This window comes from Pan troglodytes, chromosome 18 (assembly GCF_028858775.2).
Source record: "Pan troglodytes isolate AG18354 chromosome 18, NHGRI_mPanTro3-v2.0_pri, whole genome shotgun sequence".
In the NCBI taxonomy this organism is placed as follows: Eukaryota; Metazoa; Chordata; class Mammalia; order Primates; family Hominidae; genus Pan; species Pan troglodytes.
In genome coordinates, this window is record NC_072416.2 from 46484924 (window position 1) to 46606819 (window position 121896).

Sequence of the window (121896 nt, forward strand, 5' to 3'; positions counted from 1 at the left end):
CTGCCTCAGCCTCCCAAAGTGCTGGGATTACAGGTGTGAGCCACTGCGCCTGGCGGTGACAGGCCCTCTTATTAACACCATTTTTCAGCTGAGGAAACTGAGGCTGAGATGTATTAAGTAACTTGTCCAAGATCACACAGCTAAGTAGCAGATTATAAAGGACTTGGTCCATCCCGAGGCTGTCACTGACTGGTGCAGCCAAACTATTTCTCGTGATCTGAGTGGACAGAAAGGGAGGAGAACGTGCTGGGGAAGCCTGTTCCCACATTCGCATCTCAACATCAGGAACCCAGTGATAGTTTTAGCCCCAGTGGTGGGAGATGCTGCTGCTCTACAACTACAGTCTCCAGGTCCCATTTGCTTTTCTGTACTGACCAAATGGGCATTTTGTTTTGAGTGGGCACTGGGGATTACCCCTTCTTTTTCAGAGTTCTTGAACTTCTTAGACTCCTAGGGTTGGGTAATCACTTTGGGTTGGTAGTTTAGAGGACACTGGAAACTTATTGGGATTTGCATCCAGTCAGGTGTGTGTACCCTGGGTAACACCATTACCAGGTAGCTCAAATGACCTCTCTAGCTCATTCCATCCCTCCTTCCTAAAATCTGCCCACTGTACTGCAAGGTTAGCCACTGCCAGGACTGCTCACTGGGCAATTATCATTTTTACCATTTCAACCTCATTTGCAACCAGCCACTAAGCAGCCATTGTGGTTTAAACAACAATCCCCTTTGGACACAGACATAGTAATCAAAGCCTTTCACACCAAATGCTGGGAAAGTCTGTGATTTTGTTAACTAAGAATGCACTGTTTTCTGTTCTCCATGTCTATGATTTTCACATTCCTGAGCACTGGCCAAGGGGGTTGTCCAAAATCATGTCAAACAGCAAGACCATTGTTTACCTTTTTTTCCTTGGCAGTTTCAGCACTGACTTGCTCTTTTTGTTTTGCTTTGTTTAGAACAAGTAACAGGCAGTAAAGGAGCAAAATAGCAGGTCCCAATAGGGGTGACAAAATAATATCTTTTTCAGAGTTGAAAACAAGTGTTCAGACAGAATTTTACATGAATGGTCACAGCAGCACTATTCACAGTGGCCAAAAGGTGAAAACAACTCAAATGTCCATTAACACATAAACAGATAAATTGTGGTATAAACACACAACGGGATATTATCCTCTCATAAAAAGAAATGATGTACTGATACAGGCTACAAAATTTATGAGTCTTGAAAAAATTATGCTAAGTGAAAAAAAAATGGGCCAGACACAAAAGGCCAATATAGTATGATTCTATATAAAATATCCAGACTAGGCAAATCCATAGAGACAGAAGGCAGATGAATGGTTGCCAGAGCTTAGGGAAGGTGGAATGGGGAGTGATTGCTTAATGTGTGTGGGGTTTCCTTCTAAAGTAGTGAAAATGTTCTAGAACTAGGTGGTAGTAATGGTTGCACAATATTATAAATGTACTAAGTGTCACTGATGGTAAATATTGTTATGTGTATTTTCTGTGTGTGTCAGACTGGTAATGTGCTTATGTCATAACAAGGCTTGAGGGAGTCACATCTCACACATGCACATGAAAACCCAACGATCATGCTTAGGAACTCCAAAAAGATCGTGTGATGTGGATTTTATCACAATTAAAAAAACTTTCGTAGGAAGAAAGAAACATTTTTTTTTCAGAGATCTTTGGGCATTAACTCAAATTAATATTACCAAAACTCCCAAAAGAGAAAATTAACCAATTAAGACATTGGTTACACAGGAGTATACATTTGTCAAAACCCCTTGAATTGTACTTGAGATCTGTCTTTCACTCTATGTACATTTTACCTCACTAAAAATTTGACCAATCAAAAGTAACAGAAAATACAACTATACTACGTGCAAAAATAATCTATGAAGAGGTGATATTATATTACCTACAAGATTGAATTATACAGCTTCTGGGTATCCAGGCAGTCATCGACAATGCTCTGTGGAGCTCTGGGAAGCCTATCGTAAAGTTATTTAAACTACCACCAAAATCTAGAAGGAATTGCAATGCGGAGTTGCAATCAGGGTAGACGTTCATGTCCCAGAGGTCACAGCATGTTCCTGTTGCAGCCGCACCCAGATGTTCACAATGGTGGAGACCTTGCTTCCCAGTAACACCAAGTCTGAATGTAATTTCACTTAATGTTCTTTGGCTATAGAGCAGTCAATAATGAGAAGTATCCACTGCAAATAAAATTATTTACAGTTGTCACGTGGGGCTAGCTCATCCATCACTATATTCCTACTTCACCAGTGCGTAATATATAAAATCACATTGTATCTGACAAATGAGTCAATGAAAGATTTTTCTCCTATTTACATTAGAAGCATCCAGTAAAACCATTCCCAAACAAAAATTTAACATTTAACAACTTCACCAAATATGTATTTCTTTATTTACTGAAACCTACCTAGATACATAGAATTATAGTATTAGAACTCTATTGTGTAAGCCCGGTTTCAAATGAATTAGATTCCACAGTTTTTAAAAATCTCATTGGAATTAGAGGGTGATTGGGAAAGCTTTTAGTTCCAAGAAACTTTGTCTAGTTTTAGTCCTTGTTTGTTCCTTGCTGATACCAGATAGAAGTAGGGTTATATGAATACCTTTTAAAATAGCCTAAGTTGGCCAGGCACGGTGGCTCACGCCTGTAATCCTAGCACTTTGGGAGGCCGAGGCAGGTGGATCACCCGAGGTCAGAAGTTTGAGACCAGACTGGTCAACATGGTGAAACCCGTCTCTACTAAAAATACAAAAAGTAGCCAGGTGTGTTGGTGCATGCCTGTAATCCCAGCTACTCGGGAGGCTGAGGCAGGAGAATTGCTTGAACCTGGGAGGCGGAGGTTGCAGTGAGCTGAGATCATGCCACTGCACTCCAGCCTGGGTGACAGAGTAAGACTGTGCCTCAATAAATAAATAAATAAATAACATAAAAATAAAATGGCCTAAGTCTAACACTCCCCCCAAAAAAGAAAAAAAAATAAGGGCTGCGAGGGCTGGCTCACATGTAATCCCAGCACTTTGGGAAGCTGAGGGGGCACAGGTCGCTTGAGCCTGGGAGTTTGATACCAACCTGGCCAAGACCCCATCTCTACAAAAAATACAAAAATTAGCCAGGTGTGGTGGTGTATGCCTGTGGTCCCAGCTACTTGGGAGGCTGATGTGAAGGAATCACTTGAGCCTACGAGGTCCAGTCTGCAGTGAGCTGTGACCACGCCACTACACTCCAGCCTGGGTGACAGAGTGAGACCCTGTCTCAAAAAATAAATAAATAAAAATACACAAAATAAATAAAATTACAAACCCTAGGTAAAACAAAAGCTGATAAGGAAATGTAGCTTAAAAACATTTCTGAGCTCTGCAGTGAACAACGTTTATATTGTCATAATATAAATCCTGTTTATTAAATTTCAACTTTAAGAATCTGTAGTTGGGCTGGGCGCAGTGGCTCATGCCTGTAATCCCAGCACTTTGGGAGGCCGAGGCAGGCGGATCACCTGAGGACAGGAGTTCAAGACCAGCCTGGCCAACATGGTGAAACCCCGTCTCTACCCAAAATACAAAAATTAGCCAGGCATGGTGGCATGTGCCTGTAATCCCAGTTACTTGGGAGGCTGAGGCAGGAGAATCGCTTGAATCTGGGAGGCGGAGGTTTTGGTGAGCCAATATCATGCCACTGCACTCCAGCCTCGGTGACAGAGTAAGACCCTGTCTCAAAAAAAAAAAAAAAAAAAGAAAGAAAGAAAGAAAGAAAAAAAAAATCTGTAGTTAGACAACATATAGATGCAATTTTGATTATAGGACAGAAAATAAATGCTATTCACTTTGTCAATTTAAAATTAAATTTCAAATGATAGAAGTTGAAAAGTAAAAGGGAGAAGAGCTCAAAGTGTGTGAGGGGCTGATATTCTCATCTCATGAAACAGGAACCAAAAGACACTACATAATTAATAGAATTAGAAGTAAAACTGTTAGCATATGACCAAAGTTACTGGAGCAGACACACTACATAACCAATATTTATTCCCCTTTACTTCCTTGTAACAGAACCCTAGTTTTGTTCAGGGCATCAATATGGTGTAATCATGATATGTAATGGATCATTCAGAAACCAGTGAATCTTAACCCTGGCTGCACATTGCAACCACGTAGAAGAGATTAATTTAATTGGTCTAGGGCAAGGTTTCTCAAACTTGACACTACTGACATTTTGAAGAGAATAATTCTGTGTTGTTGGGGGCTGTTCTGTGTGTTGTAGGGTGTTTTACACCATCCTGGCCTCTATCCACTTAATGGTGGGCGCACCTCGCCCCCAGTTACAAGGATCAAGACTGTACACAAACATTGCTAACTTGCCCTTGGTTGAGAACCACTGACCCTAGGATAAGACCATGTTCAGAGACGTACACTTAAAAATATCCCTAGGAGATTCTAACATGTAACGAGGGTTGAGAACTATTGATATAAGCCAATTAGTCAATCCAGTTTCTTGTAGGTTTTTCCAGGTTCCCTTGCAGCTATGTGTGGTCATGTGACTTAGTTCTGGCCAGTGAGATTTAAGTGGAAGTTTGCTTTGCTAGAGGGTTTGTGAGAGGAGGTCTAAGAAAGCTTGTACTTTATTGATGAAAGGTGACAGACATAGCTCTTGTTTCCTGCCTACTCTCCTCTTTTTCCTGTTTGTATGAAGCTGTGATGTTTGGAGTTGTGGCCACCATCTTGTAATCAAATGAAGACAAGCATGAATATAAAAACTAGCCTGTTAAGGATGGCAGACGGGAAAGACAGGGAAGGCATAAAATAAAAAATTTATTTAAATTTTTATTTTATTTTAAACTGGGTCCCTGCTGGCAGTTTTTGGCAGCTGAACCAACAATAAGCAGGACTTGTTTAGTGAGTACAAATTTCTCCCTGTGTGTTTAAGCTGCTGTAGGCAGGTTTTTGTTATCTGAGTGAAAATCAGTCACAATTACTACAGTTACGAATGTAATAAAAGGAAGAAGAAAAATAGATTACTGGTAGGATAGAGATGGGAAGGAAAGAGAATACTGTAAACAAGCTAAATCTTCATCTCTCATAACAGGAAGTATAAAGGGATGAATAAAAACAGTTGTATATATATCTCCAAAAGAATTGAAAACATATGTGCACACAAACACTTATATATGAACGCTCACAGCAGCGTTATTCATAATAGCCCCAGGTGGAAACATTGTAAATGTCCATCAACTAATGAACGGATAAATGAAATGTAGTCTATACATACAATGTAGTCTATGCATACATGACTTTATGACCAGCTGTCATAAAGTAATGGGGCACTGACACACGCTACGACATGGATGAACCCTGAAATCATTACACTAAGTGATAGAAGCCAATCATACAAGGTTACATATTATGTGATTCCATTTGTATGAAATGTCCAGAAAAGGTAAATCTATAGAAATATAAAGTAGATGCGCCTGGCGCGGTGGCTCACCCCTGTAATTTCAGCACTTTGGGAGGCCGAGGCAGGCAGAGCATTTGAGGTCAGGAGTTCGAGGCCAGACTGGCCAACATGGTGAAACACCACCTCTACTCTATATACAAAAAATTAGCCAGGCGTAGTGGTGCATGCCTGTGATCTCAGCTACTCAAGAGGCTGAGGCAGGAGAATCGCTTTTGCCCGGCCAGTGTGCTCCCGAAGCCGGCTGAGGGCCGCAGCTCTGCCGGGATCAGGCTTCACGGTGGCGCGGCCGCTGTCCCGGATGCTGCGCCGGCTCCTAAGGTCCAACGCCACGGAGCTGCAGCTCACGGATTCCGGTGATGCCGCCCTGCCCGGGCGAGTCCCCGCAAGCTGCCTCACAGGAGCTGTCCAGGCGGAGGCAGTTCTCGCGGGAGCACGAGGCCCCCTTCTCCGCCTTCCTCACAGACAGCTTCGGCCGGCAGCACAGCTACCTGCGAATCTCCCTCCCGGAGAAGTGCAACCTCAGATGTCAGTACTGCATGCCGGAGGAAGGGGTCCCGCTGACCCCCAAGGCCAACCTGCTGACCACAGAAGAGATGTTGACCACAAAAGAGATCCTGACCCTCGCCTGGCTTTTTGTGAAGGAAGGCGTCGAAAAGATCCGGCTCATGGGCGGAGAGCCGCTCATCCAGCCGGACGAGGTGGACATTGTGGCCCAGCTCCAGCGACTGGAAGGGCTGAGGACCATTGGTGTCACCACCAATGGCATCAACCTGGCGCGGCTGCTGCCCCAGCTTCGGAGGGCAGGTCTCAGCGCCATCAAAATCAGCCTGGACACACTGGTGCCTGCCAAGTTTGAGTTCATTGTCTGCAGGAAAGGCTTCCACAAGGTCATGGAGGGCATCCACAAGGCCAACGAGCCAGGCTACAACCCTGTGAAGGTGAACTGTGTGGTGACGCGAGGCCTTAACGAGGATGAACTCCTGGACTTTGCGGCCTTGATCAAGGGCCTCCCCCTGGACGTGGCCTTCATAGAGTACATGCCCTTTGATGGCAACAAGTGGAACTTCAAGAAGATGGTCGCTATAAGGAGATCCTAGAAACTGTCTGGCAGCTGTGGCCAGAGTTGGAGAAGCTGTCAGAGCAGGAATCCAGGACAGCCAAGGCCTTTAAAATCCCTGGCTTCCAAGGCCAGATCAGCTTCATCATGTCCATGTCTGAGCATTTCTGTGGGACCTGCAACCGCCTGCAAATCACAGCTGACGGGAACCTCAAGGTCTGCCTCTTTGGAAACTCTGAGGTATCTCTACGGGATCACTGTGATCTGGGGCCTCCAAGCAGGAGCTGCTGAGAATCATTGGCGCTGCCGTGGGCAGGAAGAAGCAGCAGCATGCAGGCATGTTCAGTATTTCCCAGATGAAGAACTGGCCCATGATCCTCATCGGTGGGTGACCCCCATCAAGACATTTTTGATGTTCCACGATTCCCCACCAGCCAATCCAAGCATTTCCTCCTGGGACCCCCTCCATGTTCAAGGTCTGAGATCCAGAATGAATTTCTCCAGTCAGATGGCCACTTTATGGAAAGGATACAGGGTACCCCAGACCCCTCTTCTAGCCCAGCAGCAGCTAGGTTCTGGCTCCTTTCAGAGACACTACACTTCCCATGCAGACTCAGATGCCAACTCAAAGTGCCTTAGCCCAGGTTCCTGGGCTCCTGCTGCCCCCTCAGGACACCAGCTAACCTCAGAACAACTAACTCATGTGGATTTGGAAGGACGGGAAGCTATGGTAGATGTGGGCAGGAAGCCAGACACAGAGTGGTTGGCTCTGGCCTCAGCCATGGTCATCCTGGGGCCTGTAGCCTTCAAGCTTGTCCAGCAGAACCAGCTCAAGAAAGGAGATGCCCTGGTGGTGGCCCAGCTGGCTGGAGTCCGGGCAGCCAAGGTGACCAGCCAGCGGATCCCTCTGTGCCACCACGTGGCCCTGAGCCACGTCCAGGTGCAGCTGGAGCTGGACAGCACATGCCATGCTGTGGAGATCTGGGCATCTTGCCAGGCTCGGGGCCCCCACCAGGGTGGAAATGGAGGCCCTGACCTCTGCTGCAGTGGCCGCCCTCACCCTGTATGACATGTGCAAGGCTATCAGCAGGGACATCGTGTTGGAGGAGATCAAGCTCATTAGCAAGACTGGCGGTCAGTGGAGGGACTTCCATTGGGTTTAGTTCCTGCCCTTCTCACCCATGGCCCAGCCAGGTCTGGAGATGGGGTGCAATTTAAGCTGAGGGAAAGACATCAAGTTCCTTTAATCACAGTCACTGTTTACCTTGAGCAGTAAACCTGAAGTCAGCCTGCTCTACTACTAGGCCTGCTGCTAGATGATCTTTAATGACCAATGGGGCTTCCTTTCTATAGGGAGGATACCAGGAGGCCCTTAAGCCTTCCAGGACACTAAGTTCATGGGAGCCAGACTGCAGCAAGCAATGCTAGATAACTGAGAAATCATGTTCTTTCTGGACTATTTCAGACAAACAGTCTCAGACAGTCCAGCCCAGAAATGTTCCTTCTCATTTTGGGTTTTCTCTTCTCCTACTTTCCTGGGGAGAGATTAAGGGCTCATTAAGCGGAGGAACCTACTTTGAGGAGAGTAAAGCCCAAGCTTGCCTGAAGAATGCATCTCCCCAGCAGCTCTGCCTCCCTAAGTCTGTGAAGCCACAGCCCTGCCCTGTCCTGACTTTATCTCTCCTTCTGCCCAAGTCTATGTCCCATCAAACTTGCAGCTTTTCAGCTTAACAGTTGCCTGGTCCTGCTGGCCCCCTTTTCTCAGGCCCCCCTCCTCTGAAGCAGGATGTGAACACGTGGGCCACAGCCCTAAGGACTCCTGACAGACCACATAGCCCACAACTGGCCCTGCTCATGGCTGTTCCACCCACCCCTCTTTATTCTGGAGCATATCAGGGAAAGAAGAGTTGACGATAGATTGCCTTCACCCTCACAGTGCACAAATAAAGCTATGATGCCAACTTTGTAGATGCAATAAATAAATAAATAAATAAAGTAAGTAAGTAAATAGATGAGTAGTTGCCTGGGGTTGGGGGAGGGGCAATGGGGAATGATTGCCTAATGGATATCGGGTTTCCTTTTGGCATGATGAAAACATCCTAAAACTAGATAGTGGTGATAGTTGCACAACTTTATGAATATACAAAACCCCACTGAATTGCACTCTTTAAAAGGATGAATTTAATGGTATGTGAATTATACCTCATAAATAAAAATTTTAAAAAAACACAGAAACAGCTTTATAAGCTGAGTATTAGAGGCATGGAAGGATCCATCAAAAGGCAAAGTTGAAAGAGACTCCTTCTTAGGAGCAGGAAGAGGACTTGGGAGGGCAATTGTTTTTCATTATTAGTCCTTCTGGATCCTTTGAGACATACATATATATATATATTTTAAATGTATCTGTATTACTTTGGTAAAATTTTTAAAGAAAATTTAAAGGAAAAAAGTGACATAAGAATCTTTCTTTCTTTGTAGCCTTGGATAAGCTAGCAACTCATGTAAGCAAGAACTTTTCTCTCTTATTTCCAGGCAAGCTGCCAAATTAAATCCCTTTCTTTTCCTGCTGGCGTCTGCCAACGTGATGTCAGAGACTGAAAACTAGCTTCTAAGTAAATAGGAAAAAAGAAAAATAAAAAGCACATTCTTAACTAAAATCACACATTTATAATTCTTCAGGCTCATGACTAACACAATGTTTTTCATAACCCTGAAAAAGTGAGGAGCATGTCATAACTCACAAATAACCTCTAAAACCATTTAAGAGCTTTTTAGCAAGAGAAAGGAGAGTGTTAAACAGCAGTAAGCTGTCACATCAATCCAGATCTAAATTCCAAACCAGTAGGACAAATGTACACAGCCACGTGTACATGAACTCTGCAGATATCAAAATAGAAGTTTATGCTTTCAGCTGAGCAATCCATTTTCCTGGGGAGAACACTTTCTTCCTGCAAATGAGTATGAAAGGCCTCAAATTCAAGATTTCTGAGCAACTGCTCCTGAAGAATCCAGTTTCAACTCCTACAAAATGCAACTTAAAAACAAAATGCAGACATATTTTCTTTTCTTTCTCTTTTTCTGAGATGGAGTCTTGCTCTGTTGCCCAGGCTGGAGTGCAGTGACGTGATCTCAGCTCACTGAAACCTCCGCCTCCCAGGTTCAAGTGATTCTCCTGCCTCAGCCTCCCGAGTAGCTGGGATTACAGGCACCCGCCACCACGCCCAGCTAATTTTTGTATTTTTAGTAGAGACAGGGTTTCCCATGTTGGTCAGGCTAGTCTCGAACTCCTGACCTCGTGATCCACCCGCCTCGGCCTCCCAAAGTGCTGGGATTACAAGCGTAAGCCACTGCGCCCGGCCCTTTCTTTCTTTCTCGATTTTCTTTTCTTTCTTTCTTTCATTCTCTCCTCTCTGTCTTCTTCTTCTTCTTTTTTTTCTGACAAGGTCTCACTCTGTCACCCAGGCTGGAGTGTAGTGGTACGATCTCGGCTCACTTTCAACTCTGCCTCCCAGGCTCCAGCGATCCTCCCAGGTAGCTGGGACTACAGGTGTGTGCCACAACACCCGGCTAATTTTTTTATTTTTATTTTTTTTGTAGAGGCGGGGATTTCCTCATGTTGCTCAGGCTGGTCTCGAACTCCTGAGCTCAACCAACCCACCCACCCCGGCCTCCCCAAGTGCTGGGGTTACAGGTGTGAGCCACTGCACCCGGTCTCAGACGCATTTTCATTAGGTGCCCTCTGATGTCAGCAGCTGGTTGAAGGTTTAATGGCTTAGAGTGCGCACAGAGTGGGGTGGGAACTTGTGTGTCTCACCCCTGCCCCACCCCGCTTGGGTTTCCCTGCAGTTTCTACCAGGTTCCTAAGCAGAACCTAAAACAAATGGGTTTAGAAGTAACTTTAGCCTCTTTGGCTACTTCTGGTGCTCGCCGAATCCAGAAAAATGGTCTTTTTAAATGTCCTGTTATTTTGCACAAACGATTTCCTGCTTAGAGTGAGGAGCAAAACCTCTGGCTTTTAACCCTGCCAAAGACCTACTTGAAGTCAATCTGTGCATATTTAATTTTTCAGGCTCAGCAAGGTCTTATCTCATTCTATCTGCATTTTATAACAATCCCACATTTTCTCTCTACTTTCCTCAAGCATTCTAACCCTTCCGTGCCCTCGCTGCCCGCCACCCACTCAAGGGAACTTCACCTACTCAAGAGCCACAGGGGCTGGACAGAAGAACCTGGCAGCTGTCCAAAGCCTTCAGCGCCTAATTTCCCACCAAGTGCAAGATCGACAAGGTTCTTCCCTGCGGTCTCCTCTTGCCAATCCTCACCAGGTTCTTAGTTCCTGCCTCAGTGTTATTTTCTCCAAGCAACATAGCAAGTGAGGCCCGATGGGTCTGGAAGGCTTACACGGCCCAAAGGGACAATGACGGCAGGCTTCAGAGCTGTGGTTGAGAGTCTGGAGGATTTCAGCCTGGATTTCACATACCATCCTCATCATGAGGAAGGAAGCAGCCCCCATCTGGGAGCTGGGAGGTAGGTTGGTTGCCGACAGCACCAGGTTCACCTACTGAGGGTTCACATCTGTGAAAAAGTTTCTCCTTCCCACTAGCTGGATCCCATTTGGCCTGGTTTGAGTCATGTGTTCATCCCTGGGCCAATCACTATTGCCTAATGGAAGGATTCTGATAGGCCACATCCAAGTCGCATGATCATGTTGAGTCATGTGCTCATCTCTGGACCAATCACTGTGACCTACTGGGCAGATTCTAATAAGCCAGGCCCAAGTCACATGATCACCTTCCTGATTGTGGGGGTGAGAAGTCAGGATTGTAGTTACCAAAAGAAGGGGAGTGAATCTCAGAGAAACAAGAACAGTGGCTTTCTCTACATACATCTACTCAAAAACAGCAACAGCAAACAAAAAATTAGAAGGAAGGATGAAGACAAACACTAGGAACATAAAAGTCTCTCCTATTCTCTAGATAGATGCGTCCTTAGGATCAACCTCTACATATCATTTTGTAACTGTTATTTTTACTTATTTGTTGAGGACTTAGTATATACAGTGCTCTAATAAAGCTCAGCACAGAGGAGGCATAGAAAGACTGGGAAAAAAGGTAAGTGCAGCTGGGAGCAGTGGCTCACACCTATAATCCCAGCACTTTGGGAGGGTGAGGCAGGAGGATCGCTTGAGGCCATGAGTTCAAGGCCAGCCTGGGCAACATAAGAAGATGTCTGTCTGTAAAAAACTAAAAGAAAATAAATTAGCCAGTGTGGTGGCACATGACTATAGTTCCAGCTACTCAGGAAGCTGAGGCGGGAGGATCGCTTGAGCCCAGGAGTTCCATGCTGCAGTGAGCTATGATCGTGACAGAGTGAGACTGTGAGTCTTAAAAAAAAAGAAAAAGTAAATACATTTTTTAAGCTTTTAATATAAATGAGCACACTGTCCCCAGAGGGATTTCATCTTTGTACCCCCACTCACTGTGCCTAGACTTCCCTACCCACCAGCCTCAGCATAGCACAGCCATGGAACCATCCTCCCACAGAAGACAATGCTCAGAGGTCTCTTTCCGGGAAGGCCTTTTCAGGAGGCCTCAACCTCCAATTCGAGTCTCTGAGGCTTAAAAACGGAAAAGTCTGGAAAATGTCCATCTTACACCCTTTCACCTCCTTATTGGAGGCCCTATGCCCCCCGATGTCCTTCTCTCCTGTTGCCCTTCAGGTGTTGGCCAGAGATAGCTTAAGGCAAGAACTGTTCAGGACCATTTATGGTTTTTAATATCAGAGCTTGGGAAGACTTACTGGTGGAATTTCAGGCATCGGGACCCGCAGTGGAGGAAATCCTATAATTTGATGTCAGACTGACTTGGGTTTCATCCCCAGCCTTATCACTTACTAAATGTGTGGCATTGGGCAAAATACTGAACGGATCGTCCAGTTATTTTGAGGATAAACTTGAAAGTACTACTATATTTTAAATACCCATCAAGGGATCTGGTTTAAAGTCAGCACCTGGTAAATGTCATGTTGCACTGTGACTTGCTTTGCTGTTTGACCTTTGCGAAATCCCCGTGTCTCTGGACAATGAGGGTTGAATGAGATGTTCTGCCTGTTCTGAGAGCCTGGGATTTCCAAGTGCAGGACGTGTTGGAAGTCCAGTGCAGAGAATGGCATGGTGTGTGTGCATGCATGCACCTGTATGCCTGTGTTTTGTGTGGAAGCATGAGTGTATGTGTGTCCCTTCGCACTAGGAGAAGATGTTACCCTTGGAACCCCAAATTCCGTGGAGGCAGAGAACCTTCCAGTTTCCTGCCACCATGTCAGGGTGGCAATCACTTGAATGTTTTGGAAAACCTGAGAGGCTGGCAGGGAGATGGATCTGCAGGAGACCAAAGTTGGGTTGCCAGGGAGTCACCTCCACTCCTTCCCCAGGATGCCTGAAAGAAATAAGGGGGCTAGGTGGGTTTGGCCTGGCTCCTCCACAACTCTGTATCTGTGCACAGCGGGCTCAGCTCTTCCTGCAGTGTGCTGGCTGGTGGCCAGGCCTCGTTTTCAATGTTCACAGCTAAATTGGATCCAGATGTTGCTGAGGAATCTGATATTAAACAAATGCATTCCCTGGGCAGCCGGTTCTTTCTACTGCGGAAGGGCAGGAAGCCTCGGACCCCCAAGCCTGGGCAGAGGTGTTGGAGGGGCCCAGGCTGGTGGGATCTCAGGTTGTTTCTTCTGTGGGGCAGTAGGGTGTTCCCTAGCTGGCCTAACTTATGGCCAGTTTATCATGTTCATGAAATATCTGGTCAAATGATGGGCTGGGTCTCTTTCAAAGGTACATGAATCCCACCTCTCCATCTTGGGAGCTGCCTCCACACCAGCTTGATTTCTTGTGCGCTTTCCTTAACTTGAGCTTGTCCTTTCATCAAGCTTGGAAGGGTCCGGCTGCATGGAGCTGGTGGTGGGACATGTCAAGGGAATCCAGGAGCTGAGCATGGATGCTCCATCGCCCTCCTATGTTTTGAAATCTACTGAATGTCACAGATAATCTTCCCTCTCTTCCTTCCAGGGGTACTGTGCGCCAGGCATTCAAAGACAGCACTCAGGAGATCTTCATAGCAGCCCTCAAAGTAGGTTTTAGCCTCTGCTCAGAGTAACTGTTAAATAACTCCATGGAGGTTACAACAGCAGAACAGCAGAGGCTGGTGGAGCCACAATTGAAGTTCAGGTCTGGCTGACACTGGGAGAGTGTTTTTTCCCTCTTCCATGGTGTATTCATCAAGCACTGGGCCTGACACCAGGGGACACAGATAAACCAGAACCCCTGCCCTGCGGAAGCTGGTGGGGCAGGGAGGAGTCAATAACAACTGAGACAGACCCGAGCAAAAGGTGGGCTGAAGCAGGGCTGGAAATGACTTCAGTGGAGCACAGGAGAGGGAGAGACGCAGCTGCAAAGAGGTGCTGACTGAGTCAGGGAGAGGCTGTTACGGAGGGGGACAACCCTCAGGGATGGTGGCTCTCTAAAGGAGCAGGACATGGCGACTAAATGCAATGTGGGATCCCAGGTTGGCTCTTGGATTAAAAATAATAATAATAATAAAAAGCTACAGGCTGGGCACAGTGGCTCACACCTGTAATCCCAGCACTTTGGGAGGCCCAGATGGGCAGATCGCTTGAGCTCAGGAGTTCGAGACCAGACTGGGAAACATGGTGAAACCCTGTCTCTACCCATGATACAAAAACTTAGCCGGGTGTGGTGGTGTGCATCTGTGGTCCCAGCTACTTGGGAGGCTGAGGGGGAGGATCGCCCGAGCTCAGTGGGTGGAGGTTGCAGTGAGCTGAGATCGCACCACAGTACTCCAGTCTGGGCGACAAGAGTGAGACTGTCTCAAAAAAAGAAAAAAAAAGTTACAAAAGGCATTACCAAGGTGACTGATACAATTTAAATATGTAGTCTATTTTAGATAAAATAGAGTGTCAATATAAAATATCCTTAACTATATTTAGATTGTGGTTAAAATTACAAAATTAAAATACAAAAATACTAAAAATACAAAAAGTAGCTAAGTATGGTGGTGCATGTCTGTAGTCCCAGCTACTTGGGAGGCTGAGACATGAGAATGCTTGAACCCGGGAGGCGGGGATTGCAGTGAGCCGGGGATTGCAGTGAGCCGAGATCGTGCCACTGCAGTCCAGCCTGGGGAACAGAGTGAGACCCTGTCTCAAAACAACAATAACAAAAAAAGCCTATACATTGAGATACAGCAAAGTGGTAACATGTCAACAACTGATGAACTTAGATGAAAGATATAAGGGTATTCATTGTACTATTCTTGCAACTTTTTGTAGGCTTGAAGCTTGTAGGAGAAGAGAAGCGGGAGAGGGCAGAAAGGCAGGGTCCTGGCAGCTCAGAGAGGGTGGGTGAGTCCAGGAAGGCAGCACAGGCTGTGGAAGGCAGGGGCAGAGAGATTGGGTGCAGAACAGTGGGAAGGCCGCTGCCAGCCTTGGAGTGCAGGAGAGCACAGGGAAGGTAGGAGGAGGAGAGAGCCATTGTTTAAAGATTTCTCTAGTGATGCAATGGAGAATGTCACACAGGCTACGGGGCACAGCAGTGGTGAACAAATGCCTCCTTAGGATGGGAGCATCCTGAGCCCTTTTCTAGGAAGAACAGAAAGGGTGGACGGAGAGAGAGTTGATAAAGAATTAAGGACACTGGGTGCGGTGGCTCACGCCTGTAATCCCAGCACTTTGGGAGGCCAAGGCAGGTGGATCAAGAGGTCAGGAGTTTGAGACCAGCCTGGCCAACACGGTGAAACCCTGTCTCTACTAAAAATACAAAAATTAGCCAACCGTGGTGGCACATGCCTGTAATGCCAGCTACTTGGGAGGCTGAAGCAGGAGAATCGCTTGAACCCGGGAGGTGGAGGTTGCAGTGAGCTGAGACTGCACCACTGCACTCCAGCCTGGGTGACAGAACAAGAATCCATCTCAAAAAAAAAAAAAAAAAAAAAAAAAAAATTAAGAGAGCCCGTGTCTTATATCCCTATTTTCTTAGCTCTTGACCCAGTGTGGCATCATCCACCTGGCTTTCTCCTTCATGGCAATGTGAGCCCTCTGAAAGCAGTAATTCTTCACTCCTCTTCTTTATCTTCATGGCTTTGCCCCCAGCACATGGTGGGGCTCTGTAAATATTTTTGAATGAATGAGTGACAAGGTGTGTCTTAGTTTTCTGGGGTGGCTGTGGCAGAGGACCATGGACTGGGTGGCTTCAACAACAGGAATGTGTTGTCTCACAGCTTAGGAGCCTGAGAGGCTGGAGTCAAAGTGTAGGCGCTGGCTCCTTCTGAGGTCTGTGAGGGAAGGTTCTGTTCCAGGCCGTCTCTTTGGCTGATAGACAGCCCCCTTCTCCCTGTGCCTTTTTGTTTTTGAGACAGGGTCTCGTTCTGTCATCAGGCTGGAGTGTGGTGGCATGATCATAGCTCACTGCAGCCTGGACCTCCTGGACTCAAGTGATCCTCCCACCTCAGCCTCCCAAGTAGCTGGGACTATAGGTGTGCCCCACCATGCCCGGCTCATTTTTAATTTTTTTTTTTAATTTTTTGAGATGGATTCTCACTCTGTCATCCAGGCTGGAGTGCAGTGGTGCAATCTCAGCTCACTGCAACCCCTGCCTCCTGGGTTCAAGTGATTCTCCTGCCTCAGCCTCCCGGGTTCAAGTGATTCTCCTGCCTCAGCCTCCCAAGTAGCTGGGACTACAGGCGCATACCACCACATTTTTGTATTTCTAGTAGAGATGGGGTTTTACCATGTTGGCCAGGCTGGTCTCGAACTCCTGACCTCAGGTTATCTACCCACCTCGGCCTCCCAAAGTGCTGGGACTACAGGCATGAGCCACTGAGCCCGGCCTTAAAATTTTTCCCGAGACAGGGGTTGTGCTGTGTTGCCCAGGCTGGTCTTAAACTCCTGGCCTCAAGCAATTCTCCCATCTCAGCCTCCCAAAGTGCTGAGATTACAGGCGTGAGCCACTGTGCCTGTCTGTTCTCCCTGTGTCTTTACAATATCTTCCTCTGTGAATGTCTGTCTCTGTGTCCACATTTCTCGGTTTTCTAAGGCACCAATCATATTGGATTAGCATGCTACTGCACTGGTCTTAATTAATTACATCTGCAATGATGCTATTTCCAAATAAGGTCACATTTTTTAAGTACTCAGGGTTAGGACTTCAACACATGAATTTTTGAGGGACACAATTTAACCGATAATGGGGGAAGCAGGGGTAGGGGTGCATCTGGGGTTGGAGGGGAGGGATGAAGGCTGGAATTGGTCTAGGCTGGATGCCAGGGGCAGGCTGACCATGACACTAAGGCTGGAGACTGGGATGGGGTTGAGGGCACCCAGCTGAGTGTTAAAAAAGAAGTAAAAAAGGTCCTCCTGCTCTGTGTGGCCCCGGGGAGCTGGACTAAAGCCAAAGGGAGGATGTTTTGGTTCCATTGAAGGGAAGCCTGTATGTTAAGAGGAACGCCAGTCTAAGCACAGAAAGAAGGAAGGTGCTCTGAGGGTGGGAGGTGAGTGTCCCTGCAGGCTTGGGGCTGAGGACACAGGTGGGCCTGAAGCTCCCAGGTTGTCCAGTGACCAGTGAGGTGCAATCTGGTGTCTGTCCTCCTGCTGAGGCCTGGCTGGGAACAGTGACCACACATGGGCAGTCAGGAGGAAGCTGAGGAACTCAAGGGCTGGAGAAGGTTCTGCCCCCACACTCCTCCCTGTGGACTGCCACCTGGCCAGGCCAGTTACAAAGTGTCCCTCAGGGCCCCCAAAGTTGCTCCCCAAGTTGGCTCTGGGCAGATCAGGATACCCGGACTTTGTGGATCAGGTTCTATCAGTAATGTTGGGCCACTCTGTTCCTGGTTTTCCAAAGTGGTTCTGTTCCCGGTTTTCCAAAGTGGTTGTAACAATTTACCCTTCTGCCATCAGTGGATTGCAGAGAGTTCCAGGGAGTTCCAGTTGCTCCACATCCTCTTCAACATTTGATATTTTCTGTCTCATTTATTTTAGCCTTTTTGTTGGGGATAGCTGTGGTTTTAAACAGCTAAACCACACTTTTGTTGGTGCTACTGAGAGGTGACAGCGTGCTGGCAGCCCTCACAGCCCTCGCTCGCTCTTGGCGCCTCCTCTGCCTGCGCTCTCACTTTGGCGGCACTTGAGGATCCCTTCAGCCCGCCTCTGCACTGTGGGAGCCCCTTTCTGGGTTGGCCAAGGCCGGAGCTGGCTCCCTCAGCTTGCAGGGAGGTGTGGGGGGAGAGGCACAAGCAAGCGGGAACCCGGGCTACGCACGGTGCTTGCGGGCCAGCTGGAGTTCCGGGTGGGCGTGGGCTTGGTGGGCCCCACACTCGGAGCAGCCCCGGGCAATGAGGGGCTTAGCACCTGGGCCAGTGGCTGCGGAGGGTGTACTGGGTCCCCCAGCAGTGCCGGCCCACCGGTGCTGCACTTGATTTCTCGCCGGGCCTTAGCTGCCTCCCCTCGGGGCAGGGCTCGGGACCTGCAACCCGCCATGCCTGAGCCTCCCCGCCTCCGTGGGCTCCTGTGCGGCTGGAGCCTCCCCGACGAGCGCCGCCCCCTGCTCCACGGCGCCCAGTCCCATTGACCACCCAAGGGCTGAGGAGTGCGGGTGCACGGCACGGGACTGGCAGGCAGCTCCACCTGCGGCCCCGGTGTGGGATCCACTGGGTGAAGCCAGCTGGGCTCCTGACTCTGGTGGGGCCTTGGAGAACCTTTATGTCTAGCTAAGGGATTGTAAACACACCAATCAGCACCCTGTGTCTAGCTCAGGGTTTGTGAATACACCAATTGACACTCTGTTATCTAGCTACTCTGGTGGGGACTTGGAGAACCTTTGTGTCTACCCTCTGTATCTAGCTAATCTAGTGGGGACGTGGAGAACCTTTGTGTCTAGCTCAGGGATTGTAAAAGCACCAATCAGCGCCCTGTCAAAACAGACCACTTGGCTCTCTGTAAAATGAACCAATCAGCAGGATGTGGGTGGGGCCAGATAAGAGAATAAAAGCAGGCTGCCAGAGCCAGCAGTGGCAACCCGCTCGGGTCCCCTTCCACACTGTGGAAGCTTTGTTCTTTTGCCTTTGCAATAAATCTTGCTACTGCTCACTCTTTGGGTCCGCACTGCCTTTATGAGCTGTAACACCACAAAGGTCCGCAGCTTCACGCCTTAAGAGCTGTAATACCGCGAAGGTCTGCAGCTTCACTTCTGAAGCCTGCGAGACCAGGAACCCACCAGAAGGAAGAAACTCCGAACACATCCGAACATCAGAAGGAACAAACTCCAGACGCGCCACCTTAAGAGCCGTAACACTTAACGCGAGGGTCCGCGGCTTCGTTCTTGAAGTCAGTGAGACCAAGAACCCACCAATTCCGGACACACTACCATAGGAACATGCCATGCCCTGGCAAGGTTGAGTTCCTATACTGTCTGCCCTTACAGCACATATGACATTTACAATTGTTCACTTCTGCATGTGCTCTTCTGACTGTCTCTTACCTCCATTCCACTACACCAGAAGCTTTGGAGGGAAAGGACTGCATTTGTTTTCTTTTCTTTTCGTTCCCAGTGTAGAGCCCAGGGCCTGCCACATAAATGGCCCTCCAGTCAACTAGGATTTGGAGTAACAGTGAGTGATCTCTTAAAGTGGTGACTCTATATATATATATATATGGGCACATGTTCTCAAGACCTCTTGAGACTGTGCCTCAGGAAAATACTTTTTTAAAAATATGCATTTATTTTGGTCTAAGTTAAATAAGTCCAGAAGTAAGAAGTCCAATCGCTGAACTCGTGCTTATGGCGTGGTGACCTGTGATTGTTGGGAATTCAGGCTTGCTCTCTTGGGTGGCTCTGCTATTCACCACTCTTGGCTTCCACATTGTGGTCCGTGATGACTGCTCAAGTCATAACTTCCAAACTCCAGCCAGCACAGGGGGAGGAGATGATGATGCTTCCATTTTTAAGAATGTTTTATGAAGTTGTGTATACACTACTTCTGCTTATATCCACAAGTCACATCACATCACCACATATGCAAGGGTGCTCCTAGATGGAAGTTAGGGCTTGATTTCCAAGAAGGGGAGAGTCACCAGCAGTGCCTGCCACAGCCCTCAATAAATATGTATTGACTGGAGGAATGATCTTAGTCTGCACAACAACCCTCCAAGATAGGTGGTATTATTCCCATTTTATAGATGAATACACTGAGGATCAGAGAGGTTAAAATAGCCTGCCAAAGATAGTAAATGGGTGGCCCTGCAGCCCTGGGGCGTCTCACCCCAGGTTTGGCCAGCTGTTGGCTTCCTGTAGCAACCTGGACATTGTCCTCCCCACTCCAGGCCCATTTTTCTGCCTGTCCTATAAGCCTGTGGGTCTTTCCAGCTCTGACCTTCTGAATTTCCATGACAAGCCTGTAGTCCCTCTGCTCAGAAGAGCCAGAACCTTCTAGTTCCCCGCACGGGGCTACATCAGGTGATGGTGGAAGTCTAAGACTAGCTCTGTGAGGGCCTGGCCTCCATTCCTCCCACTGAAGACTCTGACCACCCAGGGAGGACCTACTCCTGACCCCAGCTGCCCAGCAGGCCCCTGTCCTCGCTGTCCCTCAGGGCCCACGTGCCTCCACCATCCTGCTTTGTTTCCTGCATCCCACCAACCCAGTTCCCGCCTCCCAGCCAATGCAGGGCCCCTGATGCTGGGCCAGAGGAGCCATCTCAGGCTGCAACTGCTGGTGGTGGGCACAGGTGGGGCTGTCCTCTGCCCACACACTGCACATGAGTCAGGAGCTGCTGGGAACGCTGTCTGGTTTCTGGGTGTCTGGTCCCAACAAGCTCTCCTCCCATCCCAGACCTGCCCGCTGTGTCCTGCCTGCCTTTGACAGGAGCTGCAGACTACAGTGAAATGCTTTCCTTCCCTGCCAACCCAATGCTTCCTCCCAACCTTTGCATAATCCACAAGGAATTTGGCCTCTGGCTGCAAGATTGTCTTGCTGACTGTCTCCTGGACGCCTGTGAGGCTTACCCTCCACAGCCTTCCCATCACATGACGTAGGCTCCCTAACACATTTAATCCCTTCTGCGGGGTGGGGGACTCACCTCCTCTCCCATCTCTTCATCTGCTCACTACATATTTATTGAGCACCTACTCTACGCCACATTGTGCCAAGCATAGGAAATACAGTGCTGAAAAAGTGAGTCCCCATGGCCTAAAGAGAGAGATGGGCATTAAATACAATCTCTCCATGAACATTTGATGACAGCATGAGCCATGTGTGCTAAAGGAAGGGAACACATTTCTATGTGCTCATTTATGCCACAAAGATTTATTGAAGGCCTTCTGTGTCGCAGGCTGTGTTCCATGACAGTGTATTAGAAAATTCCAGCCTAGGCTGGAACTGAGGCTACCTGAGTTATTATGAAGGATGAGTCAGAGCTACCTGGAAAAGGTGAGAAGGGAGCCTGGGGTGGAGGGGTGGGTACAGAAGTGCTCTTGACCGAGGGAGAGCGTGTGTGGACCTGGCTTAGTCTGTCCCTCCAAGAGGAAGGCAGTGTGGCTGAAGGATGGAGAGCAGGAAGTGAGGAAGGGGATGACATTGGGTCCCTGTGTCTCCTTCTAGTCCATTTCACTGGTCAAATCTCACCTCCTCAGTATATATTGATCACTTTCTGCCTTTAGATCCCCAATGTCACCTGCATGGGCCTGTCCCTGCGTAGGGAGGGGTCTCTGGAGGGCAGGCATTCAAAGGCAGAGGAAGAGGCCAGGCGCAGTGGCTCATGCCTGTAATCCCAGCACTTTGGGAGGCTGAGATGGGCAGATCACTTGAGGTCAGAAGTTCAAAACCAGCCTGGTAAACATGGTGAAACCGTCTCTATTAAAAATACAAAAATTATCCAAGAGTGGTGGTGCATGCCTGTAGTCCCAGGTACTCGGGAGGCTGAGGCATGACAATTGTTTGCACCCGGGAGGCAGAGGCTGCAGTGAGCCAAGATCAAGCCACTGCACTCCAGCCTGGGCAACAGAGCAAGACTCCATCTCAAAAAAAAAAAAAAAAGAAGAAGGCAGAGGAAGAGACATCCAAGTTCCAGCCTGGCAAGTAAGGAGCTTAGGCGCAGCCATGCTGTCCACACAACAAGTAATCAACAAAGGAAACAGAACAATCAACAACCCTTCTTAGAATCATCCACAAGGTGAGGTCACAGGGCACACCACTGCTCCCTTCCATTGGAGAGACAGACAGGCGAACACAGAGAACCACACCTTACTGAAGCACAAACCTGCCTATGAGCTGAAAACTCTGGAGGAATCAGTGCAGGGCTATGGAAACCGGAATTGTAATTGACACATTGCTGGAGGCTCAGTGTGGACAAGCCTGAGAGACAAAACTCCAGTGCCACCCAGTCATGAGGGGCTTCCATGCTGTTGTGAATTTTACCCCTGGGAGTTCTACCAGGTCCACATGGTAATTACAGGAGAAAAATTCCCTTATGCTTCCAGCAAGGTAAGAGAAACATTTTTGAAATTTTGAAAAATGTCAGAGCATTCTGTTCCTCTCAACAAGATCTGCCCTCAGGAAAAACTATTCTAACAGCTCCTAAACTTCTGAGGTTTTATCAGAGCTTTATTAACCCAGGGAAAGGATAACACCCAACTCCAGCCCCCTTTGTAGCAATCCTGTCCGATTTATGGGGGAAACACTGAAAAGCACAGGTGTTCAGTCCAGAGACAGACTCTCAAAAGACCGAGACCTGCTGGGCATGGTGGGTCACACCTGTAATCTCAGCACTTTGGGAGGTTGAGGCGGGAGGATCATTTGAGGCCAAGAATTCAAGACTAGCCTGGGCAACAGAGTGAGACTTCATCTCTATGAAAAACTTTAAAAATTGACCAGGCGTGGTGGCTCATGCCTGTAATCCCAGCACTTTGGGAGGCCGAGGCGGGCGGATCTCTTGAGGTCAGGAGTTAGAGATCAGCCTGGTCAACATGGCAAAACCCCATCTCTATTAAAAATACAAAAATTAGCTGGGCATGGTTGCCCACACCTGTAATCCCAGCTACTTGGGAGGCTGAGGCAGGAGAATCACTTGAACCTGGGAGGTGGAGGTTGCAGTGAACCAAGATCGCACCACTGCACTCCAGCCTGGGCAACAGAGTGAATCTGTGTCTTAAATTAATTAATTAATTAATTTAATTTAATTAAATAATAAAAATATTAAAAAATAGCCAGATATTGTGGCGTGTGCCTGCAGTCCCAGCTACTCAAGAGGCTGAGGTGGAAGGATCACTTGAGCCCAGGAGCTCAAGGCTGTAGTGAGCTATGATTGTGCCACAGCACTCCGGCCTGGGTGACAGAGTGAGACCCTGTCTCAAGAAAAAAAAAGACTGAGACCTAATCACAGGACTATAGAAAGCTTCCCTTCCCCCAACTACCATGCCACTAAAGGCCTATTTCCTATAGTTCCTTTTACCCAGGACATCATGTCCACCTTTCAACAAAATTATAAGATGCCTTAGAAAGAAAAAAACACAATTTGAAGAGACTGAGCAGGCATCAGAACAAGACTCAGTGGAGGCTGCAGTGAGCGGAGATCGCGCCACTGCGCTCCAGCTTGGGCGACAGAGCAAGACTCCGTCTCAAAAAAAAAAAAAAAAGAAAAAAAAGGAAAGAAATGGAAGGATTAAGGTATAGAGTGTCTGGAAAAAAAAAAATTTAACAAAGGAAAGAAATCAAAGGATCAAAAGTAAAAAATCCTGAAAGAAGCCACAACAAAAACCATCTTAGCTAAAGAGAAACAAAGATAAAAACTGATCTAATTTATTCTTAGAAACCACTTAGGAAGACGGGAGTAAACATTTAAAGTCTTAAGAAAAAAATCCACCAACCCAGAATTCTGTATCCTACAAATTTATCCTCCAGAAGTGAAGAAGAAATAAAAACTTTCTCAGACAAACAAAAATTGAGACCAGCCTGGTCAACATGGTGAAACCCCAGCTCTACTAAAAACACAATGGTGATGCATGCCTGTAATCCCAGCTACTTGGGTTGGGGGTTGCTGAGGCCAGAGAATTGCTTGAACCCAGGAGGCGGAGGTTGCAGTGAGCTGAGATCGCGCCACTGCAGTCCAGCCTGGGTAACAGAGTGAGACACCCTGTCTCAAATAAATAAATAAGTAAATAAATATATAAATAAATAGAGGGAATTTGTTGCCAAAAGGTTTGTCTTGCAAAAAATGTTAAAATAAGTTCTTCAGAGAGAATGAAAATAGTATAGGTCAGAAACACAGATCTACATAAAGAAAAAAAGAGCATCAGGGAATGAATAAGTAGAGGCAAAATAAAAGCTTTTATGTTTTTAATCCATCTATCACATAACAGTTTGCTCAAAAGAGGAACAATGTATTCAATTATGTATGCTGGCGGGGTGCGGTGACTCACACCTGTAATCTCAGCACTTTGGGAGGCTGAGGCTGGCAGATCACCTGAGGTGAGGAGGTTGAGACCATCCTGGCCAACTTGGTGAAACTCCGTCTCTACTAAAAATACAAAAGTTAGCCAGGAAGCGTGGTGGCAGGCGCTTGTAATCCCAGCTACTTGGGAGGCTGCTTGAATCGACTGAACCAGGAGGTGGAGGTTGCAGTGAGCCAAGATGGCACCACTGCACTCCAGCCTGGGTGACAGAGTGAAATTCCGTATCAAAAAAAAAAAAATTATATATGCTTAAACATACATGCTTATGGATGCTTATGTATAGGTAAAATGAATGATAACAATGAAACAAGGAACAGGAGAGAGAAATTAGAAATATTTTGTTATTGTAAGGCACTTGCACTACCCTTGAAAAGGTGTAGTGTTATTTGAAATCAGGTTTGATTTAGTTTCAAAAGTATATTGATTTGTTTGTGTTTGTTTATAAAGAAAAAATTTTAAAAATGTATATTGCAAGTTTTAAGGCAACCAAGTTTTGAAGTAGAAGTAATATACTAAGCAAGGAGAGAAAATGGTATCCTACAAAATGCCTAATTAAAACCACAAAAGGCAGAGACAGAGTAAAAGACAAAAATAGGAACAAAGAATAAGGGCAGCACATTTTAAAATATGGTGGATAATAATCCGATTACATCAACAATTACTTTGAAAGCCAGTGCTCTAAATGTACCAATTAAGGACAGAGATTGTCACAGTATATCAAAAAATAAGATTCAACTGTAAGTTGTCTACAAAAAACCCACTTTAAATATAAAAACACATATACTTTAAAGAGATAAAGATATTCCATGCCAATGCACATCATAAGAAAGCAGAAGTAGTTCTATTAATTTCAGACAGAGCTGACTTCAGCAAGGAAAGTGATCAGGAATAAAGAAGGCATTACAGAATGAGGGAGAGCTCAGTTCTCCAAGGCAACAATACTTAATATGTACACACCTAACAACAGAGCATCGGTGCCTGAGAGGCAAAAACTGACAGACCTTCGAGAAGAAATAACGAACCCACTTTTAAAGTTGGAGATTTTGGCTGGGTGCAGTGGCTCACACCTGTAATCCCAGCACTTTGAGAGGCTGAGGAGGGCAGTTCACCTGAGGTCAGGAGTTTGAGACCAGCCTGGCCAACATGGTGAAACCCTGTCTCTACTAAAAGTACAAAAATTAGCTGGGTGTTTTTGTACGCGCCTGTAATCCCAGCTACTCAGGAGGCTGAGGCAGAAGAATCACTTGAACCCGGGACGCAGAGGTTGCAGTGAGCCAAGATCGCACCACTGCACTCCAGCCTGGGTGACAGAGCAAGACTCCGTCTAAATAAATAAATAAGTTGGAGATTTTAACACCCCTTTAACAGAAATGGACAGATCCAGCAGGCAGAACTCAATAGTACCATTAACAGCTGGTATATTGATCTATAAATGGCCTCACCCAGTGACAGCAGATTACACATTCTTCTGAAGCTCATATGGAATATTCACCAAGACAGACCACATTCAGGGCCATAAAAAACACCTTAAGGCCAGGTGTGATGGCTCACACCTGTAATCCCAGCACTTTGGGAGGCTGAGGCAGGCAGATCACCAGGTCAGGAATTTGAGACCAGCTTGGCCAACATACTGAAACCCTGTCTCTCCTAAAAATGCAAAAATTAGCCATGCATAGTGGCACGCACCTGTAGTCCCAGCTACTTCGGAGGGTGAGGCAGGAGAATCGCTTGAACCCGGGAGGCAGAGGTTGTGGTGAGCCGAGATTGCACCACTGCACTCCAGCCTGGGTGACAGAGCAAGACTCCATCTCAAAATAAATAAATAAATAAATAAAAACAAAAAAAATCTTAATACATTTAAAAGAATAGAAACCATCCAATGTCTGGCCTCAGACCACAGTGGAATTAAACTAGAAATCAGTAAGAGAAAGATAGCTAGAAAATCCCCAAATACTTGGGGATTAAACAACACACTTCTGCATAACACAAAGGTCAAAAAAGAACTCTCAAGAAAAATTTAAAAATATTTTGAACTAAGTGAAAATGAGAACACAACTAATCAAAATTGTGTGATGTAGCAAAAGTAGTGTTTAGAGAGAAATTGATAATATTGAATGTATGTATCAAAAAAATAGAGATCTAAAATAAACAATTTAAGCTTCCCCTTTAGGAAACTAGAAAAAAAAATTTATTTACACAAAGCAATTTTACACAATTATTTGTGTAATTAATTTACACAAATTTGTGTAATTTGTGTAAATTAATTTACACAAATTAAATTTACACAAAACAGAAGAAAAGAAATAATAAAAACCAAAGTAAAACTCAATGAAATTGAAAACAGGAAATTAATAGAGAAAATCAATGAAACTAAAGGGTGGGTCTTTGCAAGACCGATAAAATTCATAAGCCTCTAGCCAGACTAGGAAAAGAGAGCAGACACAAATGACTAATATCAGAACTGTAATTCACTACAGATGAATTAAAAGAATAAATTCATGAGTTAAAAGGATAAAAAATAATATTATGAACAATTCTATGCCCACCAATTTTATGATCTAGATAAAATACACCCATTCCTTGAAACATATAATCTGCCAATCTGCAATGGAGCAAAGATAGTCTTTTCAACAAATGGTGCTGGAATAACTGAACATCCACATGTCAAAAAATGAATCTAGGCTGGGTGCAGTGACTCATACCTGTAATCCCAGCACTTTGGGATGCCGGGGCAAGAGGATCCCTTGAGCCCAGGAGTTCAAGACAAGCTTGGGCAATATAGTGAGATCTTGTCTGTACAAAAAAAATAGAAAAAGTAACCAGTTGTGGTGGTGCATACCTGTGGTCCCAGCTACTCGGGAGGCTGAGGCAGGAGGATCGGTTGAGCCCAAGAGGTCAAGGCTGCAGTGTGCTGTGATTGTGCCACTGTACTACTACCATCTGGGTGACAGAGTGAGACCCTGTCTCAAAAAAAAAAAAAATCTAGACACAGAACTTATACTCTTCATAAAAATTAACTCAAAATGGATCATAGACCTAAATGTACAAATGCAAAACTATAAAACTCCTAGAAGATGACATAGGAGAGAACCTTGATGGCCTTGAGTATGGCAATGAATTTTTAGATGCAACACCAAAGACCTGATCCATGAAATAAATAATTGATAAGCTGGACTTGATTTAAATTTAAAAACTTCTGCTCCATGAAAGACAATGTCAAGACAATGACAAGACAAGCCAGAGACTGGGAGAAAATACTTGCAAAAAACATATCTGATGAAGGACTATTATCCAAATATACAAAGAACTCTTGAAACCCAACAATAAGACAATGAATAATGCTATTTAAGAATGGGCCAATGGCCTTATCAGATACTTCACAAAAGGAGACATACAGACAGCAAATAGCATATGAAAAGATGCTCCACATCATATGTCATCAGGGAAATGCAAATTAAAACAATGAGATACCACTATGAACCTATTAGAATGGCCAAAATCCAGAACACAAACAACACTAAATGCTGATGAGGATGTGGAACAACAGAAACTCTCATTCACTCCTGGTGGGAATGTAAAATGGTACAGCCATTTTGGAAGACATTTTGGTAGGTTTTTATAACACTAAACATCATCTCACCATTTGGTCTAGCAATTGCACTCCTGGGTATTTACCCAAAGGAGCTGAAAACTTATGCCCACACGAAATGCTGCAATAGGCCAGGTGCAGTGGCTCAGGCCTGTAATCCCAGCACTTTGGGAGGCCAAGGCGAGAGGATTGCTTGAGCCCAGGAGTTCGAGACCAGCCTGGGCAAAACAGCTCAACCGCATCTCTACAAAAAAGTTGAAAAATTAGCTGGGTGTGGTGGCATGCACCTGTAGTTTCAAGTACTCAAAAGGCTGAGGTGAGAAGATCGCTTGAGCCTGAGAGGTCAAGGCTGCAGTGAGCCATGATTGCACCACTGCACTCCAGCCTGGGTGACAGTGTGAGACCCTGTCTCAAAAAAGCAAAAAAAGCTGCACACAGATGTTTGTAGCAGCTTTATTTATAACTGTCAAAATTTGGAAGCAACCAAGATGTCCTTCAGTAGTGAATGGATAAATAAACTTTGGTACATTCAAACAATGGAGTATTATTCAACATTAAAAAGAAATTAGCTATGAACCCACATAGAGACATTGAAGAAATTTAAATGAACATTATTAGGTGAAAGAAGCCAATCTGAAAAGGCTACTTACTGTATGATTCCAACTATATGACATTCTGGAAAAGGCAAACCTATGGGAGCAATAAAAAGATCAGTGGTTGCAGCCGGGTGTGGTGGCTCATGCCTGTAATTCTAGCACTTTGGGAGGCCGAGGCTGGTGGATTGCCTGAGCTCAGGAGTTTGCCTGAGCTCCGGAGTTTGCCTGAGCTCCGGAGTTCGAGACCAGCCTGCTCAACATGGTGAAACCCTATCTCTACTAAAATATTAAAAATTAGCCAGGTGTGGCAGCGTTTGCCTGTAGTCCCAGCTATTTGGGAGGCTGAGGCAGGAGAATCGCTTGAACCCAGGAGGCAGAGGTAGCAATGAGCCGAGATCACACCACTGCACTCTAGCCTATACAACAGAGCGAGACTCCGTCTCCAAAAAATAAAATAAAATAAAATAAAAGATCAGTGGTTGCTAGAAGTTAAGGGGAGGGAAAGATGAACAGGGGGAGCACAGAGGACGTTTGGGGCAGGGCAACTCCTCTAATGTGTGGTACTGCAGTAGTGGACACGTGGCATTATACATTTGTCAAAACCCATAGAATGCACAATACCCAGAATGAATTCTCATGCAAACTATGAACTTTGGGTGATGGTGTGTGGAGGCAGGTTCATCACTTTTAATGAATGTACCAATCTGTTGGGGGATGTTGATGGTGAGGGAGGCTGCTGGGCATGTGTGGGAACAGGGTGTATATGGGAACTCTCTGTACTTTCCATTCGATTTTTCTGTGAATCCAAAACTGTTCTAAGAAATAACATTTACTAATTTAAAAATTTTTTAAATGCTGGGCATGGTAGTGCATGCCAATAGTCCCAACTACTAGGGAGGCTGAGGCAGGAGGATTGCTTGATCCCAGGACTTTGGGTTCAACCTGGGCAGCATAGTGAGACCCCTGTCTCTAAAGACAAAACAAAGTTCAAAAAAAAAAAAGGCAGAGGAATGCCAGGCAGTTTTCCTTCTTGCCTCCCAGCACTCAGTGGTCACCCATCCTGGCTCCCTGGACTACCTGGGGTCATGTTGTTCATCCCACCAATGCGGAGGGAGACCTGCTAAGCTCAGACCTTGGGAACCTGGATAAATAAGGCTCAGCTGCTCTCAGGGCGTTCACAGTCTAGTGCAGCTGTTCTCAGCCTGGTTGTACCTTACAGTCACAGGAGGAGATTTAAAATTGTCCCTGCCCAGGCCATACTCCAGACAGCTGAATCAGAATCTCTGGGGGTGGTAGCCGGGCACAGTGGCTCATGTCTGTAATCCCAGCACTTTGGGAGGCCGAGGCAGCCAGATCACTTGAGCTCAGGAGTTCGAGACCAGCCTGGCCAACATGGTGAAACCCCGTCTCTACTAAAAATACAAAAATTAGCTGGGCATGGTGGTGCACACTTGTAGTCCCAGCTACTCGAGAGGCTGAGGTGGGAGGATTGCTTGAGCCCAGTGGGCAGCGGTTTCAGTGGGCCAAGGTTGCACCACTGCACTCCAACCCGAGCAACAGAGTGAGACTCCATTTAAAAAAAAAAAAAAACTGATTTAAAGTTCCTCCAGTGAGAAAGACTGACTGGGGGAGAAACAGAGCTATGAACAAGCAGATACAACCCACGGAAGAGTTCCTCGGGTGACATCGCTGAGGGCTGGTAACGTGGCCTGGGAGCTACAGAGAAGCTGTTCTGGAGAAAGTGATTTAAAGGAGGAGTCGGAGCATGTCAAGCAAAGCAGGTGGAGTGGAGAGATGTCCCTGCAGAGGGGACAACAGGTACCTAGGCCAGGAGGAACAGGGAGGGCCTATAGTCTACACTAAGGAATTTGGACTCTACCCCAGGTAAACGGGGAGCCATTGAAGGCTTTTATTTATTTATTTTTTTCCTTTGAGATGGAGTTTCACTCTTGTTGCCCAGGCTGCAGTGCAATGGCGCGATCTCTGCTCACTGCAACTTCTGCCTCCCGGGTTCAAGTGATTCTCTGCCTCAGCCTTCCGAGTAGCTGGGATTGCAGGCATGCACCACCACCATGCCCAGCTAATTTTGTATTTCAAATAGAGACAGGGTTTCACAATGTTTGTCAGGCTGGTCTCAAACTCCTGACCTTGGGTGATCCACCTGCCTTGGCCCCCCCAAAGTGCTGGGATTACAGGCGTGAGCCACCATGCCCAGCCCATTGAGGGGCTTTAAGCAGAGGAGGAATGTGGCCCACTAGGGAGCATGTTGGAGACTGGCTTGCAGAGGCCAGGCTGGGAACCTCGAACTTTAAGCTTGGAACCAGCTCTTCGAACTTGGAGCTTGGAACCAGCTCATTCCTCCATTGATTGCTTGTTTCCAAACTTAACTGAAATGTTGCAGGCAGGACCATCGGTGTCCCTTGGCAAATAGTACGTGCTCAGTAACCATTTCATCGTTGATGTTATTTGTCGACCAAGTCAATGCAATGCACAAAAATGTCCCAGTGGAAACAGGAAAAGGAGTACTAGAGAGGATGGGACTCAGTGCCTGATTCTTCCTGTCTTCACGTACCAGTCAGGCCCTGTGGAGCCACCGTGGGTAACTCTGAGACCATCTTCCAAAGGTTGGGAGAGGGAATTTGGAGAGGACAGAGTGGTGAGGCAAGGGGGTCCCAGGTGGAAATCTGTACTCCCAGGAGTCAACCCCACCTACTATGGGGCTGGCTTATTCCCAGGAATTGACAGTTTTCTAGGGGCTAGGGTGGGAGACTCACCTGGGGGGGGGCCCAATTTCCAGTCCTGCAGAAGGGAAGTCAGGAGCAGAGGTTGCTGGGAGTTTCTCGATCCGCAGCGGGTAAAGTGGGGCCCAATTTCCCCACCAACAGCTTTACCCAGGGGCAGATGGGTGGGATGCAGCGTTCAGAGGGAACCAGGCTGCTCTATGGAAAAGCCACCTGGAAAGCCCCAGCCCAGGCTTTGGGGTTGGGGGCCATCTGGCTGAGACAGCTCTCGAGGGAGGCCTGTCCTGACCCACAGGATGTGCTGTTTTCCCGGAGGAAGGCGCCTAGCAACCCAAATAGACCAAGGGGCGGGGTGGGGAGCGAAGCAGTGCAGGCTGGGGTTGGGGGTGGTGGGCCAGGAAAAGATGTGTGGAGAGAAGGTGTATGGGCCTGCGTTGAATCCTGGGCCTGGACTGACTCCTTGGTGAGATGGGGACTCAGCAGGACTTACGTGGATGTCACCTTGTTCAACAGGCACATGGCAGGTGGTGGAGCCATTGATAAGTGGGAAGCTTTTATTTGGCCCCAAGACAGAGTCTGAGTTTGTTGGCATTGCCCTGGAAACCCAGAGCATGCCCAGGATCCGGTGAGAAGATGTCCTGACTCCAGGCACAGCACTGAGGGGAGAGGATGACTTTCGGCTGAGGGTGGAGTGGCAGACACAGACACGAAAAAGTAAAAGGACAATGGAGAGGTCAGAAGGAGAGAGGAGTCTTGGGCTCCAAATGTAGAGGGCACTCAGGGGCAGGCCAGAGCCCTTCCCACTGGTGAGGCTTGGTTGGAAGTCTAGAGCTGAATTCTAGCTCAGGGCCCAGAGTGCTAAAGACAGGCTCACCAGGGACTGGGCTGCCTAGGCTCCCAGCTCTAGGCTGAGCCTCCCCCATCTTGTGCAACGGAAGAGCAAGGTTGCCCTGCCACCAAACTTCACCCAAGATGGAGCCACCAAAGGCCTTAAAATCCACTCCCTGGCTGGGTGTGGTGGCTCACACCTTTAATCCCAAACATTTCGGGAGGTCAAGCCTGGACAATCCCTTGAGGCCAGGAGTTTGAGACCAGCCTGGTCAAGAAAGTAAGACTCCTATCTCTAGAAAAATTTAAAAAGAAAAAAAAATTATCCAGGCAGAGTGGCCCATGCCTGTAGTCCCTGCTACTCAGGAGGCTGAGGTGGGAGGATTGCTCACCCTCCCCAGCCCAGGATTTTGAGACTCCAGTGAGCTATGACCTTGCCACTGTACTCCAGCCTGGGTGACAGCATGAGACCCTGTCTCTGAAAAAAATAATAATAAAAACAAGCCCCCTGCCTCCATGCTCCAGAGCAGGCCTTGGCTCCTGGATTCAGGTCTGCCAGGATCCCTAAGGGCTCCAGGGAAGGTGTCCTCATCTGGCATCCAGATGGGCAACTTGCAGGGGCAACCAGACAGCTGGAAAGAGCGTGTTGGGTTTTGTTTTGGAAGCGTATATGGGAAGACAAGAAAAGGCCGCCTTTGTTTAGGAGGCTGGCCCTGGCTGGTGAGGCGTGCTGTCACTGGGCGGTGGCTGTCTGCCTTTTTGGGAGCAGCTGATGGACTGTCTGCAGGCGCTGCCCACCAGGCCTGGGACGAACTCTCCCCTCCCTGCTAATGCTGCCTAGGACTCCAATCACTCGGTATTTCAGCACAGTTAGGCCAGTCCTTCTCTTCACTGTTGGGGAAACTGAGGTACCACCACAATGTCACCAAGGGGATGCGACGGGGTGAGTTGCTTATACATGTGACCGGGGCCTGCTTTCCACTACTACCAACACTGCACAGAGGTCAGTGCGTCCCCACGGAATGCGGAGGTCAGGCCTGTGACCTTCCTTAGGAGCATGGGGTAAAATGAGGGGCTTTGTGTTTTCCAGGCAGAACTCTTCAGAGAGGCTTTGGCTTATGAGGTGGGGAGAGGATGGACCCCATCCAAGGAGCTGAATTCCGGGAAGGTGGCAATTCTCCCCTTGGTGGAGACCCGGGACCCCTCACACCCAGCACCCGAGAGTGGCTGGGCCAGGGCGGCAGTGGTGTGACACCCCATGTCAACCTCAACACCCCTGTGGCAGCCCTAAGCACAGAGACATTTGTCTTCAAATGAACCATTAGTCTAACCAGGAGTCCCCGGAGAGGGACAGTCCAGAGGGGCCTGGCCCTGGAGAGCCTGCATGGAAAAGTCCTGGAGCCCTTGCAAGCCTTAGCATGGGGAAGGGGGCAAAATGTGGCTGGCATTGGTGTCTCTGCAACTTTGGCAAATGGGGATTCCAAACAGATTTAATTTGATTTAGAAGATCAAGAAATGTGATTTAGAAATGCCAAGAAAACCACATTTTCACCTGGAGTGCCTCAGGTGGACTTGTGCCCGTTGTAGGTATTTGACAAGGTTTCTTCTCTAGGTCAAGTAGCTTATCTCAGCCAGGCCTTGGCTCACATTGGCTCGTGCCCCCGAATGCCTCTCCCTCTGCTCCCAGCTCCACCCTGCCAGTCCTACCCAGCTTCCTCTGGGAGCCTTCCTTGCACCCTCAGATGGGATGGGTCCTCTTCCCAGGCATGTGGGTTCTCAGACGCAGGCAGAACTGGTGCATCATTCCTCTAAAGTACCCTTCACACCTCAGGGCTGTCCCACAGGCAATTCCCTCTGCCCTTGTGGAACTTATGAGACATCACTCAAATGCACATGTAAACAGCATGATGTCAATGTGATCACTGCAAAGAGGAAACCTCCACTCTTGCCCCATCCAAAGTACACTCCACACCTCAGAGCTGTCCCACCGGCAATTCTCTCTGCCCGGAATGCACCTTCCCAGAACTGGCTAACGCCAGCTCTGATGGCCCCAGCCAGGCCCCTAGGGAGTGAATGATCTTTCGGGTCATCCCAGCACCCAGCACCCAGCACCCAGCCTTCAAGTCTCTATCTGAGTCCTCAGATATCATGAAGTAGAGACAGGCCAGACTCAGTGTCCTTTTTACATTTCCGACCCACAGTAACGTGGAAGATAATAAATATTGTTGAAGCCACTGCTCTTGGGCGTAATTTGTTACACAGCAGTAGATGTGAGGGCCGACTCCCCACTCCTGCCCCTCCCTCTGTGAGATGCTCACAGCACCCTACTGGTTTCCTCTTTGCACTGACCACATTGTCACCATGCCTGTTTGCATGCATATTTGAGTGACGTCTCATTAGCTCCACGAGGGCAGGAACCTTGGCTGCTGTGCCCACTGTTTTGTCCCTAGCAGTGAGCACAGCATGGTGCCTGGCTCTGTGTTCAAAACATGAACCTTGAATGAATGAATGAATGAAGCTGGTAAGAGGCAGGAGCCTGTCTCAGTGACCTGGAGGTGGAATTTGAATCCTTCCTAGAACGTCCTGTCTCCTCCTTCTGGGAACCGGCAGGTGACAGTGAGTGAGGTGGTATAGGGGGCTGGAGGGGGAGAGAGTAGTAGGTGGCAGCCAAGGGTAGATCCCCACGGCCACCAGTGCAGGGAGGATTTCAGACTCTGATCCACTGGCAGCACTTCCTCCTCTTTGTCTCCTTTGGCCTCTTCTCATTGTTTTGGACACACCAGCTGCTTCCTGTGGCACACCTGGAGGATGGGCAGTGCTGTCCCTTGGCACCCTCCCACAGGCTGTGCTCTCACATCTTTCATGCCCACTCCCACAGGGCCCACATGTTTCTCCTCCAAGGAGACTCCCAGGTTACCCTGAGGCTCAGGCACCTGTTGGTTCCTGTTACTGCCCCAGGGCCCCTCATCAGCACTAGGGAAGCAGGCAGCGTGACGTCTTCAGGTCACTGGAAGTGAATATAAGTTGACTAAGACTCAAAACAACAAAATACGCAAACAACCCCCACCCCAAACTGCTTCCCTCTACCCATACCTTAGCAACCATCATCTGACAAGTAACAGACACGTTAGGTGACCCAGGAGGCACCTTTGCCACCATCTCTCCTTGGAGGCGGTACCCTCCCAGGAGGCTCCCACCCAATTCTCTTGTCTTCTTGTCTCTGAGGCTTTTTCTGAGGTCGGGGGAGGGGGCGTCCTCCCCTCTACCCAGCATAACTTGGTTGGGTGCTGTGGCATGGACCTTGCTTGGGGTAAGGGAGTGCCCTGTGCCCTCCTGCCATCCCTAGTTCCAGGTTTCCTTTATTCTAATTTTCTAGCTTGATGAAAACGTTGGCATGTTTATAGGACCACGAATAAAATGCAGTGAAATTTACCTTTTGCATTCCCTGAAACAGTCAGCCTGTTTCCTGAAACAAGCTTCCTTGACCTTTGGACATTCCAGGAGTCACATTTCCCACCCCACGCTGCCCTCACCCACTGGCTAGCTGATCCTTCCACTGTGCTGGGCTAAGGCTATGCTTACGTTGACATCACTGAAACCCTACGTGCCAAGCTGTGCATTGAAGAAGGCAAAGTGTTCTAGGAAGCAACGGAGTACAGGTGGTCCCTGGCGGCTCGGTCTGCAGGTGAAAAAATGCAGGTGGGGGTTGTTTTTTAGGGCTGTGTAGGGACTGATCTGGGAATCAGCCAAGGGAGCATAAAACCTGACACCACCTCCCATAATCTGGGTGCCCAGCACCCTCCATTTAACTCTGGCTTGGTGGAACCCCCTTGCACTTCCCTCCACAAGTGCCACTTGGGTCACAAGCCGCCATTCTGTTCATTCACCTGACAGTGCGCCCTTCTCCTGGTCCCTGCACCTCTGACACACACAGATGATGGTGAGTTGACTCCACCTGGTGGCTCCTTGGCCCAGGTTATCAGTGATGACTCAAGGCTAAGCTGCCTATTTCCCGGGAGGCGCTTCTTAGAAAGGGATAGGCCCTGTCACTTCCCAGGTAGCTTTCAGCAGCCCCTACCACCTCTCCCATCTACCTTTGACAGAGTTGCTTGCCAGCCTTCTCAGCTGGGGCTTCCTGGCAACTACACCTTGCCAGGGCTTGCAGCCCAGCAGCATGGCAGGGGCTAATGGCCACAGGGTTGTCATGCGAAGCACCAGAGGGCCACAGGATCCCTAGCCTGGGCCTGTCTCTAGGTAACCTCAGAATGCAGGCATGGAAGAGGATCAACCCCTTGTTGGGCAGCAGAGGAGACTGAGGCAAAGAGAAGAAACCTTTCTGATGTGCTCCTCCTCACTGGACCTTTCTTGTCCAGCTTCCCTTCCATGGCCCACACCAGGAGGCGGCAACTGGCTGGCTGTGCACAAGGATGGAAATGGATTACACCAGGGTGTGCACTGACCCAGGGACCATGCGTCCAAATGCTGGTAAGCCACCTATGAAGGATGCCCATGGGGTGGCATCAACTAAGCCAACCAGATTGGGACCAGACTAAAGAATATATGGGGACTAGGGGCTAGAAGCGAGAGGAGACAAGAGGGACCAGAGAGCCTGGAGCCAAGGCTGTTGCTGCCCCCAAACCACCTCAGGCACTGTGGACTGCCAAGTCCTGATGGGCCCCCAAACCACCTCAGGCACTGTAGACTCCAAGCCCTTATGGGCCCCCAAACCACCTCAGACACTGTGGACCCCAAGTCCTTATGGGCCCCCAAACCACCTCAGGCACTGTAGACCCCAAGTCCTGATGGGCCTCAACCAGGCTCTCCCTGCATCACTCTCACCCTCATCAGGGCTCCTATGTTGGCTACCCCCTGTCCAAATATATCTACCCACATTCGGTGTTTTCATTTTTTTTTCTGTAAGCTTTATAGTTTTACATTTAGACATGATCCACTTTTTTTTTGTTTATTTGACACAGAGCCTTGCTCCGTCACCTAGGCTGGAGTGGAACTTTGCTCACTGCAACCTCCACCTCCTGGGTTCAGGTGATTCTTGTGCCTCAGCCTCCTGAGTAGCTGGGATTACAGACAGCTGGGTGGCTGTACTACCATGCCCAGCTAATTTTTGTATTTTTAGTAGAGATGGGGTTTTGCCATGTTGGCCAGGCTGGTCTTAAACTGCTGGCCTCATGTAATCCGCCATCTTGGCCTCCCAAAGTGCTGGGATTACAGGCGTGAGCCACTGCACCTGGCCATTATCCATTTCTATTTAATTTTTGTATATGATATGAATATAGGTGGAGGTTCATTTTTGGTTTATGGATTATATTAGTTTTCTGTGCTGCATAAGGACCACAAACTTAGCAGCTTAAAGCAATACATATTTATTTTATCACAGCTTCTGTGGGGCCAGGAGTCTCTGCACAGTTTGGCTGCATCCTCTTCTTAGAATCTCCCCAGGCTGCAATCAGGGTGTCCCTGGGCTGGGTTCTCATCTGGAGGCTTGACTGGGGAGAATCTGTTCTAAGCTCATTCAGATTGTTGGTGGGATTCATTTCCTTGCAGCTGGAGTACTGAGGGCTCCAGCTCCCTGCTGGTCACTCACAGCTCCTAGAGGTCTCCTACAAGTCCCTGTCACATGGACTTCCCAAACACAACTGCTTACTTAATCAAGCCAGCAAGGAGAGTCTGGAGCAGTCAGCTAGCAAGATGGAATCTTATATAATGTAACATAATCATGAAAATGACCTCCTGTAGCTTGTCAGGCTCTATTGATTAGAAGCAAATCACAGGTCCCACCCATACTCAAGGGGAGGGGTTCCACTAAGGTGTGAACACCAAAGGCAAGGGACCCTGGGAGCCATCTAAAAGTGAGCCTGCCCACCATGTGGACACATTATTTGCTAAAAAGAATATCCGTTCTCCATTGAATTGTCATCACAGTGGGATTTCTTTGTTTGTTTTTGTTTTTTGAGACAGAGTCTCACTCTGTGTCACCCAGGCTGGAGTGCAGTTGCATGATCTCAGGTCACTGCAACTCCCACCTCCCAGGCTCAAGCAATTCTCATGCCTCAGCCTCCCGAGTAGCTGGGATTACAGATGTGAGCCACCATGCCCAGCTAATTATTTTGTATTTTTTAGTAGAGACAGAGTTTCACCATACTGGCCGGGCTGGTCTGCAACTCTGGCCTGAAGTGATCCGCCCGCCTCGGCCTCCCAAAGTGCTAGGATTACAGGCGTGAGCTACTGTGCCCAGCCCACAGTGTTTTAAAAGAACCAGTCAATCATATTTGTGTGAGCCTATTTCTGGACACTGCCATCTATTCCATTGATCTTTGTGTCCATCCTTTTGCCAATAACATTATGTCCTAGGTGGGGTGCAGTGGCTCTTGCCTATAATCCCAGCACTTTGGGGGGCCAAAGCTAGAGGATTGCTTGAGGCCAGGAGCTCAAGACCAGCCTGGGCAACATAATGAGACTCCATCTCTACAAAAACAAACAAGCCCATAACATATTGTAGCTTTATAATAAATCTAGAAATCAGGCAGTGTGAGTTCTCCAACTTGGTTGTTCTTTTTCAAAATTATTTTTGGATATTTTATGTCCTTTGCCCTTCCATATACACTTTACAATCAGTTTGCAAATTTTCATCCAAAGAAGCCTGCTGGAATTTTTATTGGGATTGCTTTGAATCTATAAAAGTAATCAAAAAATTTGAGTCAAGATTTAAAAATTGATATGAGTTGACATGTTAACAACTTCAGATTTCTCATTTTTCTGGAAAATGGGAAGAGGGGGCACCACCAGGCCTGCAATCCTACAGGGCAACAACCAACTCCCCTCCTCCCTCCATGGCCACATGCTCAGTGCACCTGCGCTTCCCCCTCCCCTCCACCATGGGGACTCACACTCTCCTCTTCACACTTTGTTGCTGGGCTGGCCCTCTTAGACACTGGAGTTGGCGGCTCCTGTGTTAGCTTCTCTTGGCTGTGACTTTTGGTTGGGGGCTGGATGCTCTCCCTCCCACTCTTGGCCTGGCTAATGTCTTCTCATCCTTCAGAACTCAGGGCTCCAGGAGACCTTCCCATACCCAAGTGAGGTGAGGACTCCAGGCTTGTGATCTTGGAGCTCCCTGTGCTTATCCTCAGTCCTTGCCCCAGGGGTGAGGTGCTTGTTGGGGTGATCAGTAACTCAATGTCTGTCTCTCCCAGCGAGCTCCCTGAGGCCAGGAACCATGTCTTTCGGTCACTGCTGTATCTCCAGTGCCCACCATAATGTCTGGCTCATAGTACATGCTCAATAAATGTTCACAGGATAAATGAGCCCTTCTCCTAGGCTGTGGCTGATATCCTAGAAGAGTTCCTTCTGTCCTCCTAGCTCCCCACCTCACTCCCTTGGTCCTCTAGTTTGACGATGTTCCTGTGAAAAATGACCAAGTAGGACTCTCACGTTCCTGGCCTGGAAACTGCTAACTTCTAACAAGATAGATAAGCTCTTCAGCGCCTAGGGCAGGCCTGGCTGGACATGCAGGACACAGCCCCGTGTGTTGCTCTGAGGGCTCTAGCTTCTTTTCTGGTCGCAATCATTTTAAGAAATTAAAGCATTATTTACATACATTAAAATGCACAGACCCTAATTGTTCGATGTTTTGACAGTTGTATACACCCATATAACCACCATGCAAAACAAGATATAGGACATTTCCACCATCCCAGAAAGTCCCTTCACGTGCTTCCCCTCCCCCCCACTCTCTGGCTGCTGTTCCCATGTAGTTTTGCCTGTTCTTGAAATTTATATAAATGGAGTCATCCAGTGTGTACTCTTTGTGCCTGGCTTCTTAAACACAACATAATGCCTGGGAGATTCATCCACCTTGCTGCATCTGCCTGTGCAGTCTGCATATACTGTATGTACTAGTCTGCGTATCTGTTGCATAGTATTCCATCGTATGGGTGTTCCACAGTTACATGATGCATTCACTTACCTGTTGCACACTTGGGTTGTTTCCAGCTTTGGCTATTAGGAACAAGAAGGCTGCTATTCACATTCTTGTGCAAGTCTTGTGTGTGTGTGTGGACATATGGTTCATGCTCTTAGGTAAATACCTAGGAATGGCACTCCTGGGTCATAGGGTAGATAGGTATGCCATTTTGTTTTCGAAGGCAGCCTTGGCTTATTCTTCCTACTGTTGACCTCCTCTGCTCTGGATGGAAGAGGAGATTCCAAGAATCAGGGCAGGTTGGAACTGTAAGAGCCTTCAGAGGTCAGCCCCCAGCTCTCATCCTGATATAGGGATCTAGGCTTATGAGGGCATGGCTCATCCACGATGCGCGGAGCCAGACCTGACAGGGCCAGAATGGCAACTGGGCCTAGACTCTGGCCCAGCAGAGATGGAGAGGGTGTCTGGATAGCAGTGACGGCAGTGGTGCCAGGCCTGGCTTCTGCAGATGTTGTCGGTGTTCCTGATACATTTGCTTCTGGCGTCAGCCAGGTTGGGAGGGTGTTTGTTCTTGCAAGTAAAAGTTTCTTGATGGAAACATGTAGAAGTTCAAGGTGCAGACCCTGCTCACTGCCCTGTACCCCAACCTAGTGGGAGTAATGGGAGATGCCAGCCAGCTGAGTGATTGAAGCCACAGCTGCACAAGGGCAGAAGCCATGCCGAGTTGCTCACAGCCATGTGCTTCCTGTGCCTGATTGAACACAGAAGCTGCCCAAAAAATGACAGCTGCACGGAGGGACAATACAAGCTGCCAGAGGCTGATGTACTCAGGTGGGGCTCCACGGGAGACTTCCTGGAAGAGGGGGCCTGGAGCTGATGCTGAAGCACCACCTCTCCCAAATCTCACAGGGCTCTCCTAGTCCTCCATGGGTTCACAGCCGCCCCATCCAGCAGCCGGGTGGGGACTCTCACGTATGTTCGCGCACTTGGACCCTGACACCCAGAGAAGGGAAGGGGCAAGCCCAAGGGAGTCCACAGCAGAGCTGGAACCAGAACTGGGCTGTGCTTGACTGAGAGGAGATGGCTGTGGGTGACACGGGGAGGGACATCCGCCCTCGCTGCCCTATAACGACCCTCCAGAGAGCAGCGGTGCCTGGGCCTGGAAGTGTGAGTTTCCACTCTGAACGGATGGTTGCAATTACCAAGTGCAGGACGGGCAGGCGAGGAGCACACTCCCATAGAGGGAGCGGAGCAGAGCGCTGCAGAGACATCCCAAGCAGAGGCCAGCTGGACCGCGGTTCCTCCAGCACTCCAACTTCAAACATGAAACTGCCTTCTTTTTGCTACTTTTCTCCACCACCTGGGCATATGATTCTGACAATTTCATACAATTTTTAAAGAAAAGAAAAAAGCTCTATTTTTCTTGGAAAGCTGTGCCCAGTTGGTTTTCTATAGATTTGCTCTCTGGAGGTTCCCCTTGGCAGGAGGTCAAAGCCTTAGGGGAGGCGGGGTCCCCCCAGCTCTCAGGCTTGGCAATTCTGAACATGACAAAGGCTGTGGGCAATGATTTCTCCTCGGCCATGGAAATCAGGTGTTCCAATGCACAGGAGCCCTGGCCCTACCTTTCCACACTCTCTCTCCACTCCACGCCTCTCACCCCCCAACCCCGTCTCTGTCTCTCTTTCTCTCCCTGCTCTTTAAAAAGGGTCCTTGGCTGGCCCAGTTGCTCATGCCTGTAATCCCAGTGCTTTAGGAGGTTGAAGCAGGAGGATCGCTTGAGGCCAGAGTTAGAGACCAGTGTAGGTAGCTCGATCCCATCTCTAAAGATACATAAATAACTAAAAATAACAAAATACAATGAAAAGGGTCCTGTTCTGTCCTGTACAGGAGGAAGATGAGTGAAGCCGTTTTTTTTCCTTTGAGATGGAGTCTAGCTCTGTTGCTCAGGCTGGAGTGCAATGGCACGATCTCGGCTCACTTCAACCTCCGCCTCCCAGGTTCAGGTAATTCTCCTGCCTCAGTCTCCCGAGTAACTGGGATTACAGGCACATGCCACCATGCCCAGCTAATTTTTTTTGTATTTTTAGTAGAGATGGGGTTTCACCATATTGGTCAGTCTGGTCTTGAACTCCTGACCTCAGGTGATCCGCCTGCCTTGGCCTCCCAAAGTGCTGGGATTACAGGCATAAGCCACCATGCCTGGCCAACCTTTTTTTTTTTTTTTCCAAATTTAACTTTTAAGTTCAGGGGTACCTGTACAGGTTTGTTATATAAGGGAACTTGTGTCATGGGGGTTTGTCATGCATTATTTTTCCTAATCTTCTCCTTCCTCCCATCCTCCACCCTCCAATAGACTCCAGTGTCTGTTGTTACCCTCTTTGTGTCCATGAGTTTTCTCATTTATTAATAACTCTCACCTATAAATGAGAACACGCGGTATTTGGTATTCTATTCCCGTGTTAGTTTGCTAAGGATAATGGCCTCCAGCTACATCTATGTTTCTACAAAATACATGATCTCATTCTTTTCTGTGGCTGCACAGTATTCCAGAGTGAAGCCTTTTAAAAATTCATACAAAGTTGATTGAGGTTGTGGCTTGGTGCGATGGCTCACAGGTGGGCGGGTCACCTGAGGTCAGGAGTTCAAGACCAGACTGGCCAACATGGTGAAACCCTGTCTCTACTAAAAAGTACAAAAATTAGCCGGGCGTGGTGGCAGGCACCTGTAATCCCAGCTACTTGAGAGGCTGACGCAGGAGAATTGCTTGAACCTGGGAGGCAGAGGTTGCAGTGAGCTGAGATTGTGCCACTGCACTCCAGCCTGGATGACACAGCAGAACTTCGCCTCAAAAAATAAATAAATAAATAAAAATAAAAATAAAAAAGTTGACTAAAGGAAAAAGAACTACCCCAACCCTGGTTACGTAGGGCTTGCTGGATGTAAATGGACAATGGTATTCGCTTGCAAACCAGGGTGACCAAGTGTACAGGCAGGGGTCACTGAGACTCCAGGCAGTTAAGGGATCCTCTTGAGTAGAAGTTACATACGTTAAGTCATGATTAGGAATGACTGTGCTCCATTAAAAAAAACAAAACAAAAAACAAAAACAAAAACCAACTTGATTTTTTTTCCCCAAAGAGGAACCAGATGCATTTTCCTGCTCCCAGAGAAGGCTGTGAACTGTGCAGTCTTGGGCAGCAGGGCTAACTTTCCCCTGGGTCCTGGCCCTTCAAGGAGGGTGCACATGGAGGCCAGAGGTGCAGACAGACTGTGGGTTCTGCAGAGGAGCTGGCTCATCTCAGCGGTCTTGGGAAGACTGAGCCCCATCATCTGGTACCAGGACCTTTGGGCCATCTCATGCTACTGACAGGCTGAGCCCTCCAGAACAGACATTGGGAGCAGCTGAACAGTGAGTCCTCCATGCATCGAAGGCCCCCATCTCGACCCCGCCATCCCCTTAATACGCCCCAGGAATAGAGCTAGGTTAACTGGAAACTCAGGCTGCCCTCTTGTTACAAGAGTCAGTGAGGGCTGGAGCCAGAGTTGTCTCCAAGGTGCAGAAACGCAGGCTTGGGTAGGGTTTTCCAGAGGAGAGTGTGCACCCAGCTGGCCTTCCACGCTGGGGAGAGGAGGCAGAATACATCTCTTAGGATATAGCCAGACCCTCTTCCCTGACTTCTCCAGCTCCAAGATACTTACAAGTTCCTCTAAAGCTCCCCCACGGAATCTTCTTTTCCATTTTCTGTTTCCCTGTGCGAGCGCTCTCCCATCCGCAGCAGCCCTCCCCAGCCCAGTTAGCTCCCTTCCACCCCATCTATACTTCCAGGCTCTGACTTCCCTGCCCTGTGAGGCTGTCAGCCTCCACAGTAGCCCATCCCAGCAGACATTTAGAATGCAGAAGCTATAAACAGAGGATGGTAGACATCAAGGCATGAATGAATGGCCATCTTCCTTGTGGTCCCTGTGATACCGGGATTCCAAGCCCCAAAGGGGTGGTTTGGGCTGGGGATAGTAATTCTGATAAGCTGGAGTGCTCGAAGGTCTGGGATGGACGCCACCTCCGCAGAGGCCAAATGGTGGACGAGGGCCTCTTCCAGCTATGCCTCGTGCCTTCTTAGAGCCAGAGTTCTCGGAGGGAGGGACAGGTGACTGGCAGTCCCACTCCACCGTCCCCACCTCTACGGGTGTGAGATGCTCTGGGTGGTCCTCAAAGCCAGAGTTCCTGGGCTGGGGAGGTGGGGGTTTATTAAAGCTGGGAGTGTCAGACAACTAGAAAAGGCTCACAGGGAAAAGAAACTCATCTTCAGGGGAGGCAGTGGAAAGAACAAATGTGGGAATAAGACCTGGACTCAGTCCTGCCTTACCGAACAGCTGATGGCCGTGGGCAACCCAAGCCAGCTGGGCCTCTGTCCACACTGCAACTGTGAAACGAGGGCTCTCCACTGGGTGGCCTCTTCCTTCCCTTCTCAGCGGTGTGGCTGGCCCTGCTGGGCTCTCAGGTCCCTGGTGCCTGTGGGATGGTGACCAGGGTTTGCAGGGAGTGCACAGTGGGGAGGATGAAGGAAGAAGCTTGCAAGCTCAATGGGTACTAGCTGCTCTCCTCCCTCTTGTGCAGAAATTGTCCCCACATGTAATTAAGCCAGCTTCTGTCAGGAGGTGAGGACACACAGTGGGGCCAGGTCGGGAGAAACACCTGATGCCAAGGCCAGCCCCACTGGTACTCAGGAACCAGGAGGGAGCCGGAGGGGTCCTGGCCTCCCCTGCTCCGTGCCCCACTCTGTGTCCTGCCTCTGTAGGGCCTTGGATTTGAAAACCACCAAAGGTCAGATGAGGCCCTGAGGGACCCTCGCTGGAGCCACATGTATTCTAGGGAACACTCACCGGCCTGGGTGCAAAGGTGCCTTCCTCACCGTGGGACTCAGGATGGGAAGGACTCTCCCAGGAGCCAGGCCCATTTCTTAGGATTCAGTCCTGGTTGCAACCATTGCAACTACTCTTTAGTAGGGAGGTGTTTCTCAACCATGAGGGCACGCCGGGTCACTTGGGATTACCAGAAAACATGGATGTCAGATTCTGATCTCCAGGGTCTGGGGTGTGGCCTGGGCAGCGCTGCCCCCGGGGATCCCAATGCACAGCCAGGGTCACAGACCACCACCTCTGAGGGCAGCAGCACTAGCCCTTGACAGATGAGGGCCCGAGGCCTTGAGAGGCTGCGTAACTTTCTCAAGGTCACGGAGAATAAGTGCAGGAGCAGGTGATGCCCTCACTCCACGGGCTGGCTGGGCATGAGGCCTTCAGAAGAAGGGCCATTCTGGTTGTTCTCTCCCTTCCCTGGCACTGTCCCCTGCATGAAGTGGCTGCTCAAGACCAGGGATGGAGGAACCCTGGAGGGGCTGGGAAGGTGCAGCATCCGGAGGGGATGAGGGGTTTGGGCCCCACCCCTCACCAGCTGGGCCTCATGTCCCTTAGCCACACAGTGGGAAGAAGTAAGGGTTCCCAGCCCTTCTCAGAGTGGAGGTGTGACATGCCAGGGATCCTGAGGGGCTGGCAAGGGGAGAGGGTCCTGCTGGCATTGAGAGACACCCTGGTTTGGGGGAAGTCCCCTGAGCAAGTCCACGTGCGCAGCTGCTAGGGGCAGGCTGCGGGAGGCCCTCTTCTTCCTGCTGCCTGTTTTGGTGGCTGAAACTTTAGACTGATCCAGGAGCCAGACAGGCGGGCAGACAAGCGCATTCTTTTTGGGGGAGGCCGCCGCCTCCTCTTCTCGCTAGAAGCAGGGAGGAGGGGAGGACAGGGCCTGCCCAGGCCTGACCCCAGACTGGGTTTCAGGCTGTGGGGCCAAGCAGGGCTCCCTGGGGACTCGGGGCTGGGGAAGGAAAGCCCCAAAGGCTGGAGTCTGCGGTTTGGAGTCCTGTGACTCTGGGAGGTGAAGCCACCAGGCAGGAGGGGGTGAAAGGGGGCTGGTTTAAGAAGCCCTAAGCCTCTGGGCTTTTGGCTGCAGCACTGGCTGTGGGTACTTCTGCTCTGTTTCTGGGCAAATCCCTGCCTGCCCAGTCCATTTCTCCAGTGAATGCCCCCAGCCCTGGCATCCTCGGTGTGGAGGGGATTGGAACCTGAGCCGGGAAAAAGGCCACGTTCAGTTTCCAATCAACATCAACTCATCTGTGTTTCCCGAAATGAAGTGCAAGGTGGCTCTGATGCATACACGGGCTCACTCCTGACACAGCTTCTGCAGAACTGGTCAACTTCTTTAAAAAAATATGCTCTTGGCATCCTCTCGCAGGAACAGGGCTGGATACGGGCCCACCAAGCAGGAAGTGGGGAGGCAGCTTCCTTCCGCAGCCTCCCTGGGCCCTGAAGACTGACAGCCTTGACCCAGGTCTGTCATGGGCCCTCAATTCTTTTCCTTGAAGGGTGGAGGTATCTTAGGCGCCATACCAGCTGCTGAGTCACCTCTGGTGCAGCCTTGCCTTTCAGGGAGGTGGGATGGCCCATTGGAATTCAAATCCTAAATCCTGGACATCTTAGCTTGAAGAAATGGAAGTTCCTGAGCATCTCTGTACCTCAGTTTCCTCCTCTGCAAAATGGAGATAATAACAGCAGCACTTTAGGAGTGAGGTGAGGATTAAAGGAGACAGAAGCTTGCCGGGCACACAGGTGGTGAGGGCACGGCACTGGTTGCCGACCTCAGCTTTCTCAGCACCCTGCAGGCAGGCAGTGGCTGTGCTCACTTCCTCCGGGTGCTCTCTCTGGTGACGGCACCCGAGGGACTCTCCCGAGTGCCTGCCTTGTTCAAGGAACAATGCCCTCTCTAGAACAGCTGGACTTCCCATGGCCCTGCTGAGGCACTGAAAGAAATGTAGGCCCTAACCTAAGCACCCTCATCATTGGACCACAGGGATAAAGGAGTGCGTTCAGAACCTGGAGGATGACGGCTTAGCACTTGGAGATAAGACCTGGCTGGTGGGGGTGTGGGATGACCTGGAAGGGTGGCGAATAGTTAGGTAGGTGTCCGCAGGGCTGCTGATCAGAGCCCCAGTAGCAGCCGCTGAGCGGGGCTCTGGGTTGGGCACAGTTCTAAGCACCACGTTTATTCCTCATGTCACCCTTGAAGTAGAAAGCATTATTATGCCTATTTTCCAGGTGAGGAAATCCTCATCTGTAAAATAGGCAGAATAAAATAATGCTTAGTTACAGTTCTGAAGTATACAGAAAGTCAAACTGCAGATGAACAGTGCTGGCATTTGCCCAACTAGGGAACTGGGGAAAAGAACTGCCGTCAGGGGACTGAAGAGGCAGTGGGATGGGCACAGAGCCACGGCAGCAGGGAACAGCTCGAGAGCCAGGCCGAGTTCTCTGCTGAGGGGCACCAGGCCTGAGTTTCAAGTTACTCAACTCCGAAATAGTTGGCCCCTTCCAGCATTTTCTGACTGGGGTGGATACTCCTGAAGCCCTGTTTGTGCAGGTCTTTGGACCTTTCTAAACAATCTGCAAATCCTTGCTAAAGACAGTAACACGTGTTACTCAAGACTCGATTTCAAAGGACGTAAATCCAACTGGAATGACCAGCTTAAGCAAGAAGTGTGTTAGAATACTGGGGTGTGGTGACGTCCGAGGAAGGGCTTTCCTGACAACGGGAACCCAAGGCTCATGCTGCCAGGAACCTCTCTCACGTCGCCGCTTCTTTCCTGCCACAGGTCGACTTCCCCCAGGGTGGAAAATGGCTTCTGACAGACCTGGGCCTGGCATCCCACGATTCCCACCACCACAGAGGAACTCCCCAGGAGTGACTTGGACTGGCGTAGGTTGGGCCGGCTGTCGGCCCTGGCCAGGAAGCCTGAGTGCATCTGGTATGCAGCCTGCGCCAGGTACCCCTCCCCGGACCTGTGTGCCCAGGATGCCATGTGCTGGAGCCTGGCAAGGGAGGGAGAAGGGAGTGGAGTGACCCCAGCCCCACCCCACTGTCCCACTGCAGGACAGTGGATTCCCGGCCTCTTACTGGTCCTGCTGCCAGATGCCGCAGTCAAGAAGGCACTGTCCTCCAGTTCAGTTGAGCAGACATTTATTAAGCACCTATCAAGTGCAAGGCACTGTGCTAGGCGCTGTGGGAAATACAGAGAACACAGGCGGTCCCTGCCCACGAGGAGCTCACAGTCTAGAAAGGGCAGCAAGACAGTACACAATCAGTGGCGGCAGCACCAGCCAGAGTGGCAAGTGCTCAAAGCAAGACACAAAGTGCTGTGCGGTCACAACATCATGGGGATGCTTCTGGCAGAAGCACTGGAAAGGAGACGAGGACTCAGGCTGGGCCTTCCAGGAGGGAAGCCATTTGGGAGAAGGGCATCTCTAGCGGAGAGAGGTCCATCTGCAGAGCCCACAGGTCATGGGAAACATGTGGCCGCAGGGAGAGTTTGGGGACAGTCAAGTATGGCTGGGAGGTGGACAGCCACGGACACTAAGCTCAGGAGGTGTGAACTTCGTGGTCTGGTCAAACAGCCACTGCAGATCACTTCGCAGGAGGAGGGGTGACTAGAAGTGTGTTACTGGAAGGTAAATCTGGCCACACTGCAGCATCTGGACGGCAGAGGGCAGCGCTGGGAGGGGCCGGCCAGTTAGGGCCCACCACCCCTGGGTGTCTGAAAGTGGGAGTAGCGGGCAGGGGCCAGCAAAGCACGAGGGCAGAGCAGGGGACCATACGGAGGGTGGGTGTGGAAGGAGGGAGGGACCCCATGCAAGCTGCAGGTCTGGGGAGCCTGAGGATGCCATAGGGCTTCCTGGTAGAGTGGAAAGTGCACTCCTGAAGGTCAGGGCCAGTCACTACAGAGAGGGGACAGCGGGGAGAGGGACAGTGTGGCCCTAAGGGTGACTGCAGTTTCTCAACATGTGGTCCGTGGATCACCTGCATGGGAACTGCCTGGGGAATGCGCTCATTTGCAGATTCCCGGGCCTTCCTCCAGAACTACTGGGCAAGCATCTGCCGGGTCATGCCCGGTAACCTACATTCTTAACACCAGCTGCCCTCTCCACCACCACGAGCCCCAAAGGTGGGGAAAAGTCTGCAAACCACCTGCAGAGGAAGAACAGGGTGTTAAGGACTGGCTTTACGCAAAAAGAAGAGACAAAAAGAATGAGGGAGGTCTGGGAGTGAGGGAAGTGGGAAGCAGGGAAAGTCCGGTCAAGCCATGTGCACCAAGACAGAGCCCCAGCGCGGCCTTGCAGCCAGGCACCGGGCCGTCCCCAAGGGCTGCTCTCAGTCCGCTTTCACTTGGTGGGCGAAAGCCACATTTGCAAACTGGGAAGTGGAGAGTGGGAGGTGAGGGGAAGCACTAGCAATGAATGAAGAGGATTCTTCCGGGAATCAGGCTGTTTCAATCTAAAACATCCAAGATAAGTGGAAACACTGGGGAGGAAGGTGATGAACAGATGGAGGTGAGCCAGAGACACCGCCTGGGCAAGTTGGCCAGGAGGCGGGAGACGTGGGTCAGAGACACTGCAGGAACTGGGTGAGGACAAGGAGGTGCGAGGAAAGGGGTTGGGGGATGGTCCCACAGGCAGCCACACCTGAGGCGTGGGAGGCAGGTAGGAGCTGGGGGAGGGCGGGGAGAAGAGGGGTTTCTGTGTGTAGATCTGAGTCCTCCCTCACATCCCAGCCGTGCCACAAGCCGCATCGGCATGAGGCCGGCTCTCCCTTCTTCACTGGTCTCAAAAGCCACCCAGGCCCAAGTCCCGGCCAGACAGCCGAGCCTGCCTAGCAACGCTGACCGGCTGCCCAGGATGGCCCAGACACCTTCTGTCTCCTGAATGCAGCCTACAGGGGTTCAAACAGACTGCTTGCATTAAGGTCAGACGAGGCTCTTTTACTTCCAGAGACAGCGGCCTGGAGCCTCGGGAAGAATGTAGGCCCAGGAATCACCCAGCCCCTCAGGACAACCTCTCTGAGCAACAGACATCCTCCCTGTTGAATGAGAGTGACATCTCTGCCCTGCCACCTACTTTACATGGATGCCACGAAGTGGGAGAGCCTGAGCAGTAGACAGGGAAGCGGCGAGCGGCCCCACTGCAGGAGGTAGACAGGCTACAGATACTTATGCAGCAGCCACACTGAGGCTAGTACTGGAGGAGGCTGAGAACCAGTAATGAGTTCTTAATGGTTTGATAATTTGGGTTTTTAAATATTAAATATTAAATATCAGGGGTTTCGGAAGGAATGATGAATTCCGTCTCATGCTGTAACTGATGAAGGCAACCAATGAGCAATCTTTCCTTCCCATAGCCGAGAAAGGGAAAGGGGACAGGCCAATCCCTCTGAAGCAGTAAGTCAGAACACGAAGACTTACAGAACTCAAACATCAAAGGTCAAGTAGCTTCTAGCCAGGAAAAGTGGTGGCCCCCTCAGCCTAGCCAGCACCAACCAGCATGGGTGGAGACTCAGCCTGGCAGTAAGAGCATCTCCTGGGTTTCCTCTGAAGCAGAGGAGAAATAGTGGGTCAGCCAGGCTGCTGGACTGAACCGTGAGCCAGAAGGCCAGAATCACTGCAAGACAGCTCCAGCCCGCACACCTCAGTTGTGCTTTTGAAAACAGGTGCAAAGCTGAGGCATGGGAGCTGTGACTGAAGTTGCCCTCCTGGCTGGCCTCATCTTCTACCTCTGCTTCCACAGCTGGGTGACTTGGCCATAGGCCCAAACAATGGACAACCAGTTCCACATTAGGAGGCATCACGGACGCATCTGAGAGGAAACATGATTGAAGGACAAGCTTGGCCTCATGGAGGGCTCTGGATTCATCCCTTGAAGAACGCAGCGATCAAACAAAACCAAGAAGCAGGCCTGGAGGGAGCACTCTGGGATGCCCCCAAGTCCCCTCACCATTTACAAACCAGCACTGAGTTCTCAGCCTCCGCTCCTCAGGACCAGGAGACAAGATCCGGACAGGCAGGACAGGCAGCAAGCCGACTGTGAGCAGCCTGGGGGCGCAGGTGTAAAATACAAAGCCCTTTGAAGGTCCAGACAATAAGAGTAAAGATGTTAAGATTGCCCAGGAAAAGAACTTCACTGACACTGAATTTGGGCAACACCTAGAACAGACAATATTAAGATATCAATTCTGAGAAAGACTCACAGGAAAGGCTGTTTAGGAGGACACTAGAGACAAACACAGGGAAAATAAATACAGGGGCTCTGAGATCCCCCCACAGAAGCTACTAATGCTATTTATTGGCTTGGGTCACTTTTGAGAATAGAAAACCATTTTTTGGCAAAGCTGTACAAACTCCACATCAGGGCGTCTCCTGCAGTTGGGGACACAAGATGGCCACAGTGACCGGGCTCTTCATTAAACTTCCTCATAACCCGCTACGGTGTTCAGAAGCTAAGACGTGACTTCCAGAGCCAGGCCAGGCATGTGGAGGCCCCTGACTGTGGGCGTTGTCAAGCCCTGGCTGGGGAGCCTGCTGCCTGCCCGGCCACTCCTCAGCTGTGGCTGTGGCTGTGGGCATGGCCGGACGGCGTGCACACTGGGCCGTCCCCTTTTGCGCAGGGTGGAAGGGGGAAGGAGGGTGGGACTCCATGGGCTCCACAATGTCTTCTAGCCCTGGTATTCTGTGAGTCTAACTTCGCCCTGGTCATTCACCATGGCTAGGCACCAAGTGCCATCTAGTGGCACTGCGGGTCCACTTTCACAACACTCCAACCAAAGACTGCAGAACAAACCAACTCTTACCCACTTTAACTCCGGGGGTGAGGGCAGAGGAGGCTGGAAGGGTGAGCACACTTCATGGTAGTGACGGGACATACTCATCTCAAGAAAATATACTTTAAGAGGTCTTGCTTTCCTTAAGAAAGCAACTCTTTTTATTTATTTATAAAGGCTAACCATATCCATTTGTCAATATTTTCGGCTTTAAGGAAAATAGTTTAAAAAACATAAAAAGGTAAATACACTCAAGAGTAACTGCTATTAAACAGTTCTGAACAGGCAGAAAATGTAGACTTTCCTTTAACAGAAAATGTTAAATCTGTAATAGCAGCATAATTTATATATAGAAAAAAGCTGGTTTTGAAAACCCAGATTTATACCCAAAACATTTTTTTTCTGTACAACTGCGTTTACACTGGGAAATAAGTTTCTTCACATTATGTTCATTCCCATCAGGTACAGGTGTGAGCTTGAGTTTGATCAGCCAGCCCTGAGCGCAAGCTCAGCGCTCAGCACAATCTTCAATCCAACACCATGGCAGAAAGCGCATTTAGATCTTTCATGTATGGGTGGGCCACCAAGATCTGGTCTATTTTCAGTCTTTGCTCTGAGTCAGGGAAGATCTTCAGAAGGGCTTCCCTCAGCTCGTTGGTTTCTGCAGAAGATCTCTGAGCTGGCATGGGCAGGTTCTGCTGGAGATTGGGGAGGGCTGGCAGCAGTGGGAAGCGGGGCTGCTGAGGGAGCCAGTGGCTTGAAGGGGCTCCCTGAATCCGGGTTGGAGGCTGGTGGCTGGTGCTGGCTGCCTGGGTGCCAGGGACTCTGAAGCTGGGGTCAAACATGCCCACATTTGGCAGGACACTGAGTAGGGGCTGCATATCTCTGTGAATGGAAGTGAGTCCTGGTGAGTTGGGTTATAAGTAAACAAAAAATCATAGAGCTATTTAAGAAGGTACCTGCGGCAGGCCTTGAGGCTCAGGATGCCGCTCCCTGGCTTCCAAAGGCAGGATGCAAGACTGAGGTGGAGATGGTGCCATGAGACACCCACAGGGGAGCCTGCGGGGATTTCACTGACATCACCTCAAGGCGTGCCAGGGAATCAATGCACTCTATGAGGGAGCACCACCCTCCCAGGTCTTCTGCTGTGAGGACTGACCCCATCCAGCTGTTTGGCTCTAACCAGGGTACCCTTGGGAGCTTTCAAAAGGTTTAACAGGGTCTTACTCTTCTGAAGATTTTGATTTTGTGCAGGACCCTGATTAATAGAAATTAGAAGAGACTCCTTTTGGGGAGAGTGGCAGTCCCCACCGACTCAGTCTAGATGAGGTGTGGGTGGGTGCCCACACTTGTACGCACATGGGTGTGTGCGAGTATGTGTGTACAGGGAGGGCATCTGTATCGCTCAAAAGCCTCCCACTGGACTCGGCCTGCAGGCGAGAAATGAGGCTAGCTGAAGTTTCCCCAACTTCAAAAGCTCAACTAACTTCAACAGCCCCTCTGTGATGGAAGTGATTCCCAACTTCTTAACCGATTTGTGAGCTGCTCCACAAAGAGCAACCAAGTGAGAGTGAAAAGGCAGGCAGGACAGACCCCGTGCCAGGTTGCTCAAGGAGCAGGAGCAAGCAGAGGACTCTCCTTCTGGTAACTCTGACCCGCCGACCTGATTGATGCTCTGACACAGGCCTCGGGCCTGAAGCCCAGCAGGGGATTTCCACGTTCAGATGTGGGGAAGCAAAATGAGATGGACTGATGAGCACAGCAGGTGTGGAAAATGGCTGCCATTCTCTTCATGTGGGTAGAAAAGCATGGCGTTTGGGAATTAAGTCCTCGTCTGTGTCATAAAACCCAAAGGCTCAAAAGAGAAATGATTCACAAGACCAGGGAGTTGAAATTGTAGTGGTCTCCTAGGTAGAAGAGACCACCATGTAAAAAAAGAAACCCATCACCACCTACCACTGAATCCAAACCTACAACTCCCAGTGGTTCCTGTTGCAAATGGAAAAGATCAGCTGGAAAGTGTGACTGCCTAAAAATGCTGAGAGAGCTGTGTGTCTTCCTCTCAGCTTAGACCCCCCATCACACCCCCATGCAAATACCAGCTGGGAATGCACAGAAGTGCAGCCTGGTTTAGTTTTTAAAAAGAGTAAACATCAGTCATGGGGTCATATGATCTCCCTGTTAGGTTCACAGGAATCTTTAGTTAATGTCTGTTACCTAAGAATTATGAAAACAGAAACAACCACTAACAAGGTGTCCTAAAAACAAAACAAACCCAAACTACAACAAAGAAAACCTAAACTACCAAATCATTTTCAGATAAATATTGAATACTGGCTTTTCCATTCAGTGAAGGTAGAAAGTAATGGTCAGTTCCCCCAGGCAGTGATTCCTAAGTAGTAAGGAAATTAATATAAGCATAACATGTTCAAAGCAAATGACTTTAGAAAGTGAATGTAAAAGGACACTCACACATACAAAATGACCCCATCAGGCACTCGTGATTCAGAGGGAGAGCTCTCACACATACATGATGAACCTAAGTAGTATTCGCCAGTAAGTGACCACCAGCTTGGAAAACTAGCTTTGTTTTTTTGTTTGTTTTTGAGACAGAGTCTTGCTCTGTAACCCAGGCTGGAGTGTAGTGGCGCGATCTTGGCTCACTGCAACCTCCGCCTCCCAGGTTCAAGTGATTCTTCTGCCTCAGCCTCCCAAGCAGCTGGGATTACAGGCACGCACCACCACACCCAGCTAATTTTTGCATTTTTAGTAGAGCCAGGGTTTCACCATGTTGGCCAGGATGGTCTCGAACTCCTGACCTCAAGTTATCTACCTGCCTCGGCCTCACAAAGTGCTGGGATTACAGGCGTGAGCCACCAAACCCGGCTTTGTCTTTTTAAACCTACAAAAAGGCTGGGCGCAGTGGCTCACGCCTGTACTCCCAGCACTTTAGGAGGCCGAGGCGGGTGGATCACCTGAGGTCAGGAGTTCGAGACCAGCCTGGCTAACATGGCAAAACCCCGTTTCTGCTAAAAAAAAAAAAAAAATACAAAAAATTAGCCAGGTGTGGTGGTGTGCACCTGTAATCCCAGCTACTTGGGAGGCTGAGGCAGGAGAATTACTTGAACCTGGGAGGCGGAGGTTGCAGTGAGCCAAGATCACGCCATTGTACTCCAACCTGGGCAACAAGAGTGAAATTCCATCTCAAAAAAAATAAATCAATAAAAATAAACCCACAAAAAAAGTTTGGCTCCTGTCTTTTCCTAGGATGAAAACTGAAAGGACTATAGTTGAAAATCCGGGATGCTTGCTACATTAGCTTCCAAATATATGAAACCAGCACTAAATTTAAGGCTTAAAAAAAAAATTTTGGCCAGGCATGGTGGCTCATGCCTATAATCCCAACACTTTGGGAGGCTGAGGAAGGCGGATTCCTTGAGCTCAGGAGTTTCAGACCAGCCTGGGCAACATGGTAAGACCCTGTCTCTACTAAAAATACAAAAAAAGAGCTGGGCATGGTGGTATGCGCCTGTGGTCCCAGCTACTCGGGAGGCTAAGGTGGGAGGATCACTGAAGCCCAGTGGGGCAAAGGTTGCAGTGAGCCGAAATCACGCCACTGCATTCCAGCCTGGGTGACAGAGGAAGACCTTGTCTCAAAAAAAAAAAAATAATAATTTTTTTAATGTCATTTTTAGTCTGTAAAGACAGCACTTGCACTAAAGCACAAAGAATTGAAATAGAAGTTTTAATACAAGACAATCTGAAAAAGGAAATACCTAAGACAGACTTCCTTCTGAAGAAACTCCTCTAATCGAGGTCCACTTCTTCCCAGAGGATCATCAGGAACCATAAATATGTCCCCCACGAACGTGTACTGCAGCAGCCTACAACACAGAACACCATGAGGCTGAGAGACAGGGTCCTCACTGCCCAGGGCCTGCGTAAGGATCCCAAAGCAGCCACCTGATGCCAAAGCAACGGTCAGGTCAGCCTACAAATCCTAAGACTGCTCAACTGCCTAAAAGCGGGGAAAACACCCAAGTCAAACCCTTTTAATTTCTGTTTTGGACACAAAAACAATAGTCAGAACGTTTTATCAGCTGGCCCTCAAATTTCTCATTAAGACTTGCAGATTTGTACTGGGCTTAGGAAGCCGCTTCTTCTTCTAATATAACTTTCAATATAACTTTGAAAAATAAGATTTAAAGACTGTCAGCTTAGGACACAAATGCTGAACAAATGTTTAATTTTTGAATAAAACTGGTAATAAATGTGTCCATAAGCAAATCCACTGAAAATAATATTTTTAAAAAGGAAAACCATATATGAATAAAGGAAATCTGAGGTCTTTAGACCACTATTTATCATATCAGGGGAAAACAGAAAATAAAATAATTTTTAAAAGTCCAAGTGCCTGTGCTTGTTGTCCAGGTCTCCTTTCTACCTTGTTTTTGTGAATGCTGAAAGCAACAGCTTGGCTGGAGAACACCAGTCTTGACTGCATTTAAACCCTCCATGCATACATGGATGAGTGTCAATAAATACTGACAATGAGCCCAGGCAGAGGTCCAACAGAAACATGCCCTACAAGATTAGTAGCTCATTAACTGTGCCCAGAAGGTCAAAGACCAATTCTTGGTTCAGCTATCAACAACAGCTTTTTAACAGCATAGGTGTCAAAATGCATACAGTAATTAACTCTCACCTGGGCATTCATAACACAGAATCTTTTTCTAAAATCTTCTAATAATTTAGGAAAATATAAATAACAGGCAAGGTGCAACTGTGAAATCCCAACAGGGATAAATATCTAGTTATGCTAACTATATTGCGAGTTTTACTATGTATTAGTTATACTTAGTGTGGGGCATGCTTACTTTATGTTTTAAGATTTCTGGCCTATATCACTTGTCCCTGGCACTATCATAGACTCTTGCTTTCTATTTTAAATAACTGGTCAGGTGATACTTGTTAACCAAAAGTCCTAGAAGCCAGTGCCCACTGATCTTAGGGCATTTTTCAGCAGTGGACACATTCATAGTATTATTACAAATGAAAAACAGCAGTGAATGCTAAACTCTTGACATAACTTTGTTTTATTTTGGATGATATCTAAAGATGTTTTCAATATAGATTATTAAACTATGACTGTAAAAACCTCCAGAAAAGCATCAGATACTAAAAAGTGGAAATATTCTCTCCAGACCATGAAGAAGTGAAAGCCCAGTCAGCACACATTGCTTTCGGTCCTTTCCTCTTGCTGGAATTCCAGTTGTCATCAAGTTCACCCTTTCACTTCACAGCTGAGTAAAATAGGAGGCCGTTTGTGCTCCATCACACTTAACTGTGCCTCCTGCTTCATGCAACAAAACTCTGATGCCCTAGAAGACTGCAGTGACAGCAGAGCATGCCCACACTCATCACTGCCAGCTCTGCTGCTCTGTGCTGGGCCCCCGCTTACCTGGAGGGGCCAGCCACCTATGAAGTGGGAGTGCAGCACAGTCTTATGATACTTTGGTCCCCTATATTGCCTTCTGTGGAGCCAAGGAATATAGAAAACAAAACGAACAAAATGCACACAGAAACAAACAATTAAAAACAAAACTTTTCTGACCAAAGACAAAGAAGAAAATATTACCTTTTTGTAATAATTTCTCTCCAAGAGACTGACTCATTCACAAATTCTCTGAAATTATCATTTGTCACAATTATGCCACCAGTTTTGTCCGCTAAGTGTAGTAGAAACCTATGGTAATATAAGAGAGTTTAAAATCAGCAACAGGCATCCTTGGCTCAGAGAAGCCATGTTATAAGAAGAGAATATTTCCTCTTCATAGGAAAACCATCAAAGAATTTAACCAAGGCTAGGCCACAGAAAAGTTTAGCCCCTATCAACTGAAGATCAATCAGAATGGTGAATATCTCTAAAATTATTAGCGTGATTACAAAATAGATTGTCTTTCATACAATTTCTTTTGTTAAATGATCTCAACTATAATTTATTCAAAAGTTGTATTATCAATAAACAGTGTTAATAAGAATGCATGAGGACCAGAGCAGAGAATGAGAGCTGACAAGCCTGTGAAATCATTATTCAGATTTAAGTTACTGAGCAACAGTATTTTGGTTCTAAGATTAGCTGCTTAGTACAATCAGCCTTACAATTCTTTTTCCTTTTTAAAAATTCATAGGTTCAAGCCAAGTGTGGTGGCTCACGCCTGTAATCCCAACACTTTGGGAGGTTGAGGTGGGCGGATCATTCAAGCCCAGGAGTTTGAGACCAGTCTGGGCAACACGGTGAAACCCCGTCTCTACTAAAAATAGAAAAAATTAGCCGGGCGTGGTGGTGGGCGCCTGTAGTCCCAGCTACTCGGGAGGCTGAGGCAGGAGAATGGCGTGAACCCAGGAGGCGGAGCTTGCAGTGAGCTGAGATCGGGCCACTGCACTCCAGCCTGGGCGAAAGAGCAAGACTCCGTCTCAAAAAAAAACAAAAAAAATAAAAAAAAAACCCAAAAAATTAGCCGGGTGTTCCCTGTAGTCCCAGCTACTCAGGAGGCTGAGGTGGAGGATCAGCTGAGCCCAGGCAGGTGGAGGGTGCAGTGAGCCAAGATCGTGCCACTACATTCCAGCCTGGACAACAGAACGAGACTGCTTCAAAAAAAAAAAAAAAAAAAATTCATAGGTTCACACTGCTCTGATTTAAAAAGAGGTATCTAGAATTGCCATTTTGTTTAGACTAAGTTATAGATTCACTCAAATGGAAGATATGACAGGATACATGGTGATAAAAAAGGGAAAGGATGAAGCAGTAAAGAAGACTTCCATTTCACTGCTGATTATTCATGCTTAGACCCTCTTAATAAGAAATCTGTGAGGATGTGAATTTTATCCCTTAAATTAGGGTGACCACATTTGTCTACGGCAATGTAGACAAATATAATAAAAAATAAATTAAGGGACTCACTGGAATTAAAGGTAAAGACAACTGCTTTTACTAGCAGTGATGAGTACTTAATGGGGATTTTAAAAACCTCATTAGTTTCAGAGATCTTAGAAAACCTTAGAAAGTAAATATGATTTAGTTCTTTGGCTTTATTAAATAACATTTTACAAATGATTTCTAACTGGTGTGAGTTGTAAGTGGTAATGTTTGCCCAGAAGTATTAACAAAAATAGGCAGTAAGGCTTCTGAGTTCATGTACCATGAATGAGAACATATATGCATGTTCTCTAAAAACCCAAAAAGCCGTATCAGCCAAGCAAGAGCTTAGTCTGCATACTTGTACGTGTGTTCCAATGCTGCTGGTGTTAGAATGAAGCTGCTGTGTTAAAGGACCTGAGCCCTGCAGGGTCCCTGCCCGTGTCACAGAGCTGAGCAGGAAGTGTCCTTCCATTCCGCCTTCTAGTACTTCTCACCTATCCCCCCCGGCACCCAAATATGGTATCCTCTTTCGGCTCTTCCATGCCACCTGAGTCTCACCCATCAGATCTGGTCTTGCATATCAGCCTGGTGCAGGGCAAGGGACTGTCAATGAGAAGGCCCTTTTGGTGAATGAATATATGTCTGCTGTGGTCCCAAGCCCCCCATCCCTCTGCCCAGGCCCTCTTTTCATCTCTTACCCATTTGACTATCATTCACTAGCTTGGGTCACAAGCTAAACACTATCTTCAATGGAGTGGTGTTTTGGTGGAACACAGGCGAAAACACCAGGGTTGTTGTTAGTGCTATAAGCCAGATGAAAATAAACAGGGCAAATGCAGGGGAGAAAAGAATAATCAGCTACCACTAGGCTACCAAATACTAGTAGACTTGCTACTAATTTCATACCATGAGGAGGATTTTAAAAACTGGTCCTATTTCCATTGGTTAAGTTTGGAACCTTCTCTTATTCAACCACAGCAAAACTCCCTTCTGTTACTTATGCACACGTCTTCTCAAAATTCTTTAGGGCAGAAGGTGCATCTGAATCATGCATGTCCCGAGAACCTACCTCGGTGTATCAGATTTGGTTAGTGCTCAATAAAGTTTTTAGAAAAAATTTAAAAAGGGCCAGGTGCAGTGACTCATGCCTGTAATCCCAGCACTTTGGGAGGCCGAGATGGGTGGATCATCTGAGGTCAGGAGTTTGAGACCAGCCTTACCAACATAGTGAAACCCTATCTCTACTAAAAATACAAAAATTAGCCAGGCCCGTGGTGGTACATGCCTGTAATCCCAGCTACTTGGGAAGCTGAGACAGGAGAACGGCTAGAACCTGAGAGGCGGAGGTTGTAATGAGCCGAGATTGTACCATTGCACTCCAGCCTGGGTGACACAGTGAAACTCTATCTCAAAAACAAAACAAAATATTTAAAAGGTACAGACTAAATCTTGGTGACTCAGATGCACTAGTACCTGCTTCCTGAGTTATATGCCAAGCTAAGAAATGCAGGCTTATAGGCCGGGTGTGGTGGCTCACACCTGTAATCTCAGCACTTTGGGAGGCCAAGGTGGGCAGATCACCTGAGGTCAGGAGTTCAAGACCACCCTGGCCAACATGGAAAAACCCCGTCTCACTGCAACCTGCTAAACTAAAAATACAAAAATTAGCTGGGCATGGTGGTGCTTGCCTGTAATCCCAGCTACTTGGGAGGCTGAGGCAGGAGAATCGCTTGAACCCAGGAGGCAGAGGTTGCAGTGAGCTGAGATTGCGCCACTGCACTCCAGTCTGCGTTGACAGAGTAAGACTCCATCTCAAGAAAAAAAAAAAGAAAGAAAAGAAATGCAGCTTACTCCTATCACAGTAGGGTCAGTTCAGACACTTCTATTATGTAGAAGAAACCCTGAGGACCCAGGCATTACAATAATAGGCTAAGTCACTGACCAAAAGTAGACTGAGAGGAGATAATATTTGAAACCATTTTCAAGCCTGCCACACTAAGACAAGACAAACATTACTTTTAGCACCTACCAACCAGAGACTACAATATCTGCTTTTACTTATAGATTTTCAGCCATGTTTTACTAAAACACAAAGAGTTTCTTCTGTGGTGTTTCTAAAAACTATGTAGCAAATATCACTGAGCATATCACCTTAATGACCATAAATATTAAACCCACTGCATCAAGCAGGTCCTCTAAAAGTGTGGACCTGTCCAGCAGAGCAGGTGGCTGGCTCCTCACCACCCCACTCCAACCTTAGGAAGGAGAATGGCCTTTCATACCTGTCATCATGAGAAGCAATTCTTTCTCCAAAGACCATCCGGGCAGGAGTTAAAGATAATATTCCGAGCTCCTGGAGCTGGGTTAAGAAGTGCTGTTCTGTTCATGGAATAAGTTGAATATACATTCAGAAAAGGGCTATCTTCCCAAATGTATCAAGAAATGAAAGTACACTCAAATGTTTCACTTGGAGAGCTGTAGAAAACCTTTTTTCTATTGACTCAATTTTACTAACTCACTAGGAATTAAAAAAAACCAAGCAAGACCCATACTAAGGCAAAAACAACATATGAACTAACTTCAGTTATTTTTTAAACATAAGATTAAACTCATTTGCTTCTCAAGAATAGTAGGCCAGGCACGGTGGCTCACGCCTGTAATCCCAGCACTTTGGGAGGCTGAGGCAGGTGGATTACTTAAGGTCAGGAGTTCAAGACCAGACTGGCCAACATGATGAAACCCTGTCTCTACTAAAAATACAAAATTAGCCAGGTGTGGTGGCGCGTGCCTGTAATCCCAGTTACTCAGGAGGCTGAGGCAGGAGAATCGCTTGAACCCGGGAGGCAGAGGTTGCAGTGAGCTGAGACGGCACTGCTGCACTCCAGCCTGGGCATTTAATGAAGCCTACCATCAAAAACTCTTTCAGAGCTATACTACAAGAAGTAGAGGACAAAGAGAGGGATGATAAGAGACCCTGAGAGAGGGTAGGGGTGAGGCTAGGGCAGATCTAGGGATAGGAGGGACAAATGGTTCTACCACAAGAAAGATCCCTATGCCAAGAGTCTGTTGAAGCCTCCTCCTACTGGCCTCCTATCTAAATTCTCAAAGGTGTCCATACAAATATTTGCCAGTTTTCATGGGGGTGGGTGATGACAGTGGAGAATGGAGGGTCAAAGCTACATTTTAGAAAACCAGTAATGGGAAAAAGCAGCTAAAAGCTCAGGGCCTGAGATTCCCACACCTGCATTCCCTACAATGGTACTCACCACTGACTTAAGCAATGCAGAGCACGTAAGCACTAAGAGACTCCTTCGGCAGGGCGTGGTGGCTCCTGCCTGTAATCCCAGCACTTTGGGAGGCTGAGGTGGGTAGATAACAAGGTCAGGAGTTCGAGACCAGCTTGGCCAATATGATGAAACCCCGTTTCTACTAAAAATACAAAAATTAGCCGGGCGTGGTGGTGCGTGCCTGCAGTCCCAGCTACTTGGGAGGCTGAAGCAGAAGAATCACTTGAACCCAGGAGGCAGAGGTTGCAGTGAGCCGAGATCATGCCGCTGCACTCCAGCCTGAGCGACAGAGCGAGACTCCGTCTCAGGAAAAAAAAAAAAAAAAAAAAAAAAAGAGAGAGACTCCTTCAGGGATCCAATTGCAAAAATAACAAAATGAGTGGATCTGCTTCATTCCTTATGTACCCTCTGTTAAGATGAATATGCTCTTCAAAATGGGGGAAGTTGGGAATACTTGGGAACTGTGTGGTTTGACCATTTCTGCCCCACTAGTGACTAAATTTCACTTCCTGTTTAATGTGCTGGGCAAGTCCTGTACTGACCCTCCTTCCCCACAATCTACTTTATTTTTCCAGGCCCTCTGATGTGTTAAGTTGCCTGGCACAGCCCTTTCACCTATCTTCCTATCATGACCTATGACACAAACAACCTGAAGTTTCTCTAGAACATTTCATGATTCATAATAAGTTCAAATCTTTCGTGTGTGGCCTGCAAGTCAGCCAGAGTACTTCATGGTTAACAGAAATGATTTATATTAAGCCTTAAATAGACTGTTAAAAAGACGTAACTTGAAGGGGCCAAATTTATGAAGTGACTTCAAAAATACTATCTAAACAGTCAGAAATCCAGCCTAATAAAAAGACATTTTTTAGAAAGTAAAAAGAAAACATGTGATATATAATGAACTCTTAATATAACTTCCTGTATAAATAACTATGTTAACTTTCCATCCTACCTCCTAGTATTTGTGATGCTGTGGCACTCTCTTCAATTGATGTTTTGCTAGGTGCAGTAGATTTACAATTTTATTTTTAAAGCCGCTGCCTACGGCACACAGCTCTATTCTAAATAGCATGCGTTGCAATTATAAGTCAACTCATTAAACATTTCACTAGAAATCTGAAAAAATCAGTTTGCCTCACCTGTGACATTAGGATCACGCCTTGTTCTCCACTGAGGGACAAATACAGTGATGTTTCTGTTGCCAAGCTTCCAAAAATATTCAACTGCAATTGCAATTCCACGACAAGAAAAGAACTTTTTCAGACCATGGCTAGAAATAACAAAGTAAAGAAAATAAGTAAAGTTTATTTCTGTTTAAAGCACAGTAAGTTTCACCATGAAAAGTTAACATACACATACAACAAACAGTAAGAACAAAGTTTCCTTTAATATTCTTACATTTTTGGCATTTAGTTGCATAAAGTTAGGATGGAACCCACTGTAGGGGACAGAACTCTTAATAGTGTCTTAGGATTTTTCTCACATTTTGTTAATCTAACTGGGTGTGTTGTTGTGATAGAAAGCAGTGAGCTCCATGGTAATACTTGTTCCCTGTGACAGAAGAAAGGGACAAAGATGTGACATGGTCATAACCCCTGCAACCTCCGAAGATGCTGCTGTGTCCTGTCCCAGGAAGGCTCCACTCTTTTTAGGGAATGGCTATATTTACCCAGTTTACAGCTTACGAGAAACACGTTGAGGGCAAGACTCAAATGAAAGTAATGGGGGGCCGTGAAAGGCTATTTTAAGAATGCAGAAAGCAGGGAAAAAAGGTAAAAAAAAAAAAAAATTAAAAGAACAGCAACAACAACAATGAACAGTAGAGAACACAGGTCAGCACACTTTTTCTGTTAAGAGCCACACAGTCTCTGTCATACCACCCAACTCTGAATGTGAAAACAGCCACAGATAACTGTAAGGGAATGTGTGCGGCTGTGTTCCACATTTACAAAAACAGGTGGGCGGGCCTGATTTGGCCCATAGTCTACAATCCTTGGTATAGAGGATTAAAAAATGCCCACCCCTCCATCCATAACACATTTCAACGGAAAGGAAGAAAGTACTTAAATTTTACTCTCCAGCAGTTAATTAAACGTGGAGATAAAAAAGTATTAAAAGTTTAAAATTCTGCAGGTGGTAATTTGTCTACTCATGGGTATTAGAAAGAAAAAAAGACTAAAATCTCAAACTGTGATGCTGTAGTTTATGAAATTAGCATAATCTATGTTCACTGCTTCAATGGTCACTTAGATTCCAGCGACAATACTCCCTGCATCTTCAGTCCTATCTTCTCTCCACGTCTAATGCTGCATGCCAAAACTGCTCTGTAGAAATACTTCACTTGAAAGTCCTGCCATGATGGGCATATGTGTCCCGAGTTAAACCCAGGCTCTCCTAATTCCAACCTACCCTGCAAATTCCAGTGAAACTAACTTTTAAATGCAGCCCAAGGCCTTTGACTCTGCTCAGGGCCTTCAAAGGCACTGTCCTACACTAATCCTGCCTGGCTTCCAGGACCCCTCCTCATCTGACTCGTCAGAAAGGATCTGGCCAAGTGACCCTCCCACTACCATGAGACAACCCTCTTGGTTTTGGCCAGGTCTTGCTATCTCACCCCTCCCGGTCTCTGAGCCTTTCCTTATGTTGCTTTCTATATGTGTGATGCTCTTGCACCTTTCCTTGCTCCTTCTTCAAATGCCCTCAGGACTGAATGGGCTGAATTCTGGCCCATCTTCTTCTATGAAGCTATTTCTAGACACAGGGCCTCTCTCAGCCTCCTTCCTCGTCTGAGTTCCAATCCTGTATGGTGCACCAGAATCACAGAGATAGAATGGCATTTAGATGCCTGTTAGAAAAAGGAGTCACTAGGGAAAGAGCAGCCTGCCTGGGTTGCAGAGCCAGGGGGATGAGCTGGATCATACTCCGGCTTCCTCACGCCTGCCCTTTCCACGACCCCACAGTGGGACTGTCACCCCACCTGCATGTGCGTTCCTTGAGAGCAGGAAGAGGCTGGACACTTCACGAACATCTAAAGCTCTGTGAGATTCACAAGAGCTACGCACAGACTCCTCTTTTTAAAGGCTATTTCTTTTTCAGTGAACCATAAATAAGATATTTCAGAGGCTCTTACCCCAGAAAATATATGTAAATAAACACACCCAATCTTGATAATTCAGGAGTGCTTTGTTTATCTAAAGGCATTCAAATATGGCAAGAAGGTAACAAAGTGACATTTTTAACTAGAAAAAAGACTGGGGGTGGTTCTTTAAAGGGGGCCTCTTTTAATCTTCCAAAAACAATAAATCATCCATCACTCTAATTGCTTAACAGCAGGGACATGCCTAGAGTTAACATCAACCACAGCCCTAATTTGAAAATCCACAACAGAACAACCTGCTGGTTCTTAGAAAAACCAAGAAATATGTATATTTAGTCCTCAAAAGGATAACCCTTGAGATAACTGCACTGAAAAGGTTTTTAAGGTGGCTCCCTGATTATTTTGACAGATACAAATGTGTGCTACCTACTCTCCCTCTTTTCCTTAACAGCTTCTAGTGATGGCAAGAGGAGGAACTGGATAGAGGAGGAGTACCCAGTTCAATTCCACTGGGTCACTATGTAACAAGGAAGGAAATGCAGACCGATGAATTCTGCTGCCCTGGACTCCTTACAAGTCTAGAGGGGGAACAGATGGAGGTTCTAGAAACACCAGCTCTCAACTAAATTCCAAAGTGTTATTCTCAGTAATAAGATCATATCACTTTTGATACTCTAAAAAAATCTCAGGAATGGAATTAAAATAGAGGTTCAAAATTCTGGTGGAGAACATACGGATTTACCCAAAAAATAAAACTACAATGACAAAAAATTAAGTGAAGCCAAATTATTGTCCTCAAAATAATACAGAGGGTCGATTAAGGACCCTTCTTCCTACTTCAAGTCCTATACCCTGAGCAGGCAGACATGTGCTTACTCATCACTGTCTCCTAGCCTCTCTGCAATCAAACCAGAGTAGCATGTTGACAGGTAAACCCAGACCAAAGGTCTATTTCGACCCAGAGACAAAGTATATATATAATAACACCTTGCTACTTATGGGAAGGCCAAAGCTCTGGGGCTCCCAGTTCCAAATGCAGAATGAACAGTTATCAAGTCTGGGAGGCCAGGTGTCCAGGCCCTCAAGAGATTTAAATGCCTGCTTCCATATAATTGGTTAAAGGTTATATCATCTGGTTGTTTGCCATATTATAGAATGCTGGCAACTAAAAGAAAGTGTCCAAAGTGGAGGAGAGATGGGTGACACACAGCTGATAAAAACTCATGGCAGCCATAGCACCAGACAGGGCAGTGTGGGGACAGTGGAAAGTCCTTTCTGAGTTACCCAGGAAAAAGCGATTTCTTTTTATGGAACCCTAATATGGAAAAGACTAGTATGGAAAAAAAAATGGTTAAAATACTTAATTCTGGCAAGGGAAGGGGCAAACCCCATCTACATGGAAAACTATCACCCAATATGTCAGGGGCTCTCATGCTGAAGTTTCAGGCTGACAGAGCCCAAATGTTTCTTGGCCACTACTGTGCTGTCTAGCCATACACCACAAACACTTTCCACTTACTCATCATTTGACTCATTCATGGTGACAAGGGGGCAAGAACAAGGTATACAAAATTGGCAGCATTAAACAGGGTACTGTGGAGGTTTTCACGGTGGTATGGGCTGCAGACCTCATTCTGGATAGGCAAATGAACAAAGGCTTTACAAAAATACATCGAAGGGTGGGCCTAGGCTGCTTTAGGGTGGGGCTCACACCAACAGATCCTATTGCTTAAGGACCAAATAAGTACTTCCCCAACTACTTGGATCAAATCAGTGAGCTTTAGTCAGCAGTGCTATGCAACCCAAGACTTAAGTATCCAATGATGCATTGGCCTGAAAATTCCAACCTTAACTTTTGCTGGAGGAGAGAGGGTATATGGCAGCTCTGGGGGAAAGACATTATGGGCCCAAATCTCTATCCATGTAACCCTGGAAAACATTTTTAAGCCACTTCATGTTGTATAAATTATAACTTTTGACTCACAATTGGTGTGAAGGTTGCATTTTTAAAAATACAGTGCCTGACACATAATAATGGGTGATTCGGCTTTAAAATCTCAAATTTTTGTTGCATTAAATATATGGCCTCAGTTAAAAATCTAAACTGGCCACTGGAATAGTAACCATGAAGTTACAAATAGGTAGTAAAAAGCCACTAAAAAAATCCTAAACTGGGCGTGGTAAGGCATGCCTATAGCCTCAGCTACTAGGAAAGATTGCCTGAGCCCAAAAGTTCGAGTCCAGCCTGGGCAAAATAGTGAGACTTTACCTCTTAAAAAAAGAAAAATTCTAATTTGCCTTTAATTCATCAACAAGTTTTTACTGAGCTCCTACTATGTGTCAGGGACTATGGGTATTAGAGGTAGTTCATTGAACAGAAGAAACACAAATCAGTTTCTTCATGGAATCTAGTCAAAGTTTATTCACACTTAACATTGAAGCAACTGATTTAAAATAAGGGCTGATTTTTTTTCCAACTTCCAAAAAAAATTGAGGTAAAATTCACACGACTAAAATAATCAATTCAATGGCATTTACTACGTTCGCAATGCCGTGCAACCACCACTTACATCTAGTTCCAAAATGTTTGTCATTCCAAAATAAAACTCTATACCCATTACGCAGTTTCTTCCTAGAATATGGGTAAATCTTAATTACTGATATTTTCAGATCAATTTACATCAAATTAAGTACAAGTCTGTCTTCTTAAAGTAACACATTCTCTTGTAAAAGTATTGCCTTTAAACAGAGACATCTGTGAATCCAAAGAAAATGTAAATCCTCCCAAAACAGTTTTCCAAAAAAAAAAAAAAAAAAAAAAAAGAAATAAAAAAGAAAGCTTGCAGCTTTCCCTTAGTGTTAATAATTGGTGGTTTTCAAAAGAGATGATACTGTACTCAGGGCATTAGGAAATACGTGGGAGTGTGTTTGAGGTGTCACAACGACTGGGGAAGGATATTATAAGCAAAGTAGGAGGGACTAGATTTGCAAAACATCCTGTCACGGATAGGCAGCACCACTCTAAATTCCAACAGTGACCCTGCTGAGAAATATGCCTGTTAACTACCCCAAAAGGTTTATAAAAAGCATCAGGATCGCTGCTCATTCTATGTTAACCTTGCATTTCTTATTTGGAAAATCCTTCCACATATAGAAAAGTGAAAGAGGATGAGAATTGCTCACAATTGTGACCTAAATTTTGTGTCACCAGTTGGCTCAAGAAATCGTAACAATGAAGAACTTGTTCCGGGCTTGAGGTGTGGGTGACTGAAGTGACATTTTTGCTTAGATATCGCTATGCAGCTGCGGGTCATTTGCTGGGTTTCCCCTAACAGGGCTGCCAAAAAAACCAAAGTGAAATGACAATAAACAGTATTATTTGGAAATGAAGATAAGCATATTGCATATTTTTGCTGCCTGTCTTCAAACTTTAACATCTGAAATGATGACATTTTCTTTTTGACAGCAAAACACAGCTTCGATAATTCATTCAAATAATAAAAAGCAGAAGAATCCTTATATTTTAAAAATACATATTAAAATATTTATGACCATATATCTGAGATTTCCTTCAAAATAATAGGGGTGGAAAGAAGTAGTAAGGGCTAGGATGAAACAAGACTGATCACGAGCTGGTAATTGTTGAAGGTGGGTGATGAACCCATGGGAATTCATTATCTTATCTTATGTATTTGAAAATCCTAATAAAAAAATTTACAAAACAAAAAATTACAAATATACTATAAACATATATTTCAAAAATAACATTTATTTTTCAATCCTAATAGGTATTCTTAAAAACTCAGGGCATTTACTGATCTTTCAGAACTCCTAAAAAAGAAGTTACACAAACATTCAGCAATTCAGAAAAGTATTTTTAAGATTTGGCAACTTCTCCCTCATTCCATGTCCACGTGTCCTGTTTCTTGAATTGCAGCTACTTAAAATGCCAGACCTTGAATATTTCTTCAAAAATCAATGATGTTAAATTAAATTAAATTTGGCCTAAAGGTGCCTCCATACATAGTGACCTGCAACCTTAGTATGTGAACAAATGGCAACCTAAGAGTATTCTTGTAAAAAAAAATGGCTGAGTCTCAGCCAATCACAGCAGCCAAGCTTCAGCCAATCACAGGCTGCCAATTGTTCAGACCACTTCTACATAAGGCAAATGCCTCATCACAGGATGCCTGGATAAGGCAAATGCCAACCCGTAGGCAATCAAGCTGTTTCTGCAGGGCACTTCCCTTTTCTGCCTATAAATACTGCCAGCCCTCATTGCTGGGTGAAGCTCTCTGAACCTCTCCTGGTTCAGGGTGCTGCCAGATTCGTAAATCATTGTTCGTGCAGATCAACTCTGCTAAATGTAATTTGCCCTAAGTTTTTCTTTTAACAATGGGGTGACTGGTTTTGAAAACTGAAGGCAGACTTTACATAGTTGTTGAAATGATATGGTAAAGATGTCCTTAAGGACAGGTCAGAAGGCAACAGATTGCAGCAACTGAAACTCCGAACAGTTAAGTGACCTGCCCCAAATCAAACAGCTGGTCCACAGTGCAGGGAGGCTCTTGACCCTCACACTCTCCTTAGCCACGATCTTAAACTGCCCCTTAGAAAAAAAACCCAAGCGTACAGGTTTCAAATCAGAGGATTTTCAACTAAGAGGAGTTCCAAGACAGGCTAACTAGAAACAACAGGTTCATTAAATGATGTCTTTTACTAAAAACAAATATTATAAACTTTTAGTAAGAGCAGAGGCCCACAGTGAAGCTCAAACTGACTACTTTTGAAAGGAAATTGCCATTGCTCTATCCACAGAAGTACATCACACCTGTTACCACTGCACACTCTTGGCTAGAGATCAGGCATACTCCAGCATAATAAGATAAAAAAAATCCTTTTGCTTTAAGCTGTGTTCTCTTATTTAGATTAGAACATAACGGTACTCACAATATTAAGAATTTAATGACTTAAAAGTCACTATACTACATATCACTGAGCAATGCAACGTGAAAAGATAATTTTCTATCCTCTCTTGCCCTTAGAAATTAAGTTCAGCAGGGTGAAGTAAAGTTCATGAATCCAGAAGATGGACTGACAAAACCTTTCCAACCAGTTGGTTCCCATTCCCCTCCACCATCCAACCCTAAGGCTACAGATCAACTATATACAACATGTATGTATAGTTCCCATATACATGTGATTCTGAGACACCATTTAGAGCCCTATTTAAAATAAAATAATCTGCAGAGAATGGACTTACGTAATTGCAACATTGCTCCCATCTATAACAATGTGTTTCAAATCCGTTCTCCCTGGTTCATTTTTTAATTCCAGCTTGTAGGGTATTTTTAGAGTATCTCGAAACCTTTGAACCCCAGTAACTGAGGAATCAATATGATCAGAAGGTCCTGCCGACCTTGCATCAGTAACCGAAGGTAACAGCTGGGGCAGTGGCATTGGTGGAGAAAGGGTTGAGCAATTTGGCTTAGAATGAGGAGAACTACAACATCCTAAACGTTTTTCACAGGCAGATTTCATATTATTTGGAAGCAAGGGTTCTGGCTGCTGGTGTAAACCATTTTCAGGAAAAAGTGGAACTCTGGGCTGGTGACTTGAAGCTCCCCTTGAAACAAAATTGACTTCTTTGGGACTTGGAGAGGCAACAGAAGGTGAAAGGCCATCAGTTTCAGGGTCTGTGTTACAAATGTAGTTCTGGTTTGAACCCCAGACTTCATGTTTCTGTTCTATTGGCACTGTTCTGAAAGTATTAATTCTACAATTTGAGGTACATGGTTTAGCTTCCACTTTGAATGGTAACTGAGAAAATTTTTCTACCATATTTTGCTGTGTGTGAGCCTGTGTTTTCTTTGGAGTGGAATCAGTTGTAAGCTCATTTGTGCTGCTATAAACACCTTTATTTTTGGTTTTGTTGGTCTCTGGATACACTGTACCAGCTGAAAATTCTCTGTCTTCTTGGAATCTTTTATTTTCTTTTTCAATTTCCTCTAAGAGCAATAATGGTTCAGTAGATGGTCCATACACCTTAATGACCTTTTCAACAATTTCTTGGGAGTAGCCCATGGTTTTAAAAAAGTTTACGAGGATGTTGTATTCCATTTCCTCAGTAGTTTCTTTTATATCTGGACTTAAATTTTCAGAATCAGTAGAAGAATCAGATAGGTCAGCTATTACATTTCCAGCCAATGTCTTAGCATCGTGTAAAATCTCCCCCTCCTGAACATTTTCCAAAGAAAACTGCTTCTTCGTATGCCTTTCTTCAGAATCAGAAAATCTCCTTTTCTGACAAATTCTCTCATTGGAAAGTGCCTCTTCATCTGGGGTTAGACCATTTATTGGATCAAAAAGCACATCTGGTGAGCTAGAAAGGACTGTGTCCATTTGTTTTGTAAGCTCAGAAACAGGAGTCCCAGCTTTATTTCTTGCCTCTTCCTGCAAAACAGTTTCATCTCTAGAAATATTCAGCCCTGTGGCAGCATTCTGTGTAAACTCTGTTTGTTGAGAATCTCTCATTTCAATAACCTCATCATCTCCTGTTTCAAAGAGATTCTCCTCACCTTGTGTGAGTGTCAAAAGTTCTTTTTTCAAGGAAGTGGGCAAAATCAACAAATCCATTGTGTAATTGTCTGCATGGGCTTCAACAAATTGTTTGAATTCCCTTTTCACCTCTGATTCTTTCTGACTACTGGGTAGGTTCTCTTTATTTTCAAAGAGCTTTACAAATTGTTGAATGTGACTCCTAGCCATGACCACGGCCTCAGCACTTCCTCTGATGCCAAGAAGGCCAATGTCCAGAATGCAGAGGTCAGCACAAGTATCCTGAATCAAGCTTTTCAGAAACAGGCTCTCTGCCCCAACAAAAATGCAGTGCATGTCCTTGGGGTAACATTCTCTTTCTTCTAGTTCAGGTTCACAGATTCCTTTAATATATTCCTGTAAAGAGAAAATAAGAAATTAGGTCAATTTACAAAAGTTCCTTACAGCACATAATAAATTACCATGTAACTACAAATGTCAGGCCGATTTTATAAAAATCACAAGCATGTTTGTAATTTTGAACAAAATGTCATGTTTTAAATAAAACATTGAAAATAACAGATATAACTTGCTTAAACCATCTTTAGAGGAACTGAAAACTCTGCATCCAAATCTAAAAGGTGGGTATTTTGTAACATTTTATGCAATGTGATCTTAGGGATTTGCTGAGCTACACAGTGAATAATCCCAAGGCTGGATTTATTTACATCTCTAATGAAAAGACATCTTTGCTTGCTACCAGTAATTTATTACTTCCATGACATAATCAAGAGATAAGATAATCAAATCAAGTGATTGACTACAGAACAAATCTTGACTTTTGCTACTATTACCCTTGGTTTCCAGATTTCTTGAAGGTATAAAAGAATAACATTAATTTTTTTTTCAAAGCAAAAGCAAGTTTATTAAGAAGCAAGAATAACATTAATAAAAAAATTTTTTTCCAGCTGGTTGAAACAATCTATATCCTGTATGATTTTCTGTCTGTTTTCTAAAGAAAACCAGACTGTTAAATTAAGTGCAGATCTAACAGAACAAGTGAATGCTGGACAGTATTGGTGTTCTCAGATGTTGGTATTGAAATAAAAAATTAAAAAAAAAAAGTTTTCTTTTAATTTAGCCTGGGCAACATGGTGAAACCCCATTTCCACAAAATAAGCTGGGAATGGTGGTGTGTGCCTATAGTTCCAGCTACTTGGGAGGCTGAGATGGGAGGATCGCTTCAGCCCAGGAGACTGAGGCTGCAGTAAGCTGAGATCATGTCACTGCATTCCAGCCTGGGCCAAAGAGCGGGACCCTATCTCTAAAAAAAAAATTTTTAATTTTTAATTGACAAATAATGATTGTATATATATATATAATTTTTTTTTTTTTTTGAGATGGAGTTTTGTTCTAGTCGCCCAGGCTGGAGTGGAATGGCGCGATCTCCCAGGTTCAAGCGACTCTTCTGCCTCAGCCTCCCAAGTAGCTGGGATTACAGGCATGTGCCACGACACCTGGCTAATTTTGTATTTTTAGTAGAGATGGGGTTTCACCATGTTGGCCAAGCTGGTCTTGAACTCCTGACCTCAGGTGATCCCCCTGCCTCCACCTCCCAAATTGCTGGGATTACAATTAGTTGCTACTGATTGAAACAGTCTATATCCTATGATTTTTTTGTCTGTTTTCTAAAGAAAATCAGACTGTTAAATTAAATGCAGATCTAATAGAACAAGTGAATGCTGGCGTGAGCCACTGTGCCTGGCTGATTGTATATATTCATGGGTTACACAGGGAAGTCTCAATACATATAATAATGTATAGTGATCAGAACAGGGTAATTAGCATATCCATTTCAAACATTTAGCATTTCTCTGTGTTGGGAGCACTCTATATCCTCCTTCTAGCTATTTGAAACTATATATTATTGTTAACTGTAGTCATTCTACAGTGATACGGAACACTAGAATTTATTCTCCCCAGGGAGCTGTAATTTTGTATCTATTAACAAATCTCTCCCTATCCTTCCTAGTCTCTAGTAGCCTTCTATTTTCTAATTGTTTTTTTACTGTTGAGTTTTGAGAGCTCCTTATATATCCTAAGAGTCTTTTGTCAAATATGTGGCTTGCAGATATTTTCTCCTGGTCTGTAGTTTGTCTTCCCATCCTCTTAACAGGGTGTTTTGTGACAGCAAGTTTTTAATTTTAAGGAAGTTCGGTTTTTAGATTTTATTCTTCACCAAGCCTGGGGTACTGAAGACCTCTCCAATGTTATCTTCTAAGTTTTACATTTAAACCTATGATCCATTTTTAGTACATTTTAAAAGAAGGTGTGAGGGTTAGCTTGAGCTTCACATTTTTGCCTATAGGTATAATATTGCTCTAGCACCATTTCTTGAAAAGGCTATTCTTTCACTACTGAATTGCACTTTTGTCAAAAAATCACTTTGCCATACTTGTGTGGAACTACTTGTGAGTTCCCTATTCTGTTCCAATCTGTGTATCTATCCCTTCATCAAGACCACACCGTTTTGATTACTGTAACTCTATAATTTCTTAAAATTGGGTAATGAGTTGCTCCCTCTTTAAAATTTTTAAAATTGCTTTAATTATTCCAGTTCCTTTGTCTTCCCATACACATTTTAGAATAATTTTGTCTGTGTCTGCAAAATATCTTGCTGGAATTTTATCAGCAATTGTGCTGACAATTATGTGTCAGCAAGTGACATGAATCTGAGCATAACTGACATCTGCTGAGTCTCCTGATCCATGAACCTGGTATTTCTCTCCATTTATTTAGATTTCATTTGCTTTCTTTCATTAGCCTTTTGGGTTTTGAGAATACAAATCCTGTACATGTTTTGCTAGATTTCATGTTTTAAGAATTTTATTTTTCTGAGTGATTGTACAGTGTTGTACTTTAAATTTTGGTTTCTATGTGTCCACTGTTAGTATATACAAATATAATTGATTTCTGTATGTTAATCATGTATCTTGAAACCTTCCTGAACTCACTTATTCCTATTGAAAGTTCAAGGATCTGTGTGTATGTGTAGTTTCCTGGGGAATTCCTACACAGACAATTATATCATCTACAAATATTTCTTCTTTTCTGATTTATATGCCATTTATTTTCTTGCCTTACTGCAGTGGCTAGAAGTACAGCACTATGTTGGCGAGCAGTGGTGAGACTGGGTATGCTTGCCTTGTTAATGATCTACAGGGAAAAGCACTCAATCTTTCTCACCATTAAGAATGATGTAACAGGGAAAGTTTTTACCTACGTTCTTTATCACATTGAGGAAGTTACCTATTCTCTAGGATCATGAATATGGATGGGTGTTGAAATTTGTCAAATGCTTTACTCCATCAATTGATATAATCCTGTGATTATTTTTCTTCCTAAGCCAGTTAATATGGTTGGTTACATTGACTTCTGAATACTGAACCAGCCTTGCATCCCTGGAATAACCCCTACATGATTATGGTGTATAATTCTTTCACATATTGCTGAATTATATTTGCAAATATTTTGTTAAGAATCTATACGGACTCTGGTCTACAGTTTTCCTTTTTGGTACTGTTTTTGTCTGCGTTTACCATCAGAGTAATACAGGCTATACATGAGTTAGAAAGTGTTCTCTCCTCTTGCAGTTCTTGGAAGAGACTGTGTAGAATTGATGTTCATTCTTTTTTAGACATTTTGTAGAATTCTCCAGTGAAACAACCTGGGCCTGGAGATTTCTTTTATAGGGGTTCAAAAATTATCAATTCGATTTCCTTAATAGATAATTTTGAATAGCCTTATAGCTATTTCATATGAAGTGAGTCATGGCAGTTTGTGCCTTTTGAGGAATTGGTCGATTTCAACTAAGTCGCCAAATTTATGTATGTAGAGTTGTTTGTAGTTTTCTTATCTTTTTGATGTCTGCAAAGACACCCTGGTTTCATTCCTGATATTAGTAGTTTGCAGCTTCTCTCATCTTTGTTAGTGTTGCTATGAGACTTGTTGATTTTATTGATCTTTTCAAAGAACAAGCTTTCATTTCACTGATTTTCTCTATTGTCAGTGTTTTCAACTTCATTAATTTCTGCTCTTTATTATATTTTCCTTCTGCTTGCTTTGGGCTTATTCTGCTCTTCTTTTTCTAGTTCCTTGAACCTTAAATTATCAAGACTTTTCTTTTCTTTCTTTTATTATTATTATAGAGGCAAGGTCTTGCTATGTTGTCAAGGTTAGTCTCAAACTCTTGGGCTCCAGCAATCCTCCCACCTTGGCCTCCCAAAGTGTTGGGATTTCAGGCATGAGCCACTGGGCCCAGCCTCTTCTTTTCTAATGTAAGCATTGAAGTGGCAGAAGTTTCCCTTTCAGCACCGCTTTAGTGGCATCCTGAAACTTTGATATGCTGCATTTTCATTTAGTTCAATATATTTTTCAAAATTTCCCTTTGACTCGTAAATTTAGAAGTGTTACTTAGTTTTTAAGTTTTTGAAGATTTCCTGCTATCCTTCTGTTGGTGATTTTTAGTTGGATCTCTTTGTGGTCAAAACACTGTATGATTTCAATTATTTTAAATTTATTGAGCATTGTTTTGTAGCCCAGGATAAGGTCTATCTTGATAGTTCTATGGGTGCTCATAAAGAATGTGTACTCTGATGTTGTTGAGTGGGATGTTTTATAGATGTGTATTAGAACCTGGCTGGTTGATGGTGGTGCTGAGTTCCTCTAGATCCTCATTTATTTTCTGTTTAATGGTTCCATCAACTGTTGAGAGAAGGGTGTTGAAGTCTCCAACTGTAACTGTGGATTTATCAAGTTCTCCTTTCATTTCTGCCAGTTTTTGGTTCACATATTTTCAGCTCTACTGATAGGAATATAAAGATTTAGCACTGTTACATAATGTCTTCTTGAATTGACCCTCTTGCCATTATGTAGTGTCTCTCTTAATCTCTGGTAACTTTCTTTGCTCTGAAGGCTACTGATAGTAATATTGACAATCCAGCTTTCTTTTAAATAATGTTTGCATGGCACATGTCTTTCCTCCTCCTTTTACATTTTACTTACCTGTAATATTTGAATTCAGTTTCTTGAAGACACCAGATAATTTCATTATATGTTTTTAATCCACTGACGGTGCCTGTCTTTTAATTGGAGTGTTGATTTACATTTAATGTAATTATTGGCAAATCTGTCTACCATTTTACTTGTTTTCTGCTTGCTTCCTATATTTGATTCCTGTTCTATCTTGCCTTCTTTTGCATTATACAAACACTTAGTATAATAATTTACCTAATGCATTTTTTTTCTTTGTGAGACAGCGTCTTGCTCTGTTGCCCAGGCTTGAGTGCAGTGGCACGCGGATCTTGGCTCACTGCAACCTCCATCTCCCAGGTTCAAGCAATTCTTGTACCTCAGCCTCCTGAGTAGCTGGGATTACAGGTGCACACCACCACACCTGGTTAATTTTTTGTATTTTTAGTAGAAACAGGGTTTTGCTATGTTTGCCAGGCTGGTCTCGAACTTCTGGGCTCAACTGATCCACCCACCTCAGCCTCCCAAAGTGCTGGGATTACAGGTGAGAGCCACCACGCTCGGCCCCTACTGCATTTTTATCTATATCTCTTCATATAGTTTTTAAGTGGTGATGCCACTGATTACAACATTCTTTTCACAGCCTACTTATCATCAATATTCTATCATTTCATAAAACTATACCACTTATATTAATCATGTTTCTTATTTTCTATATGATGTTTTGACATCTTGGGGGACCTTTCAGACCATGAGAGAGGCTGCCCCTTCCAGAGCCAGCTAATTCCTAGGGGTGGTCCCCAGCTTGTCTGGAGAATGCCTTTTAGGTGTAGACTGCTTGACCCAATGCTATGCTCCCTCTCATCTCTTAAACTCTCACATACCAAGCCAATATTTACCCTGCACTAAATCAACCTAAGGCCAGGTACCAGACAACCAGAGACAGTCCCTACAGAGCCTGTGAGAATTATTCAAACTATCTAATCCTAAACTGTTTACCTCACCCTGCCTTCCCTTTCCCACAGAAGCCCCAATAAAGTCTCTGGCTTAGGCTTTCCTCTGGCCTGCTTCTGCCTCCTGACCAAACCCTGATGCTTTCCCTGTGGTCCTGCATGGCATGGCATGTCCCCTTCTCTCAGCAAATGTAAGTAGTAAATTCTTTCACTGGCACTGACCCGTGTTGTCACCTCCATAAATTCAAATCCTGTTGGTAAAAATTTTAGGACACCAGCATACTAGTTTCTTTATTCCTGGGTTCCTTTCCTCTCTCCCAATGTTAGGTTACAGTGATCTCATACATTATATTTACATGCATTTGAAACCCCATCAGACAACATTATAATTTTTCTTTCAATGTATGAAACTCATTTTAAAGAAATCAAGAGGAGAAAGTAACCTATTACATTTACCCAGATATTTACCATTTATATCTGAAGAACTTTCCTTAGGAGAATACCTAAGGAATAGACTGTTCAGTGTAGACTGTGGGCAATAATTTATCTTTAGTTTTTCTTCAACTGAGAATGCTTTATTTCATTTTCATTCTTGAAGGATAATTTCACTGGATAGAGAATTCTGGGTTAACATTTTTTTCTTCCCCAGCAAACTGAGAATAGAAGAAAATGGGTTAACATTTCTTGTCTTTCATCACTTAAAAGATATTGTGCCACTTTCTTCTGTCCTTCGCAGTTTCTGATAAGTCACAGTCATTTGAATTGTTGTTCCCCCACATGTGGTATGCTTTTCTCTGGATGCTTGCATGATTTTTACGTTCTCAGTTTTCAGCAGTGTGCTTTCGACGTGTCTGGGTGTGCAAATCTTTGGGTTTATTCTGGTTGTGTTCCGTGAGCTTCTTGAATCATCATGTTTATATCTTTTGCCAAACTTGAAATGTCTTCAGCAGTTATTTCTTCAAATACTTTTTCAGCATCACATGCTTTTGCCATTTGGTTCCTCTATCTTCTATTCCTTTGCTGAAACTTACTTTTTCTAATGGTTTTAAGAGTATTTGGGATTGCCTGTGGAGTGTTTTCAGTTGCCGGTTGAATATTTCAGTCTTTTGTCAAATAATTGCAACATCTATGTCATCTCAGCACTGCTGTCTTTTCCTATAAGAGTTGAGATTTTCCTACCCCTTTATATGCCAATTTTGAATTATATCCATTTTGAACAATGCAAAATTACATTTTGAAACCTTCAATCTTGTTTAAATCTTACAAATACTGAAATTTTTGTTTTAGCAGATAGTTGACATAATTAGATTCAGGCTGCAAGCTGCAACCTGTCTTCTGAGCTGTGGTTCCGATATCAGTTCAGTTTTCAAAGCCCTGCAATGCTATTATTTAATTTTTATTTTTGAGACAGGGTCTTGCTCTTGTCACCTAGGCTGGAGTGCAGTGGTGCCATCATAGCTCACTGCAGCCTCAACCTACTGGGTTCAAGTGATCCACCCTCCTCAGCCTCCCAAGTAGCTGAGAACACAGGCACATGCCACCACGCCTGGCTAATTTTTGTATTTTTTGAAGAGATAGGGTTTCTCCATGTTGCCCAGGCTGGCCTTGAACTCACCGCTGGGCTCAAGCAATCCACCTGCCTTGGCCTCCCAAAGTGCTGGGATTATAGGCATGAGCCACCATGCCTGGCCTGCAATGCTATATATCTATCCCACATGTATGCCACTGTGTAGCCATTCTGGGACTTGGATGGTGGTCTTTTTGTTAATTCAATTCTCAAAAGCCTTTCTTATGCTTATGAGGAACAGATCCATGCACGTGTACCTTGGGGATGAGCCAAGGGGATCACGAACAACTTCGTGGCTCACTTTCCTGAACTCCTCCCTCTCTGCCATCTACCTGGTGCTTTCTGGTTTCCTGGGGCTCTCCCTTTGGTCCTCCACCTAGAAAGATGGGGCTTTTAATTAACCCACTGCCTTGTACCTCTGCAACTGTGCTTGGATCCAGCTAGGACACACAGAGAGAAAAATCAATGGAGACCACAACTCCAATTAGACAGAAAGGTTCTCCTACGTTGGAATTTTGGTTCCTGCAAGCTTCGATTGCCACCACATGATTACTTGGGGCTGGGTTGCATGAGAATAAAGAAGAAAAAAAAGGGGGGGGGGGTGGGCTCACTCTAGGTTTTAGATGTTTCCTTTTCTGTCCCTTGGGCTGAAACCAGAAGGCTTTTCCTGGTGTGTCCTGGTGCCCATTTCCACTTCCAGGTGGAGCTGTGTTGTGTTCATGCTGGAGGATTAATGAGGGGAACAAATGGTAAACTCACTGCTGGTTTGGTGATACTTTTTCTTTTCTTTTTTGAGACGGAGTCTCACTCTGTAGCCCAAGCTGGAGTGCAGTGGCATGATCTCGGCTCACTGCAAACTCTGCCTCTGGGACTCAAGAAAATTCTCATGCCACAGCCTCCTGAGTAGCTGGGACTACAGGCACGTGCCACCATGCCCAGCTAATGTTTTGTATTTTAGTAGAGATGAGGTTTCACCATATTGCCCAGGGTGGTCTGGAACTCCTGAGCTCAGGTGATCCACCCATTTCGGCCTCCCAAAGCGCTGGGATTACAGGCATACGCCACTGCGCCCAGCTGGTGGTACTTTAAATTCTGGTCTTTGTTCTAAATCTGCCTGCTATTATTTATTTTTCAGGGCCCTCAAATAGTTGCTGTATGCATTCTGCCCGGGTTTTACTGCTGTATTCAGTAGGACTGACAGGGTGGAGTATGCTTACTCTTCTTTTTAAATTGATTTAATATTCAGCAATCTTGCTAAACTTTTTTTGAGATAAGAGTCTCACTCTGTCACCCAGCCTGGAGTGCAGTGGCACTGAGTTCAAGTGATTCTCCTGTCTTGGCCTCCCGAATAGCTGGGATTACAGGTGTGTGCCACCTCACGTGGCTAATTTTTCTATTTTTAGTAGAGACAGCGTTTCACCATGTTGGCCAGGCTGGTCTACAACTCCTGGTTTCAAGGGATCCTTCTGCCTCGGCCTCCCAAAGTGCCGGTATTAAAGGCGTGAGCCACTGTGCCTGGGCAGCTTACTCTATCTTATCCAGAACTGGAAACTTCTTGCCTGTTAATGTAAGTGATGCTGCCCATCCAACATCAGTAAGTGAATAGATGAATTCACATGGGTCAAATACTATTGAGATTACTGTGCAGACACTTGGATAAGGAAAAGTTGATCATATCTCCTCAGTGGGCCACCAGCAACAACCAGCCAAGCTGAAGAGGAGAGATTTATTCTCCAGATGAAAGACCCTCAAAACAAATGCTCCCTCAAAAGGGGCTATTGCTGTATCTGACCCAAGATAGAGCCCACCTAATGACAGATTCTGCCCAGATACAGAGCTTCCATTTCAGATTTAGTGTCAAACATCAAAAGCACCCACGCTGGAACAAAGGCCTGAATACAAAAGATGGAAACCAATTAAGCAGATCACATGGAGAACTGCAGGAAACTAGGTAATGCAGGTCACAAAAGAAAACCTTCACAAAATTTTAGTAAGTGGTTTCAAACAGATATAAGATGAGACTGAACCCACAGAACAGGAATCAGGATGCTAAAAGAAGGGAAAGGAAGGAAGAAAAAGAAGAGGAAAAGGAAAGAAATCAGAATAGAAATGTGGGCAAATTAAGAATATGATGGCAAAAATAAGAATCAATAGAAAAACTGAAAGACAAAGGGGAAGAAACCTTTCTAAAAGTACCATGAAAACAAAGAAATGGGAAAAATAAGGAAAGGGGCCTTAAAGGTCCACCTAGGATATCCCAAATCCAAATAACTAGCATTTCAAAAAGAGAATGGCAATTAATACAGAAGTAACATAAAATCATTTCCCAGAACCAGAATACACAGGAAGCCTGGGTGAGGTCACGAGCCTCTAATCCCATCACTTTTGGAGGCTGAGGTGGGTGGATCACTTGAGGCCAGGAGTTTTGAGACCAGCCTGGGCAACATGGAGAAACCCCATCTCTATAAAAAACACAAAAATTAGCCAGGCATGGTGGCATGTGCCTGTAGTCCCAGCCACCCGGAGACTGAGGTGAGTGGGTCACTTGAGCCCAGGAAGTCGAGGCTGCAGTGAGCCATGTTTGCACCACTGCACTCCAGCCAAGGTGATAGGGTGAGACTCTGTCTCTAAATAAATAAATAAAATACATAAGAACCCAAGCATAATTAGTGGAACAATTACAACTTTCTTGGAACGAAAGGACAGAAACATCTTGAAAGGGAAAACAAAATACCTAGGCATGATTACTTTCAAAAGTCCCACAAGAAAAATCCTGGAAGCAGGGTGGGAACAGGACATACAAAAGAATGACAGTAAGAATGTCACAAATTATCAAAAGCAATTCTGGATGATGGGGGAGGGGGGACAGGCAGGCAGTAATGTATCCAAAATTCTAAGGGAAGAAGATTTTCAATCTATAATTCTATACCTATCCACATTACATATCGCATACAATATAGAATAAAGACCCACAAAATTACTCCTATGGATTCTTTTCTTAGCAAACAGGTATCTTACAATGAAATTCACCAAAATAAGGGAGATGAAATAATTAGTTATACAATCCAAGAGTGGCAACTAGAAGTCCAAACATCATAGCTATGCAGCAGACAAGCCGAGGAACCAGTGGATTGGAGGAGGGAAGAGGATTTTAGAGTTGTTCTCCTCAAAAGGACGCTAAATAGAGATATAAATAAATACTTATAAAGTATTAAGGGTATATATAAAACACATTTCACAAGTGGATGAAAACAGGGCAGATACAAATTTCAGGAAAGGCTTGGGCGTGGTGGCTCACATCTATAATTCCAGCACTTTGGGAGGCTGAGGTGGGAGAATCACTTGAGCTCAGGAGTTTGAGGCCAGCCTGGGCAATACAAAAAGTTAAAAAATTAGCCGAGCATGGTGGTGCATGTCTGTAGTAGCAGCTACTCAGGAAGCTGAGGTGGGAGGACTGCCTGAGCCTGGGTACAGGCTGCAGTGACCCGAGATGTGCCACTGCACTCTAGCCTGGGCAACAGAGCAAGACCTTGTCTCAAAAAGAAAAAAAAAGAAAAAAGAAAATTCAGGAAAAAATTAAAAGTTGTACCAAAAAACCCCCATAAATGTAGTACAGTACTTGGCGCTGCACTGGGTAACTAAAAAACATAACTATATTGGAAAAACTGGGATAGTTTTTGTCTCATTTATCTTAAAGAAAGTGAATAATGCCTACAATTGATAAGAAATAGCAGTACAGGCTGGGCGCAGTGGCTCACACCTATAAAACCAGCACTTTGGGAGGCCAAGGCAGGCGGATTGTTTGAGGTCAGGAGTTCAAGACCAGCCTGGCCAACATGGTGAAACCCCATCTCTACTAAAAAATACAAAAATTAGTCGGGCATGGTGGCACACAACTGCAGTCCCAGCTACTCAGGAGGCTGAGGCAGGAGAATCACTTGAACCTGGGAGGCGGAGGTTGCAGTGAGCTGAGATCATGCAACTGAACTCCAGCCTGGGTAACAGAGTGAGACTTTGTCTCAAAACAAAAAACAAACAAACAAAAAAACCCCAGCAGTATAGCTGACCCCCAAACAATACAGATAAGGGGTACCGACACTCCCCTAACACAATTGAAAATTCACGTATAACTTTTCAACTCCCTCAAAATTAACTACAAATAGCTTACTGTTGATTAGAGGCCTCACCAATAACAGAAACAGTCAATTAATATAATTTTGTATGTTGAATGTATTATATACTGTATTCATAATAAAGTAAGCTAGAGAAAAGAAAATGTCATTAAGAAATTCATAAGGAAGAGAAAATGTGTTTACTATTCATTAAGTGGAAGTGGATCTTCATGAAGGCCTTCATCCTTACCTTCACTTTGAATAAGCTGAGGAGGAGGGGGATTGGTCTTGCTATTTCAGAGGTGGAAAAAAATCTGCATATAAGCAGACCAGTGCAGTTCAAACCCACGTTGTTCAAGGGTCAACTGCTCATTATTTATAATTCTTTAGGTAACCATCAGAACAAACAGCTAAAAACAATAAAAAATAGTTGCCTCTAGGAAGTTAGGGAGGCTTAGAAGCAAGGAACTGCTGCTGTACACATAAATCTTTTAGTACTACTTGATTTTCTGTTTTAAACCATGCGTATATATTATTTTGGTACACTTCCCACCTTCTACTTTTAATAAAAAAATTTTCAAGTGGATGCATAACATGCTATGATGTGTCACTGATAGTTTTGGCCCTAATTTTAAGTTTTGCTTGTTTCTTATCTGACATTTGAGATAAGGAATGTCAGCAGTTATGAAATATTGAGTAATTCATCCACAAAACAAACATTTTCTATTACCTCCCTGTTACTTTTCTGGATTAGTTTAATTGAATATTATTATGCAAGAATAGCTGCTTGAAAATGTTAAATCTATAACTAATTGTACGACTTCAAATGTTCTCCATACTATACAACCAAAATAAAACGTAAAATTAAACTGGATGTTGAGACAGATAACTGCAGAAACACCAGTGAACAACCTTAATTTTTTGTCATTTTTTAAATGACAATCACAAAACTCCCGACATTTTAATCAACTTAAGTCAGTATTATATATTTGAACTTACAGAAATTTCATACTAGAAAATACTCAATCTGAGGTATTATTTACCAACAAATCCATTGATTTCTCATAGCATATACAACAATCTTTTCACAGAAAGTGATATTCAGGGGAATATGTTCAGACATTGTTTGGGTTACAAAATTAAGTAAGAGTCAGATCCTCTGAAAGCATCATAGAGGGCCAGAGGAGAGCTCCTGGGTCTCCTGTGCTGGAAGTGTGGAAGCACTGGCAAGACTGGCAGAGAAAGGCTGACCACAGACAGAGTTGTCTGACAGTATTCCTCATATAACTAAAACTAGTATTACAAGATGAACTGCATAGTTTTGGGAAAGAGCTGTGCAAAATGCTTATGACTGCTTCACATGCACAAACCCATTTTTTTTGGTGTCCCCAAAACAATTATCCCCTAAGATTCAGACTTCAATAACAACTTACTCTTCTGAAGTACTGAGTAGCAACAACGGATTATTATATTCGAGTTCAGAAGTGAACAATAAAGTATACAGCATTATTAAGTTTGAGATGTTTGGCCACTACTTACACTCATAAGAAAGATAATGCAGTCCAAATATCCATCATTTGAATTGGCTGTACTTGGTATCTGGACATTTTTAATGTTAGTTAAAAATATCTCCCCCATCCTACAATGTTCTTATTCTGTTTTACTTTACTCAGGCTTTTAAGAAAAAAGGGGGAGGGGCATGATATACATGATATATAAGTTAACTTTCTTTTATGTGGTACATGGAATTTGTATTATTCTACCTTTTATAAACTCAGTTTTTCTCAACTCTATCATAACATTTCACAAATCCAGAGAGGAGTTCCCGGCAACTTCTACCATTCAAAACACAGCTAAAACCAGAAATGACCAAAGCAGGGGCTCAAGAGTATGCAGGTTTGACCTGAGGAAATGTTTCTTCATACCACTACTCAGCATCTTGTACTTTTTAGTATTGGCATACACTAAAGGGGCTCGGCCAGCTTCACCCAGGCTGCATATTCTCAGAAGCAGCTGACTCTAAGTGTAGAAGGGGCAGCACTGAGTGCTACCTGAAGAGCACACGAGAGCAAATGGCAATGGACAAACAGAGCGAAAAACAAATTCAAGGCAGACACAACGGTTAAAAACCACAGCAGCCCAAGACCAGCTACCATGGGGGTAGGTATGACATACTTGCCAGCTGCAAGGAGCATCACTCCACCATGGCACAACATAAGATGTTCAAGTCAACCACAAGTCACTGGGAAAAGAGAAACTACACATGCAAGGAAACTCAAAATATTAAGGAGGGATTTCTAAAATGGTTCAGACCAGTAGTTCTCAACGCTGGATGCACACTTCAGTATGCTATTTTTTTTTTTTTAGGAGACTCTTTCATAAGAGGTGTTCTGTATTATCTCTAAGAGAAAAGGAGAATATGACTTTCAGACATTAACATGAGTCCTACAGCATAAACATGAATTAGAAGTACCACAAAAGCCTCAGAAAAAAACCAAACTTTTAATCATTAATCTGTAAGTCTATAACAGGTCTATTTTAGGTCTCTAGCCATCTATATTAGTAAGATTGCTATCAAATTAATAATGCCTTTATTAGCCATTTTTCCCCAATATAATTTCAACATTTGCTGTCTGTTCCATCTTTTTCTTTAACCTCATCTCTAAAATGTCTATGAAGTTCATTCCTGGAAGGGTGCTTATCTGCCCCATAGGAAAGGACTTCCCTGCATAGTCACTCTGAGTGTACTCCTAGAGACAGGACCAGCTGCCATACTGTGTCTACTCTAGATGCTATCCCTACTACATCTGTAAATCTCCACAATTTGACAGCTTCAAAAACTTTCAGCTCTCCTGATTTTTTCTTCACTCTTATCCAAAGAACCTCTTCAAGTTCCCAAATCTCATGTCTGTTGTCATTCTTCTCATTCTTAATAAAAAGTATATTTGATCAGAGCCCAGAAGTCAGTATGTGTGAATCCCTTTGACTTCTCCTCCATTTCATCTAAAAATTCTACCTTTCATGACTTCCTTCTCCTTCCTGCTTTTTCAAAGTCATGTCTTTGCATTCTGCCTTATCTCAGGCTTCATCACTTCTCTGTTTACCCACTGCTGCCCCTCTGCCTACAAACACGCTTGGATTTCCCACATCCTACAGAAAGCTTCCTTCAAATCCACTGCTGATGCGTGGAACTACCCCATTTCTGTCCTTTCATCTTCACACTTTTATTTTAGAGACAGGGTTTTGCTCTGCTGACCAGGTTAGAGTGCAGAGGTGTGATCACAGCTCACTGCAGCCTCAAACTCCTGGCCTCAAGCAATCCTCCTGCCTCAGCCTCCCAAAGTGCTATGATTAAAGGTATAAGCCACTAGGCCTGGCTTCACACTTTTTGAAAAAGGTAGCCCAAGCCCCATTTCACTGGCAATCCCTTGCCTTCCTCATCTGCCCCTATTCAAACCAAAACCACTTTGTTGAATGCCAACAATGATGACTAATGCCAAGCCCAAAGTCTCCTCCTTTGTATTCATTCTGCTTGGACTGTATGTAACATGACCAACTTCCCCATGACAAGTTCTTTCCTCTCCACTCTTCTGAGATACTTCCTACCTTTGACTAGTGCCCCCAGTTTTTGTTTTTTTTGTGTTTTTTGCTTTCTTTCTCTATTGCTCCTTAAATTTCCCAAAATTCTCTCCTGGTCCTCTCCCTCAACTATACTTTCATAGACTCTTCAAGCTGCAATCCTAAATTTTACTGTTCTGGTGATAACTCCAAATCTCCACCTTTAACCTCTAACATTTCTTAACAGGCATAATTCACTTTATTTTTCTTGTATAAAACCCCTATGTTGCAGCCACAGCTGCAGCCTGGGTCCTTTGCATGGAGACTCTGGTGTGGGTCTTGACGAGGTGGTCAGTGAATTCCTCATAGGGAGACTTGGTGAACACAGTCTTCTTCCAGAGGTCGGGGGTCGGGCAGCTGTAGGTCTTGGAGATGGCATCAAAGGTGGTCTTGGCAAAGTTGCCCAGGGTGGCAGTGCAGCTCCTGGCTGAGGTGTAGCAATCATCAATACCAGCCATCAGCAGCAGCTTCTTGGGTACCGGGGCCGAGATGACACTAGTGCCCCTGGGCGCAGGGATGAGGCGCACACGCACAGAGCTGCAGTGGCCTGTCACCTTGCAAGGGATGGTGTGGGGCTTGCTGATCTTGTTCCCCCAGTAACCTCTGTGCACGGGAACAATGGAAAGCTTGGCCAGAATGATGGCCCCTCGGATGGCATCTCCTTGGAACACTTAACGCCCACACTAGACGTGACCGTTCTAGTCCCTGAAGGCAACAAATGCCTTGAACCTGATGCGCTGGCCGATGCACGTGTGCTTCTGCATTGGCATAATCTTCAAAACCTCATCCTTGAGAGAGCCCCCAGTTAAAAGAGAGCCCCCAGTTAAAAGTCAATGATCTTAGACTCCTTGATGGGCAGGGAGAAGAGATGGATTTCCTCCAGGGACTTGATCTTCATGTTCTTGACCAGGTGGCCCAGCTTGGTAATGGGCATATATTTCTTGTCCTTGGCTGAGGCCCTAGCCCCAGATGCCAATGCCGAAGCCTCTGCAGTTCCTCATCCCAGGACCCCCAGGGGCTCTGGGTCGCACTCCTGCACCCCCTGCCCCCTCACCAGCCCTAGCTACACTGGCGTCATCCGCCATTTGATGTTTTCTCAAAGAAGAAGCAACTATTAACATTTTTTTAGGCTGCAAGACTACTCCCTGAGCACTTCCGCCTGGTTATCCCACACGTGCCTCAAACTTAACAGTTCTGAATCAGAGCTCACAGCTCTCTTCCACTCCATCCTTGGCCCAAGTTTCCTTTCAGTGATGTGGGCACTGAGTCTTGTGAACATGGCAACTAATTCTAAACTCTTCTTCCTACTGTCAGTTTTACCACACTCCACTCCTCTGTTACAGTACCAAAGTTCTGAAAACATACCAATTTCACTTCCTTGCTCAAAAACTTTCTAAAGCTCTTCATCGTGTAGGATTAATGTTCAAGATTCTGAGAACAATATTCAAAGTCCCTGCAGTCTAGACTTTAACGTGCTTATTTCTATAACCTAGTTTAAACTTTTCTTCCTTCCACTCTAATCCAAAAGTACCTTCTAAGAAATCCAAAGTGTATTAATCTCTGCTTTCTATACGTAACAGTATCTTATTATTTAAACTATAGCATTTATCACAGCTCTATTAGATTGTAAATGTATTATATTAAGAGTGGGGACTGGCCTTGGTCATTTAACTATGGTTCTCAGCTAGGTGAGATTTTGCCCTTCCTTGGGGCATTTGACAATGCTAAGAGACATTGCTGGTTGTCACAACCAAGAGGATGCTCCTGGCAACTAGAGGGTAGAGGCCAGAAAAGCTACTAAATATCCTACAATACACAGTACAGCCCCCACAACAATGATCTGTCCAAAATGTCAGATGAGAAACCCTGAACTAATCAATAAATGTCTAACAAGAACATGTCAGAACAGGAATTAGGAGGTTCAGGAACACAGGCTGACATCCAGCCTAGTTATCAATGATGTGGTTAACATTGTTTAAGAGGGAAAGAATGGCCAAAAAGGGGGGAAGGGAGTTTCATTTTAGTAGTTTGAATAAAGTTAAATAAAATTAACAAATACTTCTAAATAAGGGAAAAGAATGGCCTTTCAAATATAAGGGAGTACTCTCTTAGGCCTACTCAAAGATTATTTAATTCTCTAGGAAATACACCTTTGCCTAACACATTATTCATTATTGGTTAGGGTCTAGACTGTGAAGCTATGCATTCAAATGTAGATTTCTGTCCAGCAGAGATGCCAACTATCTCAGTCTGCTAGAAAAATAACCCAAAAGGTTACAATGTTGTTGCTCTGTAAGATATTAGCCAATCTGTATCTAACCAAGCAACTGTATTCCAATAATAACCTTGAATATAAATAGAAAAAGAAAAATGACAAAAAAAAAAAAAAAAGATCCAAGTATATGCTGCCTGCAAGAGACTCACTTCACCAGTAGGGTCACACAGACTGAAGGTGAAGGGATGGAAAAAGGTATTTCATGTGAATGGAAAACCAAAAGAAAGCAGGCGTAGCTATACTTATATCAGATAAAATAAACTGTAAGTCAAAAACTATTAGAAGAAACAAAGTCATTATAAAATATTAAAGGGGTCAATTCAGCATGACAGTATAACAACTATACATACATATATATATATGCACACACTCAAATACATAAGGCAAATATTAATAGATTTGAAGGGATAGACTATAATACAATAACTGTAAGGAACATCAACACACCACTTTCAGTTCAAGACCAGCCTGGGCAACATGGCAAAACCCAGATGGAAATTAAGATTAGATTAGAAATAAATGAAAGATTAGAGCAGAAATAAATGAAACAGAGACTATAAAAATAGAAAATATTAATAAAATGAAGAGTTGTTTATGAAAAGGTTTTAAAAATTCATAACCCTTTAGCTAGACTAAGAAAAAAGAGGAGACAAAATCAGAAATGAAAAAGTAGATATGACAACTGATACTGCAGATTTACAGAAGATCATAAAAAACTATTATGAACAATTATACAAACAAATTGGATAACTAAGAAGAAATGGATAAATTCCTTGACACATACAACCTACCAAGATTGAATTATGAATAGAAAACCTGAAGAGACTAATAATGAGTGAGACTAAATCAGTAATAAGAAGTCTCCTATCAAAGAAAAGCCCAGGAACTGATGGCTTGCTTCACTGCTGAATTCTACCACATTTAAAGAAGAACTAATGTCAATTCTTCTCAAACTCTTCCAAAAAACTGAAGAGGAGGAAATACTTCCAAATTCATTTTTGAGGCCAGCATTACCCTGGTACCAAAACCAGATGAGGATAAAACAAAAAAAGAAAACTGCAGGCCAATATCCCTGATGAACACAGATACAAAAACCTTCAACAAAATATAGTTGGCCTTCTCTATCTGTGGTTTCCGCATCCATGGATTCAACCAACCACAGATTGAAAATACTCAGAAAAAAAATTACATTTGTCCTGGACACGTACAGACTTTTTTCCTGTCATTATTCCCAAAAGAATACAATATAACTATTTTTATCACATTTACATTGTATAAGGCATTATAAGTAGGTCAAGGAGGTCAAATCATCTCAAGATGATTTAAGTATACAGGAAAATATACATAGATCATATGCAAACACTATACCATTTTATACCAGGGACCTGAGTAGCTACAGATTTTCATATCTGTGAGAGATCCTGGAACCAATCACCCACAAATGACAAGAGACTACTGTAATAGCAAAGAGAATTCAATAACACATTAAAAAGATCATTCACTATAATCAAGTAGGATTCATCCAAGGAATGCAAGGTTGGCTGAACAAATACAAATGCAAATGAAAAAACAGGATACATTACATTAACAGAATGAAAAACAAAAGCCGTATGATCAGTTCAATGGATGCTGAAAAAGCATTTGATAAAATCCCATGCCTTTTCATGATAAAAAAAAAAATCCCAACACTTCAACACAATAAATGCCACATATGATAAATCTGCAACTCATAACATACTCAATGAGGAAAAATTTAAGGCTCTTCCTGTAAGATCTGGAACAAGACAAAGAAGCCCGCTCTTTCAACATAGTATTCAAAGTTTTAGAGCAATTAGGCAAGAGAAATATAAGACATCCACACTAGAAAGAAAAAAGTTAAACTGTTCCCAGATGACATGATCTTACTATATAGGAAACCCCTAACAGTCCACCAAAAAAACCCCCAGAATTATTGAATTCCATAAAGTTGCAGAATACAAAATCAACACAAAAATCAGTAGTGTTTCTAAACTAACAGTGAACTACTTAGGAATAAATTTAACCAAGGAGTTCAAAAATCTTTACACGGAAAACAAAAACACTGACAAAAGAAATTGAAGACACAAATAAATGGAATGATATCCCAGGACAATCTCTTCAATAAATATATTGGGAAAAGTATACAACCACATGCAAAAGAATGATATTAGATCCTTATCTCACATCATATACAATAATCAACTAAAGATGGATTAAAGACTTAAAGATTAAGACTCCAAACTATGAAACTACTAGATGAAAACATAGAGGAAAAGCTTCATGACATTGGTCTGGACAATGATTTTTTAAAATACGACCACAAAAGCAGAGGCTACAAAAACAAAAATAGACTAACAGAATTACATCAAATAAAAACCTCTGGACAAGCAAGAAGCCAATCAACAGAGATTACCTACAGAATGAGAGAAAATATTTGCAAACTATACACATAAGAGGTTAACATCCAAAAATATAAAAGGAACTCAAAACAACAAGAGCAAGACAACAATCCAATTAAAAAATGAGCAAAAGATTTGAATAGACACATTTATCAAAAGAAGATATACAAATGGCCAACAGGTACAGTAGTGAGTCCCCCCTTATGTGTGGTTTCAGTTACCCTTGGTCAAGCATGTTATGAAAATATTAAATAGAAAACTCCAGAAATAAGCAATTCATAAAAATTTTAAATTGTGCCCTCTAAGCAGTGCAGTGAAATCTTCCGCTATCCAGTATTGGAATCATTCCTCTGTCTGGTATATCCACGCTGTATATACTACCTGCCCAACAGACAGTAGCTGCCTTGGTTATCAGATCGACTGTAGCAGTATCTAGGTGGCCATCTTCAAGTTGCCCTTATTTTACTTAATAACGATCCCAAAATACAAGAGTAGTAACGTTGGCAATTTGGACACGCCAAAGAGAAGCAATAAATTGCTTCCTTTAAATGCAAAGATGAAAGTTCTCCACTTAATAAGAAACTAACTTTTATTAGAGTATACTGTTATAATTTTTCTCTTATTAGTAATTGTCGTTAATCCTTTATTGTGCCTAATGTATAATTTAATCTTTATCATGGGTATCTACGTATAGGAAAAAAAACATTGTATATATAGGACTCGGTACCATCCAAGGTTTTAGGTATCTACTGGGGGTCTTGGAACGTATCCCCAGCAGATAAGGGGGACCACTGTACATGAAAAAAATTACTGGCTGAGTGCAGTGGCTCATGCCTGTAATCCTAGCACTTGGGGAGGCCAGGAGTTTGAGCTCAGGAGTTTGAGAACAGGCTGAGCAACATAGGGAGACCTCATCTCTATAACCAATTTAAAAAGTAGGTGGGCATGATGGTAAACTCGCCTGTGGTCCCATCTACTCAGGAAGCTGAGGTGGGGGAACTGCTTGAGCCCAGTAATTTGAGGCTGCAGTTAACTATGACCACATCACTGCACTCTAGCCTGGGTGACAGAGTGAGGCCCTGTCTCAATAAATAAATAAATAAATAAATAAAATAATAAAAGAGAAAATGTTATATATAGTCATCCCTTGGTGTCCGCAGGGGATTGATTCCAGGACCCTTTTGCAAATACCAAAATATGGTAAATATAAACAATGGAATGCTTATCAGCCATAAAAAATAAAAAAAGGAAATCCTGGTATTTGCAACATCATAGATAAACCCGAAAACATGAGGTTAAGTGAAATAAGCCAGGCATGGAAAGACAAATGATGTATGTGGAATCTAAAAAAGTTGGTCTCCTACAAACAGAGAGAAGAATGGTGGTTATCCAAGGCTGGCACAGTTTGGGGAAGGGATTCTGGAGATGTTGGTCAAAGGACACAAGATTACAGTTAGATAGGAGGAATAAATTCAAGAGAACTATTGTACAGCATGGTGACTATAGTTAATGACAATATATTGTGGTCATGAAAAATACTAACAGAATAGATATGTGTCCTCACCACAAAAATCACATCTATGTGAGGCATGTTAATTAGCTAGCTTTAACCATTCCACATTGTTATGTACTTCAAAACATCATGGATACATAATAAATACAATTTTATCTGTCAATTTAAAAAATAAATAAATTTGAAAACTTCAAGTGCTCTCTGAACCATTTCTACATTCCTGCTGGTCCCTCATTTATGAGTTACCTGTCTGAAAGTCATGCTTACATAACTTCAAAAAAATTTTTACACTTTGGCAGTAGAGTAGTACCCACTCAGATGCCCAAAGGGACTCTCATCTGCTTGAGCTACTAAACTGAGTGGCCCCAGAAGGGCACTTCATCAGCTCCTTAAACCCAAGCATGTCTCATTTTGGCTCCCAGAGTACCAAGAGAATACCAAGCAGCCAGAGAATGTTACTTCTGCTGTTTCTCTGTTGTCTCCTTTTCTTCTGATAATGTGTTTTCGTTTGATGATTCTTAGCCACATGTCCCTGTCCACACTGGCCCAGAGATCAGTGGATACAAATCACTAGGCCAGTTTCAACTGCACCCTCTGTATACATGAATCTGGTCTATGCATGGCTGATAACTGATCTTGGCTAGGAATCTGATTTTATGGTCTGACCATATGGTGATCTGTCCGGTAGACAATAGGGATCTATTTTCTGTCAGATGAGACACCTCAAGAAAATCTGGTTTTAGTCTTTTCTGTGTTGTTGTTAGTGCAAGATCACGTTTCGGGACCAATGAAAGAACTGTCTTTTTGAAATCTGGACCAGTTATGTGTTTCTCAATTATTTTTACCTGTGATTCAGACTGTTGAAGCTGAAAGTTCTTGTGCACTTGTGACTATAAGAAAAGCCTCATTTTTCATGGTATGAATGAGAAATATCCCCAGAGCTATTAATACATTAGATTATAAAGTTTCTCAAACAATCTCTACTCTAGTTGGTTGACAGATAATTACAAGAACTTCCTTAACTCTATCTATATTTCTAGAATTCCTCCAACATAATGAAACTAAACATGTAATACTTTAAACATGTTAGCCTTTTAAGGACAAAAAAAACAAACCCAGGCTGGGTGTAGTGATACATGCCTGTATTCCCAGCGACTTGGGAGGGTGAGGCAGGAGGATCATTTGAGCCCAGGAGTTAGAGTCCAGCTAATAACACACTGCGAGATTACCATCTCTTAAAAAATAACAACAAATAGAAAAACTCCAAAACTCAAAGAAACCAATAGGCCAAAAACACTGTTAAGAATCCAAATTTGTGTAATCAAAATAATTCTCACGCAAATCAGTATTATTTTATTATTTTAATACTAATTTAAAAATAGATGTCCTTTCCCTGATTTTAGCAGTGTAGAATATAATAAATCTATACTTTTTTCTTTGAGATAGAGTCTCGCTTTGTCACTTAGGCTGGAGTGAAGTGGCATGATTTCGGCTCACTGCAACCTCTGCCTCCTGGGTTAAAGTGATTCTCCTGCCTCAGCCTCCCAAGTAGCTGAGATTACAGGCACCTGCCACCATGCCTGGCTAATTTTTTTGTACTTTTAGTAGAGATGGGGTTTCACCATGTTCGTCAGGCTGGTCTTGAACTCCTGACCTCATATGATCCACCCACTCGGCCTCCCAAAGTGCTAGGATTACAGGCGTGAGTCACGTCACTCGGCCTACACATTTTTTTTTTTAAATGTTTTTCTCACAGAGATTAAACTTCCTATGCTTTACTGGCTTACTGATTAGGTAAGCTAATATTACTCATATATATTTATGATTATGAAAAATATAAAATTTGGCCCAGTGTGGTGGCTCACATCTGTAATCCCAGCAATTTGGGAGGCTAAGGCAGGAGGATTGCTTGAGCCCAGGAGCTCAAGACCAGCCTGGGCAACATGGTGAGACCCTGTCTCTATTTAAAAAAAAAAAAAAATGATTATATAAAATTATATGTTCAACTAAATAAAATTATAATAGTAACGAACTTTTTTTTTTTTTTTGAGATGGAGTCTCACTCTGTTGCCCAGACTGGAGTGCAGTGGTGCGATCTCGGCTCACTGCAACCTCCACCTCCTGGGTTCAAGTGATTCTCCAGCCCTATCCTCCCAAGTAGCTGGGATTACGGGCATGTGCCATCATGCCTGGCTTTTTTTTTTGAGACAAAGTCTCACCCTGTTGCCCAAGCTGGCGTGCAGTGGCATGATCTTGGCTCACTGCAACCTCCAACTCCTGGGTTCAAGCAATTATCCTGCCTCAGCCTCCAGAGTAGCTGGGACTACAGGCAGACACCACCATGCCCAGCTAATTTTTGTATTTTTAGTAGAGATGAGGTTTCATCACGTTGGCCAGGCTAGTCTCGAACTCCTGATCTCAAGTGATCCGCCCGCCTCGGCCTCCCAAAGTGCTGGGATTACGGGTGTGAGCCACTGCGCCCGGCCAAACTTTTTGATACCAGAAGTTGGATGTTGCTCAGTTGTCAGTATAAGCATAACTTCCAAGATCATTAATTAACTTCAAGACTTTGGCTAGACTGATATTAATTAATGGTTACTCTTTAGAATATGTGATTAATTTCCAGGTAAGACAGACACAGAATTTTTCACTTTTGTTTAGAGATGGATCTATGTTGTCCAGGTGGTGTGCATTCATAGGTGTGAACACAGTACACTGCAGCCTCAGAATGCTGGCCTCAAACCATCTTCACACCTCAACCTTTCAAGTAGCTGGCACCACAGGTGCACACCACCATGCTTAACTACCGAGTATATAATTTTACCACATACATACACATGCTCTTTTTAATATAACCACAATGTCATTACTGCACCCAGCAAAACACTTTCTTAATCTAATACCCAGTCTGTGTTTAATGTCTTTTTCCAGTTGTTTTCTCCTAATTACTCCGATTTTTTTTTCACCATAACTACACGATTAGTTTACCCTTGTCTATAACGTAACAAGAGCAGAATTACAACAGTATATATACTCTTTTAGTAAGGCTCTTCCATGCAGCATAACAGTTTTGAGATTAATCCACATCGTTACATGTATCAGCCAGTAATTTATCCTTTTCCATTGCTAAGTAGTATGCAACTCTGTTTTTTACATCTAAACTATCTCTGGAGGTTCCTAAAGGTCCCTGGGAAATCACAAAGATTTGTTTTTATCACCTTATAACAAGAAGGATGTTAAAACTAATTTCTTTGGAGTATTCTGTGTTTCTTAAATAGCTCAACATGATTAGTTTCTGTCAAATCAAAGAGGAAGCATGGTCTTCTCTGGATACTTTTGTACAGATAAAAACTTTTAACTTTTTTTTTTTTTAGAGACTACACACTTTACAAGATAGAATGGAAGGCCTTAGCGCCTTGTCAATGCCCACAATATGTTCTTAGCTTTCAAATAAACACTGCTCCAATCTTAAGAAACAGTTATGTACTGTACCTCAATAGATTTTAACTCTCCTCCATCCTGATTTTGTTGGTTACTGTATAAACTGACCATGGTTATCCAGTCTTGTCATTAACAAGTGGTTTCTTCTTTCCTCTCTTCCTTGTGCTATACCTCTGTTACTGACTACAGCATAGAAAGTGGGTCTACAACAAAGGATGACAGTCCGAGAGTCTTGCAGAAGAGACTATGCCAGACACTCTTGACTACTGATACCTCAAGAAACTGACTCATGGACACAAACTTTGGAGTATAAGCGACATCCCTTAAGCAACAGGCTAGACTACACCAAAGGATTCAGTCGAGATTTCTGGGACCCTTTGTGAAGCAGACAACCCAAGATCTAGTAGAACACAATGTAATGACTGAATGAATTAATGAAAGAAATCTAACTCTAGTTATATGAAATATAGTTGATTTTTTACAATGTTCTATTTTCTCTCAGGTATAGGAAGAAGCCCCTTTTCATTAATTTTTATCCTTCCACTTAGCAAGCTATGCTTTTACAAATGGAAAGAAAACACTTTCAAAATGTTATCTTGTTTTCCTTGACACTCAAAATTCAGGAATTAAAAATACTTTCACTGGCTCTCTTCACTTTTCATGATATGCAGCTGCTTGCATAAGATCATTAAGAATTTGGCCCCCTTTTTACCAGAAGAGAATCAGACAAACTGATTGTGCAACCCAGGCCATATCTGGAATTCCATAAGAATTTTATTTAATAAGGTATAGAATGGCCACTATTAAAGAACAAGAACTGTAGTTCATGTGTTGAACTCATGCTCAGGAAACTGGCCTGGTGCCTATCCTATGGTGCAGGATCTCAGCCTTCTGTTCTGTATTAAGGTCAATTCCTGGAAAGCCAGAAATTTTAGAAGATTTTGGGAATTCTGAAGAGAGAGGAATTCATCTAGATGTACAGACACTACAGGTGAAATATGTAGAGATAATTTTCTTGATTTTTTTTTTTTGAGGTTGGTTTCCTAGCTTTAGAAGAGCCAATAAGAACAGATAAAAACAAAAAATAAGCAAAAATCTCACCTGGCTATTTAAAATGCAATATAAGATTTCTTATGAAATTTCCTGAGGATAATTCTCTACCCTCACTAGCTACTAATACATCTTACCATCACCCAAATACAAAGATGCTACTGTGTGGGTGTGATATCAAGAATAATCTCCAGATGTTATATAGAAGGGGAAGCAATGAAGAAAAATTACAAAAATCCTGAAAATAAGGTAAAAAAAAATGGCAGCATGTTCTTTCAATGTCATACTATGTTTTCTTTTTTTTTTTTTTTTGGAGATGAAGTTTCATTCTTGTCGCCCAGGCTGGGGTGCAATGGCAGGATCTTGGCTCATGGCAACCTTCGCCTCTCAGGTTCAAGTGATTCTCCTGCCTCAGCCTCCCAAGTAGTTGGGATTACAGGCGCCCGCCACCATGCCTGGCTAATTTTTGTATTTTTAGTAGAGACGGGGTTTCACCATATTGGCCAGGCTGGTCTCGAACTCCTGACCTCAAGTGATCCACCTGCCTCGACCTCCCAATGTGTTGGGATTACAGGTGTGAGTCACTGTGCCCAGCCTCAATATCACACTATTCTCTAGCAGGCCCAATCAAGGATTACTTAATACTTTAGGGCAGCACTGTCCAAAAGAACTTCTGCAATGATGGAAATGTCCTACAGCTGTACTATCCAAATTGGTGGCCACTAGTTACATGTGACCACTAGCACTTAATTTCACTGAAGCAATTTAGACAGCCACATGGGGTAGTGGCTACCATACTGGTTTGTGCAAATCCAGCCCTTGGACTATTTTGTATATACAACCCCTGAGGTAAAAATAGTTTTTACATTTTTAAAGGGCTGTAAAAACCAAAACAAAAAGGAATATAAAACAAAGACTTTGTGGTCCACAAAGTCTACAATATTTATCATTTGGCTCTTTAGAGAAAAAGTTTGCCAATGTACATCCTAGGAGAATGTATTTTTTTGCTTGACATATTTATATTAAATAACATCCAGAATCTGTGAAATTACATTATAACTTGTAGATTTTTGTCCAGTATAGATACAGATGATTTCTGTCTGGCATAAAAGACAATCCCAAAGATCATGGTTTCATTATCTTGTAAGACTGTAATACTGTGAAATATATATTTCCTGGCATACAACTTTTAAAATTTTTAGAATTTGAAAGTGATAGTCTTTTTATATGCTAATGAGTTCAACTATGACTGGCATCCATAGGTAGTAGCTTCAGGATGGGGCTGGTCAGCAGAGACCAAAGTAGGATGACAGGGTTGAGATTTCTGCCCTACTTCCAACCTCTCGGGAAGGGAGAGGGGCTGAAGGTTAGTTTGATCATCAGTGCCAATGATTTAATCAATCACGCCTATGTAATGAGGCTTCCATAAAAACCCAAATGGACTTGCTTTGGAGAGTTTCAGGATAGCTAATACCTATTCTGAAGGGTGTTGTTCCTGGAGAGGGTATGGAAGCTCTAAGCCCTTTCCCTCATACCTTGCCCTATGCATCGCTTCATCTGTAACCTTTGTAACAGCCTTTACAATTAACCAGTAAGTGTCTTCCCCAGAGTTCTCTGAGCTGCTTAGCTAATTAATAAAACCCATGGAGTGAGTTGTGAGAAAATCAATTTATAGCCCATCAGTCATAATCACAAAACAACCTGGGAAACTTTTCCCTAGATCCCTACAAGGGTATAGAACCTGCCAAAGGAATTCACTTTGCAGACTGGTGAAACCACCTTTGCAAAAATTATAACTGAGGAAATTATGACAGTGAAAGAGATCAGACCTAATTGACTCCATCTTGTATCTAACCTTTGGGCTGTTCTTGTTCATTCCTGGGTGTAGGTCGAAATAACCTTGGGAAGGAATTCAGTTTACGGTTTGACTCTGAAACAAAACTGGTAACAGCCCTTTCTCGGAAAGACCCCCTTCTTGCCTGGGGACCAGTCTGCCTTTGAAGGACTAACAAATTAGCTACAAGATTAGAAATGATGGTTTAAGAGTCATATAGCTTCTGGCTCCAAGAGTCTGAACCTCCCCAAATTGCTCCTGGGGATAACATCACTATTGTAAAACCTAAAATTAGTGGTTGAAATATTTTGCAGACTCTGCACTCAATGAATCAGCTGACACCACCCAGATCCATATTCTGGCTCAACCAATTCTACCATCCCACCCAGGAACAGAAGACAGCAAGAAAACCTCACTTTGACCCCCATGATTCCATCTCCAACCTGACCAATCAGCACTCCCCACTTCCCAAGCCCCTACCTGCCAAATTATCTTTAAAAACTGATCCCTGAATGCTGGGGGAGAGGGATTTGAGTAATAATAAAACTCCAGTCTCCCACACAGCCAGCTGTGTGTGAATTACTCTTTCTCCACTGCAGTTCCCCTGTCTTGATAAATTGGCTCTGTCTAGGCAGAGGGCAAGGTGAACCTGTTGGTTGGTTACAAATTTGGAGGCTTGTCCAGGATTGCTCTTGTGGCTACCTGCCTGTGGTTTGGTAGCACCCCTCTGGCAATGGATCCAGAGGCCAGCCCAAGTGGCTGCCTAGTTCTCTTGGATTGGTGGCTGACTCTGACACTGTCTCTACCGACAGGGCACTGCCAACCCAATGTGCATGAATTTAATTGCAATGGAGAAACAATCCTGGGCAGATGTCCAATAACTGTTGCCCTATCACAGGGTGTCTGTCTGTAGCCTGTCTGTAGCCCAATTATGGGGTGTCTGGCTCAGTGAGTATCCTAGGCGCTGCCACAGCTCCTTCCTTCTCCCAAATGGTTCCATAGCCCCATGGTGTGGTATGTGTCTGCAGCTCCACCACGGAGTGTCTGTCTTGGTTCGGCTCCTTTGGGGTCTCAGTTGGCTCTCCTTAATTAGTAGGAAGAGTCTTAGTTAGGAAGACTTCTCCTCAATCCAGAAGATTTAGGGGAGATTTCTCAGGCAGAGAATAGGAGGATAGTTTGGAAGGGGTACTCTGGAATTATTGGTTAGGGATCTTGATTTGGAAGCTCTTCTGTCTGTCTTGTCTTTGTGTGTTTCTGTATATGGTGGGGATCTCTGAAGGAACTGCTGACAAAAGTCAAAAATTATCTTGAGCAATTAAAAGCCTTTGCAAGCTTGAAATTGGCTCCTCTAAGCACCTTCTGGGAAGAGCAATAGAACCTGCTGAATGTTGTTAACTCAGTAGACAAGGCTTTTTTGTCTTTTGACAGTGGCAGCCCAGGTTGAATTCTTGGCTTTGGAAATGATTCCTTTCTGGTTTGTTACTTAACTTTCCCACTTTTTGAGGTTCCCACCCCCACCCCAATGGCTAGCTTCCGATTTCCTGTCTTGAATTTTTCTTTCTCCAAACTGCCCTTGGGAAGATTCTAAATCTTGTAAAAAGAAGCTGCTTACCATCTCTTTGAAACACCTTATGAGTCCATGGTTAAGTTGTAACCTTAGCTAAAACTTATTAATTTCACATGGGAAGTTACCTGTGGCAAAGTTCAAAAGCCAGAAATATTGACTGTCCTGGCTAGAGTCTGATAATAAGAGATTTTTAAAAAAAAATTTAAAAAGAGCTCTATGGTTAAAATCAACTTAATTAAAAATGGATATCCAAGCTATATTATTTTAAAAGGCCTTGGTTTTTTTTTTTTTCTTCTTGGATATTGGTTGTTTTTGTGAAAAAGTTTTTGTTTTTCTTCTCAGTCAACTGAATTATTTCTCTACTTTGCCCTCCTGATGCCCACATGAGAGAACTTAAGATAATTTCTAACAGCTTCCACTTTGGAAAAAAAAAAAACCTGTTTTCCTCATGGAACCCCAGGAGTTGAAAGTGGATAGATCGCTCTCAAAATCTAAGGCTCTGTTCAGCTTTACATTATGTTACCTGATGTTTTTTTTTTTTTTTCCAAGTTTTGGGGGTATCAGAAATTACTCTGCATTATGGGAGAGCTTTTAGCCTTGGTGTGCAAAAATTAGGTACAAAATGTACTTTAAGGGATGGCTAATAACAGTTACAGAGGGATACTTGGCTCACTGCACGCTTTAATCAAAGAAGCATGCTCTTGGCCACCTGGAAGGTAAGGAGGAAAAATCCCCACACTCTACTGAGAGATAAGACTCCCATGGGGGATGGGCTAATTACAAAATGGGCTGATTGCCAGGAAGTGGAGGTTGCAATGAGCCAAGGTCACACCACTGCAATCTAGCCTGGGTGACAGGGCAAGATTCCATCCCCCCAGAACAGAAACAAAAACAAAATAAAATTGGCTGAGTGGGTTTGGGTTGCCAGGCAATTAAATGCATGGTAAAAGCATTGCACCGTTTTCTCCAACAGCATTTCCCTTTTGAAAATCCAGGATGCAATATAAAAATGGGACCCTTAATTTTGAGAATGTCTTTGCTTTCCAGCTGTGCCTGCTTTTTAGGCCCTAGTAACTGCATGCTTTCCTAGCCTTGTTTCGTGAAGGGCTCTGCCCTGAAGCCAGTAATCCAACTTAAGAAACTGGCAAATGAAAAATGTTACAACTACTGGATATTCTGTCTGTGTATGTGTTGTGTGTGATGTTTATATAAAAGAGCTCTAATTAACTAGCTTAAAGAAAAATAAGCACTTAAATCAGATATTTTGTCAGAAAAACTAAAACTAATGAGCTAGTTTAGTTCATATAACTTTCGTAATCTTTTGGTAATAAACAGTTTTAAAGATTACTGGTAAATAAAAATATCTTCCAAATTTAGACATTTCATCTAAATTAGGTCAAATATTAGGTTTGCTAAACGCTCTAAGGTCATAAACTGCTTCTTTAACTTTTGAAAATTCTTCAATATACCTCCCTTGGAGCCATTACATTCTAGGTAAGGTCTGGGGACATGTGAAATTAGCCCCCATAAAGAAAATATTTTATACAAAAGAATCTTGTATGGTAAATTCTTGTCCTAAAGTAAAAAGACTGGTTGTTTAAAGAGAGGGGTGGTTAGGACAAGTCAGAAAGTCCAAGCATGTCATAGATGGTCTAAGTCATGAAAGGATTCATGAAAGGAAATTTATGCAAGAAATGTTATACAATTTAAAGATTATTAGGTCCCCTAAATATTTCATAAACTGCCACTATGACTTCACAACCTGCCTGCTTTACAGCTAGGTAAGGCCTGGGGACATGTGGAGTCAGCCAAGTCCCACGGCTATGCTGGAAAGTCAGACCTTATCTGCACTTCTGACTGGTGTCTGTTCTAGGCTCCACACCTGGTACATAATTACAATTGCTTACTAACCAGGTTTTTCACCGAAAGTAAAAGTTGCTAAGAGTTAACAGTGTAACATGTATTTGAGACTACTGAAGAAACAGTTCTACACACAAAGTGTGTAAGGAAAGCAGAATGTACTTTTGGTAAAAGATTTTAAGAAGGCATGGGAATATGAATTTCTCACCTAAGTTTAGAGGGTTAAAGGATTGTGTTAAGTGAGGAAGGAAAAAATCTAAAGGTTTAAACAAGTTGTGAAAGGTTTATAAAAAATTAATGTGTGCAAACATATTGGCTAAAGTTAAAGAGTTATTATTCTGTTTTTCCATAAATTGAACATTGGAATAAAAGTGCAACAGAGTTTTCCTAAATCATTGTTCTGCTCTTTAACAAAAAAAATATTGTAAAGGGTTATAAAAGGTTTATAAGAATCTTGCCTTATGGTCAAACTAAAACTGAATAGATTTGTAAAATGCTATTAAACTAAATTTAGGCTGGGCGTGGTGGCTCACACCTGTAATTCCAGCACTTTGGGAAGCCAAGGCAGGTGGATCACCTGAGGTTAGGAGTTTGAGACTAGCCTGACCAATATGGTGAAATAGTGTCTCTACTAAAAATGAGCCGGGTGTGGTGGCGGGTGCCTGTAGTGCCAGCTACTCAGGAGGCTGAGACAAAAGAGTTGCTTGAACCCAGTAGGCGGAGGTTGCAGTGAGCCGAGATCATGCCACTGCACTCCAGCCTGGGTGCCAGAGCAAGACTCCGTCACAAAAAAAAAAAAAAAAAAAAAACCACCTAGCTTTAGCATTTTAAAGATGCACTAATGCAAACATTAAATTTGGTTTTCTCTTTTGAAAAGAATTTTTATGTAATATTAAAAGATAACGAAAGGTTTTCATTTGCCTTTTAAGTAAACTACAAAAAAGGTGGCGGAGGGGGTGGTGTTGAGAGAAAAGACAAATCAGTTGGCATCATGCTATCTTCACTGGATCTTGTTGTTTGGAAAGCTGAGTCTCCTTTCTACCACAGTAAAGGTTTTTCCTGTTTTAAAATTTGTGGGTTATCATTTTGGTTAAATGAATGACTTATGGTGACCTGGGATTCTACTTTGTGAATATCCAGTGTTGCCTTTTTGAGACAAGGTCTTGCTCTGTTGCCCAGGCTGGAGTGCAGTGGCACAATCTTGGCTCACTGCAACCTCTGCCTCATGAGTTCAAGCAAGTCTCATGCCTCAGCTTCCCAAGTGGCTGGGATTATAGGTGTACGCCACTACACCCAGCTAATTTTTGTATTTCTTGGTAGAGACGGGGTTTCACCATGTTGGCCAGCCTGGTCTCGAACTCCTGGCCTCAAGTGATCTGCCCACCTCGACCTCCCAAAGTGCTGGGATTATAGGTGTGAGCCACTGTGCCCGTCTGATATCCAGTGTTTTCAACAAAGGAAACACTGTCAAACATAAAATGGTATTTAATTCTCTTTCGGTTACATTCATATAAATAGGTTATTAGTATGTGTTACAAAATTGTATGAGATTCCTATAATTCTAATATGCCTCACTATATGTTATCAATAATAATTGTTATGTTAAATTATTGTGTGCCACACAGGTAACAAATTTTCTTGTCAATTGTGTCTTTGACTGTGGCTGCCCTAAAATGTTTTTTCATCCACAGACAACTGTCTTGTTTTGATCCTCTTTAGAAGATGGTCTTATAATTAGCTATAAAACTTTGACAGGTGCTCCTGAATGCAAGTTTCTAATAACACTGGAGATTGTGGCATTAGAATAAAAAAAACTTTCAGGACTCCCAGGGATAGCTAAAATGTTCATGAATATCAAGCAGAACAGGAGTTAACTGAATGGACCAAACAGAAAACTGAAGTAATCTTTTTCTTTACTTTTTTTGCTTAAAATGTTGCTGATCCTTTTCGTTTTTTCAAAGCCAAATGTGGTGGCTCACGCCTGTAAACCCAGCACTTTGGGAGGCTGAGGCGGGTGGATCATTTGAGGCCAGGAGTTCGAGACCAGCCTGGCCAACATGGCAAAAACCCCATCTCTACTAAAGGTTCAAAAATTAGCCAGGCATGGTAGCGCACACCTGTAATTCTAGCTACTAGGGAGGCAGGAGAATTGCTTGAACCCAGGGGGCAGAGGTTGTAGTGAGCCGAGATCACACCACTGCACTCAAGCCTGGGCAATAGAGTGAGACTCTGTCTCAAAAAAAAAAAAAAAAAAAAAAAAGAAAGAAAACTTTCTTTTGCACTATTTACAGCTTTTAACAACTCAGTAAAGTACATTCTTGTAAACAAAATTTGAAGCATATTTGTTTCTACCTGGTTTCTCCAGAATTTGGAAACTATTTGTATTTTTAACTTATGGTGATATAGTTATTTACATAAGTGCAATAAGAATGTTTTCTTTTCTAACAGGACACAATTGGAGAAACTGGTTATTTTACCAAGGCTTTGACTGGAATGGCGTGCTTTCCTTTAAGGAATCAAACTTGACTTATAGAGCCAACCAATAAAAGCCCCTTGGGAAAAGTGACCTCACACCTTGTCTACGCAGTACCTGTACAGGGTTCCTGACCTGTGGTAAGTAAAGAATGTCACTTTCTGACAGGCCCAGGAGCCCCAAGTTATCTTGGGACCTCAAGAGGAGAGGAATTTACCCAACTCATAGCTATCTGAGGGTATAAACCCATGGCTGGGCTTGGCTTTAAAAAAGTCTTAACTGAGGTTCCTTATGGAACTGAATTCCATCAAAGCCAATTTACAAAGCCTATGTGAGAAATAATTATTCTTGCTGTGCTCTATGGAAGAAATCAGGCCAAGTATAATAAAGTTTATTTTGCAAACAAATCAGTCCTATCATGATTTGTTTTTAATAAAAATAAGGACTAGGAGAGAAACGTGTTTCAAAAACTATAGTATGCCTGTTATTGTTGTTTTTGAGTTTTTATTTTATTTTTTTTCCTCTGCAATTTAGATTTTGGTGAGCCACAATGCCCCAAATTAATGCTTAACTGGAATTTGCACTCCTTATCCTAGAACTCAGTATTTAAATGTCCATTTAAATGCTGTACTAAAACCATAGATGAGAATACTAACACCTTTGTCATGAAGCCTTGGAACCTCAGCCTGGCTTGCGTGAGTACACTCAGACAGCTGCAAAGCAGTTCCACTCCTCTCACTTTGTGGTCAACAGCTTCCCCCACTACGCCCAGTTAGGAGAAAGCAGCCAGAGTGACTGATAGCCCTTTCCCAACTTCATAGCCCACACCTTAAGAATAAGGTGCTGTTAAACCCAAAGGGAAGGACTGAAACCACCTTTGCAAAAACTGTAACTGAGGAAATTATGACAGTGAAAGAGATCAGACTTGACTGACTCCATCTTGCTTCTAACCTTTCAGCTGTCCTTGCTCAGTCCTGGAAGTAGGCTGGAACTAACCTTGGCAAGGAATTCAGTTTATGGTTTGACTCTGAAACAAAACTGATAATAGCCCTTTCCTGAAAAGACTCCCTTCTTGTCTGGGGACCAGTCTGCCTGTGCAGGACTAACAAATTAGCTACAAGATTAGAAATGATGGCTTAGGGGTCATGCAGCTTTTGGCTCCAAGAGTTTGAACCTCCCCAAATTGCTCCTGGGGATAACAGTACTAAGATCAGTAGTTGAGATATTTTGCAGACCCTGCAGTCAATGGATCAGCTGACACCACCCAGTCCCATAATCTGACTCAACCAGTTCTGCCATCCCACCCAGGAACAGAAGACAACAAGAACATCTCACTTCAACCCCCAGTGATTCCATCTCCAACCTGACCAATCAGCACTCCCCACTTCCCAAGCCCCTACCTGCCAAATTATCTTTAAAACTCTGATCCCTGAATATGGGGAAATTGATTTGAGTAATAATAGAACTCCAGTCTCCCACACAGCCAGCTCTGTGTGAATTACTCTTTCTCCATTGCAATTCCCATCTTGATAAATCAGCTTTGTCTAGGCGGAGGACAAGGTGAACCCGTTGGGTGGTTACATTTGTATCAACTTCCTGAAAAGCCATTACTAAGACAGATTCTGAATTTAGGGTATATGAAGCTGTCCTCACAGGGTTAACAAGAATTCTGGGCAGAAAGATAGTTATAATTAAGTATTAATGAAGCTGAACTTAGACCTACTTCCTTGTAACCGAAAGTCATGTAGCAGTAGACACCGAAAATTTGCATCCCTATTTTCCTGTAGATAAAATTTCTGACCTTAGAATCATAAGGCTTTTAAGAATTGCTTCGGATGTTTTTCAGATGTCAAATTCCAGCAGAACAGCTGATGCTAACCAGTTTGAAGACCCCCAGAGAGGAACAGAATCAGCATGAGAATACAGCTTCTTCTTCAACCTGTCCCATGACTTCACCCTGCACTCTAACCAATGAATGATATCTACACTTTGGCCCACTTCAAAACCTTTAAACACCCTAACCCCCCAAATCCCTTAGGGAGTCAGATTTGAGGTTTCTTCATGTCTCGTCATCTAGTGGCCCTACAAATAAACCTCTTTCTCTACTGCAACCCAGTGTCTGTGCATATTGACTTGCTGTGGACATGAGGCAATAAACCTATGACAGCTGCATGCATAAGCTTCTGTATAATGCTGCAAAATGAAGAAAAAGTTTTGGTGGATGCAGAATGCATGGCTCACAATGGAACAATCACATGGCTATACATGATCCAGACAAAGGTGGTTATTCCTGAGCAAACAGCCAGGCTGGTGGACTAGATAAAAGGCTCCCCTGAGAAGGGGGACTACCCAACTCCCTCTATAAATGCCAAGTGGAACATCCCAGACAAAGCAACTGATGTGCATGCCATATGAGACTGGCTTTAAAATGACTGGGACACTCGTTCAGCAAATATGCCTGCTTCCCAGGTCTTTTAAGAATTGCTTAAGATGTTTTTCTTAGGAAATTGGTAAGTGCTGTGCTTAAGGGTGTCCTTTAGGGTGGAAGCCCTCACATAACCTTACTGCTGCAAAACCACAAAATTCAGGAAGCCATATCATGTTTCCTTCCTCAGCTTCATTAGGTCTTACAGACACTAATAAAAACATTAATTAACAAAAGAATGGCAAAAGGCAGGGAGGAGAGTCAAAGGACTCCTTCCAGGAAAATTTTTAAGGGATCATTAATAAGGTGAGTAAAAAAATCATTGATAGGGGTGATACAAAAAAGGAAAAGAAGGTGGAGAGTCACAGGACTCCTCTCAGCAGGGTGGTTATTAAGATATGGCATGAATAAAATGAAATTAATGAGACTAAAAGATTTTAATACAACACTACTGAAAAATAAGGTATGTCTAAGGGATCCCCTCTTGGTCCCTCAATTTGCCCCACATTGGAGAAATTTAAGGTCAGAACAAAGATTACAACGAGAAATCTGACCTGAAATTGCCTAGGGAGATTAATCAAGGCAAAATTGATAAAGCACAAGTGTCCCTTTGCTTACCCTCTGGTTGGGGACTCAGAGCCTCTGTACACAAGTGGGTAAAACCTTCTGGGGTGGTGAAGATAAATCCCTGAAACTCCTTGATATAGGAGTCCTATGATCCATTGGCGAAGAAAGCCCCGACTAGGGCTACTAGATTGGGAGAATATGAAAAGGTAAGGGTTGACAGGATTATATAAACTGGAATGGTAATAAACACGCTTTCAGTTAAAAAGTTGTATCTCCTTTACTTGAATGTTTTATGGAAATGGATGTTATGTCTGGTAGGGAAACACTTCCCCTACCTAGTACTGTAAAACCAAAACCGGTTCATAAAGTCCTAACAGAGGCTAAAGTTAGGAAAGTAAGGTTGATGGAATTAGGGTACAAGCTTGGAGAACTGGTATATCTGAGTGTTATACTGGTATAATAACTATAATTTTTTCTTTCTTTCCAGTATCACCTCGATTCCCACTGCCCCCGCCCCTCATCCCCATCTGATACAGTGGTCACAGGACCAGGGCTGCAACTACAGTTGTACTAAGCAGGGATGATTCCTAAGCAAGTTAACTGCAACTGTTTTTAAACCCTATGTCAGAATTCCTAAGGAGCTAATGGGGGCATGGTTGTTCTTTCACAAATTCTGGCAAAATAGAGGGTAAGAGGAAAACTCCCACACATCTTGTGTTAGAAGCATGTTAGAGTCCACATAAGCAGGAGAAACTGTGTCAGTTATTCCTACATTCTCACAAGGACATTCACCAGTTTTGTACCCAAATCTAGCAATCTTATTCTAACACTGTTTTTTCAGCACCTGTACTCATTTCCTCCAATGCTCCTTGAACCAGTTTTCCAATCCAGCTGGTTCCCTCACAAATGAGTTAAATGAATGCTTGCTATATGCTCACTTTTTAGGAATTATAATTTTTAAAACACATGGAAAATAATGTAATCCATATTTTGTTTAGGGTAGCGATGTGCCTAGGTAAAACTGAACATTTCATAGCTTGCTTTACTACTAGTGGTCACATGATATAGTTCTAGCCAATTAGAGGTAAGCAGAAACCTGCTAGGGTTTTCTGGAAAACCGTTACCTCTTCTTCCATCCTTCCTTCTTAAAGGCCTGATGGCTGGAGCTGCAGTGGTCATTTTGTGACCATAAGGGTACAGTTTGTAATCATTACTCACCCTTGGACTGCTGCTTATCTTTTGACTTTTTAAATGAAAGAAAACCCTTATTTTGTATAGGTTTCTATTATTGCAGGCAAATTCATTACCTAATAGAGATACATCAACCTTCATTAACCTACCTATTATAACAAAGTAACAATTTCATTTTCTTAATTTAAAAAATACCAGGGTCAAGAATGAAACATACTGTGAATTAAATATGCTGATTCTTCTCAAGCTTGGCATTTGGTTGGTGGTGACCCATGCAGGTTTAACATGTGTACTGTGAAGTGTTATTTCTGTTTGGGCCCATCTACCCTGGCCACGGCATGATGTTCATCTGCAACGACTGAAAGGTGTTCAGATTTTGTAAATCTAAATATCATAAAAACTTTAAAAAGAAGCACAATCCTTGCAAAGTTAGGTGGACCAAAGCATTCCGGAAAGCAGGTGGCAAAGAGCTTACACTGGATAATTCATTTGAATATGAAAAACGTAGAAATGAAACCATCAAATACCAGTGAGAGCTATGGAATAAAACTATTGAAGTAATGAAGACAGTTGAAGAGATCAAACAGAAATGCCAAGCTAAATTTATAATGAACAGATTGAAGAAAAATAAGAGCTACAGAAAGTTCAGGATATCAAACAGGTCAAGCAAAACATCCATCTTATCTGAGTTCCTCTTGCAGGCAAAGGGAAGCAGTTGGAAGAGAAAACAGTACAGCAGTTACAAGAGAATGTGGACATGGAAGATGCTTCTTAAAAATCTCTGTAACCATTTCTTTTATGTACATTTGAAAATGCCCTTTGGAGACTTGGAACTGCTAAATTATTTTTTACATAAGGTCACTTAAATGAAAAGTGATTAAAATATATCTTTCCTACACTGCCATCTACAAAACATCAGATATTACGGATGTTAGATTGCATCTCAGTGTTAAATCTTCACTGATAGATATGTAAATCACGAAAATTCTACTTATAACTATAGAAGTGAATTGTGGATGTAAAATGGTTATGCCAATTGGATAATGGCACTAGGTGGCATTTGTATAATAAGTAGTGGCAAAAAATCATGGCTAGTGATATATAAAATAAAATATTATTTGCAGCCAAATATTCCCTTTATTAATGTTATGGAAAAGGGGATACAACAAGGAACTAACAATTTGTATGACAGTGTCAAATATTATTTTGATTTTAGTATTTCCTGTTTTGGTTTATTTGCATCTTGGAAGAGCATAATGGCATTGTTTGATGAAGCTTAATTATGCTGGACTGTTTTGACCTGGTTTAACCATTCTGATAGGCAGTCGTGGATGTTGGGAATTAGAACTGAATAATCTTTGCATGGACTGTCGCTACACTCTGGAATTTCCACTTTGGAGAATACTCAGTTCTAACTAGTTATTCCTGGTAGAACAAACTTTATTTTTCTAGTCTGGCAATGATCTAGAAGCAGAGGAATCCCAGTGCCTTTTAAAAGTTATTATGTAGTTTTCCTTTAAAAAGCTCCTGTTTTTGGAAAGTAGAATTTATGGGTACAACATCTGTTCATTATTTGCACATAAAATAAAACCATTTAAAAAGTTAAAAAAAAAAAAAGTGTTGATTCAAGAATGGATAAAGATCCCAGAAGACTGGTAGGTAGGTAATTTCAATCAAAAGATGCCATAATCACAAATGACTTTCATACTTTCAGACGTGGATTTATTCCTACAGCTCTTATTTATCAAGTAATGTAAATTACTAATTCTATCAGCACTAAGACTGAACAAAACCTTTCTAAGTTAGGAATCTTTCTAAAAAAAGGTTTTTTGTGTTTTTTTTGGTCTTTAAGAGACAAGATCTTGCTCTGTTACCCAGGCTGGAGTGCAGGGGTACAATCAGGGCACACTACAGACTTGGAACTACTGGACTCAAGCAATCTTAATGCCTCAGCCTCCTAAGTAGCTAGGACTACGGGCACATGCCACCACGCCCAGCTAAATTCAGTTTCTTTAAGCCAAAAAAACTCCTTTATGTTGTTTCCATATGAAAAACTGGTTTTTGGCCAGGTGCAGTGGCTCATGCCTGTAATCCTACCACTTTGGGAGGCCAAGGCAGGCAGATCACTTGAGGTCAGGAGTTCAAGACCAGCCCGGCCAACATGGTGAAACCCTGTCTCTACCAAAAAATACAAAAATTAGCTGGGCATGGTGGCGCAAGCCTGAACTCCCAACTAACCAGGAGTCTGAGGTGGGAGAATCACTTGAACCCAAAAGGCAGAGGTTGCAGTGAGCCGAGATCATGCCACTGCACTCCAGCCTGGGCGACACAGTGAGACCCTGTCTCAAAAAACAAACAACAACAACAACCAACAAAAAACACAACAACAAAAAACTGATGTTTAAAAAAGTTTTTTAATTAATTACTGTAAGGATTCCCCCCTACAATTTTGTTCTTGAAACTCAAGACTGCTAATCTTCTATGATTATATCAATTTCATAAAAAGCCAACACAGATCAAAATGTGGTCCTTGATTTAATTACAATCCTACAATACTGGCTGGGAAATGGACAAGAAAGAGGAAACTACAGGCAATCACTTCTGACCCCAGCATAAGCAATACCAGTATCCCTTATTTCAACATTCTGGTATAACCCCAAAATGTTAGCCATAAGAAGAGACTGAACAAACCACTGTTTCTTAACAAGATGATTTTCACAACCATAGTGAGTAAAAAATATTCTGGGAAGTGCAAAAAAGGCCACCAACCTTCTTCCTGGTAAAATCAAAACAAAAACTCCATGTCACTACCCAGTATTACATCTATGAATTCTTTCCTTCATGAACAAATCAATTGTTCAAGAATTCATGAAACCTACCTGGGCAACATGAGGAAACCCCATCTCTATAAAAAATAAAAATAAATAAATAAATAAATAAAAGCCCAGCATGGTGGCACATGCCTATAGTCCCAGCTACTCAGGAGGCTGAGGTGGGAGGATCACTTGAGCCTGGGAGGGCAAGGCTGCAGTGAGCTGAGATCACACCACTGCACTCCAGCCTGGTGACAGAGCCAAACCCTATCTCACACACACACGCACACGCATAGAAAAATTCATGAAACCAGGTACCAGGCTCTTCTAACTGAAAAGGTAGTAAAACAGTACCTGGTCAACTTGAACCCTCTGAAGTCAGTACTGTAAGAGGCCACTTCTACTTTAATTACATTTTTTTTTCATTCTTACCTTACTCCATAAATACATAAGTAAAAACTGGGAAAAGGTCAATTACTAGCTGTTCTTAAACACCCTTTTTCTCACAAATTAAAAATGGACTGGGTGGTAGCCTGCCTGAGTTTCATGGGTGTACCGTAACGTCAATGTTTTAAGACTGAGTAGTCCTTCCCAGGACTCTGCTTGAAGTCCTCCAGGCTGGTACTGTTTAGGGCACTGGCTAGGCCTCTCGGTGGCTACTCACTGCCATCAAGTAATGCCTGAAGCTAAGCATCAACTGATGGGCAGCTGTGGTCAGCAAACTCCACACCTTAAAGGTTCATGGAGACGCCAAACAAGTAGCTGTGCCATTTACTTCCAATTACTTCTTTTATTTGTTAACCAGCCAGGCTTCACTGACTGTTAGCACCCAGTTTCTTGCTACGGTCTTTGGTGACCCCAGCATAGCACTAGCTCCAGATACTTCACATTGCCATCTCCTCTACTTTCTCACTTCTCTAAGATGTATGGAACACTTGTAGCTCACCCACAACTACTGAGGCACCCCTTGGCCCTCAGAGTCATCCTCAGAATTCCTTTACATCCAAGATTCTAAGCTCCGAAATTACTCTGATTACAACCTCCAGAATTCTCCAATACTTAACTTCCCTGTGTACATGACCCCCTGGGTTTCAGAGGGCACAGGGTCAAAGGTCTTGTCCCTCCCTTAATCCTTGCAGCTCACTCCGCCCTTTCTGCTCTCATCTGTTTCCCTGTCCTAGCTTGAACAAGGCTGACCTCTTCAGAAATAATTCCTAGGCCCCACTGTGCCTTGCTCTATTGCACTTCAGACCCCCTTACCTCCAATCCTTGTGTTCTGGCTTCACAAACCTCTTGAGTGGAGGAAAACATTACCTACTTGAGAGTTTCTGGCTCAAGTGACACTGTAAGTTCATACTATCTAACCTTCCTTGGCCCTTACTTCATCCCAGTCCTTTTAAGTTCTTAAGTTTTCAGTCTGCAGCAGTTCCACTGCACCTAACACATCCCACTATTTTGGAGCTCTTGCGCTCCCTCTGGGGATGAACTAGCACTGAGACTGTACTGTACGCCACTGGGGCCTTCAAATGCCCTCTTCAAGTATTAGAAACATATGGGCTAGGCATGGTGGCTCATGCCTGTAATCCTAGCACTTTGGGATGCTGAGGTGGGAGGATCATTTGAGCCCGGGAATTCAAGATTAGCCAGGGCAGCATAGTGAGATGCCATCTCTACCAAAAATACAAAAATACACCATGGGCATGGTGGCACATGCCTGTAGTCCCAGCTACTCAGGAGGCCAAGAGGATCGCTTGAGCCTGGGAGGCAGAGGTTTCAGTAAGCTGAGATCATACCACTGCACTCCAACCTAGGGACCCTGTCTCAAAAAGGCAGTCCAAAGCTCAAGTCAAAAAAACAAAACAAACAAACAAAAAAAACCAAAAAAAGGTCAAAAACAAAAACAAAAACAAAAAATAAATTAAAACAAAACGAAACAAAGCTCAGGTCCACTGACATGTTTTGTTTAGCACATATAACTGTTTTTTTAAAATATGTAGTTTAAAAATATTTTATTCATATAATTCGATGAATTCGATGTGTATGATTTTTAAAATGTAAATTAGTGACCACTTAAATACAATATTTTATATAATTAAATCTGGATTCCTTGCTTCTCTTAGATAATAAGACTGGACCTACCATGTAACTGACTAATGCGATCCGCATGGGAAGCTGCCCTCTCCAAAAGGGCCACATGGCTTCATTCACCACAGTCCCTCTTCCCGACCACCCCACTTCCCTACACAGGTTCCCTGCCTGGTCCCAGGAAGCATTCTGAGTTTGTGGTTCCTTGATCTAAAAGAAGGGTTCTTTTTTTTTTTTTCTCAAGACAGAGTTTTGCTCTTGTTGCCCAGGCTGGAGTGCAATGGCGTGATCTTGGTTCACCGCAACCTCCACTTCCCTGGTTCAAGCAATTCTCCTGCCTCAGCCTCCTGAGTAGCTGGGACCCCACCTGGCTAATTTTGTAATTTTAGTAGAGACGGGGTTTCTCCATGTTGGTGGGCTGGTCTCGAACTCCCGACTTCAGGTGATCAGACCACTCGGCATCCCAAAGTGTTGGGATTACACAGGCGTGAGCCACCGCGCCCAGCCTAAAAGAAGAATTCTAACTTGTCTCACCCCCACGGCTGAGATCCCCTCAACCTCATCCCTTTCCACCACTGCTTCACAGGGAGGGTCCCACCTCTGCTTCTTCACTTTAATCTCTATTTGCGAATGAGGCAACAGCTAGCCAGTACCTCCCTTTTGTCTCTGAAATTCAATCCTCACAATCCTTTGCTCCCAAGATGTCTTCCAGCACTGACTTCAGTCCCCTCTCTCTGGGCCCCCTATGGACAATGCCCTCTTATAAGGACTTCTCACTCTTAGACATTGCCTCTCTAGTCCCTGTATTAATGCCAAATTGCATAAAAGTTACTCAACCCTTATTTTCAATTTCTGTACTCATACTATTGAAAACCAGCAACAGACCACACTGAGCAGCCCCAGCCCAGAGGTGTAAACACTGAGGCATTTGTGGAAATGTAAATTTCTCATGTCCCCCTAACTCTTCCACGACTCTCCACTGACTACCTGCAGGTAAAATCCATGTTCTTCAGCAGGCCCCAAGCACTTTGTGATCCACTGGAGGAATCTGTGATGCAACTGCCCTCTTCCATGCCCCTGTGATTGCACACAGCTTCTTCCCTCTGCCAGGACCTCCCTGCTCCCTAGGAAACCGGCTGGCAGAGCAACCCTTCCATTCCTGTGTTACAGAAACACCTTGCACACATTGCAGTTGTTGTATGTATCACACTTTACTGTATCTTCCCCATGTCTGTCTCCCCTAAGAGGCAATGGGATCCTTGAGGTCAAGGGGCAACCATCAATACACTCCCTGGCACCAGAGAAGTCTTCCTTAAATGTTGATGAGCTGGTGGCCCCACCAGTCAATAGGTCAACCAACTTAACCATCCCTCCTGCCACCTGGCTTAAAACCGACCCCTAAATCCCTACATCCACACAGCTGCCCTGTCCCTGTAAAAACCTTACCACCCCCTACCCCCTCATGCCCAAGGCTAACTTGCAACAATGTTCATTTCACTGTTGGTCTTCTGTTTCAGGAAGATTCCATGCTTCTCAAAATCCTCACTGACTATTAAATAAGGTCCAATGACCTTAGCCTGGCATTTTGGTACCTCAGGCTTCATCTTTCACAGGAGCACCTGGACACCTTTTACCATGACACTCCATGTTTTCTGGGCCTTTGCTCCACAACCACCTCTGTCTGGAAGGTCAGGTACCTGGGAATATTTGGCTCTTCAAAAGCCAGCTGAAGTACTGCTTTCTACGACAAATCTTCCCTTTAACAAAAGTGGTCACTGGTACAGAGTCAGTGCCTGTTTTTCAACCTGCATGCGCACTATCACTGTCTACTAGTAGTTTCCATTTCGCCCCTCTGCAGTCAATGGAGGCCCACCTAACTAAGCTCCACATTCTCCTCTACTCTAGCATTTGCAGAAGGCAGTGAATTCACATTCTAAAGGCAAAACACAAGCAAACCACTTGGTGGGACACAAGACAGTTCATCTTATCTTATTTTGAGCAGAGACACTATAGTTGAAAAACTCTTCTTTGCTCTAAATCTTCCTTCCTCTAAATCTGCTGCTCTTCCACAGCCTAACTTAAAATATTATAGATGTTGGATCAAATTTGCTTTCCTGTTCTTAGTTTTTAAAATCAAAATAATGGTTTTCTCCTCCTTCAAGAAAGTAAAACAAACTCCAAAACAAATTCAGAACAAAAAAGCCCTGATTGTGGCATTCAACTCTTACCTATGAGTCTCAAGGGGAGAAAAAAAAGAATTTCTTACAAGTGGGAGGGTTGACTTATGAGTAATACATATCACAAAGATCAACAAGCAGGAGCACATACTAGCAAGAAACTGTAAGACACACCTTTCCCAAACAGCTTGGCTAAACTGTGTGGCAAGGACAGCCAAGAAAACAGGCATTGGGCAGGTCTGGCAGGACCAGCAGGGCTCTTCTGCATAGCAAAGGAGTCATTCTCCATGCTTGCGATGAGTCTTGAGCAAAAGCAGAACCCAGAGGAGGCAGAATGCACAGCAAAGGCAGAGACTACTACAGTGGAGATTTAAGCTGAAAGGTGCTAAACCAGAACATTGGAAAAATAAAGTGGGGTTGGATTAATCGTTTTGTAAGTCAGAGGAGGAGTTTAGGCTGAATGAGACAGGTGACAGGAGGCTCTAGTAGGTTCCAGGGCAGGAGAATGACTTTTTGCAGGAGGATTACTCTAATACAAGTTGAACCAGGGAGGGAGGGAGCAATGAATGAGTAAAGGCAATGGAGCAAGGGAGGGGACACATAGGAATGAAAGTCTTAACCGCAGCAAAGGCAATAGAAAGGAAAGGAATGAATGCACGTAAGAGATTTTCAGAAGAAAAAGCAGGACTTAATCATGTCAAGCTTTTAAGCCCTGAGAAGTGCAGAAGATTGGATAGCTGGGGAGAATGGACGAAGGGGAATGCGCCTTAGACCAGCTGTCTGCAATCCAACTGACTAAAAAAGTTAAGCCCAGGAAAGCAAACTTGGTTCTGTATCTACAATGCTGGCTTTCTGATTTGTTTTGTTTTGTTTTGTTTTTTTGAGACGGAGTCTCGCGCTGTCGCCCAGGCTGGAGTGCAGTGGCGCGATCTCAGCTCACTGCAACCTGCCTTCCGGGTTCAAGCGATTATCCTGCCTCAGCCTCCCGAGTAGCTGGGCCTACAGGCGCGTACCACCACGCCGGGCTAATTTTTTGTATTTTTAGTAGAGATGCCACTGCACTCCAGTGTGGGTGACAGAGTGAGACCCTGTCTCAAACAGAAAAAAATAGGTAAATAAACATACATCCTTTCTGACATTCTCCGAGCGTTTTATTACTATTAATGGTTTTTTTCCGATTCTCAAGAACACGGTTTTCACCGTGTTACACAGGACGGTCTCAATCCCCTGATCTCGTGATCCTTCCACCTCGGCCTCCCAAAGTGCTAGGATTACAGGCGTGAGCCACCGCGCCCGGCCTACAATGTTTTAAGTTAAGCTCTGAAGAACTACACAGCTGAGTGCCCTGTCTCCTTTAAGGATGTGAAATGCAAACACTCACGATTTTTTGTTAAATCTAAGAACATCAGGAGATACGACTACTCAGATTCAAGGACACTGACATTACTTGACAAAGCAGGATGCAAAAAGAGGGCCCTTCCTGCCCACCCCGCACACAGGGCTCATCATATGACAGGCAAGTATCAAGAACGAAGGCTCTGGAAACAAACTCCCTAGGTCTGAATCCTGCTGCCCTACTTAGGAGATGGAAAAACCTAGAGAAACTTGGTTACCTAGGAGGAGCAACATACTGTGTTGCTTTTTGGTTTGGAAAGGGGGGGAAGTAGATAGAGGTGCTGAAGAGGTCTGAAATGCTGATTTAGGCAGAAGGTGAGTCACCACTTTGAGTTTCAGTTTCCCCAGCTGTTAATTAAAAAAAAAAAAAAAAAAAAAGGCGGGGTGGTGGTGGGGAGGATAAAATCTACCTTATTAGAAGCCATAAGGGCTGCACATTCCTTCCGAAGCAACCTGTGATGTTCTTAAGCGTTATGTAAATGTTAGTTGTAGGTAATATCAATAAAAAGAATAACGCTATTTTTTGTTAACATATTAAATATCCGGCCGGGCGCGGTGGCTCCCGCGTGTAGTCCCAGCACTTTGGGTGACCGAGATGGGAGGATGACTTGGGTCCAAGGGTTCGAGACCTGCCCGGGCAACATAGTGAAATCCCCTACCAAAAAAAAAAAAAAAAAAAAAATGAGCCGGGCGTGGTGGCGCGCTCCTATGGTCCTAGCTACTCGGGAGGCTGAGGTGGGAGGATCACTTGAGCCCGGGAAGTCGAGGCTGCAGTGAACTGAGACCGCGCCACACTGCACTCCACTGTGGGTGACAGAGTGAGACCCTGTCTCAAATAGAAAAAAATAGGTAAACATACATCCTTTCTTTCTGACATTCTCCGAGCGTTTTATTACTATTAATAGTTTTTTTCCGATTCTCAAGAGGAACTGAGATCCCAAAAAGGCTCAGAACTGCAGTAGTGGAGGCCCGGGACTGGGGGATAAAGGCTTAGGTGGTGGACGAGGCTGCGGGCCCAGCAACAGGCCTTGCGTACCATCCTGGGGGCCGGGGAACCGACAACAACAGGCGACATGCGCAGCGCACCCGATCCGTGCCACACGCTGTGCCCGCGCTTCATACACACCCCCCACTTTCATCCTCGCGACAGCCCTCTGAGGTAGGTACTTTCGTCAGCGCCACTTTACAAATGGGGAAACTGAGGCTCCGGGGATCAAGCCGCTATCCAAGGTCACGTGGCTCGCGAGCCGAAAAGGCACGTTCGCTGGCTCCCGAGACTGCGTTCCCAACCCAGGCGCATCGCAGCGGACGGCGGGGGCGGGGAGGAGCGGAAGCCCGGAGACCCGGACCGATCGAGGCCGCAGGCGCGCGGGGGCGGCGGCCGGACTCACCTTGGCGCTGTGCACCGCCTCCTGCGCCCCGCAGAGCTGCAGCCAGATGCGCGCGGGCAGCGGCTCCTCAGCCCCTAGCGCGCCGAGCACGGCTAGGCTCACGCCAAACAGGCCCTCGATACGGCCGCGGCTCTGCTCCAGCAGCTCCGCCTTCTCAGCTGGCGCAGTGAACTCGTCCAGCACCGCCCGGGCCGCCATGGCGGGCGCGGCCTCCCGCGGCGGCGCCGGGGGCCGGCGGCGGCGACGCCCCCTCAGCTTGCTGCAGCTGCTCCCAAGCCAGTCAGGCGGCGTCGGCCCTTCCCGGCCGCCTCGCCCCCGCCCGCGCCCCGCCGCCCGCCCTCAGGCCCGGCTATACCATCCCGCCACGACCGCAGCAGCTTGGCAATTGCTGGCAGCGAACCCCTCCGCCCCTTTGCCGCCGCCGCGGGCCGGGCCCTGCCGCCGCGCATGCGCCCCGGCCGCAGCCGTCATTGAGGTTCGCCGCCCCCTAGGGGAAGGGAGTAGGATGAAGGCGACGGAAGTTGACGTCACCCTCAGTCGCCATGTTGCTTGAGAATAAAGGGATGGTTTTGGAGGCCTGGGCGGACTTCTTTGATGAGGGGAAACCGCTTTCGCGGGATCTGGCGGATGTAGATATATGGGTTTATAGTTGGGGAAACTTAATTGCCAGGAGGCGAGACTGAGAGTGTCACAGGGATTGGACTTGACCTCAGACGTCTTGACGCTCAAACCAGAATTCTAGCAGTTGAGTTATTCAGTTTCACATTAATCCACAGGCAGACGGGACCTTTCTTTCTCTGTTTCTTCCCTTCCTCCCTACCCTTTTACCTTCTTAGCTGCCCTTCTCACTTTTTTCTCTTTCCCTCTTTATTTCTTTCAGTAAAAATGGTAGCAAGAAGAGAAGAAAATGGGCATACTTACGGAGAATTGAAAATCAAAAAAATGATTAAGATAAATTCAAGAAGGCCGGGCGCGGTGGCTCACGCCTGTAATCCCAGCAGTCTGTGGGGGCAGAGGCGGGTGGATCACCCGAGGTCCGGAGTTCGAGACCAGCCTGACCAAAATGGAGAAACCCCGTCTCTGCTAAAGAAAAAAAAAATTAGCGAGGCGTGGTGGCACATGCCTGTAATCCCAGCTACTAGGGAGGCTGAGGCAGGAGAATCGCTTGAACCCTGGAGGCAGAGGTTGCGTGCGGTGAGCCGAGATTGCGCCATTGCACTCCAGCCTGGGCAAGAAGAGCGAAACTCCGTCTCAAAAAAAAAAAAAAGATAAATTCAGGAGAGTGATTTCTTCTGTAAGGGAGGAAAGGGGATATGTTATGGGAGAAGCCCGAAAAGTGGGAGTTTGGGGGCTCACTCATGATCTTCCCTGGGACTGGAGCAAATAAACCCTAACCCCTCTCCAGGTCTGTTTTCTGATCTGTAAAATAAAAGGTTACACTCAGTTATCTCTAAGGCCTTTTCCAGGCCTTTATATTCTCTGAGTCCATGAAAACAGATTGTGGAAGATAAAGTGTTGGATTCCTTTCCTTCAGCTAAATATTGTGGCTATAGTAGATAGGGGCTCTGGGAGTATTACCTCTCTCTGTTTTAATTCTTCATCTATAAAATGTAGATAATAATAGTACTTCCTATTGTGAATATTAATACAGCACCCAACACTGTAAGTGCTCACTGAACATTATTATTGCTAACTTAAGCAATATATTTAAGGCCCAATTTTCAGGGAAAATCTTTGTGTGGATTATGCAACCACAGTGAACTTGTGGGCCCAGGAGTCTGTGCCATCTGTGTACGTCCCTGCTAGAGGAAAAAGAGGAGGAGCTAAAGATGCTGTAGTTGGAAATACCAAGGGGGAATGGTCTCTGTAGGAGGATTTACCCAAGGTAAAACCTATGAGAGATCCAGGCTTCTGGGGGTTTCCATATGTCTCAGAAACTCAGGTGTGGTCTCCCAGTGCCCCACCAAGAAGTGATTCAGCACAGGGAAGAGAACCACTAGGCTCACAGATCAACAGATTCCTCCTCCCCTGGGCTTTTCCCTTGATGTCCACACAACCAGCAGCCTTGCTCCATCAGGTAGATGACGTGGGATTGGCTGAGGCAGGTCAGGTGGCGAGTGTGGCATTGCTGATGTATTGCTTGCAGAACCGCAGTCTATCAGTAAGACATGTCAACACAGCATGTTATTTCCTGCCTTATTGCACTCACCTTAAACGGAATTGCTATTGTTCAGTGATTGGACAGGGCTTTCCCCAGGGCTGGTTCCTGTTTGCTCCCAGTGACTTCCCTGCTTGCGATTCTTAATTGCTTAATTGTAAGAGGTGAAGAGGGAGGCTGCCTTGAAAAACACACCACAGTGCCTTCCTCTCCCCACTTCCCTCCAAAAAAATCCCACCCAAAACCAACAGAAGCAGTGCATACACACACCCTTAAAAAATGCTGGGCCAAGAAGCTGTGCTAATAAGTCATTGGGTTGGTGTATAATTGAAGATACATAGTTTTGGGGGGTTTTTCCTCCAGTTTTAATTTAAGACTTGCCAGGCTGGGTGTGGTGGCTCACACCCGTAATCCCAGCACTTTGGGAGGCCAAGGAGGGCGGATCACTTGAGCCCAGGAGTTGGAGACCAGCCTGGCCAACGTAGTGAAACCCCATCTCTATTCAAAATATAAAAAATTAGCCGGGTGTGGTGGCACATGCCTGTAATCCTAGCTACTCGGGAGGCTGAGGCAGGAGAATTGCTTGGACCCCGGAGGCGGAGGTTGCAGTGAGCCAAGATCGAGCCACTGCACTCCAGCCTGGGTGACAAGAGCAAGACTCCATCTCAGAAAAAAAAAAAAAAAAAAAAAAAGACTTGCCAGTTCATATTTGA

General features: G+C 44.5%; 1 protein-coding gene, 1 long non-coding RNA gene, 1 other non-coding gene and 2 pseudogenes across 5 annotated transcripts; 3 read left to right on the forward strand and 2 right to left on the reverse strand.

The window, feature by feature from the left end:
* Positions 1 to 1514: 1514 nt before the first annotated feature.
* Positions 1515 to 1618, reverse strand: LOC112205956 (small nucleolar RNA U13). The gene has a single exon (XR_002940089.1). It is a non-coding gene; the product is annotated as a small nucleolar RNA U13 (small nucleolar RNA).
* Positions 1619 to 5804: 4186 nt separating this feature from the next.
* On the forward strand, positions 5805 to 6937 carry LOC101057057 (molybdenum cofactor biosynthesis protein 1-like; annotated as a pseudogene).
* A 40843-nt stretch (positions 6938 to 47780) lies between these two features.
* On the reverse strand, positions 47781 to 119431 carry N4BP1 (NEDD4 binding protein 1). 3 transcript variants are annotated; one of them, XM_520627.8, is made up of 7 exons: positions 119026 to 119431; positions 69997 to 71687; positions 62776 to 62906; positions 60629 to 60725; positions 57063 to 57170; positions 55201 to 55308; positions 47781 to 52309 (listed from the first exon to the last, which is right to left on the reverse strand). In XM_520627.8, the coding sequence occupies exons 1-7, from the start codon at positions 119221 to 119223 to the stop codon at positions 51952 to 51954; spliced, it is 2691 nt and encodes an 896-aa protein (XP_520627.3). In that variant the 5' UTR covers positions 119224 to 119431; the 3' UTR covers positions 47781 to 51951. The 3 variants fall into 3 exon arrangements, with proteins under 3 accessions (XP_520627.3, XP_063653882.1, XP_009429030.1); XM_063797812.1 differs by lacking the exon at positions 119026 to 119431 and adding an exon at positions 118761 to 118996; XM_009430755.5 differs by lacking the exon at positions 119026 to 119431 and adding an exon at positions 77723 to 77812.
* On the forward strand, positions 102424 to 107090 carry LOC129137334 (uncharacterized). The gene is made up of 3 exons (XR_008539793.2): positions 102424 to 102533; positions 104957 to 105121; positions 106828 to 107090. It is a non-coding gene; the product is annotated as an uncharacterized LOC129137334 (long non-coding RNA).
* LOC104002595 (probable ribosome biogenesis protein RLP24) lies at positions 109450 to 110006 on the forward strand (annotated as a pseudogene).
* Positions 119432 to 121896: the final 2465 nt, after the last annotated feature.

Excerpts from the sequence above, each read along its gene's own strand:
- N4BP1 (XM_520627.8), bottom strand. The coding sequence starts at position 119,223 with ATGGCGGCCCGGGCGGTGCTGGACGAGTTCACTGCGCCAGCTGAGAAG. Across the intron at positions 71,688-119,025 it reads AGGCGGTGCACAGCGCCAAG|GAATATATTAAAGGAATCTG; the intron begins GTGAGTCCGGCC and ends TTCTCTTTACAG. Across the intron at positions 55,309-57,062 it reads AGAGAAATTATTACAAAAAG|GCTGCTGCAGTACACGTTCG; the intron begins GTAATATTTTCT and ends TCTGTGTTGTAG.